The 144,179-nt window shown below is 40.5% G+C and overlaps 6 protein-coding genes and 1 long non-coding RNA gene across 19 annotated transcripts in view; 3 read left to right on the top strand and 4 right to left on the bottom strand.

The window, feature by feature from the left end:
* The window catches only part of ENT1 (equilibrative nucleotide transporter 1), a 16,648-nt gene extending 6,011 nt beyond the window's left edge, over positions 1 to 10,637 (top strand). Inside the window, exon 2 of the mRNA XM_008806952.6 lies at positions 9,676 to 10,637. Within this exon, the coding sequence (XP_008805174.3) occupies positions 9,676 to 10,406 (731 nt within the window). The 3' untranslated portion in view covers positions 10,407 to 10,637. The remainder of the gene's footprint in view (positions 1 to 9,675) is intronic.
* On the bottom strand, positions 505 to 1,829 carry LOC148699704 (uncharacterized). The gene has a single exon (XM_088712309.2). It carries the CDS (start codon positions 1,642 to 1,644, stop codon positions 655 to 657), a length of 990 nt encoding a protein of 329 aa, XP_088568435.2. The 5' UTR covers positions 1,645 to 1,829; the 3' UTR covers positions 505 to 654.
* Positions 10,638 to 14,119: 3,482 nt separating the features above from the next.
* COX15 (cytochrome c oxidase 15) lies at positions 14,120 to 30,250 on the top strand. 2 transcript variants are annotated; one of them, XM_008806950.6, is made up of 8 exons: positions 14,120 to 14,496; positions 18,431 to 18,668; positions 23,473 to 23,786; positions 24,834 to 25,059; positions 25,152 to 25,397; positions 25,495 to 25,605; positions 28,599 to 28,730; positions 29,682 to 30,250. In XM_008806950.6, the coding sequence occupies exons 2-8, from the start codon at positions 18,474 to 18,476 to the stop codon at positions 29,853 to 29,855; spliced, it is 1,398 nt and encodes a 465-aa protein (XP_008805172.4). In that variant the 5' UTR covers positions 14,120 to 14,496; positions 18,431 to 18,473; the 3' UTR covers positions 29,856 to 30,250. The 2 variants fall into 2 exon arrangements, with proteins under 2 accessions (XP_008805172.4, XP_088568433.1); XM_088712307.2 differs by having other exon boundaries at positions 14,253 to 14,496; positions 23,484 to 23,786.
* Positions 30,251 to 34,025: 3,775 nt separating this feature from the next.
* Positions 34,026 to 51,787, bottom strand: LOC103718232 (glycosylinositol phosphorylceramide mannosyl transferase 1-like). 3 transcript variants are annotated; one of them, XM_008806949.6, is made up of 5 exons: positions 51,195 to 51,787; positions 45,414 to 45,807; positions 39,300 to 39,463; positions 39,152 to 39,222; positions 34,026 to 34,651 (listed from the first exon to the last, which is right to left on the bottom strand). In XM_008806949.6, exons 1-5 carry the CDS (start codon positions 51,524 to 51,526, stop codon positions 34,491 to 34,493), a joined length of 1,122 nt encoding a protein of 373 aa, XP_008805171.4. In that variant the 5' UTR covers positions 51,527 to 51,787; the 3' UTR covers positions 34,026 to 34,490. The 3 variants fall into 3 exon arrangements, with proteins under 3 accessions (XP_008805171.4, XP_088568434.2, XP_026664705.4); XM_088712308.2 differs by having other exon boundaries at positions 45,414 to 45,832; positions 51,195 to 51,647; XM_026808904.4 differs by having other exon boundaries at positions 34,026 to 34,540; positions 51,195 to 51,632.
* Positions 51,788 to 65,800: 14,013 nt separating this feature from the next.
* Positions 65,801 to 66,613, bottom strand: LOC149751088 (uncharacterized). The gene has a single exon (XM_089927919.1). The coding sequence runs from the start codon at positions 66,611 to 66,613 to the stop codon at positions 65,801 to 65,803; it is 813 nt and encodes a 270-aa protein (XP_089784045.1).
* Positions 66,614 to 76,003: 9,390 nt separating this feature from the next.
* LOC103710680 (Nucleotidyltransferase family protein) lies at positions 76,004 to 99,659 on the bottom strand. 10 transcript variants are annotated; one of them, XR_015974201.2, is made up of 7 exons: positions 98,368 to 99,649; positions 94,800 to 95,168; positions 91,552 to 91,775; positions 91,402 to 91,465; positions 88,183 to 88,489; positions 82,343 to 82,539; positions 76,004 to 76,516 (listed from the first exon to the last, which is right to left on the bottom strand). XR_015974201.2 is itself a non-coding variant. In XM_039116400.3 (6 exons), the coding sequence occupies exons 1-6, from the start codon at positions 99,502 to 99,504 to the stop codon at positions 76,282 to 76,284; spliced, it is 2,214 nt and encodes a 737-aa protein (XP_038972328.3). In that variant the 5' UTR covers positions 99,505 to 99,659; the 3' UTR covers positions 76,004 to 76,281. The 10 variants fall into 10 exon arrangements, 7 of the variants coding, with proteins under 7 accessions (XP_038972328.3, XP_038972327.3, XP_088569114.2 ...); XR_015974200.2 differs by having other exon boundaries at positions 76,004 to 76,504; XR_005507095.3 differs by lacking the exon at positions 88,183 to 88,489 and adding an exon at positions 76,686 to 76,893 and having other exon boundaries at positions 76,004 to 76,504.
* A 3,585-nt stretch (positions 99,660 to 103,244) lies between these two features.
* Positions 103,245 to 130,508, top strand: LOC148699702 (uncharacterized). Its single transcript, XR_015973984.2, has 2 exons — positions 103,245 to 103,478; positions 129,441 to 130,508. It is a non-coding gene; the product is annotated as an uncharacterized LOC148699702 (long non-coding RNA).
* The last annotated feature ends 13,671 nt before the right edge of the window (positions 130,509 to 144,179 follow it).

The following is a 144,179-nucleotide window of genomic DNA, read 5'->3' as shown; positions in this document are numbered from 1 at the left end:
TAGCATTGTCAGATCTGAATTTTTTGATTCCAACCCCAAATTGATTTTTTACCATACTGTGGAAAGTAGGAAATACTAAACTCACATCAGACTTATTCTTTAGAAGAAAAATCCATGACACACGGGTACAATCATCAATGAATGAAACAAACCAACGAGCCTCAGATATATTAGGAACAGTAGAAGGCCCCCAGATATCGCTATGGATGAGTGAAAAAGGAACAGATGTTATTTTATTGCTTATAGGAAAAGAAGCACGTTTGTGCTTTGCAAGTTCACAAATATCACAATGAAGAAATTTTTCATCAATTCCTTTAAATAACAATGGAACATACCTTTAAGAATGCCAAATGAAGGATGCCCTAGATGAAGATGATAATGCCAAATCTTGTCTTTATTTGAAAAAGAAAACTCAGAAAGCAATGACAAAGATAAATTATTCTTAGGTCTATTTTGCCCACTTGATTCTTCAAGATAGTAAAGTCCATCTTTCTCCCTAGCACGTCCAATCATCTTCCCAGTTCCCTGGTCCTGAAATACACAATGTGAGGGAAAGAAAGTAATGCTACAATTCAAATCTTTTGTGAGCTTATGTATGGACAAGAGGTTAGTGGACAGTTTGGGAACATGAAGAACACCATCAAGTTTCATAGTCTAGTTTATTAAAACACTTCCTCGGCCAGCAACTGTTATTAATGTACCATCGGCTGTGGCTATTTTCTTATTGCTAGGACATGGACTGTAAGAGATGAATTTGTGTGATGAATGAGTCATATGGTCTGTGGCCCCTGAATCAATGACCCAGGAACCCGAAAAAGAGGTTATGCTTGAGACACTAAGGACATAAGGGGAAGGATCCTTACCTGAGAGTGCTACGGAACAAGCACCTGTAGTAGTAGGCTTTTCCAAGGACCCCAACAAATTCCTCAGCTTCTCCATCTCACTTTTATTGAATTCTCCTTGCTCTTGTGGCATGTCCTCCTTTTCGGGCTGTGTGTAAGTCATATGAGCCTGTCCCCTTTGCTGTTCATTCTTCATGGTCCAATTTTTGTTGGGCAATTGCGGCTTTCCATGAAGCTTCCAGCAGCGCTCTCTCGTGTGGCGAGGCTTTTTACAGTATGTACACCATAAGGCATCCTTGCTTGTGGTTTTAGATAGGGTTGGTCCCTCATTCATGCTCATAATCGGTTGGTTAGGGGTGGGATTTTTAAAACCTGCCCCTTTTGAGACCATAGCTGATGCCTCAACAGCCTGAGATTCCACCATTACTCCTCTCCGTCCTTCTTCTGCTCGGATTATCGCAATAGTCTCATTTAATGAGGGTAAATCATCCTTTCCAAGAACTTGTACTCTGACCGGATCAAACTCCATATTTAGACCTGCAAGAAAATCATAAATCCTGTCTTTCTCTACGAGTCTTTTCACCATGGCTGCATCATCACTGCATTTCAGTTTAATGCATTGATAATGATCCATTTCTTGCCACAGATTCGTCAAGAGGTTGGCATATTCTGTGACAGTACGTTCTCCCTGCTTGGTGGCTGAAATCTTGATCTTGATCTCATAAATCTGAGCAGCATCACGAACCTTAGAATAAGTCTGTCCAACAGTATCCCATATCTCCTTCGCTGTGGTTAGGAACATACATGTGTCACTGATCTTCGGGAGTATTGAGTTCTATAGCCAGGACATCACCATAGAGTCTGCCTCATCCCAAGCATCAAATCTGGGATCACTTGCTTTAGGTCCCGTACCAAGCAAGTGACTCAATTTGCCTTTCCCTTTCAAGAACGTTCGGACTACCTGCGACCATTTCAGGTAATTCTTTCCATCCAATTTATATGCCACCTGCAGGTTCTAAAGATGGAGCAGAATTTGCTTCAACATTCTGCATCTTAGAGGTGTTGGTGTTGTCTGTGATTTCTGCCATGGCTGTTGGAGATTAGAGATGATAAGAAGATCAAGAAAAAGATGTATTTAGATCAAGAATAACAATGGCCGAAGAGAGGAAAAGAGGAAAATAGAAAGAAAAACAGCAATTAAGGCTGTAAATGGGTAATTCCCAAAGAGCTCAAGGCTCTGATACCATGTGAAGAATTGAAGAGAAAATTATTCTCCTTCTTATTCAAATCTGCTGCACAGTTTTTGAATTTATACACTTAGGGAGACTAACTAAAATAGAAAACTATCCCAACTTAAATCCCCACAATTAAGGGATTGATCGCCACAATCAAGGGATTGTCATAACTACAAAAATCCCCTAAATAAAGCATAACAATTTACACCATAAATATAATGATTCCCTGATTTCCTATTATTACACACACACAGTTTCCTTATTAAGAAGAAATCGTGTTTTCCCACATGAAGGATTTTAATATCGAGTGAATTCATGAGGAAAATTGCAAATACAGAAAAAACCATGAAACCTAATTAACTTATTTTCGCTTTTCAACAAGAATCTCTCAAGAGGTTGGTGAAAGGGGTGGAGAGTTGCTAGTGGTAACTCTTTAATAAGGTTCTCATGCAATTGGGAGCTTGAAGATTTAAGCAGTTGAACCATGTTTATTTTTTTTTTTTTTTTAAAACAAGGAATTTTTTCCTAAAAGGACTCAAATTAGGCTATTGTTAGGTATCCAGCTAGTCCTTATGTGGGACGATAGGCAAACATATAAGAACTCCAAAAAATAAGCTGCTCTCATGTTAGTGAAGGTATAAAATACTTTACTTTCTACTGCAATTTTCAGGGGGTAGCTTTACATTATAAACTTAATTCTTTATCACTTAAGGCTAACCAGGTCTATTTTTGGGAAAGACTCGAAGAAAGTACTTAGAGCTTATGTTTTAGGGGAAAAACTTGCAGGAATTGTAGCAGGTGAGCGTACTTTTTAGAAATCCTTAAAGATGTTTGTACTATATATGCTGGAGGGTACATATATATAGAAAGAGAGAGACAGAGAGAGAGAGAGAGAGAGCCAAACTTGGCTACATTCGAGTCTCTACTTAGATCTGGTTTGGTTTATATTGGATGATGAGGATCCCATATAGATAATCTGAGCGTTGGATGTAATCTACTATCTTTAAATTGTTTACACATAAAAAATCATGTGATTTGGAAACCCTTGCCCTATGCATCAAGTAGTCAAAAAAAAAAGTATTGTTTTGTGTTATTTAAATTATTTAATTTTTGACCACTTGATGCATAGGCTGTGGGTCGCCAAATCATATGATTTTAGGTGTGTAGGCAGTTTAGGAGTAGTAGATTACATTTAATGACTTGGATCATTAATGTGGGACCACCATTATCCAATGTAGATCTAATCGGTTTTGAGTGCCCATCGAGTGTAACCAAATCTAGCTAATGTATACACACACGCATACATACACACATATACACATACTGCGAACTGTTAAAAAATCTTCATACTTCACTGATAGAATGACGCCGCTTGCATTTCCTGTTATATTCCACCCAGTTTCTTCCATGCCCTGTAAACATATTTCTGTTCCATCAAAGAAACCCAAATTATTAATTCTTAATGGAGCTTTGAGGTTTTAAATCTAACCTATGTGTCTCTCACCCAACCATCTACTGGCAAGTTAGTCAACACTTTTTACCTATTACATTTGCTGAAGAGTAATACCAAACTCTCCTAAAAATTTTCTTGACTACACTAACAGAATGACACTTCAGACCTCTCCTTCTATAGTCCTCCTATAGGATTTTATGCCTTGGAAAAATATGCAATTAAGAGGCAGTTCCTTTGTATCTGTTTCATCAAAAAAAAGCCCCCGAGGGAACTTCAAGGTTCTAAGACAACCTGTGTAACCCTATCCAACCTTGCATTTACAAGCCAGCATGGTTCTTGCTCAGTATCCTTGCTCTTAGTTTAGAACCATTAAGGACAAGTTTTATTGAGTAAGTAGGGACACTGGAACACAATAAGGATAAACTTTTCCAAGAATTGAGAGAAGATCAATAGTGCTGATGGTCACTCCATTAGAACTGTACTTCATTTTATCAGCCCACAAATTATGAACCCAAGATAAAGTGCTATTTCTGCCAAAAAATCATAATTTCAATGGTGCATTGAGCAGTCAACAGATTATTTATCTTTCATGACTTTATTAGCAAGTAGATTTATCCTAAAGTAAGAGCATTCTCGAAAGCATACGCCTCAGGTTGATTCAATGATTTGCTTCCGAGATTCTGAATAAGAAAAATCACCTCATTATCATCTCTACTTACTCCCCTGTACCTTCACAGAAAATTCTGACTTGGGTTAGTGTTGAAACACCTCAAAGATATTCTAGAGCTTCCTCTTTTGAACAAAACATTAATACACTCATTAGCATCACACAACGTGCTACTACAATTAGTAAAAGGGACAATTCTCTTCTTTATCTCGCAAGTTCAATAAACTCGATGTCTGATTGGAACTTATCACAAGTCAACCTCTGTAACACCCATGAAATGCTCCTTTGTTCACAATTCAGCTTCACCCCACCATTCTTCGTATGCTTATGACATGCTTTATGCCATAAACTTTCAACTTCTTGAGACACTTGGATATACATAAAAATATCTAATGTTCCCTCTAGTTTTATTAAAACTTCCATGCTTCCATGCTTAATGTAGAATCACATGTCTAGTTCTCATGTGCCTACACAAGCAGTTCTACAGAATGCCAATTTGCAGATTTTCTCTCTTTAGGGCCTATTGGATGATTGGGCTGAAATCCTATTGAATTTGTGGATTGGGCCAATCAGCAAAATCATAAGATTATAAGCTGGGCTAGGCCTATATTTATAAGTAACCAGGAATAACTTTGGAGTGGGCCGGCCCTAAGCTTATAGGGAATGTTATAAGCTTTCGTTAAAGAATTAGATATGGTTCACCTTTCAAAGAATATAGAATATTTTATAAATAATAAAACTATAAATTCTCCAAGGCTTAAAGTATTGGTGAGGTTTTTTTTTCCTCCCTATTGGATTCGGGCTGGCCCACTCCAAATCTATTCCTGAGTACTTATGAATATAGGCCTAGCTCAGCCTGTAATCCTATGATTTTGCTAGTTGTACTGGCCCAATCCATGAATCCAATAGGATTTTCAGTCCAATCATCCAAACAGGCCTTTAATATCTTTTATTTCCAAATGATGGAGTATTTAAATTCATCTGAAAGAAATGATCCATATATAGATGAAAAAAGGAATATAAAGAGATGGGCTCTCACAGTTTATGAAGAAAGAGAAAAATGACAAGGAGCAAGAAAAGAAGAACAGTAGCAAATTTTACAAAAAAAGAAAGGAATACCTACCACTTCAAGTGGTGAAGTCAAACTCTAAACCTTAGTTATTTGAGGTTGAGTGAGTGTTAGAGTAAATTTGGAGTGTGAAAGTGAATCTCTCGAAAAGGGATTATAATATGAAGAGCTTGAGAAGCAGGTGAGGGATCATGTTATTCGGAAGTTTCCAAAGCAAGTGTAGCACCCCAAATAAAAGTCTCGTGCCACTATATTTTAAAGTTCTAAACAAACAACCTGATTTAATTACAGATAAAAGTTTACATAAACTGTTAACCATATCAAGTGTCCATTATCAGTTTGATGCTATAGGCAACATAAGCCATATTTCTAGAGATGCATGTTTGAAGGAAAATGAATTTTTGAAGTAACTTTAAATATAGAAAAAAACTCGTATTACAAATCTAACTTGAAATTATTAAACTAAGCCATTTAAAATCTGTGCCTTGACCCTGCACATTATGCTTGCATTATTGGTTTTGATTCACATCCTGTATTCACCAAATCTTGAAGCATTGTGATTTAACCTAGATCGGACTAACTGGTTGGACCAAGATCCGGTTTTGTAATTGAACCGTAATTGCATCCGGTTCCATGAAAGCTGGACTCCTGACCTTTGCATACAAAAAAAATCTTTGAACTACCAAAACAACAATTGAAGTATATGATTTGTTGGCTTACATAGTTTAAATGGAGTTAAGCATGTTGAGGTATTTTAACAACCAATTCTTTTCATCAATAAATAAATAAATAAATATACTTCATTTTTTTTGGATATGTTCAAAAATTTACTATTTAAAATACTAAAAAATTCTACATGTTTTCCTCTGTTATATATAATATTTCTTACATTTTTAAGATACACGACCTGTGACTATTCTATTTACGAGATAATTAAAGAGTATTTAGAATGTAGATTCATGTGATTTTAGCAGCAGTATTTTAAAATGGAAAATTTTTTTCGCAATAGTTATGCATATATTTCTTATATTCTATCTATCTTTTGATTTCTATTTTTAATACTTTTAAATTGAAACCTGGTTTGAATAATTGACCCGGTTATTATCCCAGCCCCTTAAGACTGCTTTGTAAAGCGTTATCATCTCAACTATTGACCGATGGTTTTCAATCTTTTTGAAATTTGACCACTCATCATGCTATGCCTATCTGTTGCAAAAACTTATTTAGAGAATTTTGTCTGCTTAATGCACTTTGTAGAATTCCTAAAGAGATTTTTAAACACTAAATTCTAAATATTTTTACCATGGGAATGTCTTGCTTGTAGTAGAGTCTTTTAGATATTTTGGCCTTATTTAAACCTCTCATCTTAGTCCCTAAACCAAGCTATAACAATACTTGCTTGCCTGTTCTTAAAATTATGACTTCTTCTACTGGCAGGATAGTCAAGAAATTACCTTATTCAATCCATGGTTTCAATAAAGCCAATATTGAATTGGAATGGAACCCCTTTGAAATTGTTATGTCCTATAATAATGGTAATAATAGCCATTAATCGACCAAATTAACCTAGAAAATAGATGTATAATGGCTATTATTGGCCATTCTCAAGAGGAAGTAATAGACAGTTACATGAAAGTAATGGCGTTGTTTGTCGATGTCAGTGCTCACCAAGATTTGTTGCACTGATCTATACGGTACTGACCCATATAGTACCAATAAGGTATTGGTATGGTATCGAGTATCGAGATTCAGTATATGGGTTGAATTGGTCCATACTGGTTCAAACTGAGTAAAACTACCCTGTACCGGCCTGTACTACCCAAAACAAGGGTGTGTACTGTGCAATACCTGATATCGAGATTGTAGACCTTGCTGCCGACAAATCAAAAAACATATATTTTCTTAGTTAGTGCGAATATTTGAATTTAAAAGTATTCTATCATTGAAATTTACAGTAAAAATATCTCATAACAACTTTTTTTCTATTTGTAATAATCACCTTTATTGAAGAATAACTGCTAAATAGCAATTGTTATTTAAATCTCATTATGATATACAAGATGTAGCAGAAAGCCTTCGAATCTGTTATTGCAGCTACTATAATGCTGTAACTTATAGGGGCAACAATTTAAAACCTTGATTCAGTGTTCTAGACACAAACATGCAACTTACAAGTCACATGATTTTGGCCTTCATATGCATCTTTGGATTCTAAATCATACTATTACACTGCTAACACTTTGCAAGAACAACCCAAATGAAAAACCTATTTTCCTTACCAAACCTCCTTTGCCACTTATTTATGGAAGATATCAATGCTTCTAAGTATTCAATCCACAACTCTTTCTATGGAAACAATATCCTCGTTGACTTTAGCAGCTTTTATCATCTTCATCAGTCTAAAGCCTATTTAGCTATATAAAAACTGGGAGAAAAAAATCATTTAGGTTGCAGAAATAGTAGTTGCAATCAACATTGTCCTATTACCATTGTTAGAAAAACAATTTTTTTTGACATGGATTGTCGAACCTTACTCTTTTCTTTCTTTAGTCTTAAAAGACAAAATGAAAGACCCAAATGCCAAATTAGCCAATTTTTCAACTTTTTGTACTCAACCTGACTAAGATAACTCAACAGGCATTTCAGTCTATTCAGTGCATGCACTATACAGTTATATATCATAAAATTGGTTTATAGGCTAATGGCCTTTTCAGACGCTGGATCATGTTATCTGGTGATAATAACCCTGCTCTTCAAGAGTTTACAATGAAGGTAGTATGAGGCAAGAGAAGTTAACAAGATCATGTGTGGCCGAGATGTTGGAACCCAGTAATCATGTATAACTGATATGATCAGAAACATGATTCTTCTTATCCCTGAAATTAGGGATAATAGAATTTGTGACCAGTCTATCCTTAAACCTCTTCAATGGCGTCCTTTCTTTCTTCGGTTTCTTTGACAACAGACGATCTTATCAGCGGATAAGATCATCTAGCATCTAAACAGACCTTAATTGTTCTGTCTCCTGCATATTTCCTTTTAGATTTAAGTAATAAATATGAGAAGGCTACACTTTCATGCCCTTTGGTTATAGTTTCTTCACTAGGGGCTATTACTTTGGAAAATATTATCTCCAAATCCAGGTAATGGAGACCCTAAAGAAGATTATCTGATCCATATCAAAATAGGAGGGCAAGAATTTTTTATTATGCTACAGGAAACTCATCAGGTCAATGAACAGTTAAGAGGCCGGGCAAATCTTTTGCACACGGATACTTGTAACAATAAAGACTCTTTTGCTTTCGATAACTACTTATTGACTAGGTAGTTCAAGCTGAATGTCACTGAAAATGAGCTATGGATCTAAAGACTGTACGCAACAAATTCAATTTGATAACTACTTATTGACTAGGTAGTTCAAGTTGAATGTCACTGAAAATGAGCTATGGATCTAAAGACTGTACGCAACAAATTCAATTTGTTACTTAAGAATTCAAGGCATTGTAATTCAACTTAATCATGTTCTGAAGTTTCTCTTAGGAGACACAGATATTTCAAACTGCACTCATATCCCAATCTGGTGTGTATTAGATACTAATACTTGTCAGATATGGCTAGGATATGTGTTGGTTACATTTTTAATGGAAAAAAACAAGATGTGTATTAGATACTTCATTTTTTTTTGTTTACAAAAATATAGAAAAGATGGCAGATACTTCCTTGACACACACAAGTTACTTTCTGAACATCTCCAAGGATGAGCAAGGTTCGCTATACTAGTAGTACCACCTTGTACTGGTCGAAATGAGACTTGGGACGGGGGTTGTATCAAGTCTCGGTACACCGAATCGACCACCACACTAAGCATGCTGACATTGTACCACCATGGTACTTGTACAGGGCTTGGTACCAAGATGGAAAACCTTAATGAGGGCTTTCTTTTTCTTAACGGAAGTTGACCTTTAGTGATGGACATGATTGATTATAGATTTTAGAGCCAGTGATGTTGATGTTATTCTGTGAAGCATGGACCCTTTTCTATGGATTTGAATGCTGGATTGATTGCCATATATTACTGTATTCCAGTCATATCTTTTTCCAAGATTTATATTGGTGTATGCATATTCTGCTGTATCCATATGTTTTCTACTTCATAGTCTCATTGTTTATGCTGTCCCTTATCAATCCATAGTTAGCTTCCTTTTTTTGATATCAATTCCCTAGTTAGCTTTTGAGACTTATAGACATTGCTAATTTAACTTTGTTGTTTACGCCTGCACCAGTGCCCCCTAGGACCGGAAAATTTTAATTTTTCAAAGATTTAGCATTTAAGTTTCTTTCTTGCTCACAGTATTTGCTTACATCTTACCAAGAGTGGCAAGATTTGAGGTTATAAATCTTTATTGCAGGAGTACTTGTTTCAGCCATGAGAATACTTACCAAAGCCATCTATCCTCAAGATGCTGATGGTTTAAGAAAAAGTGCAAACCTCTACTTTATTGTCAGTATTGTGGTGATGGTCATCTGTCTTGTTTGCTACAATGTGGCAGACAGGCTTCCTGTTGTCCAGTATTATAAAGACGTTAAACTGCAAGCTCAAAAAGAAGAGAATAGTGAGAAAGGTTCCATGAGTGGATCTGCTTGGAGGTCAAGCTTGTGGGATATTGTAGGAAGAGTCAAAAGTTTTGGGTTTGGAATCTTTCTTATCTATGTTGTTACTCTGTCCATATTTCCGGGATATATCACAGAGGACGTGCACTCTAAGGTTCTTAAGGACTGGTACCCAATTGTGCTTATTGCTGGATACAATGTGTTTGATTTGGTTGGGAAGTCTTTGACTGCATTCTATCTCCTTGAGAATGCAAGTATTGCACTTGCTGCCTGTGTTGCAAGGCTGCTGTTTTATCCTCTGTTCCTGGGTTGCCTCCATGGTCCTGAATTCTTCCGAACAGAAATTCCAGTCACGGTATTGACATGCCTTCTGGGGTTAACAAATGGTTATTTCACTTCCGTTCTGATGATTCTTGCGCCAAAAACTGTGCCAATTCAGCATGCTGAGACTGCAGGGATTGTAATTGTTTTGTTCCTAGTGATTGGCTTAGCAGTTGGTTCGATTGTAGCCTGGTTTTGGGTCATTTAGCTAAATTGTGCCATAATTTCCAAATGCCTCAACTCAAGGCTTGCTTTATCTATGCATCTATTATATTTGATGTAAGGCGCATCTTGAGTCTGGTACAGTGATGCTCTAGTGATGCTTCAGAATATAAAATTGTATGGTGATAGTTGATAAACTGTGATGTCTGTGCTAGTCCATTCGACTCTTCAATGTATGGATGTTCCATTCTGTATATACAACCTTCCCGTTCTCTTATTTTATTTGTCAAGGGAAGCACTAAGCAGGCATATTAAGTGTTTGAGCCATGGATGCAACGATCTGCTATTACATATCATTTCTATTGTTTTTGGTTCCTTTCCTGTTCTACATGAATCAACAAATATGGAAATGGCTGTCTTTTTCTTCACCTGTAACTTGCTGAAATGGAAAGCCTGCCATGGGGCATAGCAGTTTTCCTGTTCAGTTCTTGGGAAGAAAATCGGTAAATAAGCCAAACATTGTTTTCTTTCTTATTTTATGGGTTTGGATTTTCATGCAGCAAAAATTTTACTGTTCGGTTGTAGTTAAAATTTTCACAAGCTGTAAAATTTTCAGGTGATATGAGGTTACATACTTCACGTTTTCTTTTCTTTTTTTCTTTTCTTTTAATCCCTGGGGACACTGGATTTGGTCAAAATGAAAAGCAGGTCGGCTTTTGAATCTAAATTTAGCTACGGAAGGATGTTGATGAGTGATCTTGTGCTTGCATTTTCCCAAATGGCCATCTTTTCTACATATTGTTCTTCTTTTCTCTTTCTTTTTCTTTTTCCTGGAGAAGTTCTCACAGAAAATTCCTTGCTTCATGAACATGGTGTTTTGAGTCAAAGTACTGGATAATCTTTCATGGCTGATAGAACTACAGAGATGCTGGTCCAGTATCCAACTTCCTCCAGCTTTATATGTTGTTGAGATTTCGCAATCCGAGTAAAACTTATGAAATGAATACAGCATATGTTGAATCTCTGAACACAGGCATTCCTGGACCATAAAAGTGCTGTAAATAAACTAAGTTTCTTACAAACAGCTCAAGTTGAGTCGTGTCATATAGTCAGACCAAGCACAAATCAAGAAGATACAGAATACTATTGAGTTGTAGATTTGGGGGGAAAAAAAAAAACTGCGACACAACTTCACTGGCCTTCATCTTCAGATACAGTCAACTCTAAACCCCTTCGGAACAGTCAACTTGCTGGCAAGGATAACCATCTACAGAATTGCTGGTAGAAACACTTCTCAATCCTGAAAAATAACAAGAAGGCAAATCAGATGTTAGAACCAACTCACCTAGAAAGAGCAAGAGCAATTGGTACCTGGCTAGACAGAAATGCCCATATTTCTAAGGAGAGGAGGACACCTCCGAGGGCAGTGGGGAATAGAGCCATTCGTCATGTGATCGAGATTATCGCCACGACCCAGTTACCTTCACTGAGGTGGGTTAGGGACACCTGGGGCTTTCACACCGCTTCTACAGCACCCCGAGTGACTATTGTTTCTTGGGAACCTCTACCCCCTGGCCACCTTAAGGTGAACTTTGACGGTAGTGTCTTGGCAAGCGGAGGGACTGAATTTGTGATCCGAGACCATAGGTCTAGGCTGGTTGTGGTAGGCGAGTGGCGCACTTGTGACATAACTGCTATTGGAGCCGAGCTCAGGGCAGCATGTGAGAGGATCACCTATGCGATGAGTGTTCTAAAAACTGACTGCACTATTTGAGAGGAAGACTCTGCTACGGTGATTGAGTGGATTCGTCAGGTGGAGCAACAGGGCAATGGCCATCCATTACTCAGGGATATCCAACGATTTGTGTCCGGATGTCACTATATCCAGGTTTCTCATATTTATCGAGAGGCGAACAGGGCTGCTAACTGGGTCGCCTCCTTTGCTGTTCGTCACTCAGAAGAGATCTTGTAGACAAGGTCCAACTCTTCCCCTTCACCCCTGTGTCATCTTATTTCACTTGACTCTGCCAGTAGTGCTCATGCTAGACTGATGTGAGCTACCGATGTACTAAAAAAAAAAGTTTTCGAAATAAATAACACAATACAGAGACTAGAGCATAGTTTTACATCTAAACTAGAAAATTATCACCTGTCCAATAGATGCATGCTTTATGTCACACAGATTATAATTTTTTATCAAGTTGTACTCAAATAATTACATCTTACAAACTATTTTTCATGCCAGGAAAGAAAAAAGATTCAAGCAGCATAAAGTAAGATGCCACCTATGCTATTGGTGTTCGATCTTTGGCATCCTGATCTTTAGCATTATTTACTTCATTCGGACCATCCATATCCATTTGTCATCTTTTGCATGGTTTGGAGCAAGGTACGTCGTCTCAATACTGGGGCCCATACTAGTGCTATCACGTCACTATGTCGATACGTGCGGTGTACTGAGTGGTGGTATTTTCCCATACTATATAATCGGTATGGTATGGTACACCTCATACTATCTAGTTCGATACGATATGACGTACCATGTTCTGGAGATATGTATAAATCATTATTCGTAATATGAAACTCTCAAGCATTCGACCAGATTTCAGAGCCTACTCATGGCAAATGAACATCATTATCAACTTATATAGTCAAGTAAAAAGAATGATTGGTAGGATCATATATGTCGAGAAAATAATGCTTAGACGGTGCTTTCAAAGCCCCGCGATCATGGCTGTTTTTGCTAGAAGGCAAGAGAAGAAGAATAGAAGAAGAATGATTGATAGGATCATATATGTCAAGTAAGATCTGTCATCAACTTACTCATCTTGGTGCTTTGTGATTGTTTAAGATGAGAAAAAAAAGAAGCAGGCATGTCATATTTAATTTTTGATCAGTAGCTCAGAACACTCATACACCTGTACATACTTCTATCATGCTTTATAGCAGATCAAAATGGGTTCACAGAACTTCTGTTTGTATATATAGATTGCATTGTGGTTCTGATGTTAATGTAGACATTATTTCTCTAAATTGCTTTAATACACGTTTCACATATCTAATACATGTTGCATGAATATCTCAAAAACTGGATCCAATTCTCTAGCTGATTTTTATCCTGATAAGGACAAAAGTTTTTGCCATCCCACTAATATCTATACTCATATTTGTATCTACTAAAGAAAATAGGTAAGATGTGGGCATACACAAATATCTGATCTGATCTGTACCAAATCCATTTTCAGACCTATAGCTTTTAAAACTAGAAAAGGTGGAGTAAGTGATAATAGCATCACTATTTTTTTTGGTTAAGTATAGCATCACTGTGTTTTCAATGCAAACAGCCGAACTGGTCTGGTTAACCTGAACTTGAGTTCGAGGCGTCCAGTTACGTGCAAACGTGCCCTAAAGGGACCCAAAACTGGAGTACCTATGTTTGGCTCTGAGTTGGTCCAGACCAAATGATAAGGACAGGCTTTAGGTCTGGTTTCGGCCAAGCTGGTCTGTGGTTTGGATTCTAAAACTTGAGTCCGAACCCAATCCTCAGAATCCATCCGAAGCCTTGCTTGATTCGGGATTGGTTTAACGAGATCGGGGATTTGTTTCGACTCTCCTTTTTGAGATTGTTTTTTTTTTTTTTAAAACCAGCCACTCATACTAATCTCGCGAGCATTGGTTACAAACTAAAATACTTCACAACAGTGGAGAAATAGGTACACTAATCTCGGGACTGATTTCAAATAGGTACACTATCCAACTAGGATTTCTTTTTCTCTTTCCGTAGATTGAAGACTAGAATTTAGGTTGGATTTATGTAGGCTCTTTAAAAATAATGAGATGGATGGGCCGATAAATTTGATTCGTATAGAATATTTAGTTTTACTGTAGGAATATCTAAACAGGTGCTCAAATTTTCTTTTCACGAAATTAGGGATTGGTTTCGACGCTGCTGTCCCCGCCCACAATATTTTCGTGCGCTCCTCAGTCTCGTTCCCCCTCCGCCGCTAGGGACCGCACTTCGCCCCTCTCCTCGCCTCCTTCCTCCTTCAACTCCTCGAGGTCTGAGGAAAGAGGAATAGCTGAGAGCTGAGGAATAGCTGTCAAGGGATCACACCTCCATTGCCTACGATTTCTGGGTGAGCCTTCTTCTCCTTCTCTTCTTCCTCTTTCCTTCCGAAATCCCTCAAAAATGGATTTTTTTCGCTTATCCATGTGATTTAGAGGGCAATAGTCGTGCTGTATAGGAGGGAGTTCTATGTACCTGATCATTTTTGTTTCTTGGATGGTGCTGGGTTTCCTGTGTTTGCGGGCTTTGAGAAGAGGAGGGGCGGATTTGAGTTTGGAATTGAGTTTTATCGCTGTTTGTTGTCCGTTCTGGGTCTACTGTTGCCGAAACCGTATCAAAATACTACCTTTTTGAACAGATTTACCTGGTTTCCTGTTTATAATTTGCAATTTATACAAGGAAAATCGCAGGGGGAAAATGTTTTTTTATTTTTATTTTTTTTCCGTCGCTTTCTCGTTTATAGCTTGCATTTAAATGTAAAATGGTGGAAAAGAGAGATCTTTTTAGCTGTTCAGGTGGGTTTCGCCTTGTTTTTTCTTTTTCACCTGGTTACTGAACACATCATGGAGCCCCAGTTTAGATTCCGATGGTTCTTTCCGGTTGCTCTCGATGCGAGCATTCTAAAAGCCGGTCACACATTTGGGGTTTTTCAATCTTTTGTTTAACCAATTGCAAAAATCAGATCTTTTCTAGATTCCAAACAGATTTTGAGCGTTGACGCGATGACACTGTTTTTACTTCTTTAATTGTCAGATGACCTCATTCTATGATTTTGAGTCTTTCCCATTTGGTAGTCCCCTGTCACACCTCCAACAAATTTGATCTGACACCTATTCAACCACTATATGCAACTATATATCTTTAGTTTGTGCATGTCTTGTAACAGCATATGATCATGAATCTTGTAACTGCATACAACAATATATTTTTTGATTTGCCTGTCTCATTGGTATCAACACAATGACTACCACATTTGTCTCCGTGCACTGTAAATGCCATTGGCCCTCTGTTGCTCGTAAGTTATTTGATGAAATGCCTGAGAGGAATGAGATTGAAACCATGAATTCTGGTGCTGGATCCACTAATGATGCACAATATGTAGTGCTATTGAATATTTATGCTGCTTCAGAAAAATGGGAAGAAGCAGAGAGGATAGGGAGGAGAATGGTGGAAAATGGAATACAAAAAATGCGTGGTTGCAGTTCGATCATGGTAGGTAACACAGACTATCAGTTCCATGCTGGGGCAATTGTAGAGACTCAAGCACATTTGAAGTAGTAGGATCATGAGAATTGGCGGATGCTGGCATTGTTGGATGTTTCCAAACTCAAACAGGTTAGAGAAAAAATATTCAAATTGCACAAGAAAAGTTTGCTTTGAGAATTTAGTAGATTTTATTCAATACTGAGCTTAGGATATGAGCTGAAACAAGGAAGAAGGTATTGGCTCTCCCTTAGACTAATTTTGATAGTGGATCACTGGATAAACTAGGATACCAAGCAATGAGCTGAGATGAGATGAAAACAGTGTGATATTGTTTACACACAATGAGCAAATACAGTAATGAAACCCATAAGGGTGTAAAGATATACTAATTCTTATTCAAGATTGAAGCATAGTAAACAAGGTTTAGAAAAAAAGAATCTGTGATACATAACTAAGCATAGATTCCTGTCAACAAGAGGAAGTCTTCAAAAAAAATTTCATCATTTTCAAAAAATAAAAAGGCCCCTTTAGTGAGTTTGCCTTAGGCTCCCAAATGCATTGGGCCGCCCCTGGCCAACGCTGCCACCACCGCTTCACTGCAATCCCCTGAAACCTCTCTATCCCGCTTCACATTGCCTGAAATCCCCCTCTTGGCAGTTGTTAAGGTGCCTGATTCTAATGAAACCTACATGAGGGGTCTCTCTGAGTGTGTCTGCTTGTGTTTATGTGCTCAAAAAACGGTTTTGCAATCAAGATATTTGATGGATTTCAAAAAATCCATTGTGAATGGTGATTCACCCTTTTAGGATCGGGAAGTCCATGGCCGTCAGACTCCTACTCTTGGCGGAGTTATCCTCAAACAACGATGTGCATCTAAACAAGCTTTTAAGCTTTTGAAAACTGTGAAGCTAAATATCACAAGAATGATCCTTTAACCACTGATCATGACATAGAGTGTATTGGAAGTCTTTTGCCAACATGTTTTGTGAGAAGAAAGCAAATTTTTGGATCAAGTTTGCATTGTGTGAGTAATTATGGCCAGTACTCTGTAAAATCTGTACAACAGACTGAGCTGGATGAGAGGACTGTGGGCATCTGCAAACAATCCACAATCGTACAATGTGGGCTGTGGTCATCAGATGCCTCATCTTACAATTGTGGGTTGTTTGCAGGCTAAACCACCTCTTTATGGAAATCAATACATATTCTGCTGGCCATTGCCCCTAAATTGCTGATATGAATTTATAAATATAAAGCTTTTCTCATTTTAGAAAGAAATGCCTCATGCCCCTGGGCCTTCCAATGTCAGGACATGTTTCTTTCCATAAGGACATGTTTGAACAGTCCTGAAAGTACTGAAAGCATTCCTTTAAAGTATTTTTTTATCATTTATTGATTGATTATATCTTGATACGGTAGTATCTCTGTTTCTTTTACTTGTCTATTGTGGATTTTAATTGATGCCACTTGTACCTACACAACGTCTTACTTAATTCCCTCTTCTAATAAAAATACAAACTCCTATTTGCATGTGTATGGATATGTTATGGTTCATGCTCTGATTTGTTTCTTCAAGCTACTAATGCAGGGAAAGTTTTTATTCTTTCATATTCTGCCTCTGTTTGGTATATTATTTAATTAGATTTACCAACATGATTACCAATTTCAGTTGAGCTGATATGATATAGTGCTCAAGATATTAGCTAAATCTTGGCTTTGAATCTCACGGAAGCAAGAAATTACCCATTTCTTCGTAATCACTTATATTTGATGTGAAAAACTTAGGTGCGACGGTGATGTTTTTGCTGAATTATTATGCTGGCGGCCTCTGCCTTTCTATCCTTTGGCCCATCACAGTTGCTCCTAAATATTTTGAACAATGATTTTATCTCTGCTTTCTAAGGGGAAAAGTATCACTGAATTTATATCAGATGTCTTCTAGCCATAAAGCCTGATCTCATTGAAGATCTCTTTCTCTCTCTCCACCCTGCTCACTAAAGCCTGGTGGCAGGCTGGAGAGCAACAACAATTTGATATCTATTTATTGAGTTTACCATCCTATGATGGTCTGTCATTTTGAAATTAGCATTCGGAAGTTCCATGGCTCTTGGCTTCTCTTTAGCTCTAACGGTTCATTGTTAAATTAGCTCACTGGACCCCGGTTGTGGGCTGTTCGGCAGCAACTATGATCCCCTCATCGCCCCTGTTTATTAGTTTAATTTGTTAGTTGTTAAGCAATGAATTGTTAAGTGTAAAACCATGGAGCTTCTTTAGTTTTACTACTTCACTATGAATTAGTCTCCAAATTGATGGTTTATGTATAACTTAATCATTTATAGCAGATTAAAGAAAAATGTAGTTTTATTTCAATGAAGAGGGATTTATTTTGCTTGTATTAATTTTGCCCATATTCTCTGTTCATGATTATATTTACTTTGAATATATAGTTATCATTGTTTGAGAACTTGAATGAAATATTGTGATAGTGATGCTAAAAATTGATATTTTGGCGATAAGAGAGTAACAGAACTTGTTGGGAAAATGCCAATAAGTTTTGAATTTTTAACCTTTTTTTTTTGTAATTTTTTAAAGCTTTAATCTATTTTTCTATATATGATAATTAATAATTAGTATATTTATTATGTCATCATGATGTCATAGTTCAACCTAGGTTGACAGGTTGGTTGAACCATTGACCTAGGACCTGGTTCCTTTTCTGATTTGTTGCACAATTTGGCTTTTAAAACATTGCATAAACCCAACTGAGAACTGTTGTCTTTCTTTGTCTTTGGTTTCAGATTTTGCTACTGCTGACACAAAAAAGAGTGGCATTCAAGAGCAATGCTGGGGAGCAGATTTGGAACCCTCCTTCGGAGGAGCAAAGCCCAAGCCCTAATCACTCAGCTCAAGGGTTCTCCTAGAGTTTCCACTAATTTATCTTTGTTGTCTCCTTTGAGGTTCACGGCCTCAGCACCCTTGGAGGGATGTTTTCTTTCAAGACATAGCCCTTTCTATGCAGTTAAATCTATTCCCAAGGTTCTATTCTTCTATTTCATCTTACCTGCATGCCCATTTGATTCTATAGATCCTATCTACTCTACTATTTTGTTTGATTTATGCTGATCAGATCTTATGTTGGTAGTCTTCCTAGGGTGGTATTAAGTCTTGATCTTAAGCTAATTTGATGTAACATGGTATTATTTTGTTTAGTTGACTTTGTTTTAATTGGGTTACAGTCATGTTGAGTGTTCGCTAATTTATTAGAACAATTTATATATGATGCGTTATTATGAAAAATCTGAAATTAAAATTTAAAAAAGGATCCATGGTGTTACCACTTTGGAGACACTATAGGTCGAGATGGTTAACTTCGGTCATAGCCCTGCTCAGATTGATTGATGATACTACCTTGGGCAAGAGTGTGAGTTATCCATGTGCCCGTATTCCTTTGTGGGAAAAATCAACTATTGATCTTGGTACCAAGATTCAAGCCGATCTGGATGCTTGGGACTTAGATGTTTGATCCAAAATCATGACCAGTTGATTCTTGGCCACGGAAAATCAAGGGAGGCGTAAAATAGACAAATACAAATAAGTGGTGCTTCCCTCTAAAAAATTCATAATTGTGCATAGAAACTAAATGTAAAATGCTAATGGTGTAAAAGACTAAGAAATTCTTTGATTCTCTGATGAGATAAAAGACAACAACCACTTATGGATTGTATTACATGCATCCCATGGGTAGACCTTAGAAATACCTAAAAATATACACATTGTGTCTTTCTTGTGTTTCACAATTTTTATGAGGTGAAGTTGTATCTATGGATAAATGGGTAGTACACTAGATGTGTCTTGGCTCCTGGGCTAGCAAGACCACCACCAGTATAGTTTTTGTTTGCCACAGATGCCATCTGACACACAACTAGTGTTCTTACTAGTTGTTGAGCCAACTCACTTCCTAAAATACACTCTCCCTCTCACATTCACGAACTTAAAACTATATTCGATTATCTATAGGAATTGCATCATATTCAGATTTTGAAGATTTCTCCGATTCTGACCCGAATCATAGAATCCGATTTGTTGTCACATCCAACAAAGTCTCACATAAAATGTAGTCTTTGGCCATCAAGTCTAATAAACATGAAAAAAGTCATAAAAGTAGCCCAAAAAAGTCAAAATATTAGGAGAAAAAAGACATGGACTTGGTGAGAGGGATTGAGATGGGAACGGGTAAGAAAGATTGAGATTTTTGATTTTCTTTCTAGTGCTGGAGAAGAGCCCAAGACATGCCGTACCGGCCCAAACCGGACAATACGGGATGTACCATACCATACCGGTTCGGTACTGGTACTCAGTATGGATGGTGTACGGATTCTTGGTACGCCAAAAAAATTTCGTACCGTATCGTACCGACACTGTGCTAGTGTGGCACCAGTACGGAGTCTGATGCCAAGACGGCGAACCTTGGAAGAGCCTCTGTGCCTTCAGGGTGGTGGTGGCAAGAGTTAGATTACAGGTCAATGGAGAAGAGAGGAGGACTTTAATTGGAAAGAAGAAGAAAAAGGGGAGGAGTGGATGAGTGGGAGTGGTGGTGGCTTGGAAAAGAGGCTTGGATGTCACGAACTTGTAGGAGGGGAGAATCCCACTTTTTCAAGTTTTTCCTTATGATTAATAGATTATTGTATCTTTGATGGAATTTTGAGAGGGGAATAGAAAATGGATGACTAGATGGAAATAGGAGATGGGTCCTTCGAATGGAATATGGACAATTGTTAGATGAGACATGCACAAAGCTAGCTTGGAATTATGAATATTTTGTTCTTTGACTGGGAAATGTATGAAGGCAATCATTGAAAGTATTAAATCTAATATTTACAATTCTTATTGGCTAATTTTTGAAATAATTTAAATAATTAGTATTAACAAAAAAGATCAACAGTTCAAAATTTCTTATCTGAGTTTGTGATTCAACACGATCTACATTATTTCAATCCAAATAGAACTCTACCCCTATGACTAGAGTCGGGTCAAAACTTTGGCCTTAGCCCACTTATTTAAAGGTCAAGCCAGAAAAATTGACTTATACTTGACCCTAATTGAATAACCATCGGCCCAAAGCCAGCCCAAATAGGGCTGAACTTGTGTCAGGTTAGGTTTTCAGGTTGGGTCAGTATTTTGCCTCCCCTAGCTGGAGGCCTCGAACTATATCCGATTCGGGTTTTAAAGATGCTTCTGCTAGGATCTAATCCTTAAGCACCACAACCCATTGTTACTCCTAGTGAAGTCTCACATAAACCTGAGTGCCATCGTCTTTCTTTGTCTCTGGCTTCAGATTTTGCCACTGCTGATGCAAGGAGAATGGGATTTAAAAGAGATGCTGGGGAGCATGCTTGGATCTCTCCTTTGAAGAAATTAAATCCAAACCTAAGGGTTTGCGGTGACTTATCTCTGCTGTTCCTTTCGAAGTTCATGGCCTCGGGATCTTGTGAGGGATGTTTTCTTTCATAAATAGCTCCTCTTTGCATTGAAATCCCTTCTGAAAGTTCTATTCTTCTCTTTCAACTTCCATGTTCGTTTGATTCTAAAGAACTATCAAAACTGCCATTTTGTTTGATTCATGTCGATTAAATCTTATTTTGGTATTCTTCTTAGGGTGGCAAGAAGTTGATCTTAAGTTAATTTGATGTAATAATGGTATTAGTTTGTTTTATAGTTGTCTTTGTTGTAGATGGGGTACAGCCATGTTGTGCTGTGTTCACTAGTTCATCGAAAGAAATCCAAAATTAAAATTAGAACAGGATTTGGGGTGTTACCACTCTGAAGGCATTGGAGTTCTAGATGATTAACTTATGGTCATGGTTGTATTCCTTGATCAATAAATCTTAAAATTGCGAAAATAGAAAAAAGGCCAAAAGATCAGGAGAAAATGACAAGGATTTGGTGAGGGAGATTACGACAAGGGGAAGAAAGATCGAGACCTTTGGCCTTCTCCCCAGTGTCAGAGGGGAGCCCCAATCCCTTGATGGCAGTAGCAGCAAGAGATATGGAACTGGGGTCAGTGAAGAAGAGAGGAGTTTAAGTGGAAAGAAGAGAAGAGAAGGGGGGACAAGTGGATCCATTACAAGGGGGGTTTAGAAAGGGGGCCTAGCTGCTACAAACTTGTCGGAGGGGAGAATACCCTTCGTTCTCTCTCCCCCCATTCTATATTTTATTTTCTTATTATAAATAGATTATTGTCGTTTTGATGGAAATTTTGAGAGGAGAATAGATGGATGGCTGGATGGAAGGAGATGAGTCCTTGGAATGGAACACTGATCATGAGGTGAGATGTGCAAGAGGCCAGCTTGGAAATATGAATGATTTCTCTGACTTAGGGAAGTATGAAGGAAATCACTGAAAGTATGAAGGCAATCATTGAAAGTCTTAAATCCAATCTTTTGCAATTTTTATCAACAAATTTTCAAGTTGTTTCAACCCAAATAGAATTCTACCCTTATGACTGGATTTGGGTCAAAAATCTGGCCCATAGCCCACTTATTTAAAGTTCAATTCACAAAAAATTACCTATATTTGACCCTAACTAAAAAAAACAATCGACCCAAAGCTGGCCAAATAGGGTTGAACTCAGGTCAGGTTTTCAGGTTGGGTCAATATTTTGCCACCCATAAATTGAAGCTTGGAACTGCATCTAATTCGGGTTTTAAAGATGCTTTTGTTAGGATCTGATCCATATGACTCCAACTGGTTGTCACCCCAAGTGAAGTCTCACATAGACCGAACTGAGTGCTGTCATCTTTCTTGATCTCTGGCTTCTGATATTACTGCTGGTGATGTAAGGAGAGTGGGATTCGGGAGCGCTGCTGGGGAGCAGACTCGGAACTCTTCTTCGAAGGAGCTAAGTCCAAACCCTGATATCTTGGCTCATGGGGTTTTCTAGGGTTACCAGTGAGTTATCTCTTCTGTCTTCTTTGAGGTTTGTGGCCTTGAGAGCCTGTTAAGGATGTTTTCTTTCCAAATACAGCTCCTTCCTTGCATTCAAATCCCTTCCGAAGGTTCTAATCTTCTCTTTCATCTTACTTCAATGTCCTTTTGATTCTATAGATCCTATCCAATTTTCCATTTTGTTTGATTTATGTCGATCAAATCTGATAATAGTAGTCTTCGTACAGATGTAACAGGGATATTAGTTTGTTCTATAGTTGTTTTGTTTTAAGTGGTTTATAGCCATGTTCTGCTGTGCTTACTAATTCATCAGAATAATTTATATTATATTATGTCATCCTATTACTTTTCTTGCTCAAAATTCTCCGCTTCTAAGAAATAGAATGTTAGAATTAGGAGAAGTTGGATATTTGAATAATTAAATCTCTCTGCTCAAGAAATATGAAGGCAAACACCACAAGAAGAGGACAGGAGGAAAAGAGAGAAGAAAATGCAAGAAAGTCGCAAGAAGTCCACACTGTTGACATGTTGAGCTTAACTAGCCCAATTTGTACTTTTGGAGGTATTGTTAAAATAGGCGTTCTCAAATCTTGGTATTTTTTGTTGTAACCCCTTCCATTTGAGGTTACAATATTTACAAAGGGCGTAACAGGTGGCCGGGGTTAGAGATTTAATAGAGATCATGTTTAATAGGATGGGTAGTTAACAGGGCCAAAAAACAAAGGACTTGTGGGCTTCCTGTCTTCAATTTTGAATTTCAATTTCCCTCAAAACTAATAACTCTAACATTCTTTTATTGGATTGGTGGATTGTTACTGCTGTCCTCTATTGACTTAATATCTATTTTTGTATCACATGAAACAACCTGACATCCTATGCAAACTTTTATTTCTAGAGCATGTTCAGTCAATATTCAAGAAAAATGTCAACCTCCATGACACTCTTGAATTCAAATAAAGCAGAAATAACAAATTCAGGACTCAAATTGCTCGTTGCTAAAGGACCTCATGCTCAAAAAATGGTTGGAATATGGCTTTTTGGTTGTGCTGCTTGGGTCTTTAGTTTGGTGGTACTTGGTGGTGTTACACGCCTCACCCGTTCCGGGCTATCAATGACTGACTGGAAGTTCACTGGTAACCTTCCTCCATTGTCAGAGGACCAATGGGTTCTTGAATTTGAGAAATATCAGAAGTCTCCTGAGTACAAGAGGTAAGAGTTTGTTTCATTCATAGTGCTTTTTCTTGAAATGGATATGAAATTGTAATTTCACTGCTTTATTGTGTTCTATTTGCTACTGAGTTTCTGAATGGCTAAGTGTTTCACATGATATGTTAAGCTTTTGCATCTTTTTATTATTTTGATAAAGTAATCTTATAAGGAAATGCTTTCATATCCTGACCTTTGAGATGCTAGTGCTGATTGTGCATGTATATACTTTATCCTATTCTTCTGATCAACTTCTTTTGTGGTTTTGCAAAAAAAGGCCACTTAATTATCAAATTTGTGGAAAAGAACCACTTTTATTTCTGAAAAAAAGCCCATTTTGAATTTTACTGGACCATCACACCCCTTCTGCATGATTTCTTGCAAGGACACTTGTGTCTTTCAACCTGTTATACATATGCATCAATGATTAAGATAAATGTGCCACCATCTGAGGATAGGGGCATAATGGTCTTAATAACGTCTAAAATGTATCATATCTTAAAAAAGTAAATGGCCTTTTTTTGTAACCTTGCTGATTTCTTTTTGCCTAGGCATACACTCAGAAATGATATATTGATCATTATTAATCCAATGGGGCATATCAAAGGTCTTTTATTTAATTTTGCACTACTGCTTGGAACTTGTCTTCGTACAGAGTTCTTATTTGTTACTATGAAGTATATTAGAGCTAAAAATTCTGTTACTTTGTATTAGTTTTCAGCACTTTGTAATCATATTGTTCTATCTGCTGTAACTTGATCACACTGAACCAATATTTGACAATATATGCATTATATGCCATGGGTTATAGATCACATGGATGAACTTTGTGAAGAAGTATCATTATTTTCTTGGAAGGTATGCAAATCTTTATGTAGAGTGTGATCACCTTGATAGGCAATCTATGTTCTCAAAAGCCATCACTAAGTTTACAATTTCTGGATAATTATTTATTGTTTCACAAGTTAATGCCTGGTTACTCCACAGCTATCATGTTTTCTAATATATTGCAGTTGTAGTTGTTTACAATATGTAGCATAAATCTTGCAGAGTAAACAAGGGAATGTGTATCGAAGATTTTAAATTTATCTATTGGATGGAGTATGCACACCGGATGTGGGGAAGGGGACTGGGTGCTGTTTTTGCTTTGCCGTTTACATATTTCCTGGCAAAAGGGTATATCACTCGCCAACTTGGACTCAGACTCTCTGCTCTTTTTGCGCTTGGTGCTGGACAAGGATTAATTGGCTGGTGGATGGTAAAAAGTGGTCTAGAGGTAGAAGAAACTTCTCTTCTTGTCCCCTAAAATGCGCATATATGTTGGCAAATTTGCGTATTTTACTTATCTTTTTCCTCTTTTGTTTCTAGGAACCTGCATCAGAATATGTTCAGCCAAGAGTTAGTCCGTACCGCTTAGCAACTCATCTTACATCTGCATTTGTTATATACTGTGGCATTTTGTGGACCGCTCTATCAATTGTCTTGCCAGAACCACCAAATGGGTCATTGAGTTGGGTGCAGGGGGCAGCAAAAGTTCGGAAACTGGCTCATCCTGTCAGTGTCCTTGTGGGCCTTACTGCACTCTCTGGAGCTTTTGTTGCAGGCAATGATGCGGTATGGCAATAACCTGCTTTATGAATGTGCTATGATTGTCATTTGGTAACGAAGTTTTATGTGGTCATTCATTTTTTTGCACCATGCATGCTATTAGGGCCATGCGTACAATTCATTTCCCAAGATGGGCGATTCATGGATTCCTGATGACATTTTTAGCATGCAACCATTTATTCGCAACTTTTTCGAGAACACATCCACCGTGCAGGTAGTTCTTCAATAGTATCACTAAATGTACGGGCAATGCTATATATGTGAATATTAGTCATTAAAATTTTGGCAGATCGACTTCTTTTTGGTTGGGATATTGGGTCTTCTAGCATATTTTCATTACATTTATATGAAGTGATTGTAGCAATAAATTTTTTATATTACAGCTTGCAGGGTTCCTAGTTTATTGCTTCTGCCAGAAATCCATGATGTTTGCAGCTGTCTGATATGGAGTGTACTCCTCCCCAGTTATAAAAGTTGTCTCGTCTCTTGTTTGTCCTAGTTAGTTGCTTGGTCTATTAACTTCAGTATCTATCACAAGCTTTACACATCTGTTTGGTATAACCTTTATGATTCTTGTTCTGCCAACAGTTTAACCTTCCCCTGATATTGTTTGATCACTTCTTTTTCAGAACTCCTGAAAAAAATCCTTCTTGAACTCCTGGGATGTGTTCGGTAGATGACAGACAAACAAACATAAAGAAGAAAATGTAATTGAACCTCTTTGGCTACTATCTGGCTGTCCAGGAGAAAAGTTAAGAAATTTGGACAAATATTTGCTGAATGAGTAATATGTGGGCAAACACTTAATTCTTAATACAGGTGTGGAAAAGAGGGACAGCTAGAGAAGCCCTGGTCATGTTACTCGATGCACCAACCCCCACCCCCCACCAACAAAAATAAAAGGGGCCTCCCCAAACTCCCCTGCAAAAAAATGGCCCAAAAAACTCCAAAGACAACGATGGTGGATGCCTGGTTGAAATAAAGAGTATAGTTGTGCAAAACGTGAGGATGGGATCATGTTTGCAGAAGCTAGGAAGTCATTTAAGCCCCTGTCTCTGTTGATATTATGTTAAAGTCGCCATGTTTGCTTCTCTATCTTTGCAGTTAGAGGAATTTCAATCAATCAGGTAATCTATAGTAATTGTTGAGAGCTTCTTTAGCAAGTCCATTCTTGGATTGTCAAACTCTTTGTTTGCACCAATCATAGTATCAAAGACTAGATCATCCTCACATGGCGTAGATAATGGGCTTGAATATCAATATTCATTTGAAATCTCAAATATAATACTAAGGAATGATAATACATGTTAGATGTCAAATTTTGACATATAAAAAGGCTTGCAAAGTTCTAAAGTAGAGCTTTAATAGGAATGCCTGATGAAAAATGTTTTACAAAGCGTACTCAATTATATTAGATAGAGCAAATTAGTTGTGGTTATGACAGTTCAATAATAACATGTGCAAAGAGGTGAAGGTGTAATAGTGTCCTTACTCCTTAATTTAGGGTTGTCACAAACTCTTCCACAATTACTTGTGTGTTAATATTGTTCCCTAACCTCGTATCCTCCCAAGGGAAAGAAAAGGGTTGTTCCATTATGTACCTCTAGGATATCCTTTTACTTAAAACTTTTTTTTGCTTCTCCAGACTTACTGTATCGGATGCTTTCCTAATCTTTAATATTCTATCCAAGTAGCTCTTTGGCTAAACGAGTTCATAGCACCAATTTTCTGCACCTTCATTTTGGTCCTGGTGTCCTTTTCCTTATCAATGATTTATCTACTTATGTTTTTGAAAATTTTCAAGGAGTATGGATATTCTTTTATTCAGTTTTCAAGCATTTTTCTATCTGCACTCATAATCAAGTCTTATTTAACCGTATCCAGGACTGAGCAGCATTCTTGTGCCTTAGTCTTCTTAAACAATATACTTAGAGCTCAGTAGTGGCTGTCTCTTTGCAAAACCAACATATATTGTTAATAGGAAACTTTCTAATTATGAGTGATGTTATTGTCATCTTATTTATTTAATGTTTGATAAAATTGCAATTTGTTTTTTTGAACCAACAAAATCGTTCTAGCTAATATAGCCGATCAAGTAGATATTTCCCATATTTCACATTTATGAGAGTCTGAATCAACTCATGTTGGCTGGTATAGAATTATAGATAGTGGTCCAAATCAGATGTTATTAAGAAAACCTTTACTGCGATTCATATCTGTGAAACCTCAAATGAAGGCTTTGTGATGCAAGAATCGATGTACCACCTGCAATACCTGTGCCGGTCATTGTCAGGCATGTTGCTGCTTTGTCGTACCAGTCATGTTCTGGAGCTCATGGCAAAGTAAATGGGTACGTTATTGCCTGTATCAGTCTATGCTGTGTTTGCCTAACCAGTACAAATCATCATGGACTAATAGCATAAGAGGTATTTAGCTCTGTGCCACGCCTATACTTGTCTAGCATGGTAAGTATGCTTTGAGAGAGTATCTTAGTCCGTGATGTCATATCTTTTTGGGTTGTCTATCCATAGTTGCGCTCTGACATGTCTTCCTATCAAACATCAACTCATAGTCTTCATTAGATGATGAATTTGAGCTTTGCCATGTCTCTCAATAATTTAATGACTTGTGTAACTTAGTTTCATCATCTGGCAACCTCAACTTGTTTTTCTTTTTGCAATCTATTGATTAGAGCAGACAAAATTGTATTCCTTTGCACCCAATATTGTTCTCTGAAAATGCCAAGTTAGTGAACGGTGATATAGCACCATACTTTACACGCTTATTAGTTGTAGCATTGTTTTTTATCATTTCATGTTTTTACTAGTCATTCAGCAAAGTTAATTACTGATAAAGAGACATTATCATATATTTAGATAGAGGCAGAATTGCTTGTTCAGAAAATTGTAAAGTAGAAGACAGATGAAATTTCTTACGAAACAAAGTTGACCCTCCATCACTCTTTTTACATCAAACTATTGCAATTGGGTAATCTCCAAGTAAATAAAGTTTGTCTCCATGCAGCATATATGCTATATTTTGACTCCATTTTTAGAGGTGGAAACAGATGTTTCAAATTTGTATAATCCTTTTATATATTTAAATTTAAATGCCTTGCATTTATGATTAAAGACCTTTAAGACCATCAGTTGCTCTACAAGTATCGGACACCAACCTGGTTATTAATGCGATTACTGTGTTGTGTAGCTCAATCATCGAATCCTTGCAACAACCACTTTGATGTCAGTCGGTGGTTTGTGGCTAGCAGCAAGAAAACTAGACATGCATCCTGCTATAAAATCATTAGTTGGAAGTGTGTTGGGGATGACTGCACTTCAGGTATAGCTATAAAATTTCTTTGTACCATCTATTTTCTCTATAACGTCTTTACTGAGGTGAGCATCATATAATGCTGTTGTATTGCTGTCATTGCTCATTAATTTCCATTGTAGCGGCTAATAATAGCTGCTAAAACATAGTAATAAAATTATGCACAAAAGCTTGAGTTTTAGCCAAATAATGACTGGTCATAATATTATTAGAACCAATAGAGGCTTAGACACGAAACCTTCTGCTATGATAGCTTTATCAGAACCATGATTTGGACTATTTTGACAAAATAGGAACACCTTGAGGTACAACTTTTCATATGCGTCAAACTGATCTGAGAATGCTATCGGGCTTACCAACATATCTAACCCAATGTTACGTGCTCACCTTATAATATCTACCTAAATATTGATAATTTGTGTTTTTCTGGTAAGGCAATATGCACAACTATGCTGTATTTGCAAGAAAATAAGTTCGCAATGAAAATGCAGAGCCTGCTCGTGATCATTAATGAGTTTGGGAGATTTGGAAGACATATTTTCAGTAAGACATAATGCATGGTATAGGCTTTAACCTTTGAGGGGATCCATCTCTGTAATTCCATGAATGATTGATGAATACCTGCAAACATAAAATATCATGACTAATCATTCATATCTATATCCATCCGTACGTTATTTTGTAGTGTATAATTGATAATCAGTTGTTGAGATGAGCACAGAAATTAAGTTCCTGCAGAATGACCTGGCGCATAATGGTGATACTCAAGTGAAATCTAATATTATTAGGAAAGCGTTAGTGACTTGGAAATTACAAGACAAATTTCTAATTAAAATGCATAAAAGAGTATTGCAAATAATGAATTTATCTATTCATAGAACAAGATTTTTGTTAGGATCTTTTAATCTATGTTTTTGCAATGAAAGTGGAAAATAATCCTATTTTGGTCCTCTATTTCAGGTAACTTTAGGAATATCGACGCTTCTAACTTATGTTCCAGTCTCTCTGGCCTCAGCCCACCAAGCTGGAGCATTGACCCTGCTGACCCTTATGATCCTTCTTGCTCATACTGTAAGGAAGCCATCACCAGCGCTTCTTAAGTCGCTGGCTTCCATGCCAAAATCCAGAGCCTAAATTGGGAGGGGTGAAAAATCATTGATATTTCCTGACCTGGCGCATTAATTGATGAGCAGTGGACTTTTTGCCTAGCAGGTCTCAAGCTTATTCTCTTCCCCAAGTTATGTTTAAGCACCGATACTTTCAGCAGGGCCTGGTTTTGAGGCAGGTTATGCTATTATGATCTTCAAGGGAGAGATGCTTCAGAGGGCTGGTAGCCCCGTTTCCTTGGATATGCTGCCAGTGAGTTATATTTTGTTACATTTTAATTGTTTTTGTAAAGCAGCTGCTTATTTTAAATCTATTTGTTTTCTTTGTCGATTATCCATTCTCCATTGGGAAAACATGAACCTTACAAGGAAAATAAAATGTGCAATATTCACTTGGTTGCATGCCAATATTTTTGGCACAAATTCAGGATCTTCCTGTGTATTTTGTGTGAAATCAAAGGCTTAGCTGTGCTCGACATTTATGTATGGACTTAAAATTTGAGACATACATGGAGGACTCTGTAATCCCAGAGCATGCTCAGAAATGGTTTGAGTGGTATTATCAATATGATTAGTGAGCTCAAGCAGTGATCTAATGCAATATCAGACATTATTGGTGCTTTCATAGCAACCCCAGTTTGGGATGGGACAGACAAGGAGAGCGGGAGCACATATGCAATAAGTTTTACATTGGAACCCTGGAATTCTGGTTATGAAACTATTTCTGCTGCAATCCAAAAAGTTGAAATTGTATTGACTAGGTTATCATTTCCGTGGAGCTGTCTCTTTTCCTGTGTCTTTTGTGTGGTGGGTAATAATCTGTGGGTATTATAGTGCTGAGTTGGTGATTTGGTGCAATAAACCGATCACGGCACACGAAGACTAGACTTCTGGGGCAGAGAGAGTTGGGACTGGAAGCGGACTTGGGCTGGTCTTAGGCCCATCGGACCGAGCTGGCTTTGGGAGTATGGGCCTAAAAATAGGGCACAAGGAGATTTTGGGCTGACCTCGGGTTGTTACTTGTCCTAGTCCAGGACCGGCCTGAAGCCCGAGCCCGAACCAGACTCAAGATTGGCTTGAAACCATGCCCTAGAGTGGCTCGAAACTAGGCTCGAGATTGGCTAGAATTGTGCCCTAGATTAGCTCAAAACCAGGCCCGAGGTCTAACCTGAGCCTAAATCCAACCACACCCTGAAATAGAGGTGCAATTGAGCTAAGTTGAGTTTTTGTAGTTGGAGTTTTGAGCTCGACTTGATTCAAAATACTCGCGCTCACAACTCGACTTAAAGATCGATTGAGTCTTAATATCCAAGTTCGAGTTCGACTCGATAAAAAAAAGAGCAATACTTGGGTTTGGTTTGGTTCGACTCGAATATCAACTGAGCCATACTCACATTCGAATTCGTGCTTTGGCCATAATTAAAAATATAGTTAAAATAAAATATAACATAATATTATATTTTAAAATATTAAATTAATAATGTATATTATAAATAAAAAATAATATAATTAAAAAAATATGTGCTCGACTAGGTTCGTGAGCCTTCGAGCCATGTAGTATGCTACTCGAGTTTGACTTAAAGAATTTTGGAGCTACTCGAGCTTGGTAACATTTGAGTTGAGTCATGCTTGAATAAGAGTCGAGCTAAAGTAGCTCACGAGTTGCACCCCTACCTTGAAGTGGTTGGGTTGTTCTATTTAGATTGGGAGTCTATGACTTAGTTAGCTGGTTTCAATCAGTGAGTTCAATCTCAAATCAGGCTATTCGCCCTAATTCCATCAAATGATCAGGCTCATCCTAATTTCCCTCGTTGTCAGTCGATCCCCAACCCTGGACACCCTTCTACTATTCAATCCTTTGACTCTATGGCTTGTTGGCCCTCTTCACTCGTTTAGCCTTCTCCCATCTCTTCACATCCTTCTCGCATCGTCATTGATGACCGGCCCAAGCAGAGGCAATGTGATCCTCCTCTTGTCGGCCAATGGCATTGCTAAAAGCCATCGCCGTCATCGGTCAACCTCCTCTCGTAGGCTGAAGGCATGGCTAAAAACCAACTTCCTTGAGCTTGAGCTACTCTACTTGTTCTCCTCGTGTTACCACTAGCTGGTGGCGAGGTGCTTGTGGCTGAAATTATTTCAGACAATTATTGTTCTTGGTTTTTTTTCCAAAGAGAAAGAAATGTTTTCATTTGGTATCCTTTCTGTGATCTAAAATAAGTCAGTGATTTTTCTGGTTCAGTGTGTTCTTTTTTTTTTTTTGGGTAAAACGGTCGTTCACGTTAATCTAGCGTAAGTGCAACCAACAGAGTCAAGATACAATATGTGGCATAAAGATGGGGGTACAATCTCAGACCATGTCCATAAGACCTCTCCAGAATGATGGGCAGCAAAGGAAGCAACCCAATCAGCCGCCCTATTTGCCTCCCCGTACACATGAGAAACTTGAAACGAGTTAAAGTCTCTCACCATCCGTCGTATATCGCTAAGAAGAGGATGATCGTGTACTTGTCGCTCAGGAAGCCGAATCCAATCAATCATCATAGTGGAATCTCCTTCCAGGGTGATCTCACTAGCCTCTAGGACGCTCCTCGCATAAGTGATGCCCTCCCATACCGCCCTAAGCTATGCTCCTATGACTATTGTGCCGCCAATGTGCCGCCCTCTTGCAACAATCAGTCTGGAATTGTGATCCCGAATCACATATTCCGTCTCTCCTCTGTCTCCTCTAGTTAGCATACTACCATTGAAGTTCACCTTAAGGTGACCCAGGGTTGAGGGTTCCCAAGTGACAAAAGTGACTCTGGGCACTGTGACAGCGATGTAGGAACCCCAGGTGTCCCTAGTCCCTCTAAGTGAAGACTCTCTGATAGAGTAGATGAACTCGACTGCATGTCGGAAGGCTCTGTTCGCCGCAGCCTGTGGGTGTGCCCTCCTCTCCTCGAAGATACTGGCAGTCCTGTCTAACCATATATTGTAGGCCAGGTAGGCACAGGTAACGCCCCACTCCAACTCCAGTCTCCTCATAGATACCCTCAGATAATGTAACAAATCCTCCGCCGAACCTCAATCCCGTGACAAGGATGGTGCTGCACTCCTCCATACCTGTATAGCCCGAGGGCAGTAAAGAAAAGCATGAGTGATGGTCTCCTCCTCATCAAGGTAATCCTCACACATGAGAGTAGTCCTGACACTCCGCTTAGCTAATACACTCCGAATCAGGAGACATCCCCAGGCTACTTTCCATAAGAATAAGGCCACTCGGGGATTTTTCTAGTCGAGTGTTCTTTACTAGGCGATTGCTGCCTTCATCATTTTTGGGAATGAATTTGGTATATCTTTTAGTGGATTATGGTGCTGATGTTGCATTCCGTTGCGCTTTGTGATTTCTTTAATTATTTTGGAGATTTCTATATCCGTCTTATTCGGCAAGAATGTTCTGTAGTTCTTGTTATATGGTACAAGGATGTTTGAAGCTGGGTGCAGGAAGGTACTTTTAAGCGAAGGATAAAGGTGAAGGAAATAGGTAACTATAAATTGCATTTAGGTTTTGACGTGTTTCTGCATTGCTCTTTGGTACGCTTGCTATGTTAAATACATATTACAATGGTCTGCTGATACACTAAACTTTTTTTTGGATCCCAAGGACCCGTGTAATCACAAGGTGTGAGTATTTATCAATTAGGGTTGTATTCTATGGTTACGATTATACCAGATATATCCTTTTTCATTCCATTGAAAATTAATTGTACTAGATATGTCTTTTGGACCGATGAACGAGGATCCTAGAAAGTTAACATCCAAGCAATTGGGTTCCCATCAGATCAGCCAAATGTTTTAGCTGGAACAGGCTCAATCAGGTCAGCCAAATCGAGTTTTGGGTCAAGTCCGGGCTAGGGTTTTCGAGAGTATGCCCCGCCAAAGCCTGAGAAAAACTGCAGATAAAACTCGATCAGGGGCATAGCCCAGCCTGACCCGATTCCAGCCCTCAAGACAGTAGTATGGTAAAGCTTTTTCCTGTTAGTTATAATCCGTATATTACATTTACATATATATTTCTTTTTCTTTGTTAATGCCGTGACTACAGGAAGCAACTGGGCACCAGGGGAAAGCATGAGCAAGCATTTTATCGTACAGGGATACCACATTTTTTGTGTAAAGATAATAATATAGTCTAGCTATAAAGCCATCCACTCTTAAATTATTCAAAAAATATTAGTTATTACGTCTCAAATCTCTTCAATATTTGCATACAAGAATTAGAATACAAATATAAAAATAAAATACTTGTGCAAACCTGACATTTTTATATCAAACCAAACACCCAAAGAAGTGAGCTCATATAACTCACTCCTTAATTTCATGAACTCACTTCCAACACTCACATACAAACAAACAAGGCACCAGTCAGTGTTTCATAGCGGGGGCCAAACATGAGGCATCTCCCTAGCCACTACAATATGAAGACAACATGGTGTCACATATTTCCTACATTGCAATATCATGGTAATTTATTACTACAGTGGAGGTAGATGTTGTCCAGAAGAGCAAACTACCTAACTTGATGCAAGTCCACAATGTGAGATCCCAGCTGCATGCGCACGTTGGTTGTAATGCATTCGACATACAAATGTGATCTCCAATAAGTTGGGATATGTTGATTGTGCTACCAGAACCATTCTTCTCGTGCATCTACAGCCTTCATGCTGGTAGGTACTAAAGGCACAGATCCATAAAGGGAAAAGAAGTCATTGAGGCATTTATTCCTCCTCTTGTTATGATCCTTCAAGCTGCTGATACCAGAGCTACCAATCTCATATATCTTACCTGTAATAATAATTCCACCATATGAATAAGAAATAGCACAGTGTCTTGATATGAATCTATGATATTCCCCAAACTGGGGACAGTGCTTTCTCCAATTTTATTTAACTTTCTAGATTGCAGTTGTAAGGCTTGAGATGCTTACAACTAAAACCTAGATCATTTTAAAGTTGCATATAAATGAAAATGGGACTGTTCTATCCAAGGTCCACCGTACCGGGTCCGGTAGGCGTACCGGTTGCCTACCGGACCGGTACGGGCCGGTTCGTACCGTGCTCCGGGCGGTACGAACCGGGAAGCTCTTCCCCGCCGGAACCGGGGAAGAAGAAGAGAATCAGAGAGAGCGCGGGGAAGAGAGGGAGAGAGCCCACCTTCGGCCGCCATCGGAGAGCCGCGGAGGGGCGTCGGAGGCCGGCGGGGGGCGGCGGAGGCCGGCGGGGGGCGGCGGAGCCCGCGGGGGCGCTGCGGAGGCCGCGGCCGCGTTTTTTAATTTGGGGATTTTAAGTGAAGTCGGCACATCGGTTGCCGACTTCACTTAAAAGTCCCCAAATTAAAAAATTTGGAGATTTTTAAGTGAAGTCGGCAACCGATTTGCCGACTTCACTTAAAATCCCCAAATTAAAAAACGCGGCCGCGTCCTCTGTTTCTTTCGAAACAGTGACGCGGCCGCGGCCGCGGCCTCCGCAGCGCCCCCGCGGGCTCCCCCGTCCCCCGCCCGGCTCCGCCGCCCCTCCGCGGCTCTCCGATGGCGGCGGAAGGTGGGCTCCCTCCCTCTCTTCCCCGTGCTCCCTCTTTTTCTCCTCGCCTTCTTCGTCTCCGGCAAGGAACCGGCCTGTACCGGTTTCCACGGCTCCGCCGTACCGGTAGCTGGCCGGACCGGTTTGTACCGGCCCGTACCGGCCGGTACGGGCCGGTTCGGCATACGCTGGTTCTATCTGCTGCAAACAAACTACGAAGTAACGAATACAAATAAAGGCTCCATAGGTAAGATGTGCATATATCTATCTTGCTGCAAATCCGAGATATTCCATGAGGAAAGGAGCTCAGTTTTTAAAATACATTGCCGGCTGAAATTGCAAATTTTATTCTAAAGAATGTAGTTGTAACAGCAAAATCCAGTTCCATCAAAGCAAAAGCTACTCTACCAGATAATTAATCCTAAAACCTATATAATTTTGCCAATATTCCTTTTATGTGAAAATTCAAATATGCTGACAATAAGCCTAAATAACACTCTTTAAATTCTCTGCTTCTCTGATCATCTCCTTTTGATTAATCTAAATAACTTCTCCCACTCACTCTGACACTACCCTCCTTCCTTTCTACTTCATACAAAATGTAAATAAATCCTACTCTTAAAATTCTAAGGAATAAAGTTTCTCTCCTACTTCTCCATTTAAAAGTTGTGCATAAATAGTCCTTCACACTCTATTCTGAAAATTTTTCTGTTTTCTGCATATTTTAATGATTGCACACCAAGCATCTTCCCTCTATTCTCTCCGGTCAACATCTTTCTCTATCCTTGATCCCTCCCACTCATTCTCTCTGTTAAAAATGGTAGTATTCAGAACTAATAAAATTATGATACTGGAGTCCTGACAGGCTATCTACATTAATCTATAAACACTGATTCTGTCAATCTAATGGCTGGCACCTACCTGTGATCAGGAGACCCTAATTCTTTCCTCCTAACTCTCTCCTCAGTCCAAAGGAGGCCATCATCTCACTGTGGACATGGAAATTGTATTTTTAGTCCAAAGGAGGCCATATGGATTGTGCCTCCGAGCATTGTACAGCTCCTCTCCTCAGCCATGTGCAACTTTGACAAGTGTGATCCACCCTACAATTGATAGCAGATTTTGACTGCAAATGCTTGCATATGGCTCTATTACTATTTACTCAAGAACAATAAATTTTTAAATTTCTCTGTTTATCTTTTTGCATCTTTATCGTTATTATTTGTATATATTCTCCATGTTGATAAGATCTTTATTATTTTAAACCAAGGTCCACCGTACCGGGTCCGGTAGGCGTACCGGTTGCCTACCGGACCGGTACGGGCCGGTTCGTACCGTGCTCCGGGCGGTACGAACCGGGAAGCTCTTCCCCGCCGGAACCGGGGAAGAAGAAGAGAACCAGAGAGCGCGGGGAAGAGAGGGAGGGAGCCCACCTTCGGCCGCCACCGCAGCGCCCCTGCGGGCTCCCCCGTCCCCCGCCCGGCTCCGCCGCCCCCCACCGGCCTCCGACGCCCCTCCGCGGCTCTCCGATGGCGGCGGAAGGTGGGCTCCCTCCCTCTCTTCCCTGTGCTCCCTCTTTTTCTCCTCGCCTTCTTCGTCTCCGGCAAGGAACCGGCCTGTACCGGTTTCCACGGCTCCGCCATACCGGTAGCTGGCCGGACCGGTTTGTACCGGCCCGTACCGGCCGGTACGGACCGGTTTGTACCGGCCGGTACGGGCCGGTTCGGCATACGCTGTTTTAAACCCTTAGCATGAGTTTGTGCAAAAATTTATGTGCCCAAAATGCCCCTTTCACTATTCTTACAATGACACTTTGCCTAAAATAACTAGGATTAGGATTCAACCGTCCGCTCTTTGTGAAAAATTATCAAGACTAGGATCCAAGATGAGCTTCTTTATGGGCATGTTCCCTACTCATGAGGAATCAATGCGTTAAACCTGAATTGCATGTTGATCCTCATTTTGAATCTTAACAAGTTCCAAGAGAAGCAATGATAAAAAAAAAAGGGGTTAAAATGTCTATACCTATGGCTTAAAGACTCATGCCTTGGAAACTCTCTTCCTTTATGTCCCTATGTTCTAATATCATGAACCTTACCAGTTACATATTAGTGTTCTTGCCTTCTTGGAAGCTTTAAAGATGTTTTCCCCCCATTATCTTTGGATCATAGATATCCTTTAGGCCTTAAGAGTTTTAGCTTTCAAGTGAGCATTAGATATGGCCTAGGGGCTGTTAGTTTGGTTTTTAGAGTGTATGGCTTACTTCGCTTAGTCTTGCAAGTTTGATTTGACTTGATGTGTTTTGTTTTCTACCTTGGACTATCTTTAGTAGCACATGGACTATCTTGCTTATTCTTGGCCAACAAAAGCATCCTGTAAGTTGAAAAGAGAAGTTTGACACCAGCTCATGAACAATACGATAACTCCAAGCATGCTCTCCCATCATTTATAAAAAAAGATAATGCTAAATAATGAAGAAAGACTAACTTCAAATGGTTTAATAGTGAAGTGGGAATGAAAAGGTTTTCATTAGATTTCTTTTAATTAGATTGTGAAAAATGATTTAATAATGTCAGAACGAATTTTGATTTTATTACTGACACTGAGGTCCAAATATTCTTTCATTATTTAATCTGACAAGTTTTCCTATATTTGTTTTGCTAATCATAATAAATTAGTTTTCTAGGTACACATGCTTAAGCACACAAAAGATAACTGGTGACATCAAATAACAGCAAGTGGCTGTATGTTCTTGATTTGTAAAGGTCTAGCCCTTAAATTGACAAGAAAACTAGTTAAAAAGATTTTGCATAAATGACAGAGGTGGTGTTTAACATCTATGCTTCCATGCAGAAAGACTTTCCTAAAAGATGGAACAACTAAACACTTCACATGACTGAACCACCATAATTGTATATGCATCTTGAGATCCTTTTCATGAATAGAAGTTTCAGTAAGAGAGTTTGCTTCCAGATTGAGGTAAGTTATATTATCAGCTTCCCAATCTTTTTTTACCTCATCAAATAGTCTGTTGCATAGTCTATGTCATCTGCACTTCTGCAACAAGTTTTGACTACGCTAACCGTCAGACAGCAGCTCATCTATTCAGTATCTTTATTTATGGACAAAAGGTACATCAAGTATCTAACCTAGTCTCAATACAAGGTAAATTGAAATAATCAATTTTAGTGGGAAAGTGACAATGATTCTAAGCAACAGCATATTAAGCAACAAATTTCAGTGACTGGACAATATCCGATTTCTTATTAACATCTAAACTGCAATACAAAACTTTATAAATCCGCCAAGAAATAACCAAGATTGCCATAGAAAGGTCTTTTGATTAGACAAGACAAAGATAACATTTTTAAATAACTTTTCCTTCTTTTTTTTCCATCATTGTAATCGGCCGACACAACGTTCCAGAAAATGATGTTAACAAAAACTGTGAACAGAAAAGAATGGAGTTGTAGCTTCTGCCAGCGAATTCATCAGAAAATCATAGTTACCAAGATATTGCATCTCATTGTCAGGTAATATACGTTCATTCACAAATTGCATATCCAAATTTGCTATAAACCCTTTCAGATTGACCTTGAACTTTTCAAAAATAGTTCGAATTTTTAATAAACTAAATGTTGTGCTTTATAATATCATTTTGGTTTTTAGCTGATGCCCGAGGCCATTTGTAGCGGGAGATAAGGTGCTATTGGTGTTACAAACATGCACATAAAACTGAAAACTGCTGCATAGAATTCAGTCCTACCTTTCACCCAGATAGGAGGAGCTCCAGTGGCATTGGCAATGAGCAGCGACATAGCAATGTCTTCACAGTTCCTACAAGAATCGTAGAAGTCAACAGATGAAAATGCAAAGCTAACATCAAAACAATAGAGCCGATGCTTGAAGTGGACCTTTCCCTGGTTACATATTTACGAATAGATGATGGCATCTTGTAGGTGTACAGGTCCAAGTACTTTCGGTGGAAAAATGCTGCTTTTGACAGAACCATACTGTAAGCACCCATCCACCATACTGACCACCAGCCTCCATATCTATAATATGGCATACCATTTTCCTGCAATAACAAAAACTGTCAAGAGTAAATTCTTGGATTCTTCCTACAACATGTTGTTTCAACCGGACCGGTTCGGTACCGGATCGGAACCGGTATGGCTACCGGCATGCCCAATTTTTTTTACTTTTCAAAAATATTTAATTGGTAATCACTCTTTTTGAAATTTTTCAATGATTTTAAGTGTAATTTGATAATTTTTTTGGTATTTTCTTGATATTTTTTTGGTATTTCTATGATCCCGGTTTAACCTAATGATGCATTTTCTTGTTTTAAAATTAGACAAATCATAAAATGATTAGTGAGATGCTGCATGCTACAAGGAACGACATAAAATATTCTCAATTCAAATAGTGATGTGAAAAATATAAAATAATACAATCACTTATATACATTTAAAGTACAACATACATATTGATATATAAAATTGGGTCGAGTGGCGATAGGTTTCGTAGATATCTGAATCATAAGCATAGTCAAGAGGCACATCAACCCACCCCATTAACCAAGCAACATTATAGTTTTGTACATTCATCCCATAAGAAACACGTGTCGGGTTATAAGCACTCTCAGATCTCTCACTGAAGCTCTGGTTCTGAAAGGTGTCTTCTGATTAATAATATGGATGTAGAAAGGGCGCATCCGAAAATGCCGGCAACAAAATCCGACCGGTGAGATGCTCCAGACTGCGTAGGATAGTAGCCACCGAAAGATGCCTCAGACGCATGATATCCATACCCGTATTCGTATGGGTCATAGGCAGCCGTGGTTGTGGATAATAGGATCCAGTATACGACTCAAAACCTATACGTCTATGGATCCCACTCCATGTGCGAGGTTATTTATAGCTGCATCGTGTCCTCCTGAATGAACTCAAAGAGCCTGTCTCCTATATGCAATCGTATTTTCGCGGGCTCTATCAGATCGTGCACCATGGTCCCTATCCTATGTAGTATGTATGCATAAACTGAAACTTACGGGTATATCGAAGACCACCATGCGGCTGTCTCATAAATAATGGTCTCTTGTCCTTCACTCCCTCCATGGCCAGCAAAAACATAACCACTAGAACTGCTATCGCTGTTGTTCCAGAACTCCTCTTCGACACTCTTCATTGGCGTTGCAGGTGTCTTTTATTTTTTTGGTGTGTTGGACAGCTGCCTTTTTACCTTTATGCCCCTCTCTACCTAGCTGTCCTCCTAACCGAGTCAACCGGATAGCGTAGTAGCCTCTTCTAAGCATCTCTCGATCATATTTCTAAGAGGATGTCTCGGATAAGAAGTCATATGGTGATTGGCTTCCCTGTGGTTTTGGCTAATCAGCTGTAGGAATGCGTGGAATATTACGCTCAGCCCATTGCCCTGCATAGACCCTAGCCTTGCTGGCTACGAAGCTGGCCGGTCGTAGAGGCAATCTTGGCTCGTCAAGCTTTGGCTCCTGCTGCTAATCCACAAGCCTTTCGATCAAAGGATCATCCTCATCATCAACGAAAGCACTATGGATCAGATTTGTATACTTAAGCTCTACTTCCTCCTGAATGCACTTTAGCTTCAACCTCCTGCTGCTAATCCACAAGCCTTTCGATCAAAGGATCATCCTCATCATCAACGAAAGCACTATGGATTAGATTTGTATACTTAAGCTCTACTTCCTCCTGAATGCACTTTAGCTTCAACCTCAGATCGTAGTGAACATATACAGGATCGTTAAGGCGCTTCTGTGAGGGTGAAGGTAGACCAGTTGCGCTCACAGCCACTCAAAAAGACCTTCTGCGAGAAGATTCGGATAGCAACCCGCTTAAGATTTTTCACAGACAATCCAAAATGAATCCGCCATTCAGCTACAAAAATATTGAAGAAAAATAGATATAAGATAGTACTATATTAGTAACCATCTAACGCCAGATAAATATCCTCCTGATATGTAACATTCTCGAATTCATACTTTTCTTAACGACAACTGCTTGTTGTCCAAAGCTGTCACTACCCTCTCTAAATAATTTGGTTTATGAAAAAGAACCGTGTTGTACTATATTAATAATAGAAGATACCAGTTAACTTATACATGTCACTTAAGTTAAGTTACCTCTTCTAGACATAGTGTTGCAACTTCTAGATCAGGCTCCATCTTGTAAATGACATTACTTAGAGTGGCTAGAAGTTCGTCATCCATACCAATTTCAGTTACGCTGTACTGGAACCAAGGGTTCAGGTAGTATGCTGCACATAAAGGAGACTGTCTTAGTACAATTATACAAGTACAAAAGTAGTCTAATTTTTAATCTTCTTGCTTACATGTTAGATGCAAGTCCCTATCTATTTGGTAGTCCCATTGTTGCTCAATAATGCTGATGTACTCTTGGGCATGGGTTAGATCTGCCTCCATGATCTGAGCCTTTACTCTATCATGTGATACAGAAAGCACATATGAAGGTACCTCTTGCTATACACAGTCCGAAGCACTTCATACAATGGTCTGATAGCCTTCACTATCGCAGTGGCCCATTGTCAGAATATTTGCCTCGTCACCAAGTCTTCGACACTGCTTCCTTCAATGTCGTGCTAGGCATATCTACTATTTTGCCACTCAGGACTGACAAACATCTAACGTAGGGCTGCTTTCTTCTCAAGAAGGCTATCAAGTGCAATGTAATTGGTAGCAAACCGTATGACTCTTGGTAGAAAAGAGGAAGCACGCCTTATTTAGCCTTGGCTCTTTCTTCCGATAGCCTGAATCGGTGTTGTTTGTAGATTTTTTGGAAAGAAAAAGCTCTGGCTCTGTGTCAAATTACGTTGGGAAGGCCTTTTCGAACTTTTCCAACACCACTGAAGGAGCTTTTAAAGCCATCTTGTGGTCACTGTGGCATTATATAATGCCACAGCGGCTGCATTGTGGCAATAATCTTGACTTGGTGCGAACCGACCGATTCGCACCAAGTCGGCATCGAACTATCCGGTTCCGGCCCGAAAGGGACCGGTTGCCACAGTGCAGCTTTACTCGGTGCGAAGTGACTGATTCGTACCGAGTCAGCATCGAACCGACTGATTCGCACCGAGTCGGCATCGAACCGTCCGGTTTTGGCCCGAAAAGGACCGGTTCTGGCCGGTCCCATTTCGGTTCCGGCCTGTAGGGGATGGAACCGATTTTAAATAGCGAACCAACTTGGTTTCGCACCAGGTCGGTTCGGTACTGCCTGAACTGGGTGGTTCAGCCTAATTTAACAAACCTTAGTTTCAACATTAGTTCTTGTTCTCTCCACATACAATTCCAGAATCATAGTTATCAGACCCTCAGGCCGAAAGTTGAATCGGTGAGGAAAGTGGGTAACTAGGTTACTGATCCAACAATGGGTCAATAAAAATGATTAAAACTATTATGAAAATAGATATAGCGATAAAAACAAGAATAGTAAAGTTAAAATATAAATATAAATACTACAAAAAAAACTACAAATAGGGCCATTACTTGATGCAATGGCAAAAGGCTTAGGCTAACAAGTGCAATGGCTCGAGCCAAGTCCTGCGGCAACAACTTTGTGCAAAAGCATGCCAAAAGTTAGATTTGTCCCTAGTCCGTCCCTCTAGGGACCCAAATTGCCAAAACCATAGCTAGATAATTACCTTTTTATAATAAAAAAATTACAACTAGATTTCTATATGATGTATAGACAATTCCAACTAGTTTGGGATTAAGGCTTAGTTGAGTTGACATGAGGTATATATTTTATTGGTTTATATTTATGTGAATACAAAATTAAGGAAAAATAGATTTTATATTTTAATTTTCACTAAACATGCTTAATTCAGTAAACATAAATATGAAAAATGTATAATTAAATATGAAAATGACATTATTTTCATTAATAGTTCAAATCTATTCAAATAAATGCCCAACCAATGTCATGTGAATGCGTGCAAGTGAACACATAAATGATATTACATATGAAATTAAGAAAATCAAAAAGTTATATGAATTGATAATTCTTTCTTTTCCTTCCTTTTTTGCCAAGATGGTTAACTTTTATCAGTGCGAAGCACTACAATCTTCCCTAATGAAATCTTGAAATCATTGACTAGCTACTATTTAGCCAATTGTTTCCATAAGTGAAAAGCAGGCATTCAAGTCACCGATACCTGCTCGGTTTGCTTGCATCAAGATGAACCTGCCTCAGGCAGGTTTCACCAGGTTGACTGCATATCCAGTCCTATAACAAAAGAGAACTGGACCAGAGGCCATTCACTGGTTTTCTGGTTCAACCGACCAGTCCAGCCTGGTTTTGATAACCGTGTCCAGGGTACAGATTCATACCAAGTCTGTCTATAGGTTTTCTACCACAACAAAATTCACTTTGTTTTATAGATCTTGTTTCCCTCTTATTACTTTATTGCTATCCAAAGATGCAAAGCTCTGTTATCTCAAGCTTCTATCAATACTCTCTGAAATTCATTGAGCACCACCACCATTTAGACATTGACATTGGTTGTCAATGGTTGATCAAGATTGATGGCTTCAGCCTGTGAATAGACCTTTTTCTTGTTTTCTGGCCCAACATAGCACCCCCTGAATAAGCCTATATGATGTTTTGTTTGTTTTGCCTATAACCAATGCTGCTTCAATTGATCTTTTACCATTCAAAGGTGCAAGCTTCTATGCCTCTAGATCACATGCACCTCTAGATCACATTCCATAGATCTCCTTAACTTTCTCATTCAGTTGATAATCACGAATATATGTAACAATTCTTAATAATATAGAAAAAATCATTGAACAATCAAAAGATGGAAAAAAATGAAGGTTAATTTACAAAGAGGCATACTGATCTATAGTGAGAAAATAAATACAAAGTTCAGTATAACTCACATAGGGGATCGTATAATTGAAACAAATGCTAGGTTGTTTCATGCTTGCTTGTGAGATGTGAGTCGGTTTCTCAAAAAAGAAGTGGAGTGTAAGAGAGAAATCATCATGTTAAATCAGTGCAGCCAAGCAGCTAGATTGGTCCTAACCAGCATCCATCTGATAAGAAGCCAGCTCAATAGAAGAGTAACTTGCTATGATGTATTGATCACATTTTCATCACAAGTAATGTTCTCCCCATCTCAATAGATTTCATATGTCATTATCCTCTTGCATTTGTGGAATAAACTGATTCTTTCAGTAATATAATTTCCAGGGGAACAACAAAATGACAAAAATTTTGAAAAAATACCCATCAAACAAGGGTGAATTTGTCAACCTATATGTTAGATAATTAAGATAGGGACAAGATTTTCATTACCAGGTGAAAGGGAGGGAGAGTTCAGGAAGAGAATAGTTCCCCTTTTTTGGTAGGAGGAAGAGAGCAGTCAAGGCCAAGTGCTAAAAAAGGCTCGACTTTAGGAGATTAACCAAGGAGTAAAATTACATAATATCTATTGCATGTTAAAGAATTCTAAAGTTAAACAAGCCTGGCATCATCTATGAATTGGGGCCAGGGACCATAATATGCTGGAACTTCATGCTTTTCCAAAAAGAAATCAGCATTCACATGGCATTTAAACACCAGGATATGGAAATGTATATGTTGCATATCTGTAACTATTTCAAAGTCACAGATACAACAGAAGTACTTGGTATATTATAACCTATGTTTCATGGACTTATGTATGAGCAACAGGTGCATGCAAATGTCCAGGCTGGATCCTTATAATATTCAGGAACTTATTTAAGATGCCCGAGTGTCACACCCATGTCCAAATCTAAATGTGTACTGAAACATTGGATTAAAGCCAGAGGGTAGCATAAAATAGATTACAATTTCCTAAACAGGAGTAAGTGAACAAGTCCAAATTTGTTCTCTCTTTTTCTTACATATTCAAAAAGAATTCATTATCAAACCTCGAGCCTCACAAAAACAATATGATGCCATAAGATCAGCTAAAAAATGATCAATAAAATGCAGAATTTAGCTAACCTCAGCCAGTGAATGCATGCGTGGAACAAATCCCGCCATTGTGTCCGGAGAACTTTGCCATACTGCGAATGCAAAATCCAAAGTGGGACAAGGAACAATTACATCATCATCTACTGAAAAGATTGCATCATTTTTGAGGTCCCCAATGGGCTTAAATCTATTATTCAGATTATCTTCCTCATTCAGTTCAAATCTGAAGTTTGGTTTACGGGCACTTTGGGACTGTGAAAACACTATCTTCCTGAGATAGGCTTTAAGGCTTTCTGATGGCGGATCACTTTCACTCCAGACTACATGTATTGCATCAACCCGTAAACAAGATGAATAATGAGCCACAGATCGCTTGAGAAGAGAATTGCGCTTCCAAGTGTTTATCAGTACCGTGTAACCACCCCTAAAAGCACGTTTTGCCATTTAATCTGTATAATTACAAATGACAGCGCACACAAAAAACAAAACATAACTTCATGAAAGCCAAAATAAGCTTGCAAAGGTAAATAAAATACTTCAATAGCAGATTGTAAACCAGATAACTTCTTCTTATAAATCTCAGAAAAAAATAAATTCAATAATAGGGTAAAACACTTAAACATATATTGCATAAGTCATCTCCTCAAAGAAATGTTAACATCATGGAAAACTGAAAATGCATCAGCATCAAGAACGCATATAGATAGTCGAATGAAGTACTACACCAGGCTTAAGATTCATAGGAAAAAAAAAACTTCATGTTTGCAAGCTCTTTAAGAATCAACAGATGAATAATAGCACAATCTCAGATCATAATCATTTGAAGTTCCATTTTCAACTTCTAGGTTTGACCAAAAAGCTAGATCAAGGAATTTTTTTCATAATAATTTTTTCCAGCAAAGACAAGCAACCATACGAAAATAATATTTCTGGAAAAGTCAAATACATTTAATAATTTTGTAATCTAGACAAGAAATTATTAAGAATACACCACTTCTACATGGTTTTTTCACTTTACTGGTAAATAGCAACAGTCAATATTATCAGGTTAAATGCAGAGAAGCTGAAACCAGCCTCTGAAGACAGTATCAGCTCCCAGTTTCTGTTCCACATAAACAAAACAACAATATTTGTGCAAAGTATTTGATGCCAGCTTTAATTACAACGCATAAGTTTCTAACCAATGGCCAACTCCCTCAAGAATTGTATTCAGATGCCTTTAAAATACTTTGATCAAGTCCCCTTCAGTCTCTCCTAAATCTTCAACTGGATTACAAGACCAGAATCATTAAGACTGTAATGCTACTAAATTAGACATGTCCACATCATCTCAAATGGGTTTTTATTTGTGTTATGTAAATGTTTTTCCTTTCCCAGGGTAGGTTTGCTGTATTGCCCGACATTGCCTAAGTACCTTGGATTTTGGGTTTTGAAAATGTTGGAAATCTCTGCACTCATTATCAGGGCAAACTGAGATATGTTCTACAATTTGTGATATGTGATATCCAGCAAGTCTTAAGTCTGAAATTAGTGTAAGAATCAAATATGCTTTATTAAATCCCATGGTGATCAACTTACTGGTTTATTTGTTGCCTATCCAGTTGAATTACCTTGAACACAATCGCGAATGACAACCATGTCATCTAATTACATAACACTAATTGCCTTGTAAATTATTTTAGATAGTGAATTAGTTTTACTATTATCATAGTGTTTTCAAACAACACACAGTGTGTGTTCTTTTATGGATCTCAGGAACAATTTGACACCATGATTCCAGGTTCTCAGCTCATTTTTATTTTATCTCTTCTCAGGCTAATCAACTAATCCAGGTAAGTCGTACAACACTACCAAGATAACAAGAACAATAATTTTCTTCACTAGGTTCCAAGCTCCTACAGTCTGGATTTCCATTTTTTTAACCTTCAATTTCACCTCCTTTAAACAGTTGACCAACTTCTCAGGGTCTCTCGATGCTCAATTCTAGTTACATTTTAGATCCCAAAAATGCATACTCAGTTCCCAGGCTAACTTCTGTTTCCAAAATTGGCAACTAAAACACCACCAACAACCTTAGAGTTACAATATCATTGCCAACCACCTAAACCACAGGCCCAAACCCTTAGAAGATTTATTATGAAAATAATTTACTTCATTCATCAATCACTTGTATACACAAAAAAAAGTTAATTTCTTTTGTACAACATTTAAGGTTGGATCTAGTGAGACATTAACTGCCTTTAAATAAAAGAGAAACTGAAGCTGAAGTAGGTGTACAACAAGGAGGATCTGAAATAGGGAACATGGAAGCAACTGAATGAACCAACAAAAACATAGGGGCATCTGCAGAAAATGGAACACAGTCTTCTGACAAAAAAAATTATGCATTAGAATGCTGATCCAAGCATTCTGTACTTGGCCTAGAAAAATACAACTTTCACAACTAATCTAATTAAAAGAGTCTTGTAAATAGGATGAACAGATACAATTTAAGCAGGGCATATTAAAAGATTGTAGTTGATATTTCACTTTTATGCACCAAGGCTTAATTTTTCTAATTCAAATTGGCAAAAGAATAGGATAGTCTTTCCAGGGACGTTTTCTTGATATCTACCCTCTTTGTACTGACAGACCAGAGTGTAACAGGCCTACACTTATTTGTTAACTGATAAAAAGATATAGATCCACTGGTAAGCACAAAAGCACTAATTTTGTAATTTTGTATGGCAAAAGTATCAAGAACGAGAAGTTCTTGAGAAGAAAATTTTAAAAAGCTTCCACTGTGGCATAAATTTTTGCTTTTACTTTTGTTTTTATGGCAATTTAAACTGATATGTATTTCTTTTACTTTTGCTTTTATCTCGATTCAAAGTTAGCCCCATCGACAGAATGAAATGGTGTCCGATTTCCTTCCTTGGCTAGAAGAAACCACCTTAGTTAATTTGGCAGCCTGCCACATCATCTTAACCAATTTCTCCCCTTTGATCCAATTCACCTACCTAGCTCCATCCACCATCAATCTTTAACCAAATCCTCTTCTCCCCATTTTCTTGACCTCTTTATGGCCTTTCTCTACAGCTAAATGCAGAAAAAATAGGACCCAACAGAGCTTTACAAAATTCCTAATTTATGTCACTACTTGACACCAACTTTCAGCACGATTGCACAAGAGGCAAAACACAATCCCCCAATCACCCCAACAATATAACAAATAATACACTTTAAACCAGGAAAAACAGAAAACAATCACTGGCAAGGGCGATACTCACCAGTAATTGGATTCCTAAGATTGTGCCTGTGAAACCCAGTGGACTGGGCCCGATCCATTTGACCGGCCTAGCCAAATTTTGGGCCAAGCTTCACATGCGATGCACGTGAGGAAGGCAGGGAAGAAGCCTCTGACTGGGAGTCTTCTTCCACCTTGATCGTGTCAAAGATCGAGAAGCTCATCGTGATCCAAAGACTAGCCAGATAAAGCTGGGGTTCTCTATTTAAAAACCTCTTCCTCTTTCAAATTCACCCAAGATCAAACCACCGATCCCGAGCTCCTCTTCCGGATTTTCTTCCTCGATTTGTCGTCGGAAGGAGCCGCCGAACCACCTCGCCGGATCGAGGTAAGTGCTCCTCGTCTCCTTCTCTCTCTCTCCTGGTATTTTAGCCGTGAACCATCACGATTTGAGTCAGTGAATTGCCGGACAATCATCTGAAATAGAGGTGCCCTATTTCGGTCTTCATCTTCCAATTCCGCCGCCACCAGCCGCCGAGTTTGGTCAGGGTTGAGGTCGCCTGTGGCTACCGTCTGGTAGGTAGCTGGGCCACCATGGCTGCCACCCCCTTGGACATGTGGCGAGAAGGAGGAAAGGAAAAGGATAAGGGGAAAAGAAACTTCTCCGTTCATGAAGAGAGAAGAGAAAGAAGTTTCTCTCTCTTCTTCCTTGTTCTCTCTATTCTCTCTCTTATTTTCTCTCTCATCTCCCTCTTTCTCTCTCTTCCCCATCCTTTCTCTTTTTTGTTTCTCTCTTTATCTAGACTTTCTATCTCTAGAGTTGATTGAACTCCGTAAGTACGACTCTTAGTAATTTTTGGATCAATCTAGGCGAAGGGTCCAGATCTAGGATCGTCAAGCAGCTTGTCAGCCCCCACCTTGCTCCTTGCAAAATACTGTTGGATTTAATGACCCCCGATCGTTGTTGAATCATTTGTGCCCTAGTCCGAACATGATTCAATGAAATCATCTTGATTGGACCGACTCAAATGTCGGGCACTCCTACTTGGTTAGCCCCTGTAAGGGTGTTGGAATTTAGAAATTTTATTTTTAAAATTATTATGACGAAATTCTAATGAAAAGTGTAATTTTGGAATATTAGGATCTAAAAAAGATTTCAAGATTAATTGAACCTATTAGTTGGATTGCATTTGCAAACTAAGTAATGATCTGCCTTTTCTAGAATTTTTTTATTACATCAAAAAAATTGTTAATCGATTTATATGTAATTTATGAATTTTATGAGATAGTGTTTCGAATGAAAAATAGATATATAATTTGGAGTAATATTTGTTGAACCATTGTTATATTTTTTAATGATCTTACATCACACACATATATATATATATATATATATATATATTTACTGGAATATGATATATATATATATATTATTTTGTAAAAAAAACTCTGATATGTATCAGATTTGAACTCTCAACCTTACTATATTTTGGACCCTGCCAGTTGGGGGTTATGCAGTTGCACTTCGATTATTATTGAGCTCATTAATTCTATTTCTGGCCCTGCCATAGGATATAAATGTGGTATTCTGGCCCACTCCGCAGGATATAAATGTGGTATTCTGGCCTACTCCATAGAGTATAAGTGCGGTGTTCTGACCCACTTCACAGGACATAAATGTGGTTCTATTTATAGTCTAGCCACACGGTATAAGTGTGGCCATAGTTTAAGGCTGTAGAAGTTGAATATGATTTGTTTCAAATCGAATTTATGATTACGTATCCGAATATTTGAAAGATATAGATTTTAATTGATTTGTGTTTTAAAACAAAATTGATTATATTTTTACACTGTTTTGTGGTAAAAATAAATTTTACTATTGTATCTTCTGTTATGATATGAATTGTCTAGTTAAGATATTCATTACTTACTAGACTCTCTATACAATTTCTTACTATTTTTATAGATATGAAGAATTAACTCGACTCAGAGATTTATTATAAGTGAGTGATTTGAGACCAAATTTTGATTAGACTAGATTTTATTTTAGAGTTGATGCAAGATTTTGGAATATTAGTGGTTTTGTAAGACTTTTAATTATGTTATTTAATTAACATTTAAATGTTATTATTTAAATTTCTTTTGTTGTTTAATTATGATATAATGAGATGCCTTGCATGCTTACGGAGAGAGTTCTCAATAAGTATGTGGCAGTTGCCGTGACCATCGGCTCACAATCTTGGGATGGGGCATAACAGTGCCAACAAACTAAAACCAAATTCTCTAACAAACAGACTAAATCATATAAAAAACCATTTTGATAGCATCTCCTGTTATAAACAGAGCAGGTCATATGAAAAGTTCCCATTTTTTACTATTATCTCATCTTATAAACAGACTACATGATATAAAATACCATAAACAGAGTCCGTGATATGAAAAGTTACCATTTTGACTACTATCTCATCTTATAAACAGACTGCATGATAGAAAAGACCATCTTCGGTTGCATCACACCACTTCTATGGAAACAACAGAAAAGATAATGAAGAAGAGACAAGAAGAGAAGGGAAGGGTTAGAAAACCTGGAAGGAGAGGAGACGGAAGAGGAAGGCTGGTAGTTCCACCCCATGAGGGGCCCCACCTGGCGAGAGACGAGGAAGAGAGCGAGGAGAACGCAGGCGACGAGAAGGACCCGGGCCTTGACGAGGCCGGCGAGCTTCCGGGACCGGAGGAGAAGCAGCGGAAGCGAGGCGCGGCTAGGGTACCCGAACCCACGCGAGGCGGCCTTCTCCTTCGCCGGCGAGTAGGGCAACCCGGCAATGGTGGAATCGACGGAGGCGATGGCTCCGGCGCCGGCGGAGGTGGCCGCCGCTGCGACGGATGTGGCGTCTCGGAGACCCATGATGGCGGCCATGGCCGCATTCCATCAAATGGGGGAGGGGGAGGACGCGCTTCTCGCTCCCAGATCTAAATTCGAATCGAATCGGGTTCCTCTCGTTGTGCGGTATAAAAAAATAGGCCCGTCAGATGGGATCGGATCTATTCTTCGTTCCACACTGCTTTTCGCGCGCTGGAGGGACGCGTGGTGACGTGTCGTTGTCTGGAGTTTGTTAGTCAGTCGGTGAGTTGATGACCACACTTTTCCAGAACCATCCACGTGAAAGCGCTTTTTTATGAAAACAAGACTTTTTTGCAGGACTTTTATGGCATCCAAGCTCTGTATGAATCTCATATTAAAAAAATAAGAAAAATTCTGTTTTAGCTTTACTTTTCGGATATTTTTATTATAAAATTAATTGAATCATGAAACATTGGTTTAGATGGTAAAACAAAACCTCCCGGCTGCATGATACACACTTGGATGCTCCCCATATTTCTTTCATAAATTTGCGCTTGATGAATATATTCACCTTCACGACCCCATGTTACCATTTTTAGCATAGCATCTCTAAACAACTCTTGGAAGGCTTTTCCTCAAGGAAAGATGCTTGATATAAAAGGAGTAGTTAGATGTGTTGTCTTGCTTTCCTTCCTCCATGGTTTAACCATGTTGGATGTGGTTAACAAGTAGCATTTTGTGTCCCTATGTTTTGTAATTTTTACAAGCATTGCATTTGATGTCTTTACCATCTGTAGGTGCTCCCTTTCTTATTGTCTTTGTAATTCCATATGTATATATATGTATATATATTTATATGTATATATATATATATATATATATATGTGTGTGTGTGTGTGTGTGTATGTGTGTGTATATATATAAATATTATATATATGTATATGTGTGTGTATATATATGTCTATCTATGTATATGTATATCATAGAGGATAAGAAAATTCTTCCACATGGTTCCTATGATCTTGGCCTCTTTAGAGGACATATTAGCTTTGTTAGAAGGTGTTAACCTCCTAATGGATTTTGATGAATACAAAACACTAGAGTAAAATTCCATTATATCTTAACAATTCAATTGAGAAATTCATGTGTTTTATTTAGAATATTGTTAAGAAATGTCTAGGCAAGTTTCCATAATTTTTATGAATTTATTGAAGAATATTTTGAGCTAAAGAAAAGTTCAGGGACAGCCGAGACGTCTCCTGATAGTTTCAGAGACGTCTCTGGCACAAGCAGGAAGAACTGACACACTTGGAGACGTCCCCGGCTCCTGTCGAGTCGTCCCCGCGTTAGCGGAGTCGACTCTCTCAGTAGCGGAGTCGACTCTCTCAGTGGCGGCAGAAAGACGCTTTTCAAGGGATATGCGCGAGACGTCCCCGCTATACGCGGAGTCGTCCCCGCAAGCAAAAAGGAGACTTCCCGAGTCGTCCCTAAGATGGCGGAGACGGCTCTCTCAGGGTTTTCCAGAGAATGGTTTTTTCGGTGATAAGGAAGCGGAGTCGACCCTGAGAAAGCGGAGTCGTCCCCACGCATAAAGTGCAGACAAGCGGAGACGTCCCCTGAAAGAGCGGAGTCGACTCTCTCAGGGAATTCCAGAGGACATGATTTTCGGAGATAAAGAAGCGGAGTCGTCCCCAAAGCAGCGGAGTCGTCCCCACTCAAAAAGCGCTAACACGCCGAGACGTCCCCGTAAAGTGCCGAGTCGACCCCAGATAAAGTAAAAAGTAAAATCCTATAGGCGAGACGTCTCTCGTTGTAGCGGAGACGTCCCCGGAGCGCCTGGGACGCGACAGACAGCTTTTCAGGTTTGATTTGAATTTCAAATCTTCTCTACTTTATCTCTAACGGCTATATTTGCTTTTTGGGCTATAAAAGGGAGCTCTTAAGTGCTTCTCAACAACTCTTTACCAACCAAAAGCAAAATCATTCAAGAGAGAAGTTAGAAAGAAAAGCTCAAGGGAGTGAGTGCATTCAAGAAAGGAAATCAAGTGCTTACAAGTCTCCCAAGCGATTTCAAGCTCAACCACTCTCGTGTGCTCGGGATTCAAAGCTCACACCCAACCCTACGCGTCCCACATCGGAAGAATCAACAACTCCCACGCTTCCAACGGCAAAAAGATTCTTCCGGATTTCATTGTTCATAAGTGCTATATTTGCTTTCTAGAGCTTTTATATCCTTTTGTACACTCTTTTATTGTGGTGCTTGTTCCAGTCAAGGGACTTGGAACAAGGGAAAGGGCGTCCCAAGCCTAAGAGAAATTGGGGGTTTTGGGTTTGTTGTGAGCCCGGTGTAAAACAACGAGTTGGGTAGTGAACTCGCAAAACTACCGTACTGTAATCTTGGATTATAGTGGAAATTCCCAAGGCGCTTTGGGGAGTGGATGTAGGAGCGGTGAAGGCTCCGAACCACTATAAAACCGTGTGTTTGTGGTTGTCTCTTCTTATCGCTTTATCTTTGCTTTAGTTCATATATTAGTGTGTTTTATTTTTAAATTAGCCAAAAAGTTTTAAAACACCCAATTCACCCTCCTCTTGGGTGACCATCTCTGGGCAACAAGTGGTATCAGAGCGGGTGCTCTTATATTCCTTGAAAGACCTAACCGTCTTAGCCAAAGATCTAGATGGCAACACCCTTTAACAATGTTCCAGCCGAGGGGCAAGCAACCAATAGACCTCCACTCTTCAATGGGACAAATTATACCTATTGGAAGACTAGAATGAGAATCTTCATTCAAGCACAAGACTATGCCTTGTGGAGGGTTATAGTCAAGGGACCACAAGAACCATCACATGTGGTCAATGGCATTCGAGTTCCCAAACCTGAGGAGGATTGGGATGAGAATGATGATAGGATGGCTCAACTCAATTCTAGAGCCATGAACTCATTATTTTGTTCCTTAGATGTAAATGAGTTTAATAGAGTCTCCACATGTACTTCCGCTAAGGAAATATGGGATAGGCTTGAAGTTACCCACGAGGGTACAAATCAAGTCAAAGAGTCCAAAGTGAACATTCTAGTTCACAAGTATGAATTGTTTAAGATGGAACCTAGTGAAACCATCACATGCATGTTTACACGTTTTACCGAAATTATTAATGGCCTAAAAAGCTTGGGCAAATCTTACACTAACCCCGAACTTGTGAGTAAAATTCTCAGGTCACTGCCAAAAGCATGGGAAGCAAAGGTCACGGCGATTGTAGAAGCCAAAGACCTCAACACCTTGGGGCTAGAACAACTCTTGGGCTCATTGATGACGCATGAGCTCACGATGAAGCAGCATGAAGAAGAGCTGCCAAAGAAAAGGACAATCGCACTCAAGGCCACCTCAAGTGTATGTGAAGAAGAGAGCAGTGAGAGTGAAGAAGAAAGTCAAGATGAGGACTTGGGTTTGATAGTAAGGAAATTTAAAAAATTCATGAGAAGAAAGAAACCATTCCCAAGAAAGAAATTTGGAAGGAGAAATGATTGGGAGAAAGAAAAGGAAAAAGAAAGAGACCCAATCGTATGCTATGACTGCAAGAGACCGGGACATATTCGTTCCGAATGCCCTCAACAAAAGAAGCACTTTGGAAAGAAGAAGAAGAAGGCATTGAAGGCAACATGGGATGATAGTGACACATCATCCTCCGAAGAAGAGAAGGAAGAGACCGCCAATCTATGCTTCATGGCGTTCGAAGATGACGAGGTATGTCAAAACCCAACTATAAATTTTACTTTAGAAGAATTATATGATGCTTTTCAAGAACTTATGGGTGATTGTAGTATGTTGGGAGCAAAGAATAAAGAATTAAAAGCCTCCAATCAAAAACTAAAGGAAAACATTGAAAACCTATTAATTGAGAAGGAGAGCGTCAAAAATATGAACACTACTAACCTAGAAATCGAAAATTCAAGGCTTAGCACTGAAAATGTAAAGGCAAAAACACTAATCAAGGAATTAAATCTAAAAGTAAATTCCCTACTCAAGAATAATACCTCACTTGCGCAAACTGTTGAATCTCTTAAAAAGGATATGGAAGAACTAGTTAAAGAAAATGTGAATCTTAAGAATGAGATACATAAGTACAAGCCAATTGTTGAAAAATTCACACAAAGCTCTGAAAAATTAAATCTTATTCTTTCAAATCAAAGAGCTGTTTTCAATAAAGCCGGATTAGGATATAAAACTAATAAGCAACAAAAGTATCTAAAGAATTTCTTTGTAAAAGCAAAAGATGTAAAAACTGAAAAACCAACATGCTTTCTTTGTGGAAAGATTGGACATAAAGCCTACTCTTGTATTCAAAGAAAAATCCAAACTAACAAGAGTACATTTGTAAAAGCTAAAAACATAACTAAAATATGGGTGCCTAAAGGAACCAACTACACTAACCACGAAGGACCCAAGAAAACTTGGGTACCTAAGAGCTTCACATGATCATTTTGCAGGTATGCCTTGCAGCCGGGAATAAAAGGAGAATGTGGTATCTTGATAGTGGCTGCTCAAGGCATATGACCGGTGACAAGAGTCTCTTCGTCACCTTGGAATCGAAAGAAGGAGGGTTAGTCACATTTGGAGACAATGCTAAAGGCCGAATTATTGGTGTTGGTAAAATCTCCATATCACCCTCCTCATTTATTGATAATGTATTGTTGGTTAATGGACTAAAACATAATTTGTTAAGTATAAGTCAATTTTGTGACAAGGAATTTAAAGTATCATTTGAATCATCACTATGCATAATTAGTAGTCCATTTGACAATGAGGTCATACTCACAGGACATAGGCATGGAAATGTTTACATGGTAGATCTTGATGATCTCACCATGAAGGATGGCCAATGTCTTGTAGCTATGAATCCCAAAGTCAATGAGACTAGTTGGTTATGGCATCGTAGGTTAGGACATGCTAGCATGGATTTAATTTCTAAATTGATTACAAAGGATCTAGTCAAAGGACTACCGAAAATAGACTTTGAAAAGAATAAAATTTGTGCGGCATGTCAATTAGGGAAACAAACAAGAAGTTCTTTCAAGTCTAAGAACATAGTCTCAACATCAAAACCCTTAGAACTAATTCACATGGATTTGTTTGGACCCACTAGAACTGCTAGTCTAGGGGGTAAGAAATTTGGTCTTGTCATTGTTGATGATTTTTCACGTTTTACATGGGTTTCATTTCTTGCACACAAAGATGAGTCCTTTCCCGCTTTTATCAAGTTTCATAATAAGGTTTCAAATGAACTTAATCTTAAACTAAAAGCAATTAGGAGTGATCATGGTACCGAATTTGAAAATCAACACTTTGAAAAGTTTTGTGACAAAAATGGTATCAATCACAACTTCTCGGCACCTAGGACACCCCAACAAAATGGGGTGGTAGAAAGGAAGAATCGCACACTAGCAGATATGGCTCGTACCATGTTGTGCGAATCGGATCTACCAAAGTATTTTTGGGCTGAAGCAATAAATACCTCATGTTATATTTTAAATCGTGCTTTAGTTAGATCCATCTTAAAGAAAACACCGTATGAATTGATGAAAGGTAAGAAACCACATATAAGTTATTTTCATGTTTTCGGTTGTCGATGCTTTATTTTGAACAATGGAAAGGACAATCTCAGTAAATTTAGTGCTAAATCAGATGAGGAGATCTTCTTAGGTTATTCCTCATCTAGTAGAGCATACAGGGTCTTCAACAAGAGAACTCTCGTTGTTGAAGAATCCATTCATGTTGTGTTTGATGAAACTAATGGAGATTCTTCTAGAAAAGAAGAAGATGGTGATGCAGGTATACTTGAAGACGGGATCAAGGAATTCTCCATACAAGACAAACAACATGAGGATGAGATCAAAGAGGATACAAATCAGCAAGATGAAGAAGATCAACCTCCATCAAGAAATCAAGATCTTCCTAAAGAATGGAGGTATGCACATGGTCATCCAAAGGATCTAATCCTTGGTGATCCTTCACAAGGTATAAGAACTAGATCCTCTTTAAGAAACACTAGTAATTATTTTGCCTTCGTTTCACAAATAGAGCCTAAATCACTAGAAGAAGCTGAAAAAGATGATAATTGGATGAATGCTATGCAAGAGGAATTAAACCAATTCGAAAGAAATGAAGTTTGGACTCTAATGAAAAGACCCCCTAATGTTTCAATTATAGGCACCAAATGGGTATATAGAAATAAACTAGATGAAGATGGGATAGTAATAAGAAACAAAGCTAGGCTAGTGGCCAAAGGATATAATCAGGAGGAAGAAATAGATTTTGATGAAACTTTTGCTCCTGTTGCTAGGTTAGAGGCTATTAGACTGCTTTTAGCATATGCATGCTTCATGGATTTTAAACTCTATTAAATGGATGTAAAAAGTGCATTCTTAAATGGCTACATAATGGAGGAAGTTTATGTAGGACAACCTCCAGGTTTCGAAAATCACTTACATCCAGATTATGTGTATAAATTGCATAAAGCATTGTATGGACTTAAGCAAGCTCCTAGGGCATGGTATGAAAGATTAAGTAATTTCCTAATTGAGAACAAATTTAAGAGAGGAAATGTAGACAAAACCCTCTTTATTAAAAGAAAAGGAAATGACTTATTGCTTGTACAAATTTATGTGGATGACATAATTTTTGGTGCTACTAATGATAGTCTCTGTCAAGAGTTTGCCAAGCTTATGCAGGGAGAATTTGAAATGAGCATGATGGGTGAGCTCAACTTCTTCCTTGGGCTACAAATAAAACAATCAGAGGAAGGCATCTTCATCAGTCAGTCCAAATACATCAAGGAAATGCTGGAAAAATTCAAGATGAAGGATGCAAAGGAAATCAGCACACCCATGGGCTTAAGTTGCAAGCTTGACAAAGATGAAAAAGGTAAAAGTATAGACTGCAAATTGTACAGAGGTATGATAGGCTCTCTACTTTACCTTACTGCTAGTAGACCAGATATATTATTCAGTGTTTGTGTGTGTGCTAGATACCAAGCATGTCCTAAGGAATCACACTTGCAAGCTGTTAAAAGAATTTTTAGATATCTAGTAGGGACATCTAATGTAGGCTTATGGTATTCTAAACAATCTGATATAAATTTAACTGCTTATTCTGATGCTGATTTTGCTGGGTGCAAACTCGACAGAAAAAGCACAAGTGGCACTTGTCAATTCTTGGGTGCCAATTTGGTTTCTTGGTTTAGCAAGAAACAAAATTCAGTTGCCTTGTCCACAGCTGAGGCTGAGTACATTGCAGCTGGAAGCTGTTGTGCCCAAGTTCTCTGGATCAAGCAACAACTTGAAGACTTCGGTATTAAAATGGACAATATACCAATTAAGTGTGATAATACAAGTGCAATCAACTTAACAAAAAATCCTGTCCAACACTCTAAGTCAAAGCATATAGAGATTAGGCATCATTTTATTAGGGATCATGTGCTGAAAAATGATGTGATGATTGAATATGTATGTACTGAAAATCAATTAGCTGATATCTTTACAAAGCCCCTTTGTAAAGACAGATTCAATTTCTTAAGGAATGCTTTGAGCTTGTATGATCCTAGCAAATGAATTGAACTTGTATTGCATTGCTTTGCTACTCGAACTAGTAATCCACCTCAAGGCAAACATAAGTGAAAGCATGAATTCATCTAAACTAAATGACGAACTGGTTGACTTTCCGGAGGATGGTTACCCTCCCTTGGACTCTTCATGGAGATATTTTCAGAGCCTATTTCATAGGTATTCGAAATTTGGTCAAACGTTCCTCATTTCAATATTATTAATTCAAAAATCATTATCAAATTTTTATAGGATGTATCATTGAGGGGGAGGATCACAAACAAATTCACTCTAAGCTTATCAAAAGAGATCATATTGATTGGGGTGATTAAACAAAAAAAAAGGGAGAAGATAGAATACAGTCTGAAATTTTTCAGTGCCGGAGACGTCTCTGGCAAATCGCAGAGACGTCCCCCCAAGCGGAGACGTCTCACCTTAGTCGCGGAGACGTCTCGGGGACCGAATGAGGCCTTTTTAAATAGGTCAAAATCGCTCGAGCCGACTCGAGCTTTCTCCCTCATTCCCGACCAAAACGGAAAGCCCTAGCCTCCATTTGCCCTAAATCACAAACCCTAGCCTCCATTTGCCCTAAATCACAAACCCTAGCATCCATGGCACCAAAGAAAGCTAGGACGACCCGTGGGAAGCGACCTAGAGTAGCGGGCGACGGTGAGGAACGGCGGGAAGAACCCTCCGCACCTTCTCCTCCGGTTGCTCCGCCAACCACAACGATTTCCTGTGCAAATCGCACAGTCACAACCGGTAGGTACATAGACTTTGCATTTTTAGATCATGAGGGGTTCTCTATTGGAGAGAGACTCCGAGCCCAAGGGTGGGAGCATCTTTGCACCCTCAATACCTCGACCTACCCCGGCCTTGTTAGAGAAATGTTTAGTAATATGGCTTTAGGGGACTTAGGGTTCACCGCACATGTCCGAGGGACATTAGTAGAAATTAATGAGGACATCTTATCCACTGTTTTGCAAATCCCTAGGGACGGCGAGGCTCCAACCTCACATCCCCAAAGGGAAGTAGCTCTAAACTTAATTTTAGGAAGAGAGGACTGCGACCCTCTTGATGTTGTCAACTTCCAGGACCTAAATGCAGAGATGAGACTCCTTTTAAGCATTGTCAACCGGGTCCTATTTCCTAAAACCGGTCGCTTCGATTTTGTTTCGGAGCGAGACTTAGTTATAATGCATCACATCCTACTAGGGATCCCTCTAAACCTTCCTAGACTCATGCTAAATTACATTGCCCTATGTCATAGGTATTCTAGATTTAGTATACCCTATGGCATGATCTTTACCTTAATCTTCAAACACTTCAAGGTTTCCATTCCATCAAATGAACCTGCAAAGCCCTTAAGAAACACCGACTATTACAATGAGGGCTCAATGAGAAGAATGGAATTTCACAAGATAGATGGGTCTTGGGTCAAGGTTCCAAAAAGAAAAGCACAAACCATAGAGGCTGAGATCCCACATCATGAGTCTGACCATCACTCTCCTCCACCTAGCAACATGGACATCCCTGATATTCCCTCCAGCTCAGCTGGACCTTCCACATCCATGCCACCACCTCCTCCAGTCAGTGGGCCCTCCTTCCTATCAGAGGAGCAGATGCACACCTTAGCATCTGTTATTTGTCAGCAGATGAGAGAGGAGATGAGATCCATGATGTCTGCAGAGCTGGCCCCCATCAGACAAGAGCTGCAGGAAATTAAGGCTCAAATTGAAGCCCAAGAGCAACAAATAGTTGGGGTGGGTACCACCCAAACCTGCAGATCATTAGAGCTCAAGGACAGCTTGAAGGCCATTTCCAAGAGCCTCAAAGAGTTGACAAAGCCAGATGGCAATGTGGGCACCTTAGTTGCCCAACTTAGAGGCAGAATTGAGATGGCAACCTTAGAGTTTGAAGCACTTGTGGCAGGTTTCCACAAGTCACAGGGAGATCACTTTAAGACCCTCATGGATTCTATCAATGGTTTCATAGATGCAGCCTGTAAGGCTTATGCACAAAGTACAACTGGTAGGCCCCATGAGCAACGACGCCGATGATGGATATCCTGTAGGATCTTCTTTTTGTAAATCCTAGGCCATTTTGAAACACTTTTGTATTAGAAATCAATACTTGTAATGATTTCTTCTTTTGACTATGTACTGACTTCAAAGATCTACAATGACATATGAATGAATACAATTTCTTTTGAAAACCTTGTGTACATTGCCAATTCTGTGTATGTGTTTCTGTGATTGTGCATGTGATTGTGTGATATGCCATAAAATCCTACCACATACCTTGAGTATTCAAATTTGATACAAAGAAACAATGCACATAAAACAGGGGGAGCACACCTTGAATATGCTGAATTTTACTAAAAAGGATAATTTGTCCCCTTCATGTTGATGACAAAAAGGGGGAGTAGATATTTGTATATTGAAAGGGGGAGTAGAAATTAGATATTGTATATTGAAAGGGGGAGTAGACATGGATATTGAATATGGAATGCAAATTTTTTAATCATACTCCAAAGTTGATTTAGAAAAGATAAAATTGAAGAATATTGATTTTAAGATAATTGCCCTTCTGGAAAAGAAAGGGGGAGTCAAAAAGAATCTAGCTTTCAATTATCTTCAGCATCAATATTTCATTCTAACTTGATTCAAATTCAGTTCATATGATAAAATCATTTAAGAACTATAAAGATCAATCTTATGCACAAGGAAAGAACTGAAAATTGAATATTTTGAGTGATGCACATTGTATCTAGTTCAAATCAAAACATTATACTTGTATATCTGATCAATACTGTGTATATGTTTAAATTTCAAATTTTGCATATACTCAGTGTTTTGTCATCATCAAAAAGGGGGAGATTGTTAACCTCCTAATGGATTTTGATGAATACAAAACACTAGAGTAAAATTCCATTATATCTTAACAATTCAATTGAGAAATTCATGTGTTTTATTTAGAATATTGTTAAGAAATGTCTAGGCAAGTTCCCATAATTTTTATGAATTTATTGAAGAATATTTTGAGCTAAAGAAAAGTTCAGGGACAGCCGAGACGTCTCCTGATAGTTTCAGAGACGTCTCTGGCACAAGCAGGAAGAACTGGCACACTTGGAGACGTCCCCGGCTCCTGTCGAGTCGTCCCCGCGTTAGCGGAGTCGACTCTCTCAGTAGTGGAGTCGACTCTCTCAGTGGCGGCAGAAAGACGCTTTTCAAGGGATATGCGCGAGACGTCCCCGCTATACGCGGAGTCGTCCCCGCAAGCAAAAAGGAGACTTCCCGAGTCGTCCCTAAGATGGCGGAGACGGCTCTCTCAGGGTTTTCCAGAGAATGGTTTTTTCGGTGATAAGGAAGCGGAGTCGACCCTGAGAAAGCGGAGTCGTCCCCACGCATAAAGTGCAGACAAGCGGAGACGTCCCCTGAAAGAGCGGAGTCGACTCTCTCAGGGAATTCCAGAGGACATGATTTTCGGAGATAAAGAAGCGGAGTCGTCCCCAAAGCAGCGGAGTCGTCCCCACTCAAAAAGCGCTAACACGCCGAGACGTCCCCGTAAAGTGCCGAGTCGACCCCAGATAAAGTAAAAAGTAAAATCCTATAGGCGAGACGTCTCTCGTTGTAGCGGAGACGTCCCCGGAGCGCCTGGGACGCGACAGACAGCTTTTCAGGTTTGATTTGAATTTCAAATCTTCTCTACTTTATCTCTAACGGCTATATTTGCTTTTTGGGCTATAAAAGGGAGCTCTTAAGTGCTTCTCAACAACTCTTTACCAACCAAAAGCAAAATCATTCAAGAGAGAAGTTAGAAAGAAAAGCTCAAGGGAGTGAGTGCATTCAAGAAAGGAAATCAAGTGCTTACAAGTCTCCCAAGCGATTTCAAGCTCAACCACTCTCGTGTGCTCGGGATTCAAAGCTCACACCCAACCCTACGCGTCCCACATCGGAAGAATCAACAACTCCCACGCTTCCAACGGCAAAAAGATTCTTCCGGATTTCATTGTTCATAAGTGCTATATTTGCTTTCTAGAGCTTTTATATCCTTTTGTACACTCTTTTATTGTGGTGCTTGTTCCAGTCAAGGGACTTGGAACAAGGGAAAGGGCGTCCCAAGCCTAAGAGAAATTGGGGATTTTGGGTTTGTTGTGAGCCCGGTGTAAAACAACGAGTTGGGTAGTGAACTCGCAAAACTACCGTACTGTAATCTTGGATTATAGTGGAAATTCCCAAGGCGCTTTGGGGAGTGGATGTAGGAGCGGTGAAGGCTCCGAACCACTATAAAACCGTGTGTTTGTGGTTGTCTCTTCTTATCGCTTTATCTTTGCTTTAGTTCATATATTAGTGTGTTTTATTTTTAAATTAGCCAAAAAGTTTTAAAACACCCAATTCACCCCCCTCTTGGGTGACCATCTCTGGGCAACAGAAGGTAAATTTATCAATACTACAATATTAAAATTTTGAGATAAATAAAAACAATGCCAACATAATTTGTATAAAACCGCTTACAATGATTTGAATGTCAATTGAACTTAATTACCGAGTCTTGTGTTTAACATAATTTCCTTAAGACAAATTCGTCTCCCTCTCGGTGCTTAAGGTTTGTATAGATATTTGTCTTCCAGAATAAAATGGTATGAAACCTCTTGAAGATGAAGCACTACAATCTTCAAGCCTTGTTTGAAACTTAATGCTTAGTACTCAATTATGGGAATGGGCTGGAAGGAATAAAGAAACAAGTTTAGAGAGAGAGAGAGCAAATCTGGAAATCTGTTTACAACTTCAGAAAAAAAAAATTCTGCAGATTTTTGGAAACCTCCAAATTTCTGGAGTGAAGGATTATTCTATATTACAACTGAATAGCAATTATAGGAAGTTAATAAAATGCCTTGAAGAGACACAACTATTGATAAATGACAGTTTTAAAAACTATTCCGTCACACTCTTTTTAGATCAACTTCGTGGTATGTAAACCATTCATTAATCTCCCAATGTGGGATTCATATTTTTCCATCAAAAATCCATTACCAATTTGATACTTTGAAGCCAATTATCTAATTCACTACTTAACGAATTTGAGCATGTGAATATATCACGTTATTCTACTCAAAGAGTAGAATATGTTTCCACTTAGACCTGTTCAATTGAACATGTGGGTCTTACATTTAATTTGGCTTAAGCACTTAACTCCCATAATGCTCAATATTCTAACAAGCTTTAGGAAAAAAGAAGCCAGGAAGGTTTTGGAGCTCAAGTGAAGGGAAAGAAAATGGAATCGGTCCGGCTAGCTGCACCTTCATAAATTTTTCCTAGAATAGTGAGAAAAAGAAGGGAAAGGACCTTCTAATCAAGCATAATGAAAACCAATTTAGTGAGTTCTCAAGGAATCAATCAATAGGGGTAGATCTTGCAATGCATATGTATACAGCCAAATCTAGAAGATTCATAAAGGGCCTCTCTGCAACTCCAAGCTTGGAAGCATACTTTTCTATGACCCAATATAGATAACCTAAAACTAATGGAGCTAGAGCAATGTGTTGATCTTCTGTAAGGGCGATAGCCAAATGAAGGTGGGCTTTAACAATTTTGACCAGTCGTAAATAAAGATAAAATTCACATATTCAAACTAGAAAAAAGTTATATACTCTTTTAGTGACAGGCCCGATTTGCCGATAATAGTTGCTATATAAATAGAATGGCTAGCATTTTCATATAAATCTAAGCCGAACTCCCTATCAAAGACGTAGACAAAGGCATTAGCATAAGATTCAGAAGAAACTCCAAATCCAAAGGCTAGGATTAGATATGTCATGGTTCAAATATAATGCATCAATCAAAGATGATCAAAACAGAGAGCTGCAAAATGAAGGGATTGGTTCGTAACAAGAGGAAATCTATACAAAGTGATGATATTTCAATGCCTCTTTTTCCCTCAAAGGGAGTCCTTGTGGTTAGAAACATAATTAAGCCATGGATTCTAGAGTCTTGACTTAATTAGCTAGGACTAATGCGAGTTATTAACGTTCTAGAGCAAAGTTTTGAAATCCGGTCTTTTACAGAGAAAGGTTTATTTGTGATGTAGAGGAAAATGGAAGAAAGGGATGGGGGTACACCATATCTAAAAATGGGGCTCAGGATGACAAGACCAAGAGGGTCAAGAATGAGTACCTAGGGGAGAGCAAATTCTAAGAGACGAGCTCTCGAGTTGCTCGTGCCTCTCTTTAGTCTACTTGGCCATAGATCTGATGATGGAAGTGTCCAGGTTTATAGGTTGAGAGAGAGGGGTCTCGAATACTCAAAAGAGGGATAGGGTTGTAGGAAGAAGAGTTGGAGTTGGAAGGAGACAACTATGGAAGCCAGGGCTTGCGGGAGGAGATAAAAAAAGAGAGAAAAGATGGGCTATATTTAAAAAATCAAAACGCAACCTACCAAGGCATATCCAGATTCCAATTAATTACATGATCTAAAAGATGCAAAGATTGACGCAGGACGGATGTAGGGATTGGAATGCAGAGAGAAAGAGGGGAAGAAGAAGAGAAAGAGGAGAGGAGAGGAGGAAGAAGAAGATTAATTTTCATGCAATAATTCATTAAAAAAAAATAACAAATGCATGCCCTATATATATATAGGGCTACCAAATAACAAATAAGTCCCAATAAAAAAAAACAATTCGAAAGAGGTCCTCACAAGACAATATGCAAACTAATCCTATCAAAATAAATAATAATAAAAGAAAAACATCAATCAATCCAGCCACAATGAAAGTGGCTGGACCGTCTTCCTGCGACGACCATAATCCCGCAAAATAATCAGTCCAGTATTCGTGTCCGCACCAACTCCCCCCGGGTAAGAAGAAGTCGACCCCGACGAATGACTCTGGTAGTACTCCAAAAGATCTGGGTCAATGCGCTGTAACTCCGCACGGGTAATCCATGTAGTATCAGACTCCGGGCGTCCTCGCCAACGAACCAGAAAACGCTGAACACCCCAATCACTGGTAGAAACAGTCTGCTCATCTAAAATGGCATCAATATGTTCTTTTTGTGCTGGTGGTAAAGCTAGATTGGTCGGGGATGGGATGGAATCAAGAAGAGGAGTATCCTCAAGCTCAAGTGATGGCGGAGTGAAAGGGTCAGTAGGAATAGAAAGGGGGCCCTTGTAAGCAACCAAATCCTCAATATTAAAAGTGGAGCTAATACCAAAATCAGAGGGAAGATCAAGAACGTAAGCATTAGTACCCACGCGTTGCAATACCCGAAAGGGCCCAGCACTACGAGCCTGCAGTTTTTTGACGGTTCCAGATGGAAACCGCTCAGGCCGAATACGTATCATCACATAATCCCCAGTTTGAAATGATTTATCTCGCTTATGAGAGTCAGCTTGTAGCTTATATTGAGCATTACTCATATGAATGCGCTTGCTAATTTCCTGATGCAGATTATGAATGTGCTGTGCAAATGCATGTGCAGACTCAGAAATGCGAATATGGGGGGACATAGGTAGGAGATCTACAGGTTTGCGAGCTTTATAACCATGGACCACTTCGAATGGACTCATCCCGATAGATCTATTGACTGATGAATTATATGCAAATTGGGCGACAGGCAGAATAGAATCCCAGTTACGATTGTGATCCCCGACTAGACTACGCAGAAGGTTACCTAGACTTCGGTTGACGACTTCGGTTTGGCCATCGGTTTGAGGATGATAAGCCGTAGAAAATTTAAGTTTGGTGCCAACCAGATGCCACAAGGTTTTCCAAAAATAGCTCATGAAACGGACATCCCTATCGGAGACAATGGTTTTTGGTAAACCGTATAACTTAACAATCTCATCAAAAAATATCTTGGCTACTCGAGAGGCATCAGAAGTTTTGGAACAAGGAAGGAAGTGGGCCATTTTAGAAAAACGATCCACAACCACAAAAATGGAGTCATGTTTCCGAAATGTGCGAGGAAGGCCGAGTACGAAGTTGATACTAAGGTCAAGCCAAGGGCGATCTGGGACAGGTAATGGAGTGTATAGGCCAGTATTTTGTTTTTTGTGCTTAGCTAGTTGACACGTGCGACACTGTCCCACAATTTTAGCAACATCCCGTTTCAAACTTGGCCAAAAAAATTGACGTTCAACTTCTTCTATGGTCTTATCACGGCCAAAATGTCCAGAGAGACCACCGGCATGTACTTCCCATATCAAGAAATCGCGCACGGAAGTGCGCGGAATGCAGAGCTTGGAAGCTTTGAACAAGTACCCGTCTTGTAGATAAACACCATCAATGTCCTTGTCCATCAGCAAGGGCATTATAGAGTTGGCCAAAATCTGGGCAAGACAAGTAATCGAGCTTAAGTCTATCAAAACCGGTGATGGAAACAGACATGGCGGACAACAGAGTTACTCGACGACTTAACGCATCAGCAGCTTTGTTCGCAGCACCGGACATATGCTTGAGGACAAAAGTGTAATCCTGGAGGAACTGAACCCACTTGGCATGTCGATGATTAAGTTTTTTCTGGGAATTAAGAAAACGAAGTGCTTCATGGTCAGAATAGAGAACAAATTCATTAGGAAGGAGATAATGTCGCCAATACCGTAGGGCCTGGACTATGGCATAAAATTCCTTGTCATAGGTGGAATATCTTTGTCTAGCCTCATTCAGCTTTTCACTAAAATAGGCTATAGGATGACGTTCTTGACTAAGCACACGACCTATTCCTAAGCCAGACGCATCACATTCCACCTCAAAAACTTTGTTAAAATCAGGGAGTCGCATAACTGGCGCTTCCGTCATTTTTTTCTTAATGTTATTAAATGCGTTAGCGGCTGCGCGTGTCCACTGAAAATCACCTCGTTTAAGACAATCAGTGATAGGTGACATAAGTGTACTGAAGCCCTTAATGAAACGACGGTAAAATATGGCCAGGCCGTGAAAACTACGGATGTCAGTAATATTCTTAGGTTTAGGCCATTCAACAATTGCGGTGATTTTCGCAGGATCAGCAGATAAACCTTCAGAGGAGACTATATACCCTAAGAAGTTTACGTGAGTAGTGAAAAATGAACACTTCTTAAGGTTAGCATAGAGGCTCTCGTTGCGTAAAGTCGTACAAACTTGCCTTAAATGGCCTAAATGTTGCTCCTTAGTTTGACTATAAATAAGGATATCGTCAAAGTACACGACTAAAAATTTGCCCATAAAAGGTCGGAGTACTTGAGTCATCACTCGCATAAATGTACTTGGAGCGTTTGAGAGGCCGAAAGGCATTACCAGCCACTCATAGAGGCCATCTTTTGTTTTGAAGGCTGTCTTCCATTCATCTCCTGGACGAATCCGGATTTGATGGTAGCCACTTTTTAAGTCAATCTTGGAGAAAATCGAGGCACCTGCCATCATATCCAGCATATCGTCGAGCCGGGGAATAGGAAAACGGTATTTGACCGTGATTCTATTAATAGCCCGACTGTCTACACACATTCGCCAAGTCCCATCATTTTTTGGAGTAAGAAGGGCAGGTACGGCACAAGGACTTAGACTCTCTCAAATAAATCCCTTTTGTAGAAGCTCGTTAATTTGCTTTAGGAGCTCTGCATGATCAGAAGGGTTCATCCGATAATGGGGCAGGTTAGGAAGGGTAGCTCCCGGGACTAGGTCAATGGCGTGCTGAATATCACGCAAAGGGGGTAAATGATCTGGAAGGTCTTCCGGAAAAACTTCTTTGAACTCCTCGAGAATAGCGAGGGATTCAGCCGATAATGTGCTTTTAAGATGTGGCTGAAGTTCTTTAACTAGCAGGGCAAACACCAGAGAGTCCTTAAAGACGTTCCTCTCAAATTCCGTGGGGTTAAAGATATGCAGTTCCTTCCCCTTTGATTTACTCTTGTCTGTACTCTTATTTAGCGTTTTGGGCCGTAAAGGATTAAGCTTAATCTTTTTACCCTGGAATACAAAGGAGCAAGAGTTAGTTCGACCGTAGATGGTGACATCGAGATCGAACAACCAAGGCCTACCTAATATCAGATGACCTACGTCCATTGGGAGTACGTCACACCAGACAGTGTCTTTATAAGAGAGGATTTGAATAGGTACAAGACACCGTTCCTTAATGTGAATGGACGACGTGTCGATCCAGGAGACCTTATAAGGGTGAGGTTGGGACACAGGAGTCAGACCCAAGCGGGCGACAATGCTGGAAGATATCGCATTAATGCAGCTCCCGCTATCAATGATAACTTTACAGTCTTTTTCGCCGCATTTAATGTAAGTGTGGAAAATTGAGGTTCGTCTCCAGTCATCAGTCTCTTTAGGCTGGGTAATTGCACACCGTACTACATTCACAGTGGATCGGTCAGGTTCGTGGGCAATTATCTGGGGAGTAGGTCGGATACAACCTAAAGTGTGTGATTCTTCCTCAGTTTCGTCTTCGACATCGTGAATATCATCTAAATTAGGCTCATAAATTTGTTCCTCCAAATTATCTATGTCATCCTTCTGTTCATGTGTGTCAATAACTAGGGTCGGATTTGCACATTGGGAGGCAACATGACCAAACCCTTGGCATTTAAAGCACTGAATTCGTGAGCTTGGTTTTGGAGGTTCACCTAAAATTCCTTTGCCTTTAATATCTCGGTTTTGGATAGGTGGAGAAGAAAAGGGTTTAGGAGGGACAGAACCGACTGGGGGTCTGGGTCCAGATGGTTGGGCACTAGTGGGGACCCGCCTGGTGTCAGGGCGCCTAGCAAACATAGATTTGGAGAATTGTTCATAATTTTGCACAAATGTATAGGCTTGGTCTAAAGTGGACACTTCACGAAGGACAAGTTCTTTCCTAAGCTCATCATTTAGGCCTCGTCGAAATCGGCTCAAGATCATACGTTCATCTTCAGCTACATTACTACGCATCATAAATTCATCAAATTGGGCGATGTATTCAGTAGCTGTGCGACTACCTTGTCTTAAATTGTTCCATCGATCTAAGAGGTCAGATTGATAACTTAATGGAAGGTATTTTTCTTTTAATTTTTCTTTCATCTCTACCCAATCGGTAATAGCAGGTTGATGTCTCCTGGCTAACAGTTGTTCGGTATTTTACCAAAACAACTTGGCTCGACCAAGGAGTTTCATTCTAGCGAATCGGACCTTTTTCTCCTCCGACAGATTGTACCACTCAAAGAAGTGATCCATTTCGTGTAGCCAATCGGAGAAGACCTTCGGATCAAGACGACCATCGAAAGTGGGGGCTTCAACCCTAATGCCTCGCATTACATCTTCATCAGGGTCACGAGGCTCTCTAGATTCTACGGTATGTCGGTGACCTCTATCAACAGGAGGAATGGGACCAGGTCCTCTAGGGCGAGGGTAGGCATAATGGTGACCTGGAACAGACCTATGATCAAAGTTGCCCTGCCGAACCGAACCTTGTTGTTCTAGGATTTGTTCTAGGGTATCATCGTCATCAAGACCCGGTAAATGGGGAGTACTAACCTTTTGGGATTCAATAACCCGTTGAATTGAAGCCTCAATTGAATCGAGTCGAGCATTAACCTGGGTGGACATTGTGGTTAGGTCATGAATTTGGGCGTTGTTTGCTTGGACTTGGGCATTCGTATTTTGGACTTGAATATTAGTGTCATGGATAGCTTTTAATAGGGCTTCAATTTTGGAATCCATGTCTAGGGGGAACTCAAGATTAGATGCGACACGACCACTACGTAGATGCATAAAATGAATGATAAAATGTAGTAGCCAACCAACTATAAAGGTTCCTAAGTAGACCTAATGCATGAAATGAATTCACAATTGCAAAGTAGATGCTCAATATAAACTAAAACTACTCCCTAGCAAATAGTCATAGCAAACTGTAAATTACTATGAAGCACAGGCCAACAAGTAATGCAGTCCAGTAGTACTAAGTTTTCGGACTATGCAAGATGGTACTGAGCCACGTATGTTTCCCCGAATTGAGCTAGCTCCACAGTTAATATTAAAAGTGCTGCTACTAGGGTTTCTGTTTGTCTTGTGAACGTGTGTGAACGCGTGTATTTTGGAATTGTAGACGCAGTACCACGCACAAATTAAGAAAATTAATGCCAACTTAATTGAGCAAATTGAATCTGCAGGAAATGGGAGAACAGCGCTGACCTGGTCTGGAGAGAGACTCGTGCGCGCAGAAGAGACGTGGTCTACAGAGATGTAGAACAGAAGCTCGATGACGACCGGTGGCAGAGAAGGGATCACTGAGACCTCCCTGAAAGGTTATCAGAGAAACTGATGGCGGCTTTGGTCGGGACAGTTCGTGATGGCTGATGGCGCGGGGACCGGCGATGGCGAGTTGTAGCAGCGGCGCGGCGGCGACTTAGCAGCGGCGAGCGGCAGTAAAGAAGGGCAGGGGCGGCGCGCAGCGCGGTGGTGCAGCAGCAGGCGTGGCAGCAGCGGTGGGGAGCGAGCGGGGAGCGCTGTCAGTAGTGGAAGGCAGAAAGTTGCGGTGGTGGGAGGGCGGGATACGGTGGTGGAGGTGGGAGCAACTGTTGGCAGGGGAAGCGACAGTGGCGGTCTGCGGTGATGGCTGTCAGAACTGACAGTGGCGGTGCAGCAGTCGACGGCGGCGACGGCAACGCGGCGGCGCGGCGGTGGGAGCAACCCGACGGCGCGGCGGTGCGGCAGTAATTAGCAGCGGCAAGCAGCGGTACAGAGGAGGCGTGAGCGGCGCGCGGCGCGGTGGTGCGAGCAGCGAGGATGGCAGCGGCGGTGGGACAAGGGCGGTGGCGCAGAGAGCAGTGGAAGGCCGCGGGAATGTTGGTGGTCGGACGGTGTGAGCCGGCGGGAGGCGGTGATCGGAGATGAAGAAGAAGATCGGGAAATAAAGAGAGGGGAAAAGAGAAATAAACCGCTGCACGTGCGTGACTTACGCGTCACGTGCAGCGGTTTTTTTTTTTTTTTTTTTTTTTTTGATAACCCAAATGGATTCGGGTTATCGGGTTAACAGATCCAACCCGTTAAGGTAGTCCGATCCGCAATATTGAAATTTGAATTTTGAAATTTTTTTTTTTTTGAATTGGTTCGGGCTAATGGGTTAAGGGTTAACGGGTCGAAATCGTACCCGTACTGTGGATCGTCTTCCACCTTCGACCGTCCGTCCGCTTCCGCCGGATCTCGCCTGATTTTGCGGCGGTGGGTGCGGGAAGACGTTGCGCCGGTGGAGTGGGGTGCTGGTGCGGCAGTGAACGGGGTGGCGTCCTTCTCCGAGCTTCGGTCACGGGCGGTGGCTTCCAATGGTGATTCGGCGGCGCTGCAAGGTGAAGGCGGTGGTTGGCGCCTGTGTAGCGGCGGCCGGAAGGGAAAACGGCGAGAGGGGGGGGGGAGGAAAAAAAAGAGGGAGAAAGCGGCTTATTCGCCGCTCGGGCCACTGTGGGGGTAGCCGGCGACGGGGTCTTCCCCTTCTGTGCAGGGACCGAGAGGGAAGGGAGAGGGAAAGGAGACGGTGGTGGAGGCGAAGGCGATCTGTGGATTGACGCCGGAAGACAGTCGACCGACGGGAGGGTTTTGCTTTTTCTTTTTTCTCGGTGGGTGAGGTGATGAACAGGGAAGAAAATAATGAAGAAATGGAGTGACCCTTCTTCTTCGGGACGCGTGCCGTGCGACGACCTTCCGTGCGTTCCGGCGTTTGCGGTGCAAATGATCTAGCAAAATACAGGTGAGGAAAAGGCCGAAAAGGAATCGGCGGGGGTCCGTCCATAAACTGGATCCTTCGACTTCAGCAACAGAGGCAAAGTCAGCCCTGCTCTGATACCAAAGCTGACGCAGGACGGATGTAGGGATTGGAATGCAGAGAGAAAGAGGAGAGAAAGAGGGGAAGAAGAAGAGAAAGAGGAGAGGAGAGGAGGAAGAAGAAGATTAATTTTCATGCAATAATTCATTAAAAAAAAATAACAAATGCATGCCCTATATATATATAGGGCCACCAAATAACAAATAAGTCCCAATAAAAAAAAAACAATTCGAAAGAGGTCCTCACAAGACAATATGCAAACTAATCCTATCAAAATAAATAATAATAAAAGAAAAACATCAATCAATCCAGCCACAATGAAAGTGGCTGGACCGTCTTCCTGCGACGACCATAATCCCGCAAAATAATCAGTCCAGTATTCGTGTCCGCACCAAAGATCCTGTGGGTCACTCATGATAGCCTCTTTATTCAGGCACATGGTGCATGGAGGCCGCTGTAGATGACTAAAAGAGATATGCTAATGCCCCATGTCTGGACGTTGCCGGTGGGAGCGCTACCGGTCCACTGGTACCGACGTGGCGCTGGAGTGACGTACTCACATATGGGTAGTGATCCCAGTGGAAAAAATCTATGGGTGGAAGAGGATATGCAAAAATTTGTGGCCTGCATCGAATATTTTCTGATGAAAGGAGGGTCCAGTGGAGGCTGCTGCGCGAGTGAGGTTCGCCTCCCCCCCTCCTATTTTTGACCAAAAAAAAAAAGAGATACACTAATCTACACGATAAATAAAGATAAAGAGATGAGATATGAAGAGTTCATACCCATCAGACACCAAATCAAGACCATAGCTACAATGTTGGGTATATCTCATCACTTTTCTTATCGTAAGATATAGAGGGTATTGTTTATGCTTCATGCCAATCAATAGTGGAAGCCCAAAGAACGTGGAGAACAGAGCGAGTGCCATGATCCAAGAGTAGGCCGAATGTATGAAGAATTAGTATTGAAGTCGGTCGAGTGACAGGAAGTGATTTAAGAATAGGCCGAATATGTAAGTATTAACCAATCATGGAACAGTTTGCCCAACAAGACCAAGTGCTAAGTTACGTTACGACAGAAATGGTTATGAAGAAGCCAAAACAAGGGGAGTCGATACAATAACCCAAAAACTAAACTGAAAGCGGTAACTATCAAGAGAAATGCTTAAGAGGGGTATCAACTGAAGAACAAATGTATCAACACAGAAAAAACAACTGTCTAGCGTTTAGAGATAGGATTTATTAATAACAAGATATAGCTTTTTTAGTGACTCCTTTTCAAATTTTCAGAACTTTTATTATGTTTGTATCATTTTTTACTTTTATTTAGTATTATCTCTTGTTATTTATAGTCTAGTCTTTTTAGTTACTGCCCTCCGAGTGGGCAAAAAATCCCAGTAGCGAGCCTGAAGATTCAAGGAACCAGGACCCGTTACTTTTTCTCTATCCTTTTCGGTTCGAATTGGTAGCACGCCTGCGCTTTGGTCTTACCAATGCCAAATGTATTTGTTACAGAGTATAAGCTCATTTAAACCAAGAAGAAACACATTTCACTTGTCCCTTCACAAAGAAAATTAGAAGTATGCGTACACTGCATATGAAAGTCTTAGTATCAAACTTGCTTTAACATATTAATTGCCTTTAAAAATAATTAAAAACCTGTAACCTTCTAAGCTTACCTGCTTTAATTCTTTATCCTTTTATCCCCACAAAATGATGAACGCCCACTGTTAAAAAATTAAAAAAAAAAAAAAATCCATGATGCAAAGAAGACTTAGTAAAAATAACATGACGTACCATTATAATCGATCTCCCAAAAACCATTATTTACCATCCTAATAGTTATAATGATCGTTATTTGCATATAAAGGTAACATTTGAAGCGTCTAAATATTTAAAAAATAAATATTAGCAGCCATTATAATGGCATTATAAAGAACAATAACTATCTTTCCCTTCACTTTTCATTGAATAAAAATCATGTAGTTCTTTTTAGACGACACAATCATTTTTGGAGGAAAAATTAATGGAAAAAATGGATTTTGAAAACTAGAATTTTACTTGAGAAAGGTACAAGTGAAAAAATGATTATTAAAGCTGTCCTGGCCTAGTATAAGACTCACAGAAATGGATTCAAAAAGAACTACAAGGATGCCAGCGCCGTATTAAAACTAGAGCTACTCATGGGCTGGTACCATGGCCTGTTTGGTAGGCTTGGGCCAAAGATTTTAAGTCTGACGAAGCAGGCTGGGTTTGGAAAAAGGAACTAGTAAGCGGACAAGGCATAGGCTTGAGGATTAAAGCAAGGTCTGAGCCTAGCTTAGACCGATTGTTTTTCTCTTTTTCTTGCATTATTTGTTACATTTGACCTATTTATAAACTTTATTGATAGTTGTTATTGATATATGAATGTATAGAATAATAAAACATGTTGTAAATTGTTGGCAGTATTTAATTATTCATATCTAATATTTTAAAAATATTTTAAAGTATTTTTTAGCATTTTTTTAATTAAAAAGTGGTTATGAAGCTTAAAACCCGGTCCAAAGCCCCAAGCCGAGTCACCCTAGGTCTAATTAAATAGTGTTGACAACTAAGCTCGGCCCAACCTAGTCCATGAACAAGTCTATATAAGATAGAGGATCAATATAAATTGACGAGGCCAAAATTAATATATGCAGGGTTAGACATAATATCTAGATTAGGGTCAAATTCAAGCCCTTGGCTATAAGCAAGATGCCAACATCTATGTGCTGCCTAGATACTCAACAAGGGACTAGACATTAGTATGTATTTTATAATTGAAATCTACTTGATACATGTATTTCAAGTTAAAAACTATATATTGTCTTATTTATTACAATTGCATCGATCAAAGTATCATATTGTCTCGAGACCAATATAAAATAACATAACAATATGATAACCATAAAAAGACATTTTCAAGATCCATAAACCTAAAATAGCCATAATAAATGAAAAAAATAAAAAAAAAAAAGAAAAAATAAAGTAAACCTATGCTGTACCAATAAGCTTATGCTTGCTGAATGTCCGTAAGGTACATTATCGCACCTTACGAATCCAATACTAGACGGGTATGATACCTAGTGTTGTGATTGTGAACCTTGATTATAATGCCCACAATAATGGTTATCACGACATTGGCTTATTGTCATAGCCAGGGATTGAACTTCTTTTCTAAGCATGGGACTTGAACTTTGTTCTGAGTTCCAAAAATCAAGCCTAACATGTTTTTGTTTCTGATAGTCAAGTACCCAGTCACTTGGATAAATGATACCTCACTTTACATTGGCCCACTAAGCAGGGCAATGTAAATACATTATAAGCACAAAAAAGACTGAAGATTTGCTCCTCACACAAACAGAAGAGTATAGAAAAGGAATGGCAAGGAGGCAACCAAATGTTAGGGCAAAAACTCGTCCAAAATGTCTCCAGCTTCTGATCAATTTTGCATTGGACTTGGTATGTAAGGCTCGAAAAGAGTTGCACTTGGGTTGGGATCATATTGTAGTATATCTGCAGCCCGCTCGAATTCCTCTCTCAGAATTTTAATGCTGTGCTTGTCAACTATACGGCCAAGATCATGTGAGGTTTCAAAGGGATCCTCAATGCATATAAGATGACGATCATTTCCAATTCGCCTTGTCCAGTCCTTCAACTGCTTGCTGTCAAAAAAGCTTGAAGTAGGTAACAAAATATAAAGAACTAATGTTTAGGAAACTAACACAGAACGTAGACTTCATCTAACTAGTTCAAGGACTCAAAAATTTGGAAGGAAAGATTAACTAGTGCCTAAAGCTTGCAGTTTTATTATTCAAAATAGCAAGGAAACCAAGAAATACTTACTTTGTATGTATAATTTGAAGAGTCTATTACAATTGTAGACAATTAGCTGCATCATTTAGAAAAGATGACATCTTCCCAGAACCCTAGTGGTTATATGGCTCAAAAGGCTGAGGACATCTCAATACATAATGCCTATTTAGAGTCTGCTGCTTAATATAAGTCTACGCTCCTTGGTGACCAAGACTCTGGCAGCTCCCCTCATAGTTATCTGGTTTGTGTTTAGCATGCCAATATGTGCATAATTAGAACCACAAGGCAAAATTTGTCATTTACCTAATATGTGCAGCCATGCCTAGCTAGTCATCTCACAAAGAGACGAGGTTGGAAAATATTAATCGTAAACTTTGAGGTGCATATGAAACAATAGAGTAAATCTTTCTTACTCAATATATCAGCACTGCAATACCAAGCATTCATCCCCGAGCAAAAATCAAGAAACAGTCAGAATGCTTTCTTAGATGATGTATCAACCCTCCAAATTTGTCCAAACACACAACTAAAACTGTTGCACGCACCTTAAAACAAACCTTGCCCTTGGGTCTACGGTGTGGTAGACTAAATCCCCTTCTGCAAGCCTAACATGCAACATGAATTAAAAAGAAAAAAATTGCATGCAAAACTTGTTGAAGCCTAGAACCTGCTGCAGACATGGACAGTGACCAATGTTACTTTCCTGTGTTGCGTCCCTGCTGTCTATATGCTAAAGAGCATGTACATTATAAGCTGATCTGGTGTCAATCTGACAATTACACGTGCAGAGACCTAGGTGCAAAGGTGCTGTCAAATGTGGGCATCCCTGTGCCAAGGTTTAAGTTCATATTCTCATTCCTTTGGGTACCAAGATATGCTCCTGTATGCCTGCAGTTGTGGCTCATCATCTATTATGAACTCATGGTGGATCCCTGTCTCTCTGTCTCAATAAATTCTATCTCAAAGCATATAATTCTACTTATCTGATTCGGGACATAAGATTCATAAAAATTCCACCTCTTTCCACTAACATGCTTCAACCCTTTAGTTTTAGAGTTAAGCATGAAAACATGCTTTAGAAGAAGTCTATGTGGCTAGTAGCGTATGCCGAACTGGCCGGTACCAGCCAGTTCCTCACGTACCGTACCGGTACCGGAGCCACCCGGTACAGTTCAACCATGAAAAACGGTTCCAGCTGCATACTGGTGCGAATCGGTCCGGTTCACACTGGTACACGCAGGGCAGCACACCCGTGCGCGCGGGGAAGAAGAAGAGGAAGAAAGAGAAAGAAAGAATTGGAAGAAGAAGAGGAAGAAGAAGAGAAAGAGGAGAAGAAGAAGAAGAAGAAGAGAAGAAGACTTACCAGTACTGGGCCTCGTCGGGGTACTCGCTTTTCCTTGCTCGTGAGAGAAGGGGGAAAGAGAGGAGAAGAGAGGAGAAGGAGAAGAATCGGGAAGAAGAAGAAAGAAGAGAAGGAAAAGAAAAAAGAAAAGAAGAAAAGAAAAAGAAAAAGACGTGGCCTCGCCCGTGAAAACGCATCCCATGCGCGTGACCTCGCCCGTGAAAACGCGGGAGAACTGGGACCGACTCGGTTCGGGTCGCCACCAGTACGCCGACCGGTACCTGTTCAGCGTACCTTGGTGGCTACCACATGTGGATGGGCAAAATAGTGGGCAAGAAGGCAGTCTGCACAAGCCAAAATGCTCTCATATGCATCTAGGACTAGGAAGATGGGGATTAGGTGGGATGGGTCAGGCAGTGTGGCTTAGAATACGGTAGAAAGACCTACCTCTCACTTCAAGCATCATGGGAAGATGAATCCTAAACTCTCACCTTCATGTGAGGCTTAGAGAGGCAAAAGGCAGTGAGCAGTCTTCATAGGAGTTGGTGAAGAATGCTGGGAAATGATAGAAGAGGGAAGCAGGAGTAGCGTTGGTTCAGGTGATATAGATAATTTTTTCCCTCTCCACCTATTCTCCACCTTTGCCTCCACCTCTACTCTGCTGTTCTGCCCTCATCCTCCACAATCTCTTTATTTTTTTAATAATTTTTTACTAACTTAATTCTAATTTCCACTTTTTTTTAATCTATTTTTTTATCAATTTATGCATTTTCTAAATACAATTCACCTTAACAGCTGCATACTACCTAGGCAATATGAGTTAGCTTATCTGCTTGCATAGGCAACTGGCTTTTAGAATCTTGGCAATGAGAGTACCATCACTAATGTGACATCTAAAATGTCCCCTAGAAGAGCTTGTGCCTTGCTTTCTCATGTCGACGCCCTCAAAACTTATCTTCTGAAAATGAGCCCTTTTATATTTTGTCTCCCATATAACTGCACTTCCAGCCATTAAACTTGCAATCAATTAACATACCCACAAATGCCATTTATCAAGGCATTCCACTACATGTAGGTGGAACTTCAGTCATGCTACTTTGCAACATGAAGCCCAGTACCCTTCCCTCTGCACAATTTGGTGGTCCGCAAAGCATGAGATTTCAATCTTCTCAAGAAACCCATGCAAATACTTGGAAAGGAAAACAATGCTCCTTTATATAGACAAGTAGACAACAACTGTTCTTATCCTCATTATGCACTATAGAAAATAGGGATAACAAACCAATAAATTCTAGAATAATCTTTTCTTCAAATAATGATAATAACAATGAAAAACAACTCATCTTATCTTCTGAAAATGAACCCCTTTATATGTTGTCTCCCATATAATTGGACTTCCACCCATTAAAAGTGCAATCAATAAACAGTCCCACAGATGCCATGTATCAAGGCCTTCCCGTACTCGTAGGTGGAACTTCACTCATGCCTACTTTTTTTGCAATATGAAGCCAAGTAACCTTCTTCTGCATGCTTCCAAGGTCAATAGTTCAATTCATAGTGTTTCACATTGCTTTAAAGCATGGCAGTTTGATTCCATTTGTTTAATTTCCAAACAACCCATGTCAAAACTTGGAAAGCAAAACAATGCTCCTCTATCTAGGTAAGTGGACAACTTGCATTCGTATGCTCCTTATGCACTCTAGAGAATCTGAATAACCAATCACTGAAGTCTAGAATAATCTTTTTTTCAAATAATAATAATAGTAACAATAAAAACAATATAGTAGTACAATAATAATGATGTCTTAATTTACTAATATGCATATCAAACAGAAAATTCTACAAATTCACTTTATTCACCATAGGACAGTACATTTTCAGTACTTCAACCAAGATCTCTCAGGAGCACTATCAATTGAAGGAAGAGCTTTGTACTAACCAATGTCAAGTTGTGGCATGTTGTAGTCTCCTTGCAGAGTTCAGCAAATGGTACCACATAATCCACAAAACTTATAAATCAGAAACCTCTAGAACCAATGAAATTCACCAACATTGTCTTGGTATTTGGTAAGAAAATCATGCAGCCTCATGCACATGGTGGTAGACTTGACCACGGTCCGGTTCTAACCAGGGAACCGGACCGGAACCGAACCGGAAAAAACCGGACCGGAACCAAAACCGTGTCTCACAGTTCTTAACCGAACCGGAACCTTGAGGAATACGGTTCGGTTAAGGTTCCAGGTTTGATGGAACCGAACCGAAACCGTAGCCTAATTTTTTCTCTTTTTTTTCATTTATAATAAAATAAATTAGTTCCAAATTTAGTTAATGTAACTTACTATTTTTTTATAATGTTATCTAGTTGTCTTATTAAAATTTAGTTTGATAGTAAATAATAAAATGAGGTACAAATTATCATTTTGTATTCATTACACAATCTATTTGTATTTATAATTTTTTTCTAAATTAATTACACAATTTATTTTTTTTTCAAAATTTTATAATTTATGTTGAAAAATCGGAATCGAAACTGTCTAGAACCAGAACCGGAACCGGCGATTCTAGAACCGAAACCGAACCGACTATTTTCGGTTACGATTAAGGTTCTATGTTTTTGTAGAACCGGAACCGGCGGTTTCAGAACCATGGTCAGGTCTACATGGTGGTTGACCAGGTTATAAGTTTTGGCAGAAAGCTACCCATTTAGGTTGAAATGGATCAGTTTTGATGTCTAAAACTGATTTAAATCTTTGATTTTAGTTGGTTTTGGCAGACCTCAACAATTTCAGCCTGTTTTGATTAAACTGATCCAAAACTTCTTTTTAACAAGTATATATGCTTCATGTTTTCATTAATTATCCTTTTATTTTAATTCCTTCACTAATTAGAAAGCACTGTGCTGTATGATTCTTTTTCTTGCTTAGATGTCTTGGGAAAAAACCGAACTAATGAAATAAAATGTGTTTTTGTTTGGAAGGATTTTTGTTTGATTAAATGGTGGTTAATTTTTTTATACTCTTGTGATACTAAATAGGTACACATAATTACTTTTATACACCTATGTACTTGTCTTCTTAATTACGTGCTCAATTCAATGATATTTGGTATTTTCTCACTCAATAGATTAGTCATCAGTATAACATTTAATACGTTATAAAAATGATGGCCTAGAACTCAAGAGAAAATAAAATAGAGAGGCATAACTTGTCTTATATATCTTTTCTCCTTAATTTTTCTTTTTTTGGATTTTTATAACCTCTTAGACCGAGACACCAACTAGGAGAAAAACTTCCATAACTGCCAAAATGACCAAAACCAAAACTCTACTTGGCAGACTAATGTCGAGTTTTAAAACTGAAACTCTACTTGCTGATAATAGTTTCCTACTTTGGTTATTACACACTGGGACAATGGGCACAACACTGAAGGTTTACACCCGTTGCTTAAGGATATGTGTGGGATAGTGAGGGAGCTTGCTGCCTTCAGAGCCATGCGCATCTTTCGGAAGGCGAACAGAGCAGCAGACTGGGTTGCATCCTACGCTGTGCACCACTTGGGAGGCTTTCTCTAGGATAGTATTGAGATGGTCCCGCCTGCACTACGGTAAATACTCATTTCGGATTACTCGGGGTGCACTCAAGGCAGTATACAGAGGATCTCCAACTATAGAAAGTTGTACAGAGAATCTACAACCATAGAAGGTTGTATACAGAAGATCTGCAGCCATAGAAGGCTGTATACAGAGGATCTCCAGCTATAGAAAGTTGTACAAAGGATCTACAACCATAAAAGGCTGTATACAGAAGATCTGCGGCCATAGAAGGTTGTATGCAGAGGATCTCCTGCTAACAAATCTGTCTAAATATGGCAAGCTATCTACGTTAGTTATGATACAACTTATATACAGCTAAGACCTGAATGGGCTGGGCTAGTATAAACGCTATCTCACTGACAAGTGTGAGGCACCAGCTCATTAAAAAAAAAAAAAGGAGGCAAGAGACCAAATAGTCCTAATAATATATCTCTATGGTATCTAGTTCAAAAGTCTCCAAGGATAATAATTTTGCAGTTTATTTCAAAAATATCATAAGACAACAGTTTTCCATGAATCTTAAATGATGCAAGGAGCAAAATGCGCTCACAAGGCAGATAAAGACATTATGAGCTCTGAAAATACAGACCAGAGTAGCCTAGGTAGAGAAAAGAAACATGATCAAAGTATATCATATATTGTGCTCAAGTATGTTGCACAAGCTTGTTATATGAAAACATCCATAGCTTTTGAGAAGTGAACTTTTGTTGAATTTATAATATAGAAAGTGCAAGAAATCCAGACATATCTTACCTAATGATGCTTCCAGTGCGAACAGATATTACATCACTTGTATAATCATGATGATAAGCCCAATGATGAAAGAATGCCCAAAGCAATTGTGCAATACCTTCCTTATTCTGAGCACCAAAATTTTTGAGTTTCTCAACTTGATCAAAATAAGCACATTCAGTATCATCTACAGCGAGGACATAAGTTGCTTCCATTTCCTGACATGAGTTAGAAGCATAATTAGATGTGGAGCAATCATCAACCAAGCCAGGCAGATGATAAATTAATACACGAGGTTTTAAAGACAATGCTTTGCAGACTCTGGAGTAAAAATTATCAATTAACTATTGCAGTTTCCATCTATGCTCTGTAACTCCAGAATAAGGCAAACAAGAAGCCATCCATATGCCATAAGAAAAATTTAAATTGCGCAGATTCTATATAAGACTCCACAAGTGGAAGTTAATAGATTTTAATTTCCCAAGGATGTTTTATCAATTCATTTCCAAATTCAAGTGCCAAATCAAATAGAACATGCCACTAATTTGATAGTTGATAAGGTAAATGTAAAACCCAGCAAATTGGGCCCGGTCCACTTGATCGGTCCAGTCATCTTGGCCCAAAATGAGAGACAAAAAAAAATGGCATGTGTTGCACACATGCGAGCTGGGAAGAGACTCCCGATTAGGGTCTTCTTCCCCCCCAAAATCATCGGACGGAATCCGACTCCAAGTTGGATTCCGGTCACGCCAGGTCAATTTAGAGACCCTCCCCGACTCCTCTCTCACCCTCACCGGAGAACCGGCCTCGATAGGAGCTCACCGCCAGCATTTTTCTTGATTTTTTTTCCGAGCGCTGATCACCTTCGCACCGTTGTCGCAACCTATCCTCACCGAAAACCAGGTAAGGACTCGATTTCCCTTAAGCAACTCTCTCTCCTCCTTCTAGGGCCGTTGGGAGCCCCGATTAGGCCGATGATCGCCAGATTTTTGGTGAAAAAGGGTGATGCCCTGTTTCTCCCTGTTTCGGTAGGCTGACCCCTGTTTTTCTTGATTCTGGCTATTTCCGCCGTCGGTGTTCGTCATCGAAATCTTCCTCCGATCCCTTGCAGTGGTAGGAGACTATGGCCAGGGCTCCGACCATTGGGATACTCGATTTCCATGGTTAAAGGGGTCGGAACTCCTATTTTGAGTGGTTTTGGCGCTGCGGGCCACCAGTTGTCGCCGGCCGCCGATTGGCCGACCGTGGGTCCTCTAACCCCGAGCACCACCCTCGGTTACCCTTTTCTTTCCTCTTCCTTGGTTAAAGAGAGAGAAACTTGCTCTCTCTCTTTCTCTCTCTATTGATCTTAAAGGGTTGATTTTGTTAATACAAAACAGTTGAGAAAAAAGATGACTAATTTATTACCTTGAGTTTAATTGATTGATTTTAGAAGGCAAAGAAGAAAGTCTTTAATTTACTCTCAAATGAAGATCATTTATCTAAAGCTCTATAATCAAGAAGCTCTACTCTAAAGAGGCCATAAAAACATTCCTTGGAAGCTCACATACAAGCACAGAAAATTTTATCCTAAGCTACCTCAAGAGTCAACCCGAAATTTGTCATGAGTCGACCCTGGCACACTATCGCTGACTGATACACCGTCCCGAGCTGACTCCAGCAGATCGCAAGTCGACCCCAAAACAGTCTCAAAAGTTAGACAGAAAAGCCGTAAAAATCAACATAGTGGCAAATGGACCCATGAAGTGCACGAGCCGACTCTAGTCTAACAAAAATTGACCCCAGAGACAAGCAAGTCGACCCCTAAATGGACACAGAGAAAAGACAGAGAGATGAAAAGTTCATCATATTGGCGAGTCGACCCATGGGAATCACGAGCTGACTCTAGTCAAACAAGAGTCAACCCCTGAACAGCTACAGGAGAAAGACAGAGAGCAGTATAACTTAGTCCATTGCAGATTCGACCTCTAAAAACAACGAGTCGAGTCCTATCACCAGACGAGTCGACCCTTGAACTGAGAGAAAGCCGACTCCACAATTTACATAAAAGAAAGATAGGGCACAGCAGAAACAGAATCAAGCTCGAGTCAACTCCTGAAAATCACGAGTCGACTCTTGGAGATCACGAATCAATCCCTGAAGATGTCGAGTCGACTCTTTTACGCCTGACAACAGTAATAGCTAGTTTTTTTTGTGAGTCAGAACGACTATTTTTCATCTCACAACGGCTCTATTACTTATCTAACGGATAAGAGTATGTTCCAACCTCTTCCAAAGGGTATAAATGCATGAAAACACCAAAGAAAAGAGCTCAAGCAGTACAAAAAAAAATCCATCTAAGAAAAAGAAAAAAAAGAGAGCTTCAAAGAGAAAATCATTCAAGAGCTTTCATAGTGAGTTGAATTTTTATGCAAAATAGCATGCATGCCCCTAAATAGATTTCTGATTTAACAATTTTTTATTTTTATTTATTTTAAAAAATATTTTTTAATTCATAAGTATATTTTTAATTTTTAAAAATTATATATAATCCAAAAATTAAAAATTTGTATGTCAACGTGTAGATCGTCCATAGATCTACAATATATAAAAAAATCAATCCCAAATCAAAAATTTTGGTGCGATCTCTTCTTATTTTGTATTTTTTGAGCTATTCTTTCAAGCCCCTCCCTAGAAAAAGAGAGAATGAGGTAGAAAAGAGGAAGCACACCTTATTTAGCCTTGGATCTTCCGTCTGATAGCCTGAATCGGTGTTACTTTTGGAGTATTTGGAAAGAAAAAACGGTCGAGAGAGCAAAACAGCTTTCAAACTGCCTTTCTAGTAGACACCTGATGCTTTAAAAAGCATCAGGTGCAGTCTACAATGTCAACCCGGTTTGGAACAGGGTTGACTCAGTGCGACCGGCCGGCTGGCTCACACTGAGTCTACACCGAACCGACCGGTTCCGACCAGTTCCGATCGGTAAGGGACTGGTTCCGGCCGGTTCTATATGGATTCGACCGGTTTGGGGCCAAAACCAAAAGTAATAGGCAAACCAATCTAGTTTTGCACCAAGTCAGATCAACACTGCCCGAACCAGGTGGTTCGGCTCAGTTCGGCAGTCCTTGGTTTCACCCTTTAATCCACTTTCCAAGCAGTATCCAAGTGTATATGTGAGAATCTGTGCATATTGAGTTTCATATTCACTATGCAATAGGTAAATCTAGAATACATATATAGGACAAAAAATCCAAATATCTTTCGGTTAACCTTTTTAAATAAGGTCCTATGTCATCATAAATGGTATCAAAACAGACCGGTCCATGTCCCATGTAGATACAGGATACTGCAACACATGCCCTTTTGGGGCTGATTACTGGCCGATTTAGTGTTTGTGATCAGATTTGATTGGATTTGGACCCTTAGCTTGGCAAGGATGCCTAGCTTAAACAAGAAAAGTGTGTGAGGACCCAAACAGGCATATGTTTTGTCCCATATGAGTTATATACTGGGTACATCTTGGTTACTTATATAAAGCCAAAAAATCCAAAAAACACCTTCTGGCTAGCTTTGCTGAGATGAGTTCAAGGCAAATAGTCCTCAATCTTTCTTTAAACCACTTGATCCACCCTCCGCTCGAGCATTTGGGGGTGATTCGGATGTTTTTCATTAAACCTAGGCCTTCCTATATGAAACCAAGCTTGCCTGTACAATAGAAGCAATAGCACTGAATTGCTTAACATTTCAAACCTTGTTTAAAATTGAGAAGATCACAACCAAATTCCACTTCAAAATTTAGAATTATTTCAAAATCCAAGGACCCTAGTCCTAATTTCAAAGAGAAATAGGCCTGCAAAATTACTCTGTTCAAAATTTACAAAGATTCTTTAGAGACAAACTAAATCAAGTTTGGAGCACCACCTTCTTAGCTAGAGCAGCCCAACCACAATGAATTATCCATGACAACCAAAATCATGGTGACTATGATGATTGTCATCCTCATGGCTTTTGTCCTTGTTTTCAACCTATACCGCTAGCCTAGTAGCGTGGGTCGCCAATCCCACCATTGATTGCGGCCATAGCCGGTTAAACTTTGCCTCCTTGAGAGCACTATCCTCATGGAGGGCTTTGACCTTGTCATGATCAAGACCCTCCCTTGCATAATATTTCATGTCAAGGACATCAAAAAGGGCTCCAACTGAGTAATATGAACTTATATAAGATGCTGACTTTGATAATGGAATCCATGGAAGTTCCACCTATGGAGGTAGATCTAAAGATGGCTATTCGACTCTTGCTTACTGTTGAAATAAGGAGGTGGAAGCACTTTGGAAACTGCTTGGATATCACATCACTTAGCTTTATTAGAACAACCAACCTCATCTTCAATTTCTCATGATGATCATCTTAAGCATTTCCTCTGAACCAAACCTCAGATTCTCCCTCCTCTCTCTTCTAGCAACAATAGAGGTGGAGAATTCTCTTGAAGCTTCAAGAGGCAAACATACTTTATGGATATTGAAGCACAAAACTGAAGCTTCACTAACAACCTAAGAATTAGCTTCACAGTGATTTGATCACACCTACTATGGGAATTGGGAAGCTTTAGCAATGCAAGCATGCTTTTGTGGTTGCTACTAAGGTTGGGAGGTAGGCAGGCTAGAGAGGAGGCATCATCAGTAGAATAATTTCAAAGAAAATGCTTCAGCATTTCAACTTGAGTTTAGATGAAATTGCACACGTACCCTAAAAATTGGTCATATATTCATGCCATAAAACTAGAAGCTCAATTTGGAAACTTTATTATTTGAGTTAACTCAGCTGTAATCAAGATTTGCTATCTCGGTACCGGTATCAATATCGGATCCCTTACCAGACCATCTTGGTATAGTAACGGTATATCCGGTACAGGAGTCAATTCAGCGTACTGACACTCGGTACACCCTCCGTACCATATACTAGTTCAATGACAGTACAGTATATAGTATGGTCAGTACATACTAGTAACAACCAGCATAGCATACCATGGTTGTAACCTAAGATACTGTATTGTAAGGCTACATGTGAGAATTTTTTAATTTAATGGGGGTATATATGAACTCTGAAACTTCAAAGAATGATGTTACTGGGACACTCGCCTAGCTCCTAGAATCCATGCTAGATAAGTACCCAAGTTGAATATGTGTTGGACGCTTCGATACTTATAAAAGTTTGCTAATTTCAGTTTTTAGAAATTAGTGGAGAGTTGACTCTAACAATTAGTTCGATCCACTATAATAATGCTTAAAGTGAGATATTGATATTTTTTCAAAGATTGGTTAAAAATGTACACATTAAAATAACTATGCAAATTATCATTGTCCAAAATCCTTAAGCTAACTTGGAAGTTTAGATGAGAAATATGCATCTTGAAAGACCTTAACAAATAGTAACTTTTCATATTTTCTTTTATATATTATTTAAATGTATAAATTAAAGCGACAATTATTTTTCCGCACATCCCTGCATCTTTTTTTTCTCCTCCTGCCAAGTCAGACACTTGGACACATGTCCCTGTCCATGCAACATTGAAGAAAACAGTTCTAGGCTAGACGAAAACACTGGAACCATAGTCAATTCCACCATCCTCCTTCAGTAATATGTTGTGATAATGGAATTGTGTCTCCAAAATGTTTAGAATAACATGAAAAATTTGTAGCTAACAATTTATTGGTGCTAGAATTTAACCACCACATTGAATGAACATGCACTTTGGTTGTAGCAGCAAATAATGTATGTAATCTGCAATATGACAGAAACAGATTGCATCTAGCTCTACTGCACATAGAAGGTTAATGCTATAAAATAAAAGAAAGAATATATCAAGTTTCAATTGTGCAACCTGCAAAGAACCATCAAACTGCTGCCTCTAGGGAAGTCTGCATCCAATTCTCAACATGGCATAATAACCAAAACTAGAAAAAGCCTCATCCTATCAATGTGGTGTACTTTATGGAACCTTCATATTCCTCTTGTCACAACCTAAATTTGAAGTCACAGTACTTTGTCAAATATTTTTCCACCATTTTTTCTTATTTCCCTCCGATTTGCTTGTCTTTTATCATCTACAACTAAAATGCATTTACAACAAATAGGTCTTAAGAATTTATATCTTCATCAAGAACCACAAGAGTTGTAACTGCGGATTCCTGCGTTCAAGCTCCAAAAAATTGGAGAAAAATTCTCAGTTAAAAAGACAAAAGGAAAAATTTATAGGAATGTTTGAAAAGAAAATACCTCTGTTTGAACAAGAAATGTAGTACTGTATAGAACTGTCATGCAATTTTGCTGGTTTGCAGTTTTTTGTGAAAGAAGAAAAAAAATGTCTTTTACGGCATCTTAGGATCCTCAGAAGATACCATGAAGTGAGAAATGGTAAAAATAGTAACTGATTACTTTATTCTTTATGTAAAATAGGTAGAGAAAAAAAAAATATAATGTCTAGCAGTTCACATTTGATAATCCCCACAGCAATTAAGTCCGGTTACTATTATTAGAATACATGTTTCTCCTTAGCTGGTGTAACCCCTTTAAATAATTGATGATTTTTCTCCTGTTTCCCAAGTGGAGGTCCCACCAACATGCAAGCTGAGATAGTCCATGTTGTTTGAAGGTCCTACAAGAAAGATAAGTTTTAAAGGGCCTTGAATCATGAATGGCCACTTTACCGGAAATAAACATGGTGGCTTCTTCATATGTTTCTATTAGTTAGGATTCAAAATCCTAGAGAAACTAATCTACACAAATGTTGCATTCCAAACAATAACATGGAGACATAGATCCTATCTCTAGTGCAGTTTTGAACTTTGACAAGATTAAGAAAGCCTTATGCCTACTGCCCTTAAAGGAACAGAAAAAATGAGAAAAATAATATGTGAAACAAGTAATGAGATATAACAATAGAAACACAGGCAAGGAGGGTAGATAAGAGAGACAAATTCAATCAAGCGATCTAGCCAGAAATTCTGTACTCCTTATAATCCTCATAGTGTGACTGCTAGAACAAGGATGCTTCCCACAAGTGGGATAAATAGAAAATAGCTGCTCCTGCAACAACCTTTAAAGGAAAATGAAGGGAAGGAAAAATATGTCTTCATACTCTGATTCCCTAGGCAAAATGGTGGATCAAAAATGTGACATGTACTCTAGCAAAAGCATTCAACTCATGCCTCTGAGGATATAAGCGCCCATGAAGAACATGACAAAACTTTATGATGAACCTGAGATTAGGGATGCTCATGCCAACCACCAAATTGGAAGGCCTAGAGGATTTTCCAAACTGATTAACATGGTAGTAGAATTAACTTAGGGTAACAAACATCAGACTTCGGACGAATACAGGCAAAATCATCAAAAAAGCATGCATGACAATTGCCATCCATGGACATTTTTGTATTTCTGACATTTTGAGTTCTCAGAAAGAGAGGCACTATGGTTTTTATTTTCTTCTGAATTCTGATGACTACTTTTTAGTGTTACAATTTCACTTAAAAACTGTTTGAAGTAAAGTGTACAAAGTTACATATTTTTATTGTTCAAATAGATAAAGAAGTTGCAGATCTACGTTGCCATTGAGGAGTAGCCCAGAGGTATCTTACTATTTCCAAATTTGTCTGAATAATAATCATAACATATCAATAGGTTAATACCTTATATATGCCTCTTCCAAGGAAATGAGATCTTTGGACTTGATAAATCATTTGGTTTCTTTACTAATATACAAGCATGACTCCTTCCTGTTTAAGTAAACTTGCTACCATTCAACAGAGAACTCTTCGTGAATTAATGCAATTGTTTGTTAAGAAGCCAAACAAATATAAGAAGAAAAGTTCAATGAGATGCAGGACCAATAGGGATGACCTGCATGTGCATAGAAGGTCCCATGCAGGAGTACAATTTAGGTTTAAGATTAAAGAGTTCGCTTCCTGTCAAGTTTTCAGAAACAAGACAAAAGAGGAATTCTTTTACTGTTATGATCCAATGAAAGTACAAATAAAAAGGGTAGAGGTAGACCAAAAATCATATGGGATGAAGTAGTAAAGAAGGACTTTATTATTGCAACATCTTTCGGAAACTAATGGCTCTAAATTGAGCAGAGTGGAAGAAGAGGATTTATGTAATGGACTCCAACTAGTTTGGAATGAAGGCTTAGTTGAGTCAAGTTGAATTTATGATCAGATGAAAATTCAAATAAAGCTTCCGTAAGGTTTTTGTGACGAGGATGGATAGGAGGAATAATGCCCTATAGGATTTTAGGCTAAACAAGTAGGTTAGTAGTTAATGTATAACAAATGCAGGAATCAGTGCAAGAAGAAACCTATGATTATATAACATAGAGAAAAGATAACAGACTAGATCAACAAGTGATAGAGAGGGGGGGGGATAGTTAGCATCAAACCTGGCCCACAGAAACAAAACTTTCATTCATTCAAATATTTTATGTACAATGCCCTTTGACACACACTTAATAACCAAGTAATTAATCTCCATAAACTTTCCTATAATGTGAAATTCGGAATACTGCAATACACTATATATATGTAAAGAGAGAGAGACTTAAAAAGCAGACAAAAATCAAATGGTAATGACTCTATAACATACCCACTCTCACATATATCTAAAGTAGAACTTTTACGCACGAATTATACTAAAATAGGACTCTAACACTTATTTGGTAATTGGCCAAAGAGAAGTCCTAAAAATATGTAAAAAACTGAACTAAATTAAATAATTTTTATTTGCAATTCCTGCCTAACCTGGCCCTCTCCAGACAAACAGACACATACATACATGCACGCGCACACACAAACACACACACACACACACACACACACACACACACACACACAGAGAGAGAGAGAGAGAGAGGGGGGGGAATAAGTTATGTGCATGTTTGTGGTGAAAGTAAACAAATTCTAATATGAAATATACTAAAGGAGATTCCTCAAAAAAGAAAGAAAGAGAGAAATATACTAAAGGATAGTGTCAAATGGCAGAAGAGAAAAAAGCTACTATTTTGCATATGCTTGTCAATAAATACAAATAACAATAAATTACTGGCCTGTAAACAAGGAAGAATGGCAGGTTTTCGCAGCTGTAAGAAGTGAATGCACATGAGCACATACCTGAAAAGAAATTTTAAAAATATATTTTTATTTAAGAAAATTACAAAAATGTTGCAAGTTTAAGTGCAAAGAATCATTTAACTCACGCATAACTAGAAAGGGTGCCCTGATATGTTGCATTAATTGCTCGTGACCTAGCCCAGTGTTTCACAATAAATGCCAATTGGTGTAACCTGTCATCTATCTGGGCATAATCCTTAAGGAGCTTTGTGTTAACCACGGCAAAAAGATTATTAATGCATATGTCACAAGAAATTCCAGTTTTGGGGTCCATCATCTTTACAATAGGAACCCTAGCATTAGTTAGGGCCTGTAAAGATAAACTTAAAGTGAGAATTCAGAATGCCAAATAATATAATACATCTATACAATTTTTTTAAGGACAAGAAGATTTTGCAGTAACAACAATATGCATATTATTTTCTTTAGAAAGGCAATAAAATCATTATTGTAATCTCACACTTGAAGCAAGAAAAAGTAAAGAAAATGCAGGCCTTCCATTTATAAGGGGACAATGGTGAAAGATACCCCTCTCCCAATATTAAATAAACAAATGAATATATAATAAATAAAATAGTTTAAAAAATTACAATAGAAATCTCCAATAGAAATCTGTTCTCTCCAAACATATCCCACCTGCTCTACTAAAAGCAGATATAGACCATTATGTTGTGCCAGATACAACAATTCAGAGGTAGATCTGGTAGAAGATTCGCATACTTCAATGTCCAAAAATCCCACCACAACAATATGACACAAAATTCCACCACTTTTCAAACAGTAAGAAAACCTGATGATGGTTGAGGCAAAATAAATAATTCTCCACATAACCAAGTACCCAAAATAGATATCTAGCATCAAAACAACCAAGTGACACTACAATTGTGTAAAAGATGTGCTATAATCTTATCCACAAGTCGAATGAAAACTACATCTGTATTCACATTCTCCATTCTCCTTAATACACTTTATTCAGAAAATCCTTCTGGGTAGAGTAAGAAACTATGATAAGTTCTTATTAAATATTCACAACTTGCATAATCCTAAATTTGTAACAAATAGCAACCTTTCCAATCTAGGCCAAAAAAAGATACTCTAGTAGAAATTTCTCATACATAGGAGCCTCCCAAATGTGCAATGTCATCCTCTATGATTTGTCCTCCAGTATTTCCCAACAAAAGCCGAGCAAACATAAATGACAAATGGCCATAGTTAACTCTCACCATGCCATACCAGGGAGGACAAGCATCGTCTTGAGCACTCGAGCGATTGCGAGGAAGGGGGTTGCTACGATCGTGAGTAGCAGGGTGGGGGGTCTCTCAAAATCATGAGACAGGGGGGACCAAGCTGACGGAGTTTAATTGATCCGGGTGAGGGGATTGAGCCGAGTTAATTGAGTTGTTCTTAATTGAACAAGGTGATCGGTGGAGGCTTCACCCTCTATACCAAACTGAAAGGGGGAACCAACCTGCTTCCCTATTAGTTCAGCTTGGTATGCCCGAACTATACGATTTGGGGCGACACAATGAACCATGCTTATACTTTGTATTATAGCTTTTAAATTGTACTCTATATGATCATTTCTTTTGTTTAAGTAATATTTAATACAATTACCATCTTTGAACTCATTTGATTAACTATGATGATCACAACTCAAGATTTGAGAAAGTTTGTGCCTTTGGTCATGACAAAATACCAATTTCATCTAGCAGTGGTTTCTGTAGTTTTGGTGGCTTCATTATAGTTGTAGGGGTTTTAGTTGAAAACTATAGAGATTCACAAAATATCAACAAAAATTAAGAAGAATGAAAAATAAAAATTGACAATATCATAAGTTAAGAGATTATTTCAAAAGATGTTGTATTTCTATGACTTTTAAATCCATCGTTTCAGTAATTTAAGTAGTACAATGATCAAATATTGTTTATTGATATAAATTGTCCAAAAGTTTGTCAAGAGCAATGTTTTAAATCTCAGTAGGATGGAAGGCATCCCGGTAGTCCCATCCCATTCTTGTGAGAAAATGGATTGGGATAGGGACACGACTCCAAAAACCATCTATGCAGGGAAAGAAGAAAGAGCAAAGACAGGAAGGGAAGAAGAAGAAAATAAAGATGAAGAATGGAAGGAAAGAAAAAGAAAAAGAAAAAGGAAAGATAGAAAGAGAGGGAGAAGAAAAAGAAAGGAAAGAAGAAGAAGAAGAAGAAAACGGAAAGAAGAAGAAGAAGAAGAAACAAAGGAAGGAAAGATGGAAGAAGAGAAAGAAAGAACAAGAAAAGGAAAAAATGAAAGGAAGGAAAAAGGAAAAAAAAGAAAAGAAGAAAGAAAAAAGAAAAAGAAACAAGCAAGGAAAGAAAAAAAAAGGAAGAAGAAGGGGAGAGACATGGAGGGTGACCACTAGGACGGTGGCCGGGATGGGGCTGGACAATAGGGCATCTTGTTCTTGGAGAAATTGAGACATCCCTATCTCATAGGATTCAAAACATTGGTCTAGAATACTATATCACTGGAAGTTTAGCATATGATAATAGAAAATTTTGTAAAAACTTGAGCAGATAAAGTCATGTCTTTTCAAGAAAAAACTTTCCTATAAACATTTTTGGATCTAACATCTCAAGTGCATTTGGATGATCAATCAACTTGCAAAATCCGATTTTGGTCCCCAAACAAATGCTTCAATAATTAAAAAAAATAAAGATTCTAAATAATTGGAGCAAACATGCTATACATAGACTAAATTTGGCTCCCTAGGATAGATTAGATTGAAGCTCCAAAGCCTTTCAAAGTTTCAAATGAATCTTCAAACCAATATGAAAGACAAAACGTCTGCCCAAGATGTAAATTAAAGCAGGAGATCTATTTGTGATTGACAATTGAGTGCAGTCATAACTAGTTAGGATAAACTAGAGAACAATTGTGTAGGCGTATGAAGACATTTCTCTAGGCAGATGGTGCTTCCAATAGAAATGACTTGCAAAAATATCCTCACATAGCTAGGAAAATGATGGTCACTTGTAGTGTAGGACCACTTTCATTCAACACATGGCAGATTTGATATTTCACAGAAGTTATGACTCTAGATGTAAAATTAACTCACTACAAATCTGGACAAGCCATATTGCATGTAACACAAAAAAAGAATAAAAAAGCAATCTAAAGCTACAAGGGAAAAAAATAAAAAAAAAGAATGTAATAAAAGAGTTGGTATATCTACATATGGAAACATACTTACTTTAAATCAATCATGAGCTTTCAAACATCATTTGCCGAACTGTTGGATTAAAAACAATTAAAAGCATCATAGATAGATGAGTGCCAAGAACCTGAAACATACCTGCACATTTTGAAGATTATCTGACTGCAAAATTTCTGCCAATTTTAACAACATCTCATTCCTACTCATGTTGCTATCGTCAATTGCAAGGCAGATATCAACATCGCTATTTGAGAAGCCAAATGTATTAGCACATGATCCATAAAGATGCAGCTGAGCATTAGGCCATTCTTTATTAATTGATTTTTGTAGCAACTGTAATAATTTATTTTGCTTTGCCTTTTCCTCTTCTACAGGTATTAGGGATTCATAGACAGAAAGGAAGCAAGGTGTCAAAGTGTCAATGTCATCACGACATTCTCTGTATCTTTGACAGATTCTCATTTTCAGGCTTGATACATGCTGTCCTCTACGATCTGACCTGAGTTCCTGAGTATAAGTGAAAATGAAGTTAAATAGGTAGAAAAACATTCATGTTAATGTCACTTTGAGGATTTCCATCTACTTGGATAGGCTATGTAATCTATAACCATTCAGGGTATGATGCTCACAAGTAGGGAAGTAAATGGACAAGCACAGCCATAACATATTTAAATTTCTTAACAGGCCTAACCAAGGTTCGCCGTCTCGATACCAGACTCTGTACCAGTGCTACACCAGCACTATATTAGTACGGTACGATACGGTATGGAATCTTTTTGGCATACTAAAGGTCGGTATGCCTCCATACTGGGTACTGGTACCAAACCAGTACAGTACGGTATGCCCCGCACTATCCAATTCGGGCCAGTACGGCAAACCATAGGCCTAACCAAAGTTCCTATTGACAAGGTAGTGAAAACCAAACTGTTGGCATTCCTACTCAAAAGAAATAATTAGCAAAAATTAAACGGTCCAGTACTTCATATTCAATTGGGCTATAAACTGGAAACTAGAAGTGTCATACAAGTTGCACTACAAAAAAAATCTCTAGACAAGCCAGCATACTAAAAATTTAAAAAAATCAATATCTTCATAAAAGTTGTCAAATAATTCTACAAGTTGGATTCTATATATTAGAATTCAGCATGTGACACCAGACTGGAGGGATGGGGGTTGAGGAAGGGTAGGGGGGTAGAGAGGGAGGTGGGAGATTTATTAGTCTGAGCACTATAACTATCAATCTTCTACCCTAATTGGCATTAGCTTTTTAAGTAAAACCTTCTTTTTCTTTTATTTCTAAGTTGCATTTGAACATGCCAGTATACTGTAGTATATATAGGGATATATGTATGACCTAGACTAGATGCTTAATTTTAAAATGTTTACTAGAGTTGGCAATTCACAGTCAATGATAGGTCATCAAAATTGAAGATCCACACCATTAATTATAAATGTGAGCTACCAAATATGCCTAGCAACCAAAAAAATATCTGTTCGGAGATTCATAATCTATTTATCGAGCGAAAAAATAGAAGGTTTCAATAGCATAATACCATGTTTTGCTCAATGATTCAGATCCCATGGGACGGGGTTGTCCCATTTTCTCCATGGAATAGGATGCATCGTGTCTTGACACTCAAGATAGTAGATGTCCCATCCCATCCCAGTCCCTATCCTACTTTGTCTTGTCTTGAAACTTGGGACGATGCCCCATCTCAACACTTGGGACAATGGAACACCCTACCATCCCACCCAAGGTTTGTCGTACCGGTACCGGACCCCATACCGGTGCCACATTATCATAGTGTTGGTACGGTACGCTACGCGGTACGACTGGCGTACGAAGCGTCGATATGCCACCGGTACCAAATCAGTACGGTACCATCCGGTACGGTACAGTGCAGCATACCATAATCCCACCAAACTTAAACCCTTGATTTTGCTATAAAATCATTGAATTCTTATCTATATGTGTTTTAAGATGCTTAGATCATGAATATTATCTAAATTGCATCACTTAGCATGTGTTTTAGCGCATTAGCATAGTGGATCCATCCATTTTGTCTCCACCTAATGCATAGCTAGGACAACATCACAACATGTAATCTTTGCTTTCTAGGCATTTCCCATGGTGTGAGTCGTGATTAATGTTGCGGGTTCCAATTTGGATGATTCATCAATGATTTTTATTTGCTAATTTTGCCAAAAGTCTGGCGATTAGTATGATAGTGGATCTACCTACCTTTATAAAGATATAGACATGATGAGTACAATTCTATTATATAATATTAAAAATTTCTTTTTTTATGATGAATGACGCATGAATACTGACAAGGGAGTCAATAAGGAAAAATGAAATTGAATTAAGAAAACCTTAGATGTTGAACAAAAGACCACAAGAGGTCTCTCATTCAAAATCCTACACTTGAGCTCTAGCCTCTAGCAAGATACGAACTGAGGAAGTTACGCAGCATATGCTCCCGTAGATAATATGACAATTATAATGATATTACTTGGTTACTATTTCATATATGAGTACAGAGAAGTCCAAGATATCTTTGAACTAATTTTTATTGTTTATGTTCACCTTGCATGGCTTAAGGTATACTGAATTCTCATTTTGTGGAAATATTATGAAAATATGTTGGTAATGAATTTGTTGAATCAACTAAGTATATGGTGTAGGCCAGGCATATTGCTTGGGATCAACTGGATGTTGACAACTATGATTTGCAACTATAAATGCTACTGATACACCAAATGTCTTAGCATCATCTCCATACTAGCTCCCAAATGGAATCTCATGCAGCAATGAATGCAAGTGTGGTTAGCGTATAATCACTTTCAAAATTTAACAGTTGAAAAACACATATAAAGGTTTTCGTTCTTTTGAGTTAAAAGTTCCATTGCATTGTAAAGCATCCATTTAAAGGTGTTCGACACTTGCAGAAAACAAATGCAATAAAAAATATGTTCAAGACCAGACTATCTATCATCAAATAGTTTGGGGTGGGGCCATGTTATATAAGGTTTAAAGCAAGGTCCGCCGTACCGGATCCGGTTGGCGTACCGGTCGCCAACCGGATCAGTATGGTTTCGGTTCATATCGGAATAGAGCAGTACGAACCGGCCAGCTCTTTTCCGCCAGAGCCGGGGAAGAAGAAGAGAACGAAAGAGAGCGCGGGAAAGAGGGGGAGGGGGGAGACCTGTGTCCACCATCGGAGAGCCACGGAGGGGCGAGGGAGCTCGGGGGGCGGCGGAGCCCGGCGGGGGGAGGGGGGGCGGGGGGGAGGAGAACCCGTGAGGGCGTGGCCAAGGCCGCGGCCACGGAGGCTGATGCGCAGGGGACGCTGCCGTGGCCTCGACCTCCGCCGCGCCCTCGCGGGTTCCCCCGCCCCCAACCGGGCTCCGCCGCCCCCCCTCCGTCGTCCCTCCGCGGCTCTTCGATGGCGGCCACATATCTCCTCCATCCCTCTCTTCCCTGCTCTCTCTCTCTCCTTCTCTTCGTCTTTTTCATCTTCGGCACAGAATCGGCCCGTACCGGTTTCCACGACTCCGGCGAACCGGTAGCTGGCCGGACCAGTTCAGCTCGTACCGGCCTGTACCGGACGGTTCGGCTCGTACCGGCCGGTTCGGCATACCTTAGTTTAAAGAGTACGTTTATATAAGAAAAAGGCACATTTGGCATTGAGAGAAACAAATTTACCTTGACTCGTGAAGCATTGGACTTTCTCACCACACTCCTACGAGTAGGATCATCCAGAACCATCAAAGAATCCATTACTAGATCAGCTAGGACATCTTCTTCTCCCAGAGTATCATTCTTAGAGTCAAAACCATCCATTCCGTCCTGCTCTGCAACTCCTTCTACAGACAAGTTTCCCCCCTCCAAAACCTCACATGGCAAATACTCATGAGTATCCGATCCCAACTCGGAAAGCCCATCGACGTTTCCAATAGTACATTCATTCTGATCAACCTGATTGGTGGAAGTCTTCAATGCAAGCTGATCATCGCTTCGAATTCCAGGACTGCACAATTCTTTTCCTCCTTTTTTGCTATCTTCAGCTGTTTCAGATTTATTATTCCCGTCTTGCCTCCCATTCACAGGAACCCACTCCTCTTTCATCTTTCTTCGCTGTGCCACAGCCGGTGGCCGCCTCTCCTCCATCATCCCACCCCTTCCCTTTTCATTGTGAGAACGGTTCCACTGGAAAGAGCCATGTGGCCTCACCATGTACCCCTTCTCCCTGCGACCAGATTCAGCAAAACCAGCATCACCTTCGCGTCGGCTCGGGATCCTGCCACCAATTCCAGCACCACCACCACGCATGGCCTTCCGAAACCCCGGCCGGCTATTCTCCTCACTCCTGTCCCCTCGACGCCAAGAACCAGAATACCGACCGTTCGGAAAATAGCCAGCTTTCCGACTGGCCGGAAACCCATCTCCCTCCGGAGGCTCAGGATCCCCCGGGAATCTCCGGTGATCGGCTACCGGACGAATAATACCGGGCAGTGCCGGAGAGTCTGCAGACTTGGGAGGAGTAGGGAAGTGATCGGCCGCCGCCTTCGGAGGAGCGATGACCTTGTGGGGAGGAAAGAGGAAGCTGGGCACCACGGGATCGCGGTGGGCCTGGTGAAGCTCGTGGGGAAGAGGCGCCGCGGCCGGCGGTGGCTGGGCCTGAAGGGGCTTCCGCAGCAGCTGGAGGAGGAAAGCTCCGTCCAGAGGTGACGGCTGAGAGGCGGTGCTGGCTGCGGAGGGACGGTTATCCTGACCGCCACCGGTGACCCCAGCTCCACGATCCTCAGAGGAGCCGCCGCCGCCGCCCGCTCCGCCCGACATTGGCTAGGCGGATGGGATGCAGACGAAGAAAGGAATATGACGAGGTACACCGGCGCGGTTGGAGTGGTCTGCTGTGACCTGATACAAGCACAACTGAGGAGTTCGAATAAGGAAAAGCGAATGATGAGCCGCGGACGAGTCTCACTTCTCGGACCGGGATTAGATATTTCACATGATGCTTTTATGGGACCAGTGCTCATGTTGGAAATATCAGTGCGGTGAAACGGAGGAGGGGTAAGGGGCGTGGAGAATCGTGATGGGCTTTTGGGGGAATTAGAAAGTTAGAATTGTGTGAGGGATGGCTATGGTGGCCCAACTATGCTGGAATCATTTGACATAGCATAAATGCAAATTATATATGACCATTGAGGGTTAATCATAATAAGTCTGGATAATTTCTTGAACTTATTTTTCTGTAATGCCATGCATAAAAATAGTCATATGGGGATCATATCCTATATCAATTTGTTCTTTGAAATGTGTTTTGTCAAACTATAAGTTATGTTGAGCATGTATGTTATTGCCTATTTGATCTCGCATAGAGAACTCTATGTGCATGCTCGGATGTTAGCGCCGTCGTATGCCTATGAAGTGAGGTTAATTACAAATTAGTAGATAAAATCGGTTGCTTAGTATTGTATGAAAAGCAACCTAGACCTTTAGATTGATTATTAGATAGAGCTGGCTCAAATACCAAAAATAGTTTGGCATATTTGGTACCAAGTGAATGCTATCAACCAAGTTTAGCGACAAATAATTTGCGACTTTAATTTTGTAACGCATTGAGAAATTCAAGAAATAAAGTTTTAAGTCATCTTCCAAGGCATGCAATAAGGAGAAAAAGCTTGGGGATTAATCGAGGTTCATAATAGTAGTCTTAGGGGATTTGCGTCAGGCTTACTTCTCTTTGGTTATGGATCTTTTATAGTCCAAGTTGCATCAAACTCCTACAATTTGCACTCTTCTTATATTCTGATTATTTGGTAAGCCAAAAATTTGCATTAAAACTCTTGTATAAGTAGAACTAGGGCTGCAAATAGGTCGAGTCAGATCCTGAGTGAGCCCAATCTGATCCGGATTTTTTTTCGGATCCTAATTTTGGACCCAGATCCGATCCAGTTGGAAATCGGATCGGATCGTGTCCATGCCAACAAATTTTGACCCGACGGGTCATTCGGGTTGGGTCCGGATCGGATCCGGGTCTATATATTTTTATATTCAAAGTTCCACTATATAATAGTAAATAACATCAAGCAAAAAAATGGGTGGGGTCGGGTCGGGTCCGGATCCGGGTTGAGATTGGGTGGACCCAACCCAACTCGAAAAATAGAATGTGTCTAAATTTAAGATCCGACCCAGTCCCGCGGGTCCTAAAATTTGGGTCAGGTCGGGTCGGGTCGGGTCACGAGTCAACCTGACCTACTTGCAACACTAAGTAAAACACAAATCCCAAAGACTTCATACAAAACAAGAGCTAGGCGACAAGAGCATATCTTTCTTGGGTCAAAGGTGTATCTTTCACACAATAGAAGGATTCACTAGGGGTAAAAGTGGATTGGATAATATCCATTTGGACTCGTTTTCGTATCCGAATTATCTAGATATGGAGAGAAATTTGAGCATCCAACTAATATCTATATTTGTATCCATATCCGTTAAAAAAAATGAATATGGATATGGATAGACAACTATCCGATCTATATCCGAATATCTGATTTTATTTGTAACTCTATTTAATTTTATATAATACTCATAAAATTTTAAGAAAAATAATTTACCACATTAATATGCCATTAACTTGATTTATTATCCACCTAGTAATATCTTTAATTATGTAGTTATAAAGTTTAATTACCTGATTCATATACGTATTTATATTCATATTTTTAGTATCTGATTTGTATCAATATCTATTTAAAACAAATATGAATTTTTGCATCTAATTAACATCCGTATCCGTATTTATATTCGACAAACAAAACAAATATGGATATAGATATGCTAGTATGCGATCTATATTCGATATGATTTCAGCCCTAGGAGATATCTTCCTTCAAGTGAATGCACCATCAGATCATCTACTAGTTGCTTTGAGATTTGTGCAGATAAATGAATGATGGTATTCAGAGTACTTTGAGATCTATGCAGTGGGTGATCCAATAGTTGATTCATATCAAGGAAGGTGAATCTTTTTTCACACGAAAGATACAACCATGATCCTTCCTTCTCATGTCCTACATGTCTCAAAGCCTCCTTGTGCTATAAAGTAGTTAAGCCTTTGATTAGAGGGTTATATGAATTCAAGGTTGATATTTAAGGTGTACCCTCTTATAAAATGAAGTGCATAATTCAATCTAATTTTGAAGCTTAGAAATAGTCACATGTCTCATACACGCCTTCTTTGGAATACAAACTAGTTAAATTTCTGTACTATATCTTTCAATTTGGAGTTTATATTTTTGCAAAGAAACACTAGCGGTGGACCTTTTGATGCTTATGCCTAGAAGCAAAATACTACTATTGGTTATTGATTTAGTAATGCACTTTTACCCTAAACCTCGTCTAAGATTTATCTTATCATAGTAAATGGCACTACCTTGACTTTGTAAAATTATTAGTACCCTATGTTCTTTGCAAATTGATAAACTATCTCCATTAGACATTGATATTTAGACGAGTTTTTGCTTGAGTATATGACAAAATAGTCTTTAATTAAGTAGATGCCGTTTAGACCCGAAACTACTATTCCAAAAATCGAAAAAAGTCTTATAATTTTAATAGTCCTTATAATTCTTTTTTAATTTCTTAAAAACCTTAGGTTGCTTATGAGCAAAGTCTTGCAAACGAAATAGATTAAAAGGTAATCCAAGCTAGATTCATAAAATAGATCTAACCAAAAAAATCTTATAATTTTAATAGTCCATTATAATACTTTTTTAATTTCTTAAAAACCTTAAGATGCTTATGAGCAAAGTCTTGCAAACTAAATAGATTAAAAGGTAATCCAAGCTCGATTCATAAAATAGATCTAACCAATATTTATTGTAATACCCGATCCTTCAGGTAGTAGGCCTGGTCCATTTAACTGGCCTAGAAGCAAACTTCAGCCCCAAGCACAAAAAAAAAAAAAAGGGGGGGGTGGGGCCGCCGATGATGGGCTAGGAGTAGGGGTGGCAAAATATGATCCGACCCGCCAACCCGACCCGTGTTCGACCCGCCATAAACAGGTTTGGGTTTGGCCTAAACAGGTTCGGGTCGTAAACAGGTCGACCGGTTTAACCTGTTTATTAATTGGGTCGGATACGGGTTTTAGATGTCTGACCCGTTTAAACCGTTTAACCCGTTTAACTGTTGGGCAGGTTAAACAGGTCTAAACAGGTTAAACGGGTTAAACAGGTTAAACGGGTTAAACAGGTCTAAACAGGTTAAACGGGTCTAAACAGGTCTAAACAGGTCGGGTTGGGCAGGTTAAATAGGTTGGGTTGGACAGATTAAACAGGTCTAAACAGGTTAAACGGGTCAGGTTGGGCAAACAGGTTAAACAGGTCGGGTCGGGTTGGGTAAACAGGTTAAACGGGTCGGATCGGGTTACCTGTTTAATAAACAGGTCAGGTTCATGTTTGCAATTCCTGACCCGTTTAATAAACAGGTCGGGTTCAGATTTATAGTTTTCTGACCCGACCTGTATTTGACCCGACCTGTTTATGCTTGACCCGACCCGATTGCCACCCCTAGCTAGGAGGAAGGGAGGAAAGGGACTCCCATTGGGAGTCATCTTCTTCCCTATTTTTCCGGTGAAGTCTAGCGCCGAGAGGGACTTCGGCACTTTTCCCCGACTCTATTTAAAGGGATGAAGCTTCCCCCAACCTCCCTATCAAAGATCAAAGTCTTGAGTTGAAGACTTGCCAGCATTTCCCTTGTCTTCGCCCGAATGCCGTTCGCCACCGCTGTGGCTTGAGATCGCCGGAACCAAGGTAAGACCGATTAGTCCTCTATTTAATCTCACTTCTCCTACCTTGAGATCATGGATTTCGTTCTAGTTATTGCCGTTTTTTTTTGAAAAATCCGACCCCTATTTTTGGATTTTTTGGGCCATATTCTTTCTTTTTGCCCATCTTCATTGTCGGAGCTCGTCACTAAGGTCTCCATCTGGTCCCTCGGAATGGCTTGCAGCCATGGCTGGAGCCCCAGTCATCAGATACCATGAATCTCAAGGCTTAAGGAGCCGAAGTCATGTTTTTTTTTTGTCGGCCGGTCGTCATCGCCGACCGTCGATTGCGGGACCTCCGACTGCACGGAGGTGGCCAACACCATCCCCAACCATAGCCACCGCCGAGCCGTGATGCTTCCCCTGCTTTAGAAAAGGGTGAGCGTGAGCTCCTCTATTTTGCCAAGAAGCCAAGGAAAGAAAAAAAAGGGGAAGAAAAAAGGAAAAAAAAGTAGAGAAAGAGAGAGTCCCATTCTCTCTTTTCTCCTCCCCCCTCCCCCCTCCTTCTCCTTTTTCTCTCTCTATGAGGATTTGCTAGATCCTAGAGAAGGGTCTTTTTCTTAATAATTTTGTTCAGCCCTTGAGAAGGAGGTTCAGACCCATAGTCATCGGATAGCGTGCCATTCCCCATCCTAGGTCAGGCACCTTAGATTTTACCGTCAATCGCCCCCTGTAGGGTAGTGCTATATGTACTGATTCTTGTTCTATGGTTTGACCATCTAAATTATCCAAATTGTGTCAACTGTGATGTTGGTCATTACTAGGAATTTCAAATTTTTATTTTTAAATTAATTATAGCTAATTTTAGATAGAAATATGTTTTTTTGAATATTAGGCTCCGAAGAATACTTTTGGAGTTAATTGGAATTGTTGGTTGATTTCATTTGCACGAAAAGTAATGTAATTTTTTTTTAGATTTATCGGCAAATTATATAATATTTATATCATTGCATTTTGAGCCGTATTATTTGTAATTTATGAACTTGAAGCATGGTATTTATTTATTGAATATATCTTATTATAGAATATTATTTGATGCATGATCAAGGGTTTTGATTTTATTATGGATTATGATTGATTGATGGTTTTGCGAACTTTTCGATTTGGAATATGAAATTGATTTTATAAAAAAAATTTAGTTTGAGATGGATTTGCAGTTTAACTATATATCGATATCTTACAAGTGGGGGTTATGCACTAGTACATCAATACCCTACTCATAGGCGTTATGCACTAGTATATTGATACCATGTTAGTAGGAGTTATATGTTGGAGCATCGAAACTCTGCCAGTTGGATTTACACATTGCCACCCTGCCAGTAGGGGTTTTATGTTGGCACGTCAAAACCCTTCCGATGGGTTTTATATGTTGGCATCTTGATTACTATTGAGCTCACTTTTTAGCCCAACTACAATGTATAAGTATGGTCATAGTTCATGGCTGACGAGTTTGAAAAAGATTGAATATATAATAGGATTTGATTCGCATGGATGATGTTTTATATTGTTGCTTATCTAAATTTGATTTTTGAATTGATGCACTGTCATATGCTTATTCTCAGTATATTATTATTATTTATTTTATTTTTTAATTTATTTAGTTTAAAATATTCATCGTTTTTTAGGCTGTCAGCTTATTACTTTATATTTTACTATTTTTACAGATCTTGAAAACTAACTCGGAGATATCTTATAGGAGAGTGATTAGAAGCAGAATTTTAGTCACTTAATTAGATTAGGATCTTAATTAAATTTTATGTAAGACTATTGGTTGGAATATTTTGATATATTAAGTTTGAACTTTAGTTATTTAAATTTTGAATTTATTTAATTGATTATTTAATTTCATTGTTTGCTTATTGATATCGTGATGAGATGGCTTGCACACTTGTGGCACTAGAGGAACCCTTGGCATTGCGAGCACTTTTAAGTCACTTGCCGATGCTTAAAAGCATTGCAGGATGACCCCCCAACACTTTAGAAAGTGTCGAGAAGCATTGGCAATGCAACCATAGAAAAACAATTTCACGACACTTTTGGTTTGCGTCGTTTTTTAAGAGAACGATGCTTTTAAGCGTGGCTGACGGACGATGCTTTTAAAAAGCATTGCTAGGTGAAGTGCTTGGACATGGCTTCCGAAGACGCTTTGAAGTATCACTACCGATGATGTTTTTTTGTTTGCATCGAAATTTAACGATGCTTTCTAGCGTCACAGATTGATGATGTTTATGTACCTCGCTAATTAAAGATGCTTATTAGCATTTTTAATTGATCTTTTGATGATGCTTTAAAGCATTGTTATCATTAAAATATTGTGATGCTTTAAAGCATTGCCAACTTGAATAATTTTTTGTTAAAAAAATTAACAAAACCTCCACATATATATATATATATATATATATATATATATATATATATATATATATATATATATATATAGAACCAAACATATGTATCATATATAAAAATAGCAAATTTTTATTTTATCAAACGTGATTGAATGTCCATTACAACTCAAAAAACTTGAAAAATATTGAAAACATAACATATAAAACCCAAAAAAAAAAGTCTAAGGGCTATCAGTGGGCTATGGCAACATCATCATCATCTCTACAACTGCTAGAAGTATCAGAAACCTATAAGAAAAAGACAGAAACTTTAGAAGTTAAAAATATAAAAATCACAATATATGATAAATCATTAAGCTCATACAAAATTATACATGATAATTATGTAAATATACAAATAGATGTAATATTTACCTAAGGCGGGACAAATCTCTACAACAAGGATGTAATATGGTCAAGCTGAGCCCTCAAGAATTATATCTCTATCTAACGGTTGTACCTCATCCTCCATCTCTACCTCCAGCCTATGAATGTCTACAAGGATGCTATTCTGTCTAGCATTCTAGGTATATTTGCTCACTGTAGTCAACTGAATAGGGTGACTCCAACCTGATAACTTCTCACTCGATCAAAACGTTTCAGTCCTATTAATTCGGTAAACACATGGGCTTCGACATAACTGATATCTGTAGATGATAATGACTCGTTGATATGCTCTGCAATAAGGGATGCAACCCTATCTTATATTTAAGAAAAAAGTCATATTAATGTTTGAAAAAACGAAACTACAAACCATTGCACAAATCGATTATCAATAAATATTATATATCTCTCGACTTCTTGTGGACAAAGCTACCATCTCGATGGATGTGAATTATCCTATAGAACTCCACATCACTACTCTTCCATCTACAAAAAAAGTATATGTTATATGATATGGTCCATGAGATATGATATATAACACAAGATACATGGTTCATGATGCTCATTATATAATACATGATACATGGTTCAATATGGAAACTAAAGTTTCAGTTTGAAGTAAAAATGTCTAAGAGTTTCAATAAGACTCATAAGTATCATGATATATGGTACACGATATATAATACATATATTCATTAAGTATAAATGTTTCAATATAAAACAAATAAGTCTAACAAGGAGTTTGTAATATGCCAAAGAATTTCAGAGCAATATATGAATTCATCTCTACACCTCGCATAACTCTTAGAGCCTAATGGGTGAGGAATCAAATGAGATGCTCGTGCAGCTCTACTAATATCAAAATATGTTTGCTAAATAAATAAACAATGTAATCTATCTTATATAAATATGCAATCTATATTAATAATGAATAAAATATAAGGTATTAAAAGAGTATACATAGCCTATCCTTTCTCAAAAAATTACTAGTGAACAAGTTTCCTCCACTGATGAGAGTATACATCAAAAGAACAATTATGAGCAACCTTCTCTTTTGTCATACCTGAACGGAACTCTTGTAGGGTAGCATGCATGATTTTAAAAATTTTCTAAAAAATCAGCGGAAGCAATTAAAATTTAAATTCTTTAATTTTCATGCATGCTTGAGATCTAATCTCTACCATAAAAATAAAAACTAGGATTTAAATGTTTAGGTAAAACATGGAACTATGATTGTATGTCTAACATATAATCATAAAATTTCAGCAACCCTAAAATTTCAGCAACCATGTTAAAATCTAATTTTAATTTCTAATGAGATCAAATCTCATACCTGATTTGCTGGAGGTCTTTGATGACTCCTTGATCACGCTTTGTAGCCGTACATGCGTCCGGCTTCTATGGATCGTCCACGCAAAGCTTCAGGAAGATCGATGACTGCGGGAGTGCTAGCTCGCGCAGAGGTGCTGCAATGGCTAAATTTTTCTTCCTCGTGGCAATCAACCCTTTGATTGCTTGCTGAAGAAGAAGATGATGGAGGAGGCGAAGAAGGAAAATAGATGGTGGCTGGTTTCAGAATTTTTCAGAACTCATGAAGCCCTAGGCGTGGAGGTCCTTTTATAGGCCAAGGAGTCCAACTCCTTGCCTAGTTTGACCCTCACGCCACACCCCTCTATTTGCCAACTTATTTGGCTGATTAAATTCCCAAAAATTTTGGTGAATACGGTAGCTAAGAGGAGATTTATCCCTCTTAATTGTGCGCCATGAATCCCTACATTTTAGAAATTAATGCGCCACCAATCCTAGTGCCGCACTCCTTTTCATTCATGCGCCATGATCTCCTACATTTTAGGGATCTTTATCCATTTGTTTTGGGAAGTTTATGCGCCATCTTTTCCAGGAAAATATGGGGACGCCTCCTCTGATTTCCCACGCCAACTCTTGGCTAAAAATAAAGAGGGAGGCGCCATGAATCTAGGAGATAAGATGATGTATCTATCTTCTCCAAGAAATAAAGCTAGGCTCTTGAAATTTTTGGGATTCTTCTTCTTATTTAATTCTGAATTTTTGGACTCATAATACTTATCAAATAAGGACTTCTAATTGACTTGTGTCAAGCCTAATTCAATTGGGTCAATTCTTATTAATTGGGTCAAGTACAATCTATTTGGGTCGAACCCAATCCAATTAGGTCAAACCCTGATGTAGCCCAAATTGAATTTTATTCAATCTGGCTCAACCTAAGCCCAATCATTCAATCAAATTGAGTTCATTAGTAATCTAATTGCTAATTAATCCTTCAATAATTCAATAATTATTTTACTGCAACCTTTGATTTGGGTAATTTGTCAATCGAATTGACCAATGTACCCCTAGACAATTCTTAATCGTCTTTCAGCTATTTGATCAACCTAGAAACTTCTATGCGTGTAACCCCATAGGTTCGAACCTAAGCCGGTAGCACAAGAACAACTTTTTGTACTAATCGAAATGACTATCTAGCAATGGTACCCGACGTCCGGATAGGCTGAATGATTGCAAAGCAACATTTAAGAACCCTTGGACTATGGTTACTGTATAATTCATCCCTATGACTCCGAATGCATAGAATGACTTCAGAGTTCACTATCAACTCTTTAATCAGTTCATCCAAAATGGGTTTCAACTTTACAAATCCTATGACTTCTTACAAAGATTACCCTGGCCAAAGTTCTGTTAAATTGAACACAAGAGCATTATCTCCTATCACCAGGGGGTCAATCCCTTCTTGACTCACACACCGACTTCGCAAGTACTTGATTATACCCAGAACACTTTCGTCACTAAATTAGAAATTCAGATAGTCCGGTACCAAAGTACAGTGAGTTGCTTGCTAGTCACCATGGCGATCTCAGGTCGGAGGGACACTTATACCCATATCCACTCGGAACATCTTCTGACAGCAGTGTTCTAGATCAGATCATGTTCAGTAAAATGTACTCCTACACTTCATCTGTGTGGCATACTAGTGTCACACACCGGACTCACACACCGACTTCACAAGTACTTGATTATACCCAGAACACTTTCGTCACTAAATTAGAAATTCAGATAGTCCGGTACCAAAGTACAGTGAGTTGCTTGCTAGTCACCATGGTGATCTCAGGTCGGAGGGACACTTATACCCATATCCACTCGGAACATCTTCTGACAGCAGTGTTCCGGATCAGATCATGTTCAGTGAAATGTACTCCTATACTTCATCTGTGTGGCATACTAGTGTCTCTACACTCCTTGGTTAAGAGAACAACCAACAAATATGGCACACAACTACCTATAATTGATAATACCATTGTCCTAGTAATAGCATATCGTTTGGTCGTGAATAGGTTTAAGGACTTATAAATAATTCCTCCTTTATCATTTATAAGAGTCCTAAGAACTTCATCATATTAGTACATTACATGAGTTCATGAAGATGTACAAAATATGCGATGAAAAATGCTAAATAACTTTTATTATTTATTAATTCATATACATCTCAATCATCAATAGGTTGACGATTGACTTTTAGGATACAATTTCCAACAATACCTTCTCTCTTGTAGTCCCTTTTCAACTTTTCCTTAAATTCTTTTCATTTACGGTTGAGGGACTTCAACACCTAGTCATGGCTCTTTCGAGGGAGCACAAACTTGCTTTATAACAAAGTAAAGAATGATACATATGTTAAATCAATTAGATACATATGCTAGTTAACAAATTAACATACAATGTCAAATTCAATTCTTTACTTATATAACTTGTAGAACTAAACCTTATAACAATTATCATTCCACTTAGCATAGTTAAAACTAACATAGCTAACCCTTTCTCGTAATCAATCCTAGAAAATTTGCCTAATATGCTTTCAGACCTCTTGATGGGCTACCCCATCTGGTTGCAACGGATGACGATCCTCTCACCCTCACCAAGCTGCCATACATCACTTGCTTATGTGGGTCTCCATTTCATCCTAACTCTTCCTTGTCCATCTACAAAAAACATATACAAAGATAAAACATATTCAAAATTATTAGATATGCATTAAATTTGAAATGAAAATAATTAAATCATGATAGTTGTTGGAGGAAAAATGGATTGCCCCGAAGCACATGGATGCATCGCCGGCACGTAGTAAAGGACGCCACGGCAACAACTCTCAAGGCGCCCGACCCCAGTGCGCCCGACCTCAGAGGCGCTCGACCCCAGCGCACTCGACCTCGGAGCTCACAGCCGTGCAGCCTTGATCGGCCTTAAGTCCGAAGAAGGTCCAGTCAAAGAATGGAGCGGACCTCTCCACTCTGCCGAGGATCAAGCTCCTCTCCCATTCTCCCAAGATCTAATCCCGCAATCTCCGTCTGAACGACTGTCAACAATTAAATGCGCACGATCTCCATAAATCTCCAGCTTACTCAAAATCTCAGGCCATCTACGACAACTAGTTGACTCACTCAGCTCCGTCTAGTAACCCACGGCAACTCATTAATTCACACAATCACGTCCAATCATGACAGTAGCTCATTAATTCGCCCAGTCGTATCACAGGTAACCCTGTATCCCCCCTATAATAGGGAAACTTCTTCCCCTTGAAGGAGATTCTGATTTTTAGACTTCGGCACATAGACTCTCTCTCTCTTTTTCTCTACTAAAGTCCCCCTCTGACTTAAGTATCGGAGGGTCGGCGCCGGAAACCCCGACCACCGGCTTTTTGCAGGTCCCCCGGAGGACACAGCTCGCCGACGTACCGCCCGCACCGGAGCTCCCCCTTCTCAGCCAGTGGTCACCCCCGGGTCCAATTTCCAGCAACAATAGTAATGAAAATATAATATTTCAATTAAATTATTGTAGGTCTGCAAGTCATCTATAATAATTTTCTTGCCCAGGTAATCAGCAGGAGGCTCGTACTAAAATCGGGGATGCTGGATGGATGAGGAAGAACTTGCCCAAGGCTGCTGAGATTAGCATGTCGAACGACCACCTTGGGTTGCTAGTATACATACGGATGCTAGGGCTTATGGGGATATTGGGACTGTTGGGAATAATCAAAAGGTGATTCAATTTGGGAATGATGAAACTCCAAATCTTTAGATCGTCTTCCTCAAGTCATGATGTTACCTAGTATTCATAAGTAAAAATTAATATTAGTTAATATAATATTAAATACAATACTAAATGAATTGCTAATAAGAAACAATATTTATTAAATTAATATGATAAAGAAGACAATAATTTATACAATGTATATATCTTAAATATTTCTTACCCATAAGAATCAAGCATTATTCTCTCCTTCAACATTTGTTCTAGCCCAACTCATACTAGCATTTAGTTTCTTAGTTGGCACAATATTGTAAGGCATATACTGAGTATAATTAAGTTTCATCATCCTCTACTTCCAACTCTTTCTCCATATTATATAAGTTTCTAGGTTTTGTCTTGATGACAACAATCCATTCCTTATCTTTTGAATATTGTACAAAAAATACTTGTCGAGTTTGAGATAAAAAAATGAATGGGTCATCCTTCAATAACACACCAATAGGTCTCAATCTTGAAAAATTTATAAGTGTGAATCTATTTGTGGCTTGCTTCAAATCTCTAGGTGAGTTTATATCCACCTAATCATATCGAAATCATACTATCTTTATCTTTTCAAAATACTCCAACTCATAAATATTTGCAAGCACACCATAATAAATTTTTCTATCTGCTTCCACTATAACTCCACTATTCTGAGTTTTCTAAATTTCTCATACTCTTTAGTATAAATTTTTTAAGACTATTGATGATAAAACCATTATCTTTGTTAATAATATTGTTAGGACTTCAAGCAATGGCTATTAATTTATCTGAACAATTTTCCTTCATTATCATAGGTGTTGCCCAAGGTGACAAGCCAAGAGGGGGGGGGGGGGGGGTGAATTGGTTTCTTTTAAATTTAAACTATCTTACTCAAGTCAAATGGATGGTTAGTAAGCTAAAGCAAATCACAACACAAACAACACAAAGTATAGTGGTTCGGTGCTCTCCTTAGCACCTACGTCCACTCCCCAAGCGACCCCTTGGGAATTCACTATAATCTCGCGGATTACAGTTGGATTGTTTTCCGGGCTCACAATCCAAAAATCTTTGTTGGTTTTACGGGCTCACCAACGAACCTTTACACTTTGATTTTCCGGGTTCACCAAAAACCTTTGTTGGTTTTACGGGCTCACCAACGAACCTTTACAATTGGTTTTTCGGGTTCACCAATCAATCTACTCCGTTGGTTTTCCGGGCTCACCAACCAACCTTTACAAGTTGTTTAACAAATAAAGAAAGAAGATTTAAACTCCTAAATGAGCAAATGAAACAATATAAACTACAAAGAAGAGTATAGAAAATATTTATCGCTTTGAAGTGGCTTCTCTCTTCTTTGTCAAGGATGCTTCACTCTACAAGGGAGGATGGAGCTCTTGATGACTCTTTGAATCTGCTCAACCCCTTTCTTTGATTCTTGAATGAAGCACTTGGATGAAGAAGATTAGGGCACTTTTGTTTTCTTGTGTACTCTTTGATATTCCTTTTTAAAAGTTGTTCTATCTGATGAATAGTGCCACTTTAAATAGTCTCCTACATCCATTGGACAAGCCCCAATGGTTAGAATTCAAAAACTAGCCGTTACTGACTTTGGGAAGGACAAAAAGTACATCTGCAGAACTAGCCGTTATGCTTCAGCCCGTGTTTGGGTCGGCTCAACCTGTCCTTGGGTCGACCCAACTTTCACTTGGGTCGACTCAAATATTCCTTGGGTCGACCCTCTCAGAAAATACAGAAACTTGAAATTCAGCCTTCTTTCCCTTGGGTCGACCCAACCATTCTTTGGGTCGACTCAAAGTTCACTTGGGTCGACTCAACTTTTTCTTGGGTCGACCCTCTCAGTAATTCCAGAGAACCATTTTCTGTCTTCTTTTCTGTCTTGCCTTTGGGTCGACCCTCTCAGGGTTTGGGTCGACTCAAGCTTGGGTCGACTCAACTACTTCTTGGGTCGACCCTCTCAGTGAATCCAGAGAACCATTGTTCTGTCTTGTTTTGAGGATCTTGATGTTTGGGTCGACTCATGCTTTCCTTGGGTCGACCCAACTCACTGTTCATCTGTGCCATTTTTGCAGAAGTGTGCCAAATGATTTCTTGATGTGCCGGGGTCGACCCAATTATCCTTTGGGTCGACTCAATCCACACTTTGCTGCATCTCAAGGTTAGATTCATTCAAATAAACAATGAAATGTATCTATATCAATTTATACAAATATCCTGAGAGTAATAGTCTTATAAATGAAGTATCAATTTAACTTATAACATACTCTAGATAATTGCTTGTTAATCATCAAAATAACACTATCATCCTCAATCTCCCCCTTTTTGATGATTACAAAATAAAGAGTATGAGCCTATTGATACTTGTCTTTAAGATCAGTTTTTGAAAGGGCTTAACTTGCTGAATTTCAGCTTTTCATATATAAGAGTGAAATCTCCCCCTATTTCATTTAAATGTTGCCAATTTGACTTTTTGAATTGCTCCCCCTTTCATTTATAATTCATTAACGATGAAACTTCAAAAATTTGAGATAAAATATGAGTTTCAGGATATGTATCGGGGTGCGAGAGGTGCGTGCCAAATTCTGAAATTATATGTGCCAAATTCTGAAATTTGATAAAAATTTTTGATTTGATGATTTTCATTGTTACAAATTGCTCCCCCTTAGATGTATAAGCTTTCTTATATAATTTTCAATTTGTTTGCCCAATTATTTCTCTTTTCTTGCATAAGTTCTTATTTCTCTTTCTTTACATAACTTCTTATTTCTTTTTCTTTACTTCTCTTTTCTTTAATTTTCTTTACTTTTGCTCTTATTATTCTTTCTTTACTTACTCTAAAGATATCTTTAGTTCTCCCCTTTTTGTTACTTTATTTACTCTAAACAATATCTTTACTTCTCCCCTAAGATCTTTACTTCTCCTAAAATAAATACTCTTTATTTACTTCTCCCCCTTTTTGTTATCATCAAAAAGATACATGGGAAAGATGCAATAAATACCAAACTTCAAACTTCAAACTTCATTGATCAAAATGGGAACATTTTCATACATTCATGCCAAAAACAAAAACAGATACAATGTTCCTGAATCAAAGTTTAAAGATACATGATAAAAGCAAAATACATATGAGAATTAGATATCTAGCCTAGGCTCTAAACATAGATGCTAAGATCAGTCTAGGGAGACTCTAACGGCTGGGATCTAGTCCTCATCCTCCTAGTGTACGTGGCGAGGGGAGGTCGAGCCTGGTGAGACTGTGTCTGGCGTGGAGCACGATGAGCTGGATGACTCTGTGCCAAAATCTCTGACTCAGCAGCCTGGGGCACAGATGGTCCATGGGTCTCTCTCTCTCTCTCCGGAGTGCTCCTATCTGCTGCCTCAGATCACTGATCTCAGCAGACATGACGTCCAATCGGGCGTCCAATCGGCTCGTCAGCCCGTCAGTGATAGTCCTCGCCTGAGCTGACATGAGCTCAGTCATCCTGCTCCAGAACTCATCCGTATCTCTCGGAGGAACGGATGATGATGGTCCAGCCTCTGAAGGTGCAGTAGGATGATCCATATGCTCCTCATCCTCATCCTCTGGTGCATCTCCCTCTGGTGCCTCACTCTGAATGCCTGCTCCAGTGTGAATCCACTGCCCGTTCACTTTCTCATATCCCATGCGTATAAGTGTCCGTGCAGTGTATGTGTCAGTATGATGCAGACTCTTGGATGCCTCCTCCTCGAGAGCTAAACCGTGCTGTCGAAAAATCAAGGTGAGTATCATACCATAAGGTAGTGATACCCTGGAGTTGCACATCACCTTCCTCATCTGTCTCAGTATCATGACCGAAAGATTTAGGGGAATCCCCTGAATCATACACTCCATCACTGCTAGATCTCGCTCTGTGATGAGATCGAATCTCCCGATCTTTGGAAATAAGATTCTATTTATTATACTGAGCAGTAATCTCATTTCAGCAGTAAGAGAACTAGCTATTACCTTCGCGGAAAAGTCGAAGTTCTCATTTTCCATGATCAACTGTAGAGCTCTCATTTTGTTTTCAGGCTTTTCCGGAGTGGCTCCTACGCAGGGTAGATGAAGTAGCTCACTCAAGCTCTCCTCGGAAACTCGAACTCGAACCCCTCGAACTTCCGAAACAAGCCCTCCCATACCAGTTTTGAGGAAGGCATAGAACTCCTGAACCAATCCGGGGTAGATCATCACGTCTAGGGAGCAAAGATACTCCCAACCTTGCCTTTGGATCCATTCCCTCAACCGAAACCCTTCTTGATCAAAGAACTCGGAATGGATCCTTCTCCCCGTTGTAACCGGTCTCCCCGCAAATCTTGCAAGTATCACTGAGGGGGAAGGAGGAGGAGGGGCCTCCGCACGTGCCTCACGTCGTGGAGACACGGTAGATGGCTCCGTAGGTTGCCTTTCCTCCCGTTGGATCCGTGTGGCTCTTCCGGATCTCTTGGCTACGGCTCTTTTGGGTCCCATTTCTCTAAGATCTCAAGGTAATCTACTGTTTGGAGGAGTTTGGAGGAGTTTGGAGAGTGGGGATTAGAGTATTCAGAAGAGGACAAGGGCAAACAGTGCCCTAACAATGCTCTCGGGTCCCCTTTTAACCGTGGGGTCCCGACGTTGGGTCGACCCTATTCTGGGTTGGGTCGACCCAAGTGCAGAATTTTTTCTTTTCTCTTCCTTTTTGCTTCTAAGAATTTTCCTTACTTCCAATCCTTATAAACTCTTTATGGGACAATGATACATGAGTAAGGAATCTCTAGATAACAAATTTGACTCATGTTTCATGGAATTTTAGAAATTGGAAGAATGTATCATGAGACTACTAGCTCCCTTTTATATTTCTTCAATAAAAAGGATCACATATGCCTAATTCCCTCCTTAGCATGCAGAATCTATCTTCACTCAATGGTTTCGTAAATATGTCGGCTAATTGTTTTTCAGTGCATATATGCTCAATACATATATTTCCATTTTGCACATGATCCCTAATAAAATGATACCTTATTTCTATGTGTTTGGCTTTAGAGTGCTGAACTGGATTTTTAGTAAGATTGATGGCACTAGTATTATCACACTTAATAGGAATATTATCTAGTTTAACTCCATAGTCCTCTAGTTGTTGCTTAAGCCATAATACTTGAGCACAACAACTACCAGCAGCTATATATTCAGCTTCAGCTGTGGACAGTGCCACTGAATTCTGCTTTTTGCTAAACCATGATACTAAGTTATTTCCTAAGAATTGACATGTGCCACTTGTGCTCTTCCTATCTAATTTGCATCCGGCAAAATCAGCATCTGAATACGCAAGCAAATTTAGACAGGAGTCCCTTGAGTACCATAGCCCTATATTGGTAGTTCCTCTTAAATATCTAAGGATTCTCTTAACAGCACTTAAATGTGACTCCTTAGGATCCGATTGGTATCTAGCACATATTCCTACACTAAATACGATGTCGGGTCTACTAGCAGTAAGATAGAGCAAGGATCCAATTAGTCCTCTATAGAGCTTGATATCAATACTCTTCCCTTTTTCATCCTTGTCTAGCTTGCTAGTAGGATTCATTGGAGTGCCTACTCCCTTATGATTTTCATTCCCAAACTTCTTTAGTATTTCCTTTGTATACTTAGTTTGATGAATGAAAATGCCTTCTCTAGTTTGTTTGATTTGTAATCCTAGAAAGAAGCTTAGTTCTCCCATCAAACTCATTTCAAATTCTCCATGCATTAAATCAGCAAATTCTTTGCAAAGAGTATCATTTGTGGCACCAAAGATTATGTCATCTACATATATTTGTACCACTAATAGATTTTTGTCCTTTCTTTTGAGAAATAGAGTTTTATCTACATTTCCTCTACTAAAGTCATTATTAAGCAGAAATTTGCTTAATCGATCATACCAAGCCCTAGGTGCTTGCTTTAATCCATATAATGCCTTATGTAGTTTAAAGACATGATTTGGCAATTCATGATTCTCAAAACCTGGAGATTGTTCTACATATACTTCCTCCTCAATAAAACCATTTAAGAATGCACTCTTCACATCCATTTGATATAATTTGAAATCCATGAAACATGCAAATGCTAGAAGTAATCTAATAGCCTCTAATCTAGCTACAGGAGCAAATGTCTCATCAAAATCTATTCCTTCTTCTTGATTGTATCCCTTAGCTACAAGTCTAGCCTTATTTCTTATAACTAATCCATTTTCATCTAATTTATTTCTAAATATCCATTTTGTTCCAATTACTGAATTATGCTTTGGTCTTTCAGTTAATGTCCATACATTACTTCTTTTGAATTGATTTAATTCTTCTTGCATGGCATTTATCCAGTTAGTATCTTTTTCAGCTTCTTCATAAGTCTTAGGTTCTAATTGTGAAACGAAAGCAAGATAATCATTTAAATTCCTAAGAGATGATCGAGTTCTTACCCCTTGAGATGGATCACCAATGATTAAGTCTTTAGGATGTTCATATGCATACCTCCATTCCTTTGGCAAGTTTTGGGATTGTGGTGGCACGCTATCATCTCCCTTATCTTGATTTGGCACGTCATCAATATTCAACTTTTCAAAATCGATAATTCCTATATCATCATCAACAATATTTTCTTTCCTAGCAGACTCACTATCAGACTCATCAAATATAATATTGACTGACTCTTCCACTACTAAGGTTCTTTTATTGAATACTCTGTATGCCCTGCTAGATGTGGAGTATCCTAAGAAGATACCTTCATCTGACTTGGCATCAAATTTACTTAGATCCTCCTTGCCATTGTTTAAGATGAAACATCTACATCCAAAAACTTTAAGATATTTAGCAGTTGGTTTCTTATTCTTCCAGAGTTCATAAGGAGTTTTCTTGGTTATAGGTCGTATTAAAACTCGATTTAGAATATGGCAAGCAGTGTTTATAGCTTCAGCCCAAAAGTACTTTGGAAGATTTGACTCACACAACATTGTGCGTGCCATTTCTGCCAATGTCCTATTTTTCCTTTCAACAACCCCATTTTGTTGAGGCGTTCTAGGTGCTGAAAATTGATGTGATATTCCATTTTTAGTGCAAAATTCTTCAAAGTGTTGATTTTCAAATTCCGTACCATGATTACTTCGAATTGCTACTAAGGTGAGTTTCTTTTCATTTATGATATTATTATATAGTTTCAAAAATTCTGAAAATGCTTCATTCTTATGTGCCAAAAATGAAACCCATGTATACCTTGAAAAATCATCAACAATAACTAGTCCATATTTCTTCCCTCCTAGACTTGTAGTTCTAGTAGGTCCAAATAAATCCATGTGTATGAGTTCAAATAGTCTAGTTGTTGATACTACATTCTTCGATTTGAAAGATGATTTAGTTTGTTTTCCCAATGAACATGGTCCACATATTTTGTCCTTTTCAAAGATCAATTTTGGCACATCTTTTATTAATTCCTTCTTAACTAGTTTTGATATTAATTCCATACTAGCATGTCCTAATCTTCGATGCCAAAGCCAACTAGTTTCATTTTTCTTTTCTTCATTAGTAATTAAGCATAAACCATTTTTCCTGCCTAACTCATGAAGATCTACTAAGTAAATATTTCTTTGCCTTTGTCCTACAAGTACAATGCTATTATCTTTAGGATTAGTGATTATGCATACAGATGCTTCAAATGTAACTTTAAACCATTTATCACAAAATTGACTTATACTAAGAAGGTTATGTTTCAAACCCTTAACTAATAAGACATTTTCTATAAAAATAGATGGAGCAATATAAATTTTACCCTTTCCAATGATATGCCCTTTACCATTGTCTCCATAGGTTACTACTCCACCTTTCTTTGATTCCAAGGTGACAAATTGATCTACGTCACCGGTCATGTGTCTTGAACAGCCGCTATCTAGATACCATCGTTTTTTCACTTTATCAGCTGTAAGACACACCTGCAATCAAGATCAAGAAGAAACTTTAGGTACCCAAACTAAGTTGGGTCCTTTAGGGTTAGTACTCCATGTTCCTTTTGGAACCCAAACTTTCTTGAATTTAATCTTTTGATTATAACTTGATTTGTTTTGACTGGACTTTCTAAAGTTACATTCATATGCTCTATGTCCTAACTTATTGCAGCAATAACAAGTAATATTTTCACTTTTAGCTTTTACAACAATGTTCTTTAAGAATTTTTGTTTCCTATTTGTTCTATATCCTAAACCAGCCTTATCATATACAGCTTTTTGGCTATCAAGAATCATATTTAATTTGGTAGAACTAAGTGTAAATTTATCTACCAAGGATTTATATTTTTCAGCATCTTCTTTTAGCTTGATATTTTCAGCAATTAGATCCTTGGTTTCATTTGTAAGTTTCCTACTCAAAGTTTCACAGGTATGAGACAGTTTTAACTTGTCCTTAATAAGAGATTGATTTTCTTCTTTTAGAACTTTATTTCTATTAATTAGTTTCTTATGTTCTTCCATGAGTTCTAAGAATGCATCATGTAATTCATCAACAGTAAAATCACAGTCAAGTTCAGAATCTACCTCATCGTCATTGGCCATATGACACATTTGGGCCGTCTCTTGATGATCTTCCTCCTCCGAACTTGATTCCTCACTTTCACTCCATTCAGCCATGAAATTCTTCTTTTTCAACTTTCTTGCCATCCACTTCAAATCTGGGCAATCTATCTTATAATGCCCGGATTTGTTACACTCATAGCAAATGGGAGTTTCTTTTTCCTTTTCTTTGTCCTTACCCTTTTCTTTGCTTGAGTTACCTTTAAGGAAGGGTTTCTTTTTATGGAACCTATTCTTACCTCTCATAAATTTTCTGAATTTTCTCCCAAGCACAGCCATCCCTTCTTCATCGATTTCTTCATCATCATCTGAATCTTCTGATTCAGTTAGTTGTTTAGGGGTGGTAGTCTTTAGGGCAATGGGCTTTCTTCTCTTGACCTCATCTTCTGAATTTTGCCTCATTGTCAACTCATGGGTCATGAGTGATCCTAGAAGCTCCTCTAACTGCAGTGTGTTGAGGTCCTTTGCTTCTTGAATAGCGGTTACCTTGGCCTCCCAATTTCTTGGTAGAGACCTGAGAATTTTTCGCACCAAATCAGAGTTAGAGTAAGACTTTCCTAAACTCTTAAGTCCATTTATAATGTCAGTAAAACGAGTAAACATATCAGTTATGGACTCAGTAGATTCTATTTTAAACAATTCATACTTGTGTACTAATATGTTTATCTTTGACTCCTTAACTTGATTGGTCCCTTCATGTGTGACCTCAAGTCTGTCCCAAATTTCTTTGGCAGTAGTGCAAGTAGATATTCTATTAAATTCATTTATATCTAATGAGCAGTAAAGTACATTTATAGCTTTTGCATTTAACTGTGCTAATCTTCTATCACTTTCATTCCAATCCATTTCTGGTTTGGGTATGGTAGTGCCCTCTATGTTAAGTGTGGGTGTGTGAGGTCCTCTAGTGATGATTTGCCATAGTTCATAGTCTGAAGCTTGAATGAATATCCTCATTCTAGCTTTTCAATATGTGTAGTTTGTGCCATTAAATAGAGGTGGTCTATTTGTGGATTGCCCCTCACTCATAGAACATCCCACTTGGGTTGTCATGATCTTTAACTCTTGATTGTGAGATCAATGAGTACTATTAGAGCACCTTGCTCTGATACCACTTGTTGCCCAAGGTGACAAGCCAAGAGGGGGGGGTGAATTGGTTTTTTTTAAATTTAAACTATCTTACTCAAGTCAAATGGATGGTTAGTAAGCTAAAGCAAATCACAACACAAACAACACAAAGTATAGTGGTTCGGTGCTCTCCTTAGCACCTACGTCCACTCCCCAAGCGACCCCTTAGGAATTCACTATAATCTCGCGGATTACAGTTGGATTGTTTTCCGGGCTCACAATCCAAAAACCTTTGTTGGTTTTACGGGCTCACCAACGAACCTTTACACTTTGGTTTTCCGGGTTCACCAAAAACCTTTGTTGGTTTTACGGGCTCACCAATGAACCTTTACAATTGGTTTTCCGGGTTCACCAATCAACCTACTCCGTTGGTTTTCCGGGCTCACCAACCAACCTTTACAAGTTGTTTAACAAATAAAGAAAGAAGATTTAAACTCCTAAATGAGCAAATGAAATAATATAAACTACAAAGAAGAGTATAGAAAATATTTATCGCTTTGAAGTTGCTTCTCTCTTCTTTGTCAAGGATGCTTTACTCTACAAGGGAGGATGGAGCTCTTGATGACTCTTTGAATCTGCTCAACCCCTTTCTTTGATTCTTGAATGAAGCACTTGGATGAAGAAGATTAGGTCACTTTTGTTTTCTTGTGTACTCTTTGATATTTCTTTTTAAAAGTTGTTCTATCTGATGAATAGTGCCACTTTAAATAGTCTCCTACATCCATTGGACAAGCCCCAATGGTTAGAATTCAAAAACTAGCCGTTACTGACTTTGGGAAGGACAAAAAGTACATCTGCAGAACTAGCCGTTATGCTTCAGCCCGTGTTTGGGTCGGCTCAACCTGTCCTTGGGTCGACCCAACTTTCACTTGGGTCGACTCAAATATTCCTTGGGTCGACCCTCTCAGAAAATACAGAAACTTGAAATTCAGCCTTCCTTCCCTTGGGTCGACCCAACCATTCTTTGGGTCGACTCAAAGTTCACTTGGGTCGACTCAACTTTTTCTTGGGTCGACCCTCTCAGTAATTCCAGAGAACCATTTTCTGTCTTTTTTTCTGTCTTGCCTTTGGGTCGACCCTCTCAGGGTTTGGGTCGACTCAAGCTTGGGTCGACTCAACTACTTCTTGGGTCGACCCTCTCAGTGAATCCAGAGAACCATTGTTCTGTCTTGTTTTGAGGATCTTGATGTTTGGGTCGACTCATGCTTTCCTTGGGTCGACCCAACTCACTGTTCATCTGTGCCATTTTTGCAGAAGTGTGCCAAATGATTTCTTGATGTGCCGGGGTCGACCCAATCATCCTTTGGGTCGACTCAATCCACACTTTGCTGCATCTCAAGGTTAGATTCATTCAAATAAACAATGAAATGTATCTATATCAATTTATACAAATATCCTGAGAGTAATAGTCTTATAAATGAAGTATCAATTTAACTTATAACATACTCTAGATAATTGCTTGTTAATCATCAAAATAACACTATCATCCTCAATAGGTACCTAAAAACAATGATACAATGATGATAATTAATCGATGTTATCTTCACTAACAATTAATGTTTACCTTATGTATTATATATCTAACTTGTTTTGAAAAGTCATTTAAGAAATAACTCAACCAACCATCGTTACTCAATTCTTGGGTTAGGATAAATGTTATGGTTGACTCATCGTTGAGCAACCGAAAATTCTCTGCATAAACATTAAATCTTTAGTTAAGAACATTATATGTGATATGACATGAAATTTAATCATTTTAAAACCATACTAACATATGATGCTCAAATATTATATCACTATGAAGTAATGTATAACGATGTGCTTGTACTAGGGATTTTTTGTCAAAAATAACACTTTCAATTTTTTCCAAAACTCTTCCACCAGATATGAACTTCTACATTCTCTACAATGTCAAAATTCTCTACAATGTAAACTTGTTGGACCATCTATTTAAATATTTTAAATAGAATAAATGTACAAGAAAAAAATCTTCGAAAAATTATTACAACCCGAATATAGTTTCTAATCATAATATTTTATCAAGTGACAATACCAAGTTGACTCATTATTAGATAAATATATTGGTTTTTCAACATATATAGAATCAGTAAACATATGCTCATCGAACATTTCAGCTGCTTCTTGTCCTCAACAGAAATTTTTTAAATTTTCAATATTAAGTTCAAGAGCATTTCTGAGCAAATTCCATATATCATCTTCTTTTGCAAGGTTCCTTTGTATGTTGATGGATCCAAAACTAGAAGTGTATTCTGTATAAGAGGGCTAATTACATGCAGACGATAATATAAATTCTCTATGAAATACTCACTTAGTATAATCTTTCAGAAAGTCTTTCTACACCAAATGTTCTTCAACAATTTCTAGAGTGTGAGGAGAATAATTTACATATTTTTGGTATATTCATAAAATCTTTCCTTCCCATATTAGCTTTCTCAACAACATATTTAATAACATTCTGAATTTCATCCAACTAATCTTTTCTGGATCTTGACTTATTTATCCAAAGTGTTGGAAGCTTCACCCTGAGCTATAGCTGAAGAGGAAGAATCAAAAGGATGATTATTCTAAGAAGAAAGGAAAGGCGATTCTTAATGCTGTAGAGGTTGAGAAGATGCTTGAGCTTAAGCAAACAGACTTCAAGTTGAGCTTGATGGTGAGAAAATCCAAGACAACAAGTGAGATAAATCTAGAGGCATGAGAAAAACTCTTCTTCTTGAAGATCTAGATAAACCAAAGCATCATTGAGGCTATTATAGGTCCTAGAAGCAAAAAAAATCCCATCTCTAAAAATTTAATTCAGAAGCTGGGGTTGCAGACCAAGCCTTATCCACATTCTTACCATCTTGGTGGGATTTAGAAGGATGTCAAGTTAAAGATCACCAAGTAGTGTACCTTTAGGTTTGCCATAATTGAGAGGTATATTGATGAGATAATTTGTGAAATAGTTTTTTTGGATATTTGCCAGATTATCTTTAGAAGCCCATACCTTTAGGGTCAAGATGAAGTCTTTTACAAATGGCATAGGAAGTATCATCCTTTAAAGGATGAAAAGGAGTTCATTATCAATACCTCCAGAATACAAGGTAACATTGACTTTACAGTTACTGCCTAAGCAAAGCAACATGTTAATGCTTGTAACAAGTTTGTGATACGGTATGAGGACCCGATACACCTGTTAGAGGCCAAGCTATTGTTTCTTGGTTTCACTAATCGATATACTGAGGTCAAGATTGACAAGGAGTCACTGTAGTCATCATTGACAAGGAAGGACGACAAGGAGCGTTCCTACTAAGAAGTCCAGATACGAGAGTAGAGCAAGTAATTTACTCAAACCTGAGAGCAAAGAAGAGCGAAGCTAAAAACCATCTCCAAGCAAAGCTAGGTGGTTCAATCATGAGACAAAGAAGCAAGTATTTTTCTACCTTTGGTTTTGATTTAGCGGGAGCTAAATCTTTTAAACAGAGGGAGCTAAATCTCTTAAACTCGTTGTGGACCACTTTGGCCATTATAAGTATGGCTGGACAGGGTTCAGAAACGAGATCAACAAAATCGGAATGTCGAGTCGCAGGCCAAACTTTCGAAGGCCATAACTTCATCATATTACGTCCGATCGAAATAATCTTTTTGTTTTTCTAAAATCATCCACATTCTTACCCTCTTGGTTGGATTTAGAAGGATGTCAAGTTGAAGATCTCCAAGCAGTGTACCTTTAAGTTCGCCATAACTGAGTGATATATTGATGAGGTAACTTGTGAATTCTTTGGATATTTGCCAGATTATATTTGGGACCCATACTTTTGGCATTGAGATGCAATCTTTTACAAGCATCAGATAAAGTATTATCTCGTAAAGGATGGGAAGGAGTTCATTATCAATGCCTCTAGAACACAAGGTAACATTGAACTTGCAGCTGCTGCCCAAGCGAAGCGACTTGTTTATGCCTGCAACAAGTTTGTGATGATGGTGTGAGAACCTAATGCTACCCATGAGAGGCCAAGCTTTTGTTTCTTGGTTCCATTGATCGATATACCGAGGTCGAGATTAAGGAGTCGTCGTAGTCATTGTTGATGAGAAAGGATGACAAGGAGCATTCCTACCAAAAAATCCAGATACAAGAACAGAGCAAGTAGTTTACTGAGACTTAAGTGCGAAGAAGAGTCAGGCCAAAAATCATCTCCGAGCAAAGCAAGTGGTTCAATCGTGAGACGGAGAAACAAATATTTTTCTACCTCTAGTTTTGATTTAGCGAGAGCTAAATCCCTTAAACAGGGGGATCTTTGATTCAAAAGGATCCCCAGAATCAATGTGGACCACTTTGGCCACTACAAGTAGGGCGAGATAGGGTTCAGAAGCAAGATCAGCCACATTAGGAAGCCAAGTCGCAGTCCAAACTTCCGAAGGCCATAGCTTGATTATACGACATCCGATTGAAATAATTTCTTTTTAATCAGACAATTTTTTTTAAGATTTATGACGTGAAGCCTGAATGCCCTTTAGGATCTTCCTAGATTTGCAACCATCCTTGGTAGTAGATCACCACCATCTTAGTCGTCATCAACATGGAGCTTATTATTAGTGGCATCATCAATGAAAGAAAAGTGGGATGGAAGGATGTACAGAAGCTTAGATAGCTAACATTGAGAAAATTGGGGTTACGGGGTTTGGTGGTTTGGGGATGTTTGCATTTTAGTAGAGGAGTATGAGAGAGAGAGTACATTATGATGAGAGCACAAAAGTGCAACCATCAGACCATCTTAATTAGTATTTTAGCTAATCATTAATAATAAAATTAACTAATTAATGTTTTATTTGTGCAAGTAGCCCAATCAGCTCGTTCCCCGCACTTCAAACAATCAGCCCCCATCGTATCACCTAATCAAGCCATCGCACCCATGCATGCATGGAAAGCCCACATCCTAGCTCATCCCGAGCACCTTCACTCGTGTCGTCCCCAACGTCCCGAGCTCTTCATGCTGCCATGCATGGAAGATACCATTCCGGCACGTCCGCATCTCAGTCGTGGCACGTCCCCGCCTATGCATGCCTGGAACTTGCTGCTAGCACCTCCCCGACGTCCGCCGAGCTCGCCCTTGCTGCACCAAAACGTCGCCAGCCACCGTGCACAGCACGTCTCAGCATGCCGGTCCAGAAGCGTCCTAACCACGTCGTCAGCATGGCAGCCCGAGCCCAACTATGTTTCGTCCATTTCAGCCCGTGCCATCGTGCCATGCATGGCACGTTCCCCCCATCCCCAGCGTGCCAGCCAGCAGCCAATTCCCAGGGATCTTGTGACAGCCCAAGAGTCCGTCGGCATTCTTCCGCCCGTGATCCCAGCCTCCATCGTGGCCATGATCGGCTCCTCCCAGCATCCCAGCTCTTCCGCACATCACAGCGCATCCACAGAGCTTCTTCCGCCCGTGATCCTAGCGCCTCGCATCCAACTTCCGTGCCAGCCACCGTGCCAGCAACGTCGGCGTCCCAATCCTCCTCCCAGCTTCTTCCGCCCCTATCCAGCCAACCGTTGGAGCTTCCAGATTCACACCCGCTTCAGCCGCCTGTGATTCTCCCCCAAGCATCTTCCGTGATCTCGGCGATCCCGCACCGCATCTCCTTCCTTCCGCGATCCGAATCCTAGCTTCGCGCCCAGCAGCCCACGTTCTTCACGCGGTGAACATCCCAGCATCAAGCCTCCCATCTCATCTTCTTCCATCCGCACGTCAACCTCCCGAAATCTCAGCGGCCATCACTCGAATCCAAGCCGTGATCGGCTCCTCCCAGCAGTCCCACGGCGCCATCCACGGATCCGCTCCTCCCAGCACCGATTCTGGCCGCCCATTTCAAATCTGCACCGCGTCCATCCCGTGCGAAAACAGGGGAGAGCAACGGTCTGCGAGCAATCTCCTACACGCCTTATTATTCATCATCCACGGATCACACTGGCCGGTCCAGCCTCCTCCGCATCCAAGCACCCGCGACGCTCTTCATCCGGATCCACCTCCCGAGATCCCGCGCCCGTTTCTCCTCCTCTCCATGCTCGACGATCTATAAGAAGGGGAGAACGAGAGGGAGAAGGGAGCTCTCGGCTTGGTGGTGGGCCAAAGACCAAGGAAGAGGAGGGTGGAGAGCTCGGTTGGGCCAAAGAACAGGGGAAGGAACAGGGGAGAGCTTTGTTTCTCTTGGAAAGAGGAAAGAAAAAAAATATAGTATTTAATGTTCCACCGTGGGAGAGAGAGGGAGAAGAGAAGTGATTTGTTTTTTTTTTTTTTAATTTGCAAAATAGAAGGAGTATTAGGCCTCTAATCTCCACTTTTATGTGTAATAAGTTTTCTTTTTATGAAATCCATCAATTCTCTTTCATGCAATCCTTGTTCTAGGTTCAGTTTAATTCCTGCTTTTTATGCAATCCATAAATTTTTTTTTATGCAATCTATGTTCTAAGTTTCAGTTTTCTTAAGCACTGTTTTCATCCATGTCCAAGTTTTCCTCCGAATAGTTAAATATTTCATTAAATATATAAATGCTTTTCGAATCTATACTTGTCTTTTAGTTAATCTCAAATAGAAAACATTCTCTGGTAGACTAGAGAATCATTCCACATCTCCGAAGTAATGTTTTTTTTTTTTTGTTATTTAAAAATCGATTTTGAATCCGAGTGAATGTTTTAATTTTTTATGCAACTCCAATCGCCTCCCTGTGGATCGACCTCTTACAACCACTATTCTTCGAGTAGAAAAAGTAAGAGTAAAATTAAATTAAACTTTGTTTGTCGGTTCTAACAATGATCTATGTAGCGTATTTTTAGGTAAACAGGAATCGGACAACACATTATCTTTGGTTAACTGGGAGAAAGGGATTGGTCTGGCTTGGTGGTTTTTACTAATCCTAACTGATTTGAACCTTTAAATTCCAATCTAATGGCTCCACTGGCAACTGGTATGTAAAAATTAAAACCACTTGACTAAAATCTAATTGTTGATTATATGCTTGCTTATATATTTGTTAATATTTCATGATTAAAATAAAATATTTTTTATTTAAGGCCCATTTGATATAGCATTTGTTTCCTTTTTAGAAGCCCAAGAAAAAAAGAATAGACTTAAAAACTTGTTTCACGAAATCTTTTTATCTTTTAATTAAAAATTAGTAATAGCAGAAATTTTATGTGAATGCTAGCTTTAGATGTAATCTTCTTTGGTATTTCATTAATTTGTAGAGAATATGAACACAAGCAACAACGATACCAAACAAGCCTTCAGATATTTAATAGTAGTATACATCATATATTATATTTAGTTGAACATGGATGAGATGACCTTAGCTTGTGTTCATTTTATTTATTTTCAAGTTCAAGATTTGAGTTAATATTCAGGGAATTCATCAAAAGGGCCAAAATCATAAATGGTATATTGAAGAATTAAGGACATATACTGGATTCTTACAAGTATTAGGAGTTTCTATGGTGCAGAAAATATTTTTCCAGTCATAATAGCTTACATCAAGGATCAACAATAAGCCTGCATCTTTTTGTATTAATAATGGACAACTCGAATCTAATATTTAGGAACATATACCATGACGTATGTTATTTTAGATGATACAGGATTGATAAATGAAAAGAAAACTAGGTTAAATAATAATTAAAATTATGTAGAAAAGCTATAGACGATAAAGGTATAAAAATTGGTACAGTAAAGATAAAATATATGGAATGCAAATTTAATAAGAATAAGCATGATAACATAATATCAATTATGATTGATGGACAAGTGATACCACAAAGTTGCTAATTTCATTATTTAAGATCTATTATACAAAATAATAGGAAGATAGATGAAAATATATGTTACAAAATTAGAGTTGGTTGGATAAAGTAGAGACGTGTGCATCTGGAATACTATGTGATAGGTGCATACGTTAAAGATTTAACAAAAAAATTTATAGAAAAATGGTAAGGCCTGCAATGTTGTAGGGCCTCAAATCTCATTTCAAGCATTTTAGGATAATCCATGGTAGTTTAAAGTGGGTAGTGTCGATAAATAACGGGTGATTGTAATTAGTTACAATGTGGGTAAAGCGGTGGGAATAATGGTTGTGAAAATAGATGACAAAAGTACAAGATGCTAGTGGTTAGGAGTGAACAAAATGCTATTGGTTTCATATGCCAAAGTCATTAGTCCAACATTAAAAAATTAATGCGAGTTGAATTATATTTAACACTTCCTAACTAGTGGACTTTAATATATTGGATGCATGGGGCATTTGGGTCAGTCGCCCATGTGAAAGCCAACCCTTTTATTTGTTTTGATTTTGTTAGAATTTATTTTAATTTTCTAATAGGCTTAATTGCAGGAGTTGCTGGGCAGTTGTTAAGGTGGCTTTATTAACTCACAGCATCTAGTAACCCCCAAGGCGCTTGTTGCAGCCTCAATGGTACTACTACTAGATTGGCCTCTATATAAGGGTCATAGTCTAGTTAGGCTATCCACTTAGATCATAGCTTGGAGCCTTTTCTCCTTATGGTAGCTGTTTTCTACACATATTAAGTTCTAAGTTACATACAATCTCCATCAACTTTGTTATTATTTCTCCCTATATTTCATATAGTTTCCAAAGAACTATCTTGGAGCAAACGAAGGAGTTGATCAAGTCAATTCTTCCGCGTGCTTATGCTAAGTTAGAGAGGAGCCATGTTGAGCCTAGGATCGGTTGTATCTTGGAAGTATTAGGGCCATCTATTTGCACTGGAGAGGCAATAACACTCTTAGGGCTACGACAAAGATGCCTCCAATCCAAGTTTTGCTGCTTTTTGTTCGAATTTCAAATTATTTTCCAAACTATTTTAAATAAATCATTCTCTGGATTCTACACGAATTTTTTGGATACATCAATTTCTATTTTCTGATTTGTTGAGATTTACTTGAGGATATAGGGGCGAGCGGTATGTAGTTATCATAAATTTGATGAAATTCTGCATTTTTCACCCACTACAGATCTCTTTTTTCAGATTCAAGCCAGAAGTTTTGTATACTTATTTTATTTATTTGTTCGTTTGTTTTTGGATATTTTGTAGAAATGATTCATTCTATGTTTTTTATAAATTTAAATAATCAAATAAGTGAACAAATTATAAAAAATTTAGATCCTTTTGCTCCTGGAACTATTTGATATGCTCCTATTGCATGTTAATGTGAAGTTGAATGCACTTAGATTTTGTATTAAATGTACATACTTTGACATGCAATGCATATATTTTTTTGTACAAGCTCACATCTACTTACTATTAAGCTATATGCATTGCACTTTCATTGCCTGGAGTATATTTGTAGGCCAGTGACAAAAATATCCATCAATTTCAAAACCAAGCCATTCTTATAACAACAAATAAAAATACTCCAATATTTCAAAAATAAAAATAAATTTGATTTTTTAAAAAATATTATTTATCTTTTCAAAGAATGTGTCCTTTTAATCAAAAACTTTTCCTCCTCGCCTTATTTAATGGACTCCAAACGTATATGCATCAAAGTTATGTTGATTCACTATTAAAAATATGCTTACTAACTATAAAGGATATTTGAATATTAAATACGACTGATATTCTTAGTAAATATGCATACGTTTATTGGTCTGGATGCACATACAATTGCACCGTATTCGATGAAGCTAGGGGTGAAAATACTTAAAATATGAGAAGATCACAAAATACACTGAAGCTGAAGACACTCCGAAGTTATAACTAATATGAATGCAGAAGAAAAGGGAAAACCATTTCAATGGAAAATAATGAGTTACTTTTGAAGGGGAAAAAAGAGAGGAAAAGGGTCATGGGGTAAATAATAGTTTTATTAGCGCTAACCAAAATAATAATAATAATAATGAGTTTGTTATAGATTAGCCCCCAAAATAAATCTATAATTGTATCTTTTTTAAAAATCGCATTTCTAAATTTGTTGTAACTTATTGCTTGTCCACGTCTCAGGTTAAGTTAACTAGATCAGGGCAGATTACTCTACTTTTATTCTTCCAATAACGTTGTCTCTATACTTGTTGGATCTTTTTGTCCTCTACGGTCAAGTATCAAGTGAGAAGGGGACACCTTCTGCAATCTTGGTTAACCTCATCTAGAGTTCAACATATAAAAATTATCGGAAGGGCTAATTTGAACAAATGGAGAATTTTATAAGAATATAATATGAAAAAGATGTGAATTAATATACAAATATGAAAATGTCATGGGCTAATCTGCTAAAAAAACCCATTTAGTCAAGCCCATAGAAGAAAATCTTCACATCTACTCGTTACAATTTTGTTGTTGCGTTCGTTTTTCTTCCTAGTTGCGTGACTGCTCCATATTTTATCCCTGATGAGTGATGAGATAAGAGGCTGGTAGAGTATTTCGTGAGTCAAAATGGTGAATATAACGAGTCGGATCATGGACTATAGTGGTACGTGTTGGGGGGAAAAATCCCAAGTCATCGCCACGGAGGCGCTCGGCTAGGGAGCGCCGACCGGAAAGGCGCTCGGCCAAAGAGCGCCGACCAGAGAAAGCGCCAAGAGGTGCCCAACCGAAATAACCAAGTAGGGATGCTCGGCTAGAAAGAGCCGACCAGCGGGCGCCGACCAAAGAAGCGCTCAAGTAGAAAGCGCTGACCAGAGACAGCGCCAAGTAGAGGCGCTCGGCTAGGAGGTGCTCGCCCAGAAGGCGCCGACCAGGAGTACTCAAGCAACCCCGCCACAGGGTGCCCCATTGGGCGACCAGCTCGGCTCGGCACCCTTGCCGAGCCGATGCCTTTACCAAATAATTCAACTCTCGCTTGACCCTCTAAGGGACCTGACAACTCCACTATAACCTGCCGCTATCTTCAAGCCATCAAGGCATAAGATCTCCGCAGGTATTCAGCACGACCTGCCATTAATGCACGAGGCTCCCTCAAGTCTCCGATGCACTCAGTCATTTAATGAACACGGCCCAAGACGATCTCCGGATCACTGAACCATCAGAGCGTATGGCTCTCCCTGACCGCCGGTTCATTCGGTAATAAATGCACTTACCATCCACGGACCCCAGGCCCACCACGGCCGGCGGTTCAACCACTTCAACAGGTCCGATCGACCGTGACAACTCCCTGATTTCGGTCTGATCCGGTCCCGTTCTCCATCACGCCATTAATGGGCCAAATCGTGCCCAATTATTACAGAACGGGACAAACCTACTGTCACCTCCCAGGTAACCGAATCCTCCTATAAAAGGGAACCTGGGGAGAGGGGGGAGGACTCTCAGGACCCTTGGGACTGAACCCTCTTGGACAGTACAGATACAATGGATGACATCATCTTCTTCATCTTCTTGATCTAATCTAAATATTCTGGCTGTCTTCTCCACATACGGGCTTCCCTGCTCTCTCCACATATTGGCCCCCTCTGACTTAGGCATCGGAGGGCCGGCGCCGGGGAGCCCGGCCACCGGTTCTTCCTGCAGGACTCGCACCCCACAGTGGAGGACGCCACCAGCCGGCGCACCGTCGACCACCCTTCCAGCGGCGGAGCTCTGCCCCTCCAGGAGGACGCCACCAGCCGGCGCACCGTCGACCACCCTCCCGGCGGCGGAGCTCTGCCCCTCCAGGAGGACGCCACCAGCCGGCGCACCGTCGACCACCCTCCCAGCGGCGGAGCTCAGCCCCTCCAGGAGGACGCCACCAGTCGGCACGCCGTCGATCGCCGCCCCTGCGGCGGAAGCCCCTCCTTCTCCGGCTTCGCGGCGGCCCCCGGGTCCAATTTCCAGCAACAGTTGGCGCTAGAGGAAGGGCCCGAGTTCGCTGCCATGAAGCTAAGAAGCAAAGGGGCTTCCAATGCCTCTCGACGTCCTCCACCTAGCCCGGAGCGTTCCGTCCGAAACCCATCACCTCCGACCGAGTCAGTTCATCAAGTTCGGCCGGAGCAGTTCGATGCCCTGGTACAACAGGTGCAGGCCCTGGCTACCGCTGTCAAAAGCCTGCAGCCCAGGGGCATCCCAACGGCACCGCCTCCTCCGGCTCCAGTTCAACCGGAGCCTCCCACAAGCGGACTTCACCTTCGAGGTCAGGACTCCCAAGTCCAGGCCTCCCTTTGGAGAGAGCACCCAGCCGGAGGCCACGGAGGCTGGCCGCAGCCTTCAGAAGCTGAATCGGTTCCAGGGCAACCTGCGCTCGAACGAACCGCTGCAGCGATCCTCCAGAACGATGAACTCGACCGGAAGGTCGAGAGGCTGGAACGTCAAATCCAGGCACTCCACGGGAGGAAGTCAGGACATAACGGCGACTTCGAGTTCAATACGAAGTCGCCCTTCTCCCAGGAAATTGAAGATGAACCGGTCCCGTTACGGTTCAAGATGCCCCAGGTGGAGCCCTACAACGGCAAGGCTGATTTCCTGGACCACCTGGAAAGCTACCGGGTCTTAATGGCCCTACAAGGAGCCTCGGAGGCCATGATGTGCAAAGCTTTCCCGGCGACACTCCGAGGACCAGCCCGGCTATGGTTTACCGGGCTAAAGCCGAGTACTGTCTCCTCCTTTGAGCAGCTCGGCAGACAGTTTGCTGGCAATTTCGCCGCCAGCCAGCCCCAGCGGCGGACATCTGACTCCCTCCTTGATATCAAACAAAAGGAGGGAGAATCCCTCAAGGAGTATTTGGACCGGTTCACCGCCGCAACATGGGAGGTCCGGGAGCTTGACCAGTCAATCGCCATATCGGCGCTGAAGACTGGAGCCCGGTCCTATAGATTTCTCTTCTCAATTGAGAAGAATTTTCCCGCGGACCTCACCGAGATGTTCGCTCGGGCGCGGAAGTACGCCAAGGCCGAAGAAGCCGTGGCCGTCAGGCGGGGCGGGACCGAGCAGAACCTCAAGAAAAGACGCCGCGAGGAGCGTGGCCAGCCCAGAGGCCCGTCTCCGCGACGAGCCAAGAATCCGCCCCGCCCGAAGAGTCCACCCCGGCTGAGGGGACCGCCACAGCGGAGGTCACCACTCCGCCCGAGGTTCCCACTGCAAGCCCCTGCACCCGAAGGGAGGTATGAAAGATATACTCCCCTCAACGCTCCTCGGGCTGAAATCCTCATGGAGATCGAGAGTCGGGATCGCATCCGGCTCCCACCTCCGAAGCCAGACACCCGAACCCGGCGTGACAACCGGAAGTATTGCCGTTTCCATCGGGATAAAGGCCATGATACCGAGGAGTGTTACCAGCTCCGAAATGAGATCGAAGCACTCATCCGCCGAGGGGTGCTCGATCGGTTTGTGCAAGGCCGGCGTGAAGAAAAGCAGCCAGCCGAAAGAGCCGCGCAGCCTGAAGGTTCAAATGCCAACAGGCCCATCGCTGGCATCATCAACACCATCCGAGGCGGAGCCTCGGCAGGAGGAGCTTCAGGGGAAGAAACCTCCCCGAAACGCCTGCGCGCCTCCGAAGCTATCTCCTTTTCAGATGATGATCTAGAGGGGGTCGAAACCCCCCATGATGATGCCGTGGTCATCTCCATGATCATAAATAGATTTGATGTAAAACGCATCTTAGTTGATAATGGAAGCTCGGCGAATGTTTTGTACTTTGATGCATATTGTAAAATGGGGATGACCAAAGAACAGCTGCGGAGGATGAATGCTCCGTTGGTTGGATTCACTGGGGATTCAGTCCCAGTAGAGGGCGAGATCGACCTTTTGGTCACAGCCGGGCTCGCCCCCCGTGAAAGTACCGTGGGGATGAACTTCCTCGTGATACGCCTTCCCTCGGTCTATAATGCCATCCTCGGAAGGCCAGGCCTCAACGCCCTCCGAGCGGTGGTCTCCACTCATCACCTGCTCATGCGATTCCCCACCAGCCAAGGGGTCGGCGAAGTCCGAGGGGACCAAATGGTGGCAAGGAGATGCTACCTGGCGACCCACGAGGCAAAGCGACCCGCCGAGGTGCCTGCCCCAGCGACTGACCAGCCCTCAACTGAGGTCATGGAGGCACGGGTCGACCCTCAGAAAGAGCGGGTACAGCCTGGTGAGTTACTAATCCAAGTTCCCTTACGAGAGAGCTTTCCTGAGCTAACCGTGCAGGTCGGCTCTGGCCTCGATGAGCACGAGAGGAGTCGTCTCGTCAATTTCCTGCGAGACAACATGAATGTCTTCGCATGGTCGTCTGCAGACATGCCGGGGATAGATCCAGAGGTCATGGTCCACCGGCTCCAAGTAAAGCCAACCAGCAAGCCTGTGCGGCAGAAGAAGCGAGGCGCCGCCCCTGAGCGCCAGCGAGCAGCAGCCGAGGAGGTCAGTAAGCTCCTTGGAGCTGGCTTCATCCGGGAGATAGCCTACCCGGAGTGGCTCGCCAATGTGGTCCTCGTCAAGAAGGCCAACGGGAAGTGGCGTATGTGTGTGGACTACACCGACCTGAATAAAGCCTGTCCAAAGGACAGCTTCCCACTCCCCAGCATCGATCAGCTCGTAGACTCCACCTCGGGTCACGAGCTGCTGGCATTCATGGACGCCTTCTCCGGATACAACCAGATCCGCATGGCGCCGAAAGACGAGGAAAAGACCGCCTTCATCACCGACGGAGGAACTTACTGCTACAAGGTGATGCCATTCGGCTTGAAAAATGCCGGGGCAACTTACCAAAGGCTGGTCAGCCGGATCTTCAAAGACCAGATAGGCCGGAATATGGAGGTCTATGTGGACGATATGCTGGTAAAAAGCAAGGTGGCACAAGATCATGTAGCCGACCTCGATGAAGCATTCTCCACGCTCCGAAAATACCAGATGAAGCTCAATCCAGCCAAATGTGCATTCGGGGTCACCTCCGGCAAATTCCTCGGCTTCATCATTACACAACGAGGAATTGAGGCCAATCCAGAGAAGATCCAGGCTCTCCAAGAGATGACGCCTCTCAGGACGGTCAAGGAGGTACAACGGCTCAAAGGCCGAGTTGCAGCTCTCGGGAGATTCATCTCCCGCTCGGCTGAGCGCTGCCTTCCATTCTTCGCAGCCCTCAAGAAGCCGAAGAATTTTTTGTGGTCGGACAAGTGCCAGCAATCTTTTGAAGAGCTCAAGCACCTCCTGGCTTCCCCTCCCCTGCTCACAAAGCCTCACCAGGGCGAGCTTCTCTACCTGTATCTGGCCGTCTCCCCTGTGGCAGTAAGCTCGGTCCTGGTCCGAGAGGAGGGCAAACTTCAGAAGCCAGTATATTACACCAGCCGGGTCTTGAGGGACGCCGAGACCCGATACACCAAGCTTGAGAAGACTGCCTATGCCCTGGTCATCTCAGCTCGGAGGCTCCGACCATACTTCCAAGCCCACACAGTGGCTGTGCTGACCGACCAGCCGGTCAAGCAGATCCTGCAGAAATCAGATCGCGCGGGACGGATCGCCAAATGGGCCATCGAGCTCAGAGAATTCGACATCGAGTACCGACCCAAACCGGCGATCAAAGCACAAGCGCTCGCAGACTTTATTGTCGAGTGCACTATACTGGATGAGATCGAGCCCGAACCTGAACCACCAGTGGAGCAGACCCCGAGTTTGACATGGACTCTGCATGTCGATGGCTCTTCAAACTCGGGGGGTAGCGGAGCAGGGCTCATCCTCACCAGCCCAGAAGGGGTGGTCGCCGAGCAAGCCTTGCGCCTCGAGTTCCCTGCTTCCAATAATATGGCGGAGTACGAAGCGCTCGTCGCCGGGCTCAAGCTGGCAAAGAGCTAGGAGTGAAGGACTTGAAGGCTTTCAGTGATTCTCAGCTCGTCGTCAACCAAATTGTGGGCGACTTCGAAGCCAGAGACCCGACCATGCAGAAGTATCTTCAGAAGGTACGGGATCACGCCTCGACCCTGGACTCTTTTCACATTCAACATGTTGCCAGGTCGGAGAACCTCAGGGCCGACCAGCTATCAAAGCTGGCGTCCTCTCGCATGAGCGAGCTTCCCAAGGAGGCAGTACTGGAGTATCTCCAAAAGCCTAGTACAGATGAGCCCGAGCAGACCCTCTGCACTGAGTTCGAGCCAAGCTGGATGGACGAACTCATCGGCTACCTGCAAGACGAATTCCTCCCCACCGACGAACAAGAGGCTCGCCGGATCAAACGCCTCGCTACCCGGTACATATTGTACGAGGAAAAGCTCTATCGGAGATCCTTCACCTCTTCCCTCCTCAGATGCCTCCGCCCAACGGAGGCTGATTATGCCCTACGCGAAGTCCACAAAGGGATTTGCGGGAACCATTTGGGAGGGCGAGCATTGGCCCATAAAATTCTGCGCCAAAGATATTATTGGCCGACACTCCAGAAGGATGCTATGGACTTCGTCCAAAGATGTGACCGGTGCCAAAGGAACGCCAATGTTCAGCGCCGGCCTTCGGCCCCTTTGACTTCTATCAGCTCCCCTTGGCCTTTTGCCCAGTGGGGAATTGACATCCTAGGGCCATTTCCACTGGCCACCGGGCAAAGAAAATTTCTGGTCATCTCCATCGACTACTTCACCAAGTGGGTGGAAGCCGAGCCCCTTGCCCGGATCACCGAGCAGAAGATGCGGAATTTTGTTTGGAAGTCCATTATCTGCAGATTCGGGCTTCCCCGCATCCTCATCTCTGACAACGGTCGCCAATTCGACAACATTCACTTCAGAGAGTTCTGCTCCGAGCTTGGCATTGACCACCGCTTCACCTCGGTCGCGCATCCTCAAACGAATGGAGAAACCGAGGTAACAAATCGTACTATTTTGCAGGGTCTCAAGGCCAGGCTCGACAAATCCAAAGGACAATGGGTCGAAGACCTATATAATGTCCTGTGGGCTTACCGGACCACGTTCCGTGTCCCCACCGGTGAGACTCCCTTCAACCTAACATATGGAACGGAGGCCGTCATCCCACTGGAAGTTGGGCTTCCCTCTCCAAGAGTCGAGCATCATGATGCCGGCTCCAACTCTTCGCAGCTCAGAAGCAACCTCGACTTGATCGAGGAAACAAGGGAGGCCGCCCGAGTTCGTATGGCGAGGTACCAGCAAAAGACAGCTCAGTACTACAACGCCAGGGTCAAAATCAAATCTTTCAGACCAGGAGACCTTGTCCTCAGGAGAGCTGAAGTCTCCCGACCAACTGAGCAAGGGAAGCTGGCCCCAAACTGGGAAGGACCATACCGAGTCACGCGCATCCGCCGACCCGGGACTTATCAGCTAGAGTCTCTAGATGGGACTCTCATTCCGCGGAGCTGGAGCTCTGAAAATCTCCGCGTGTACCATCAGTAGAACCCTAAGGGGTTCCCCATTATTCAATTATTGAATTTCATTTTATGAATTCCATTTCATAACAAACTTATGATCCGCATACTCATTTTGAGCTCACCGATTCTCCTGATTATCTCATGGTGCCAGGTTTATTTCTCCTACCCTGACCACGGTCGGGATGCCCTGCCACAACGGGATGCCCCGATCCGTCGGGATGCCCCGAGACGTCGGGATGCCCCGGCTATAGGGATGCCCGAGACGTCGGGATATGAGTTAGCGGTTCTCTCTGACCGGACGAGCTCGGCTCGTGCTCCATCGGCTATGAGTTAGCGGTCCTCTCTGACCGGACGAGCTCGGCTCGTGCTCCATCGGCTATGAGTTAGCGGTCCTCTCTGACCGGACGAGCTCGGCTCGTGCTCCTACCCTGACCACGGTCAGGATGCCCCGAGACGTCGGGATGCCCCGGCTATAGGGATGCTCGAGACATCGAGATGAGTAGCGGTCCTCTCTGACCGGACGAGCTCGGCTCGTGCTCCATCGTCTTCAGCCAACGAGCTCAGTCCGCTCTTCATTTTTGGATTTCTCTGCCGACGTCCCCAAAGAACGGAGTCCGAGCAGAGAAGCGTCTTTAGTCGCCTCGGCGCAAGGACGCACACGGTACAAGGTACCCATTTACTTAATGTTTCTACATTAATCTCTATATTGTCTATTCTATTTTTGGATTTCTCTGCCGACGTCCCCAAGGAACGGAGTCCGAGCAGAGAAGCGTCTTCAGTCGCCTCGGCGCAAGGACGCACACGGTACAAGGTACCCATTTACTTAATGTTTCTACATTAATCTCTATATTGTCTATTCTATTTTTGGATTTCTCTGCCGACGTCCCCAAAGAACGGAGTCCGAGCAGAGAAGCGTCTTCAGTCGCCTCGGCGCAAGGACGCACACGGTACAAGGTACCTGTTGGGGGAAAAACCCCAAGTCATCGCCACGGAGGCGCTCGGCTAGGGAGCGCTGACCGAAAAGGCGCTCGGCCAAAGAGCGCCGACCAGAGAAAGCGCCAAGAGGCGCCCAACCGAAATAACCAAGTAGGGATGCTCGGCTAGAAAGAGCCGACCAGCGGGCGCCGACCAAAGAAGCGCTCAAGTAAAAAGCGCCGACCAGAGACAGCGCCAAGTAGAGGCGCTCGGCTAGGAGGTGCTCGCCCAGAAGGCGCAGACCAGGAGTACTCAAGCAACCCCGCCACAGGGTGCCCCATTGGGCGACCAGCTCGGCTCGGCACCCTTACCAAATAATTCAACTCTCGCTTGACCCTCTAAGGGACCTGACAACTCCACTATAACCTGCCGCTATCTTCAAGCCATCAAGGCATAAGATCTCCGCAGGTATTCAGCACGACCTGCCATTAATGCACGAGGCTCCCTCAAGTCTCCGATGCACTCAGTCATTTAATGAACACGGCCCAAGACGATCTCCGGATCACTGAACCATCAGAGCGTATGGCTCTCCCTGACCGCCGGTTCATTCGGTAATAAATGCACTTACCATCCACGGACCCCAGGCCCACCACGGCCGGCGGTTCAACCACTTCAACAGGTCCGATCGACCGTGACAACTCCCTGATTCCGGTCTGATCTGGTCCCGTTCTCCATCACGCCATTAATGGGCCAAATCGTGCCCAATTATTACAGAACGGGACAAACCTACTGTCACCTCCCAGGTAACTGAATCCTCCTATAAAAGGGAACCTGGGGGGAAGAGGAAAGGGGGACCAAAAAGGGGAGGACTCTCAGGACCCTTGGGACTGAACCCTCTTGGACAGCACAGATACAATGGATGACATCATCTTGTTCATCTTCTTGATCTAATCTAAATATTCTGGCTGTCTCCTCCACATACTCTCTTCCCCACTCTCTCCACATATTTGCCCCCTCTGACTTAGGCATCGGAGGGCCGGCGCCGGGGAGCCCGGCCACCGGTTCTTCCTACAGGACTCGCACCCCACAGTGGAGGACGCGACCAGCCGGTGCACCGTCGACCACCCCTCCTAGCCGGAGCTCTGCCCCTCCAGGAGGACGCCACCAGCCGGCGCACCGTCGACCACCCTCCCAGCGGCGGAGCTCAGCCCCTCCAGGAGGACGCCACCAGTCGGCATGCCGTCGATCGCCGCCCCTGCGGCGGAAGCCCCTCCTTCCCCGGCTTCGCGGCGGCCCCCGGGTCCAATTTCCAGCAACAGTTGGCGCTAGAGGAAGGGCCCGAGTTCACTGCCATGAAGCTAAGAAGCAGAGGGGCTTCCAATGCCTCTCGACGTCCTCCACCTAGCCCGGAGCGTTCCGTCCGAAACCCATCACCTCCGACCGAGTCAGTTCATCAAGTTCGGCCGGAGCAGTTCGATGCCCTGGTACAACAGGTGCAGGCCCTGGCTACCGCTGTCAAAAGCCTGCAGCCAAGGGGCATCCCAACGGCACGCCTCCTCCGGCTCCAGTTCAACCGGAGCCTCCCACAAGCGGACTTCACCTTCGAGGTCAGGACTCCCAAGTCCAGGCCTCCCTTTGGAGAGAGCACCCAGCCGGAGGCCACGGAGGCTGGCCACAGCCTTCAGAAGCTGAATCGGTTCCAGGGCAACCTGCGCTCGAACGAACCGCTGCAGCGATCCTCCAGAACGATGAACTCGACCGGAAGGTCGAGAGGCTGGAACGTCAAATCCAGGCACTCCACGGGAGGAAGTCAGGACATAACGGCGACTTCGAGTTCAATACGAAGTCGCCTTTCTCCCAGGAAATTGAAGATGAACCGGTTCCGTTACGGTTCAAGATGCCCCAGGTGGAGCCCTACAACGGCAAGGCTGATCCCCTGGACCACCTGGAAAGCTACCGGATCTTAATGGCCCTATAAGGAGCCTCGGAGGCCATGATGTGCAAAGCTTTCCCGGCGACACTCCGAGGACCAGCCCGGCTGTGGTTTACCGGGCTAAAGTCGAGTACTGTCTCCTCCTTTGAGCAGCTCGGCAGATAGTTTGCTGGCAATTTCGCCGCCAGCCAGCCCCAGCGGCGGACATCCGACTCCCTCCTTGATATCAAACAAAAGGAGGGAGAATCCCTCAAGGAGTACTTGGACCGGTTTACCGCCGCAACATGGGAGGTCCGGGAGCTTGACTAGTCAATCGCCATGTCGGCGCTGAAGACTGGAGCCCGGTCCTACAGATTTCTCTTCTCAATTGAGAAGAATTTTCCCGCGGACCTCACCGAGATGTTCGCTCGGGCGCGGAAGTACGCCAAGGCCGAAGAAGCCGTGGCCGTCAGGCGGGGCGGGACCGAGCAGAACCTCAAGAAAAGACGCCGCGAGGAGCATGGCCAGCCCAGAGGCCCGTCTCCGCGACGAGCCAAGAATCCGCCCCGCCCGAAGAGTCCACCCCGGCTGAGGGGACCGCCACAGCAGAGGTCACCACTCCGCCCGAGGTTCCCACTGCAAGCCCTTGCACCCGAAGGGAGGTATGAAAGATATACTCCCCTCAACGCTCCTCGGGCTGAAATCCTCATGGAGATCGAGAGTCGGGATCGCATCCGGCTCCCACCTCCGAAGCCAAACACCCGAACCCGGCGTGACAACCGGAAGTATTGCCGTTTCCATCGGGATAAAGGCCATGATACCGAGGAGTGTTACCAGCTCCGAAATGAGATCGAAGCACTCATCCGCCGAGGGGTGCTCGATCGGTTTGTGCAAGGCCGGCGTGAAGAAAAGCAGCCAGCCGAAAGAGCAGTGCAGCCTGAAGGTTCAAATGCCAACAGGCCCATCGCTGGCATCATCAACACCATCCGAGGCGGAGCCTCGGCAGGAGGAGCTTCAGGGGAAGAAACCTCCCCGAAATGCCTGCGCGCCTCCGAAGCTATCTCCTTTTCAGACGATGATCTAGAGGGGGTCGAAACCCCCCATGATGATGCCGTGGTCATCTCCATGATCATAAATAGATTTGATGTAAAATGCATCTTAGTTGATAACGGAAGCTCGGCGAATGTTTTGTACTTTGATGCATATTGTAAAATGGGGATGACCAAAGAACAGCTGCGGAGGATGAATGCTCCGTTGGTTGGGTTCACTGGGGATTCAGTCCCAGTAGAGGGCGAGATCGACCTTTTGGTCACAGCCGGGCTCGCCCCCCGCGAAAGTACCGTAGGGATGAACTTCCTCGTGATACGCCTTCCCTCGGTCTATAATGCCATCCTCGGAAGGCCAGGCCTCAACGCCCTCCGAGCGGTGGTCTCCACTCATCACCTGCTCATGCGATTCCCCACCAGCCAGGGGGTCGGCGAAGTCCGAGGGGACCAAACGGTGGCAAGGAGATGCTACCTGGCGACCCACGAGGCAAAGCGACCCGCCGAGATGCCTGCCCCAGCGACTGACCAGCCCTCAACTGAGGTCATGGAGGCACGGGTCGACCCTCAGAAAGAGCGGGTACAGCCTGGTGAGTTACTAATCCAAGTTCCCTTACGAGAGAGCTTTCCTGAGCTAACCGTGCAGGTCGGCTCTGGCCTCGATGAGCACGAGAGGAGTCGTCTCGTCAATTTCCTGCGAGACAACATGGATGTCTTCGCATGGTCGCCTGCAGACATGCCGGGGATAGATCCAGAGGTCATGGTCCACCGGCTCCAAGTAAAGCCAACCAGCAAGCCTGTGCGGCAGAAGAAGCGAGGCGCCGCCCCTGAGCGCCAGCGAGCAGCAGCCGAGGAGGTCAGTAAGCTCCTTGGAGCTGGCTTCGTCCGGAAGATAGCCTACCCGGAGTGGCTCGCCAATGTGGTCCTCGTCAAGAAGGCCAATGGGAAGTGGCGTATGTGTGTGGACTACACCGACCTGAATAAAGCCTGCCCAAAGGACAGCTTCCCACTCCCCAGCATCGATCAGCTCGTAGACTCCACCTCGGGTCACAAGCTGCTGGCATTCATGGACGCCTTCTCCGGATACAACCAGATCCGCATGGCGTCGGAAGACGAGGAAAAGACCGCCTTCATCACCGACGGAGGAACTTACTGCTACAAGGTGATGCCATTCGGCTTGAAAAATGCCGGGGCAACTTATCAAAGGTTGGTCAGCCGGATCTTCAAAGACCAGATAGGCCGGAATATGGAGGTCTATGTGGACGATATGCTGGTAAAAAGCAAGGTGGCACAAGATCATGTAGCCGACCTCAATGAAGCATTCTCCACGCTCCGAAAATACCAGATGAAGCTCAATCCAGCCAAATGTGCATTCGGGGTCACCTCCGGCAAATTCCTCGGCTTCATCATTACACAACGAGGAATTGAGGCCAATCCAGAAAAGATCCGGGCTCTCCAAGAGATGACGCCTCCCAGGACGGCCAAGGAGGTACAACGGCTCACAGGCCGAGTTGCAGCTCTCGGGAGATTCATCTCCCGCTCGGCTGAGCGCTGCCTTCCATTCTTCGCAGCCCTCAAGAAGCCGAAGAATTTTTTGTGGTCGGACAAGTGCCAGCAATCTTTTGAAGAGCTCAAGCACCTCCTGGCTTCCCCTCCCCTGCTCACAAAGCCTCACCAGGGCGAGCTTCTCTACCTGTATCTGGCCGTCTCCCCTATGGCAGTAAGCTCGGTCCCGGTTCGAGAGGAGGGCAAACTTCAGAAGCCAGTATACTACACCAGCCGGGTCTTGAGGGACGCCGAGACCCGATACACCAAGCTTGAGAAGACTGCCTATGCCTTGGTCATCTCAGCTCGGAGGCTCCGACCCTACTTCCAAGCCCACACAGTGGCTGTGCTGACCGACCAGCCAGTCAAGCAGATCCTGCAGAAATCAGATCGTGCGGGACGGATCGCCAAATGGGCCATCGAGCTCGGAAAATTCGACATCGAGTACCGACCC

Source organism: Phoenix dactylifera, chromosome 16, assembly GCF_051530095.1.
Source record: "Phoenix dactylifera cultivar Ajwa chromosome 16, Ajwa_hap1_PhDact_Kaust_v1.1, whole genome shotgun sequence".
Classification (NCBI taxonomy): domain Eukaryota; kingdom Viridiplantae; phylum Streptophyta; class Magnoliopsida; order Arecales; family Arecaceae; genus Phoenix; species Phoenix dactylifera.
The sequence above is the reverse complement of the archived record's forward strand: the minus strand, read 5'-3'. Positions and strand labels throughout refer to the sequence as shown.

Excerpts from the sequence above, each read along its gene's own strand:
- LOC103718232 (XM_008806949.6), bottom strand. The coding sequence starts at position 51,526 with ATGGCCGCCATCATGGGTCTCCGAGACGCCACATCCGTCGCAGCGGCG. Across the intron at positions 39,464-45,413 it reads GCATGCATTCACTGGCTGAG|GAAAATGGTATGCCATATTA; the intron begins GTTAGCTAAATT and ends TTGTTATTGCAG. Across the intron at positions 39,223-39,299 it reads AAATATGTAACCAGGGAAAG|GAACTGTGAAGACATTGCTA; the intron begins GTCCACTTCAAG and ends CGATTCTTGTAG.
- LOC149751088 (XM_089927919.1), bottom strand. The coding sequence starts at position 66,613 with ATGAGTCCATTCGAAGTGGTCCATGGTTATAAAGCTCGCAAACCTGTA.
- LOC103710680 (XM_039116399.3), bottom strand. The coding sequence starts at position 99,504 with ATGTCGGGCGGAGCGGGCGGCGGCGGCGGCTCCTCTGAGGATCGTGGA. Across the intron at positions 91,776-94,799 it reads ATAATCTTCAAAATGTGCAG|GCCCTAACTAATGCTAGGGT; the intron begins GTATGTTTCAGG and ends TTATCTTTACAG. Across the intron at positions 91,466-91,551 it reads GGCACCCTTTCTAGTTATGC|GTATGTGCTCATGTGCATTC; the intron begins GTGAGTTAAATG and ends ATTTCTTTTCAG.
- COX15 (XM_008806950.6), top strand. The coding sequence starts at position 18,474 with ATGCTGGGGAGCAGATTTGGAACCCTCCTTCGGAGGAGCAAAGCCCAA. Across the intron at positions 23,787-24,833 it reads AAGTCTCCTGAGTACAAGAG|AGTAAACAAGGGAATGTGTA; the intron begins GTAAGAGTTTGT and ends TAAATCTTGCAG. Across the intron at positions 25,398-25,494 it reads TTGTTGCAGGCAATGATGCG|GGCCATGCGTACAATTCATT; the intron begins GTATGGCAATAA and ends GCATGCTATTAG.
- LOC148699704 (XM_088712309.2), bottom strand. The coding sequence starts at position 1,644 with ATGTTCCTAACCACAGCGAAGGAGATATGGGATACTGTTGGACAGACT.